Source organism: Gossypium arboreum, chromosome 10 (assembly GCF_025698485.1).
Source record: "Gossypium arboreum isolate Shixiya-1 chromosome 10, ASM2569848v2, whole genome shotgun sequence".
Classification (NCBI taxonomy): Eukaryota; Viridiplantae; Streptophyta; class Magnoliopsida; order Malvales; family Malvaceae; genus Gossypium; species Gossypium arboreum.
Window position 1 is genome coordinate 4,961,820 of NC_069079.1, and position 144,179 is coordinate 5,105,998.

The 144,179-nt window shown below is 33.1% G+C and overlaps 12 protein-coding genes, 2 long non-coding RNA genes, 1 other non-coding gene and 1 pseudogene across 20 annotated transcripts in view; 6 read left to right on the forward strand and 10 right to left on the reverse strand.

Moving 5' to 3' along the window:
- The first annotated feature begins 11,227 nt into the window (after positions 1-11,227).
- LOC108489571 (26S proteasome regulatory subunit 7A) lies at positions 11,228-15,119 on the forward strand. The gene is made up of 10 exons (XM_017794211.2): positions 11,228-11,469; positions 11,765-11,846; positions 12,516-12,607; positions 12,691-12,768; positions 12,952-13,013; positions 13,450-13,594; positions 13,727-13,945; positions 14,032-14,213; positions 14,451-14,626; positions 14,707-15,119. Exons 1-10 carry the CDS (start codon positions 11,383-11,385, stop codon positions 14,862-14,864), a joined length of 1,281 nt encoding a protein of 426 aa, XP_017649700.1. The 5' UTR covers positions 11,228-11,382; the 3' UTR covers positions 14,865-15,119.
- Positions 15,120-19,312: 4,193 nt separating this feature from the next.
- On the reverse strand, positions 19,313-22,904 carry LOC108488960 (uncharacterized). The gene is made up of 3 exons (XR_001871851.2): positions 22,773-22,904; positions 21,057-21,141; positions 19,313-19,613 (listed from the first exon to the last, which is right to left on the reverse strand). It is a non-coding gene; the product is annotated as an uncharacterized LOC108488960 (long non-coding RNA).
- A 17,865-nt stretch (positions 22,905-40,769) lies between these two features.
- LOC108488954 (uncharacterized) lies at positions 40,770-41,517 on the forward strand. The gene is made up of 2 exons (XR_001871849.2): positions 40,770-41,017; positions 41,148-41,517. It is a non-coding gene; the product is annotated as an uncharacterized LOC108488954 (long non-coding RNA).
- A 4,167-nt stretch (positions 41,518-45,684) lies between these two features.
- On the reverse strand, positions 45,685-47,501 carry LOC108488089 (uncharacterized; annotated as a pseudogene).
- Positions 47,502-47,846: 345 nt separating this feature from the next.
- LOC108487184 (O-fucosyltransferase 36) lies at positions 47,847-50,704 on the reverse strand. Its single transcript, XM_017791452.2, has 3 exons — positions 49,167-50,704; positions 48,653-48,902; positions 47,847-48,271 (listed from the first exon to the last, which is right to left on the reverse strand). Exons 1-3 carry the CDS (start codon positions 50,363-50,365, stop codon positions 48,095-48,097), a joined length of 1,626 nt encoding a protein of 541 aa, XP_017646941.1. The 5' UTR covers positions 50,366-50,704; the 3' UTR covers positions 47,847-48,094.
- A 759-nt stretch (positions 50,705-51,463) lies between these two features.
- On the reverse strand, positions 51,464-54,749 carry LOC108486985 (uncharacterized). Its single transcript, XM_017791159.2, has 7 exons — positions 54,474-54,749; positions 53,800-54,195; positions 53,655-53,707; positions 53,345-53,382; positions 52,907-53,225; positions 52,423-52,736; positions 51,464-52,256 (listed from the first exon to the last, which is right to left on the reverse strand). The coding sequence occupies exons 1-7, from the start codon at positions 54,484-54,486 to the stop codon at positions 51,668-51,670; spliced, it is 1,722 nt and encodes a 573-aa protein (XP_017646648.1). The 5' UTR covers positions 54,487-54,749; the 3' UTR covers positions 51,464-51,667.
- Positions 54,750-68,442: 13,693 nt separating this feature from the next.
- On the reverse strand, positions 68,443-68,549 carry LOC128282967 (small nucleolar RNA R71). Its single transcript, XR_008273314.1, has one exon. It is a non-coding gene; the product is annotated as a small nucleolar RNA R71 (small nucleolar RNA).
- A 6,202-nt stretch (positions 68,550-74,751) lies between these two features.
- On the forward strand, positions 74,752-76,999 carry LOC108487298 (RING-H2 finger protein ATL3). The gene has a single exon (XM_017791602.2). It carries the CDS (start codon positions 75,835-75,837, stop codon positions 76,696-76,698), a length of 864 nt encoding a protein of 287 aa, XP_017647091.1. The 5' UTR covers positions 74,752-75,834; the 3' UTR covers positions 76,699-76,999.
- Positions 77,000-77,036: 37 nt separating this feature from the next.
- On the reverse strand, positions 77,037-78,504 carry LOC108487299 (uncharacterized). The gene is made up of 3 exons (XM_017791603.2): positions 78,252-78,504; positions 77,993-78,079; positions 77,037-77,771 (listed from the first exon to the last, which is right to left on the reverse strand). Exons 1-3 carry the CDS (start codon positions 78,306-78,308, stop codon positions 77,367-77,369), a joined length of 549 nt encoding a protein of 182 aa, XP_017647092.1. The 5' UTR covers positions 78,309-78,504; the 3' UTR covers positions 77,037-77,366.
- Positions 78,505-79,301: 797 nt separating this feature from the next.
- LOC108486987 (ubiquitin-conjugating enzyme E2 34-like) lies at positions 79,302-83,447 on the reverse strand. Of its 6 annotated transcripts, none has more exons than XM_017791169.2 (10): positions 83,260-83,447; positions 82,506-82,572; positions 81,927-81,981; positions 81,169-81,207; positions 80,955-81,018; positions 80,799-80,860; positions 80,669-80,708; positions 80,516-80,543; positions 80,302-80,393; positions 79,302-79,860 (listed from the first exon to the last, which is right to left on the reverse strand). In XM_017791169.2, exons 2-10 carry the CDS (start codon positions 82,560-82,562, stop codon positions 79,605-79,607), a joined length of 693 nt encoding a protein of 230 aa, XP_017646658.1. In that variant the 5' UTR covers positions 82,563-82,572; positions 83,260-83,447; the 3' UTR covers positions 79,302-79,604. The 6 variants fall into 6 exon arrangements, with proteins under 6 accessions (XP_017646658.1, XP_017646660.1, XP_017646659.1 ...); XM_017791171.2 differs by having other exon boundaries at positions 82,506-82,564; positions 83,260-83,434; XM_017791170.2 differs by having other exon boundaries at positions 82,506-82,615; positions 83,260-83,434.
- A 6,022-nt stretch (positions 83,448-89,469) lies between these two features.
- Positions 89,470-91,429, forward strand: LOC108488833 (pectinesterase). The gene is made up of 2 exons (XM_017793115.2): positions 89,470-90,588; positions 90,666-91,429. Exons 1-2 carry the CDS (start codon positions 89,541-89,543, stop codon positions 91,355-91,357), a joined length of 1,740 nt encoding a protein of 579 aa, XP_017648604.1. The 5' UTR covers positions 89,470-89,540; the 3' UTR covers positions 91,358-91,429.
- Positions 91,430-103,525: 12,096 nt separating this feature from the next.
- On the forward strand, positions 103,526-107,875 carry LOC108487306 (alanine aminotransferase 2, mitochondrial-like). Its single transcript, XM_017791616.2, has 15 exons — positions 103,526-103,886; positions 104,099-104,149; positions 104,411-104,461; positions 104,614-104,679; positions 104,767-104,828; positions 105,047-105,125; positions 105,210-105,314; positions 105,408-105,518; positions 105,795-105,932; positions 106,013-106,087; positions 106,192-106,312; positions 106,421-106,575; positions 106,876-106,950; positions 107,151-107,354; positions 107,467-107,875. The coding sequence occupies exons 1-15, from the start codon at positions 103,848-103,850 to the stop codon at positions 107,581-107,583; spliced, it is 1,449 nt and encodes a 482-aa protein (XP_017647105.1). The 5' UTR covers positions 103,526-103,847; the 3' UTR covers positions 107,584-107,875.
- Positions 107,876-122,743: 14,868 nt separating this feature from the next.
- LOC108465774 (proteasome subunit alpha type-5-like) lies at positions 122,744-126,058 on the reverse strand. Its single transcript, XM_017766156.2, has 10 exons — positions 125,951-126,058; positions 125,809-125,845; positions 125,630-125,711; positions 125,440-125,520; positions 124,723-124,836; positions 124,542-124,643; positions 124,266-124,324; positions 123,376-123,478; positions 123,161-123,226; positions 122,744-123,057 (listed from the first exon to the last, which is right to left on the reverse strand). Exons 2-10 carry the CDS (start codon positions 125,820-125,822, stop codon positions 122,965-122,967), a joined length of 714 nt encoding a protein of 237 aa, XP_017621645.1. The 5' UTR covers positions 125,823-125,845; positions 125,951-126,058; the 3' UTR covers positions 122,744-122,964.
- Positions 126,059-132,207: 6,149 nt separating this feature from the next.
- Positions 132,208-135,072, reverse strand: LOC108487631 (uncharacterized). Its single transcript, XM_017792014.2, has 5 exons — positions 134,827-135,072; positions 134,144-134,714; positions 133,341-133,851; positions 133,181-133,262; positions 132,208-132,599 (listed from the first exon to the last, which is right to left on the reverse strand). The coding sequence occupies exons 1-5, from the start codon at positions 134,881-134,883 to the stop codon at positions 132,384-132,386; spliced, it is 1,437 nt and encodes a 478-aa protein (XP_017647503.1). The 5' UTR covers positions 134,884-135,072; the 3' UTR covers positions 132,208-132,383.
- Positions 135,073-140,300: 5,228 nt separating this feature from the next.
- LOC108488970 (uncharacterized) lies at positions 140,301-141,319 on the forward strand. Its single transcript, XM_017793221.2, has 3 exons — positions 140,301-140,721; positions 140,845-140,960; positions 141,049-141,319. Exons 1-3 carry the CDS (start codon positions 140,557-140,559, stop codon positions 141,161-141,163), a joined length of 396 nt encoding a protein of 131 aa, XP_017648710.1. The 5' UTR covers positions 140,301-140,556; the 3' UTR covers positions 141,164-141,319.
- A 16-nt stretch (positions 141,320-141,335) lies between these two features.
- LOC108488339 (1-phosphatidylinositol-3-phosphate 5-kinase FAB1B-like) overlaps positions 141,336-144,179 on the reverse strand; it is a 9,284-nt gene continuing 6,440 nt past the window's right edge. The window contains exons 9-11 of the mRNA XM_017792622.2: positions 142,883-144,179; positions 142,066-142,329; positions 141,336-141,934 (exon numbers count right to left, since the gene is read on the reverse strand). The exon at positions 142,883-144,179 is cut by the window's right edge and continues 200 nt beyond it. Coding sequence (XP_017648111.1) covers positions 141,608-141,934; positions 142,066-142,329; positions 142,883-144,179 — 1,888 coding nt within the window. The 3' untranslated portion in view covers positions 141,336-141,607. The remainder of the gene's footprint in view (positions 141,935-142,065; positions 142,330-142,882) is intronic.

A 144,179-nucleotide genomic window follows, 5' to 3' on the forward strand; every position in this document is an offset into this window, starting at 1 on the left:
TCTTACATTTTCTTCCATATAAAGCTTCAAATGGCGTCATCTTTATACTGGATTGATAACTGTTGTTGTAAGCAAATTCGGCCAGTGGTAAATACTTTTTGTAACGTCCCCTAACCCTATACCTTCACCGGAACAGGGTTACGAGACATTACCAGTCAGTACACTCCAATTCCGGTCATTAATTAAAATAAATATTCACACACATCCTAGTTTTAAGATGTCGTCCCTTTAATGGGCCCTCGCGGTCTAATATGAACAATAAATTCAGTTCAGGACTAATTTAGAATCACTACGAATTTTTAGTAAATTTCAAAATTCATACTACATACCGTTGCCAACCATAATTTAGTCATTTCATCAATACTTTTACAACCTAAATGACTCTCATTAAACATCCTGGGTACATGCCATTATCAATACTCAACATACTTTACCTTAATGAATTCGGATCGTCTTGGGATGCTGATTCAACGTATTATCTTTACTTAACTCGCAAGACGAAACAAACCGTACGCTGAGTATGGTATACTCAAGGGTATTTCTATAATCCGAACATTTAATAATATAACAAACACTTAAGATCGTAATAACAATTACAATTATGCAATTATTTATTCATAGATAAATTTCAACTACTTACCATATAAATTTTATACGTTCATATAATAAACACAATAACATAATTGTTCAATTCTTAAATAAATCCATTACTATTTACTCCATTCTTTCACTTACTATTCGGTATAGCTTTCCTCAATTTATTCACAATTCAATATCATCAAACTATATTCAACTATACACTTATCAATCATATTCCATTTTAATTCATTTCAATAATAGTCAATTTCATTTATATCATATCAACTTACTATCCTTGATAGCTTTCAGTATATACATACGATTCATATATCTCAAATCACATTTCAATTCATCAAGTGGCATCATATATCATCAATTCGAACTCCAATCATTTCATGAACCTTTGGTTCATATTTTCAATTTCATATCTAAATTTTCAATTCTCAATTCAATTTCTCGTTTCATTTCAATAACTTGATCAATCAAATTTATTCGATTTATCTTTCACTTATTTACCCCTATTAACAAACTCGGACTTTGATGGATACACAGATTCCAACCCAAACACACCAGTACGGCACATTGTGCCTAAAATGGTACATAGTACCTGATCAGAGTACGACACATAAAGTGCCTAAAACGACACACGAGGTGCCTGATACGACACACGAGGTGCCTGAAATACGACACATAAAGTGTCTGATCGATAAAGCCAGCAAATCCCGTACACTTCCAGATCCTATGGCATGCCAATTATATCCGACTCAGCCCGACTAGTTAATAGGGTAATTTATTCACTTTCTCAATTTAATAATTCTTTCATCAATATCTCATTCCGATAATTACACATATTTACCCATTTTCACAATTCATACAATTTCATTCAATTCAACAAATATATTTCAATTATGCACATTAATTCATAATTCAATACAATTCAATTTACTTTTCAATACCAAATATTCAAATATCACAATCTCATATATTCATATCAATTTCCTCATATTTCCAATCAATATATTTTTCAATATAACATTCATTCAATATTCAAATTTCTACATAAGTCATATATATTATATAATTAAATCAATATAAATTCAATCAAAATAATTTCAATCAATATAAATTCAATAAATTCATCGCATACCAAAATCAATCCATTCCAATTATAAAACATCATAATTCTAACACTAACAATTGCCATATGTATATAAATATGACAAATAATAACTAAGTTCAGATTATAGAAATACAAACCGTAATTTTCAAGCTAACTCCCGTTGACTTTGTCTTGTCCTTTCTTAGCCGAGATTTCCGGTACCACATTGACTACGAAATTAATACAATTCATAATCATTAATACATTACTAATTCATATCTTGAGTTACAGAATTCTAAATTAAGATCCACTAATTTTTCCTGAAACTAGACTCACAAATCTTATTACAATAAAATTTTCAGAATTTTTGGTTTAGCCATTAAATACAGTTTATTCTTTAAATTCACCCCTATTCTGCTGTCTGACAGTTTCGTCCCTTCTTCACTAAAAATTAATTATCTCACAGTACAGAACTCGGATAATATTCCCGTTGATTTCTCCTGAAAATAGACTCATTATGGATTCTAAACACATAACTTTAAGCCTCTAATTATTTTTCTTCAATTTTTGGTGATTTTCCAAAGTCAGAATAGGGAAACCCGAATTCATTCTGACCTTATCTCACAAAATTCATTATATCTCATAATTTACAACTCAATTGCTTATACCGTTTCTTCTATAAGAAACTAGACTCAATAAGCTTTAATTCCATATTTTATTCATCCTCTAATTCAATTTCTACAATTTTTGGTGATTTTTCAAACATAGACTACTGCTGCTGTCCAAAATAGTCTTAGTACAAAATATTGATTTACTTTAATTTCAATTTAATCTTAACTAAATTCACTTACTTTTCTATCTTAATTCATACTTTATTTCTACTCAATTTTTTAACCAAACTTAGACATAATTATCTATTTTCATCATAAAACCATAATTTCGAAATTCTTTCAATTTAGTCCTTAAAGCATAAAACATATGGATCCCTTTACAATTCAATCCTTGTATCATTTTTAACTTGAATTTCTATCAATTTAACCCTTAATTCATCATTTTATTTAACATGGACAATATCTAGAAATCTAATAACTTTCAAAATATCAACTTAATTTCATCAAAACTTTGTTCTAAAACTTCTAAAACATCAAAATTAAGTAAAAATGGCTTGATTGACTTACCTATTAAAGCTTAAAGCTTCAAACCTTCAAACCTTCAATTTTCTCTTTTCTCCCTTTCTTTCTTTCTTTTTCTCCCCTGCTCTCTGTTTCGTTTTATTCTGTTTCTATTTCCTTTCTTTTGTTTCTTTAGTTTATATAATATAATATAATATAATATAATTAAAACATAAAATATCTTTATTATATAATAATATAATAATATATTAAACATACAAAAAATCTTAGATTTTCTTCACGGTACACCTCCTCAATTTATACTTTTGTATAATTTCCTTTTAGTCCTTTTTATTTTCTTTTAATCTATAATTTAACTTTTACCCTTATTCAATTTAGTCTTTTTCTTAATTACTCTTAATTAAATTAAATTCACTTAATTAAACTCTAATTAACTACTCATTTTACTTAGTAAATATTTTTAATAAATATTTACTTAATCCATTTTTCAGAAACAGAGACCCGAAAATACACTTTTTCGGTAACGGTAAAATTCGGGTCATTACACTTTTCCCAACTACCACCAAACTCAAGTATACAACATCTCAACATGTCTTCCAAAATCTGAATTACCCGCTCTGATTGCCCATCAGTCTGAGGATGAAAAGCGGTACTAAAATTTAGCTTTGTGCCTAAAGCTTCTTGTAGTTTGCTCCAAAACCTCGATGTAAACCTTGGATCTCGATCCGTAATAATGGATGTTGGAACCCAATGTAACCTCACAATCTCAGATATATACAATTCTGCTAACTTCTCCAGTGGAAAATCTGCTCGACCGAATAAAATGTCTGATTTTGTCAATCTATCGACAATTACCCAGATTGAATCTTTCTTCTTCGGGGTCACAGGTAACCTGGATACAAAATCCATCGTAACATGTTCCCACTTCCGCTCTGGAATCATAATAGGTTGTAATAAACCCGTTGGTACCTGATGTTCTGCTTTCACCTGTTGACATATTAAACACTTTGCTACAAACTCACAAATTTCCCTTTTCATACCAGCCACCAATACATCTGCTTCAAATCACAATACATTTTTGTACTTCCGGGTGAATAGAATACCTACTACGTGAGCTTCGAAAAGAATATCATTTTTCAAGTCTGAATTATTTGGAACGCAAATTCTTTTACGATAGTATAACATACCATTCTCATCAATGTTATACTTTGAATCCTGCTTGTCTCGAGCTATTTGTTTCTTTAATACCAACTTTGAATCTTCATCTTGCAACTCCCGAATTCGTTGGAGAAACATAGGTTTGGCTTTCAATTCCGCTATTACAGATCCATCTTCACTAACAGACAAATGGGCATTCATTGACCGGAGTGTAAACAAAGATGATTTCCGACTGAGTGCGTTAGCAACTATATTAGCCTTCCCCGGATGATAATCGATAACAAGGTCATAATCTTTTAATAACTCAAGCCATTTTCTCTGTCTCAAATTCAACTCTTTCTGCGTCATCAAATACTTCAAACTTTTATGATTTGTATACACATAACATTTTTCACCATATAAATAATGTCTCCAAATTTTCAAAGCAAAAACAATTGCAGCCAACTCCAAATCATGCGTAGGATAATTTTTCTCGTGTGATTTTAGCTGCCGAGAAGCATAGGCCACCACTTTTCCCGACTGCATCAGCACACAACCTAAACCATTTAAAGATGCATCGCTGTATACAACATATGGCACACCTGATTCTAGTTGAGTCAACACTGGAGCTTTTGTTAACATATTCTTCAACTAATCAAAACTTTGCTGGCATTCGTCAGACCACACAAACTCAACATTTTTCTGTAGCAATCATGTCATAGGCGAAGCAATCATTGAAAATTTTTTAATAAAACGGCGATAATATCCAGCTAAATCCAGAAAACTTCGTACTTCCGTTACATTCCTTAGAGTTTTCCAATTTACCACTGCAGATACTTTATTCGGATCTACTCGAATCCCTTCGGCTGAAAAATGTGACCTAGAAATCTCACCTCATGAAGCCAAAATTCACATTTACTAAATTTTGCATATAATTGCTTTTCTCGCAAAGTTTGTAACACTATCCTTAAATGTTGAGCATGCTCGGGTTCTGTCTTTGAATAGATCAGTATATCATCAATAAACACAACTACAAATCTATCCAAATAAGGCTGAAAAATCTGATTCATTAAGTCCATAAATGCAGCAGGGGCATTAGTTAAACCAAAAGGCATTACCAAAAACTCGTAATGACCATACCGAGTTCTGAAGGCAGTTTTCGACACATCACATTCTTTAACTTTCAGTTGATAATATCCGGATCGAAGATCTATCTTTGAAAACACGGCAGCACCTTTCAACCGATCAAACAAATCATCAATGCGAGGCAAAGGATATTTATTTTAATTGTAACCTGTTTAGTATGCTGTAGTCTATGCACGATCTTAGAGATCTGTCTTTCTTTTCACGAACAAAACTGTGCACCCAAGGTGACATACTCGGTCTAATAAACCCTTTGTCTAGTAATTCACGCAATCGTGTCTTCACTCTTTTAACTCAATGGTGCCATACGGTATGGCGTTATTGATATAGGAGCTGTCCCCGGTACTACATCAATCTCAAATTCAACTTTCGATCTGGTGGTAAACCCGGTAATTCTTCAGGAAATACGTCAGGAAATTCATTAACAACCGACAACTGTTCTAGTTTTGGTTCAGATCCTTGAGTATCAAGGATATAAGCTAAAAATACTTCATTACCATTCCGCATTAACCTCTGAGCCGAAAAAGCTGAAATAATTTTAACAACATCATTTGAATTCTCAGGCTCAACAGAAAGTATATCACCTGTCCGACATTTCAAACTGATCCGCTTCTCACGAAAATTTACCATAGCATCATATTTTGTCAACCAATCCATTCCCAATATAACATCAAATTCCCGAAAGGGTAGCAACATTAAATCAACAGGGAACTCACAGCCTTTTATTTTCAGTGGACAATTTCGACACACTAAATTTACTATCACCTTTTGTCCTAACGGATTAGTAACTTGAATTCATATTCAGTTGGTTCAACAGACAATTTCCTTTCTAATGCTAATACTGTGCAAATATAAGAATGTGTAGATCCTGGGTCAATTAATGCATATACAATAACATCAAAGAGATAGAAAGTACCAGCAATAACATCTGGAGCCGTGGCTTCTTCTCTAGCTCGGATGGCGTATGTACGTGCTGGTGCTCTAACCTCTGACCGAGCAATAGAATCTTTTGCACTAGAGCGAGTAGCTCTTGCAGCACTGCTTTGACTCGTACGTTTACTTCTCTGAGAAGTAGTCATCTGTTTCTCCTTCTGTTCTTCTTCATCTTTTTGTAACAGAGGATAATTCCGGATAAAATGATCAGTGGCTCCACATTTGTAGCAAGCTCCTGTTTTACCTCTGCATTCACCCAAGTGGTATTTTCCACAGTGTTGACATTTAGACCTGGGAGTATTTTGTACACTGGCTTCACTAGCAATTGATCTGATTGATATTCCACGATCAGATTGAGTTACTCTAGTCTTCGATCGTTCAAGTACCGATGTAGCTCTAATGGAATCCTCCTTAAACTTTTTAATCGGAAATGCTGAAAATGTTTTGGAGGAGCTTCTTTTATAAGATTCTTTATTTCTTCTTTCTCGTTACATCTTTCTGTTGTACACTTCTTCCATTTTCTGAGCTCGATCGGATAAAACCACAAATTCTCAAATTTTCGTACCGCCTATCATCATTCTGATTTCATCATTCAGACCTTCTTCAAATCGAACACACATGTCTTCTTCTGTAGGAACAATCTCTCGAGCATATCTATCTGCTAAGGTATACAAACTCCCTCTCATATTCAGCTACTGTCCGATTTCCCTGTTGAAGATCAAGAAATTCTCTCTTTTTCTTTTCTAAATATCTTTTACCAACATATTTCTTTTTAAACTCAGCTTGGAAAAATTCCCAAGTAAGTTTATCGGCTGGTACCACAGCTTCTATTGTCTCCCACCAGTGATATGCTTCTTCTTTTAACAAGGAAACATCACACCTTAAATAGTCATCTAGAGAACAAGCCATTTCTTTAAAAACTCTTATCGTGCTATGCAACCAATACTCACTTTTTTGGATCATCATCCGACCGCCTCAAATTCTTCAAATTTCTAAATTTTCTGAGTTTTTCTACCGGAGTTCTCTTACTTGATTCAGTTACCAGAGGAGGAGGTGGAGGAGCAACCGAGGATACCACTGGTGGTACTGTAGGGGGAGGAGGTTGCTGGGTCTGATTCCTTTCCTGCATCCTCTCATTATACCACTGATTCATTACTCCAATAATCATGTTTCTAAGTTCTTGTTCTTGCATCAAGGAAATTGGAACATCGCTACTTGTCCCTTGTTCAGATGTCTGTACTCTACTATTTGCTTCTTCATGTTCAGTATGTTCAGGTCTATCCGACATCTTTACAATCTATAAAAAAAAAACAAGGGTTAAATCGGATCATACACATCACACTATCATAGATTTATATGGCATGTATTTCTAAACATTTTACGTATCATGTCTATTCCGAGAATAGACTAAACCGGGCTCTGATACCAATAAATATAACACCCCCTAATCCCAAACCGTCGCCGGAATAAGGTTACGAGGCGTTACCGAACATATTGGTTAATTTACAAAAAAATTTATGAATAAACAACAAATATATTAAAATTAAATCATTAAGTTTCTTTTATGAACCATCGAGGCCTAAATCATGTATTATAAATGAATAGGGACTTATTCAAGTACTCCGAAAATTATTTGTAATATAATAATAATAATTATTTTTTTTAAAAAAATTTCAATATAACCCCTTTAGAAACATATAACCTTCCCTGCAATTTCAAATTTGCAACTAACTCAACACAACAACAACTCAACAAATACAATCTTCATCCAAATCATATTCGTCTTATAACAATATCACTAATCCTTATTTTATCTAACATTATATCCATTCATACTTTCAAGTAGTATTTAAACATCTTAATTAATTTCCATTCATATCATATATCAACTTATATTAACTTAACTAATATATTCATGAGTTGATACAAAACATAGTCACATCAGCTCCTATACATGCCGTATAAACCATTTAAAGTATTTATAACAAAATATACCGGAAAATCGAGATAGTGTGACTTGAGCGTGATGATCCGATCCTCTGACCCTCCCATTAATCTACAAAGAGCAATAAACATTACACGTAAGCTAACTATAGCTTAGTAAGTTCGCCGGCTTAAACCATAAACCTTACCAATATTAGTTTCAAAAATTCAAATCATATGGACATTTCAAGTAAGTTACATTCATCCTGTAAATCATAATCTCATTTTAAAATAATTTACTTAATTGAGCTCAAAAATAATGATAACATTATTTACATTTCTTTTCCACACGCTTACAATTACGACTTCTTCGACTTGTCAATTTAAGGAACGACTTACGGATTTGAGTACATCGTGATCTGAAACCTGAATCTAATCAAGCACAAAAGTGCTAAACGGAAGTCTAAGGCTAATCAAGCACATAAGTGCTAAACGGAAGTCTGAATGCTAATCAAGCTCATCGAGTGAATCGAAACCCCAAAAGGGTTAACTAAAACTCATATGAGTTAACGAAAACTCGTAAGAGCTAAACAGAAAGCAAACACGAGAGTTCGCAACAAATGCTGAATCTCGGTTTACTTGGGTAATTTACCGTCAATTCATCTTTTTCACCAAACGATCGTACTCATTTCTTGCGTTCCGTTCCTCTGAATTACTCAGTTCAATTTCGTAACTTTTGTACATGATTTAATTATTTTCAACAATTAACATACATAAATATTAATCACCATTCATAAAATAACATCGAAATTTAATAATTTAACTGTACGAACTTACCCGGAACAATTTGTAGTAGTTGTAGAGATTTCTTGAACTATTCCGGAATTTTCTCTTTTCCTCGTTTATCCTCAATTTCTTGATCTATAATATAAAATTTTCACTTATCAGTATTGACTTCACATTCATTCTATTTCACATCCTTAATGTTTATAACCCGCTTACAAGTAACATTATCTGCAATTTTACTATTTACCTATGTATATTCAATGCTGTCCATCCATGTCATAGTCACTAAATTATTTTTATCTTGAGCTACAGAACTCCAAATTAGGATCCGCTAATTTTTACTGAAACTAGACTCACATATCTTCTTAACATAAAATTTTCAGAATTTTTGGTTTAGCCAATAATTACAGTTTATTCTTTAAAGTCACCCCTGTTCTGCTGTCTGACAGTTCTAACTCTTCTTCACTAAAAATTAATTATCTCTTCATACAGAATTCAGATGATATTCCCGTTTGTTTCTTTTGAAAATAGACTCATTCATAATTCTGTACATATAAATTTAAGTCCCTAATTATTTTTATTCAATTTTTTATGATTTTTCAAAGTCAGAACAGGGGAACTCGAATTCATTATGACCTTGTCTCACAAAATTAATTATATCTCATGATTTACAAATCCTTTGCTTACACCGTTTCTTCTATGAGAAACTAGGCTCAATAAGCTTTAATTTAATATTTTGTTCATCTTCTAATTTGATTCCTACAATTTATGGTGATTTTTCAAAGTTAGTCTACTGCTGCTGTCCAAACTGTTTTAGTGCAAGCTGTTTATTACCATTTTTCCCCTAAGCTTTTAATAAATAACAATTTCATCCCTACTCAATTAGCCTCTCAATTGAGCTGATTTTTCTCAAGTAACACTTTATTCTATCACCTTTAACTAGTTTACAACCTTTAGGAATCAAAATTTCAGAAATAGACTTTAATTACAAACATTTTCACAATTAGGTCCTAAAAATCAATTTCCATTGAAATTACCTAATAGAATCATCTCATAAACAAATTAATGCTTTAATTTCATTCTATTTCATCATAAACTTACAGCACTCAACCATTGTGACTTTCAATTTCATCCATGAAATCAAAAACTAATGAATTTAATAGTAGGACCTAGTTGTAAAAGTCTTAGAAACACAAAAATTACAAGAAAAAGGCAAGGATTAACTCACTTGGTGCAAAAATTATGAAATAACAGCTTAGAGAACCCTCCTATGGTGTTTTTAGCTGCTGAATTGAAGAGAAATGAAGAGAAATCTAGATATTTCCTATTTAGTCCTAGCTTTATTTAGTTAATTTTGCAATATTCCAATTTTTCCCTTAATTGATCAATTTTCCTGCTGATTTCAAACCCCTTGCCGTCCAGCCCAAATAGACCTTGGGTCTATTTTCCTTTTAAACCCTCTTTCTTTTATCATTTAAGCTATTTACTCATTCTTCATAATTTTATATTTGTTACAATTTAGTCTTTTTTATTCAATTAACCATCGAAACTTTAAAATTTCTTGACGAAACTTTAATTCTAACTTATTAACACTCTATAAATATTTATAAAAATATTTATGGCTCGTTTTAAAAATTTCAAACTCTCGATACCTCATTTTCGATTCTAATTTTTTTTTAATATTTATTTCTAGTACACTATTCGCTATTTCAAAAATTTTCCTAACTTCACATTTAACTTATATTTACTAAATTATTAATATTTTTCTACTCATTTGTCGGATTTAGTGATCTCGAATCACTGTTCCGACACCACTGAAAATTTAGGCTATTACAATTGGTATGTCTAGAGGCGGTCAATTGGCAAGGGAGTTAGTTAAATATGAATTAAGGTGGAGATTTGTGGAAATATGCCTCGCATTTCGACCAAAACAGCAAGTGACGTCACAATAAGAGAATACTCCTCGTTCCGACAAGTAGTCGATGTCATGGTGAGAATAAGACTTTAGTCTCAACGACGTAAACGTGTTCCTCAAGTTTTTCGGTTTTATTCTCTCAATTAAACTCTGGTTTAGTTTCCCACTTGAACTTTTATTAACTTAGGGATATTCTACTCATATATGCTAAGAATTTCAGTCTATAAATAAGAATTAGTTACTCTAGATTTACATAACATAAATATTTAGATTGAGAGAATTCTGTTAATTGTTTTAGAGGGTTTTTCTTTCGAGGTTTTGGGTTTTTGTTTTGATTCTCTCTTATCTTGTACTATTCTATATTGCAAATAGAGAAGACCATACAATAACGATTTTAACAGTTTAGTGACTTAAATGAAAACTTTCAAATAATTCAATGATCGTTTTACAACTCTTTGAATTTGAATGACCAAAATGTAAACTTACAAATAGTTTAATAACTTTGAGTGGAGTTTACCCAAAATTTTATAATCCAAATTAACTCCACCTAAAACCAATAATGACCGGTCCAATTTTATAATCCAAATCATAGCAGGCCAAGATTCAGAGCTGGTGAGTCCGAGGCCCAACTTTAAGGGGAAAAGAAAACTCTCTTTGTATTGGTTTCCTCTTTCTTTAAACTTTCGCAGTTCCTGATATCTCCGCTCAGAGAAGCAAGCTAGAGATCCCAAACAATGGCACCAGAACCAGAAGACGAGATCAAGGACGAGAAAAATCCCCGACCTCTTGATGAAGACGATATTGCGCTTCTCAAAACCTATGTAATTTTAACTTATTTCTCTCCTTTTACTTTTTTTTTTTTACTTTCCGATTTTGAATCTTTGATTTGTTTTTCTTTTTTCTCTCAACATGTTGTCTATAGGAGTTTGGTTCTAGTTCTTTATTTTTTTATAGTAATTGGTTGAGATGTGCTGATAGCATCAACCTCCAATTTCTAGGGTTTACGAAAATTTTTTTATATAGTTTACGACCTGATAATATTTATACTCCATTTTTTTAGGCTGCGCTGATATTCTTGGGCAACTAAAAAGCAAATTTGCTTTCGTTTTTTTGCAGGGGTTAGGGCCTTATTCAACGAGCATAAAGAAAGTTGAGAAGGAGATTAAGGAAATGGCAAAGAAAGTAAATGACTTATGCGGTATGTGTTTTACCCTTTTTTCCAGTGCTTGTGTTGTTGTGTTAGGACGCTGTTAGTTGGCTGCATTTGTATTATTTGGTTTAAACATGATATTGAGGGTTCTATTTGGCTACTTTTGTTGTAGGGTGCTAAATAAAGAGTAAGTATTAACTTTGTTTTTGATAATTTTTACAGCATAGGATGCAATAAGACATTACATGTGTGCGTTATATGCATCTTTATAAAAAAAAAAAGTAAAGGGGGAAAAGCAAATCTATTAATGTGACATATAGTTTATATTGTCACATAAAAATTTTGCATAAAGGATTGTGATCTATGGAGAATAAGCTAGCTTCAGGTAGTAACATACCTGCTTGTCCCTAGATTCGATAGTTTCCAGTATCTGGCCAATGTTCACTAGGAGAAGCTATCCCTATAGCATGCAAATTCAGCATCATCACCTTCATGCACTCTCTCTAATATTGTAGTGTTTTCTTGATTTTCAGCTGCTAACATATTATTACATCAGTGTGTTTAGCAGCTGTGGCTGTCATATTGAAAAATTGAATTATATCCAATGATTATGGTTCCTCAAGTTATTATTTGTTGGCCACTATTCACTAATTGTTTGCGGAATAGGTCTATTCTTAATTTATTCATGTCTTTATGCTGGTATACTTTGCAAAATAGGCATCAAGGAGTCAGACACGGGATTAGCTGCACCCAGCCAATGGGATCTTGTCTCAGATAAGCAAATGATGCAGGAGGAGCAACCGCTTCAGGTATTGTTTTTTACTAAAATGGGTTTCCATAAAACAGTGTATTTCTGTTCTTTTATTGTGTTATTGACTATAGTTTCATCCAGGTGGCAAGATGCACAAAGATAATTAATCCAAATACAGAAGATGCCAAATACGTTATCAATGTTAAGCAAATTGCCAAGGTATGTACCATTAAGTCCCTGAGCTTAACGTTTGCCAGTCTGATGATTTTTTTTTTAATATTCTTTTAAAAGAAGCCAATCTGATGATTAAACATACTGTTTCTATTGTGAAAATAGTTTCTTTTTCAGAAGAATAGACATTAAAATTTTTTGGTCTGATATGCATATGGGTTCTAACTGCAGTTTGTTGTTGGCCTTGGTGACAAAGTCTCACCAACTGATATAGAAGAAGGCATGCGGGTGGGGTAAGTTTTAAGTTTCTTATAAGATTGCTGCCTTCATTTGTTGTCTTCAGAATATTTTTCTGTAGGTGTTTGCTTGCAATTCAGTTAGAATATATAAATTATTTGTTTTTGCCACTATTATGGGGAGTATGGAAAACCCTAAGAACTTGCCAAACCAAGAACTGCGATCAGGGCAATGATCAGTCAGTTTGTTGTCACCTGGTATAACTGTTTGGTTGTTTGGTCGACTTTGTGATACATCCACATCATTTTGTAGAATGGACGAGTGTAGGTTTTACTAGAAATAGTAGTGGCATTGGAATGTGTTATGATATTTTTCATTCTTTCCTTTATTTATTTTTTCATGGAAGCCAATCATGTTTTTACATCCTTGTATGTTCTTTTCTTTTATTGTGAATTAGCTTCTTATCTCTTCATCATTGTTCTGCATTTGCAGGGTTGATCGCAACAAATATCAGATACAGATTCCTTTGCCTCCAAAAATTGACCCAAGTGTCACCATGATGACCGTGGAGGAGAAACCAGACGTGACATATAATGATGTTGGTGGATGCAAGGAGCAGATTGAAAAGATGCGTGAAGTATGTATGACACCTTTTAATTTGTACATGCACACACCGAAAAACTGAAGCCTTTCTACTATTCCTTGTACGGTTATAGTAAGTTAAGGTTTGAGGCTAACGCGCATATGTTGATGAATTTTGTTCTTTTAGGTTGTTGAGCTACCGATGCTTCATCCTGAGAAATTTGTCAAGCTCGGGATTGATCCTCCTAAGGGTGTTCTTTGCTATGGTCCTCCTGGAACTGGTAAGACACTTCTTGCGAGGGCTGTTGCAAACAGAACTGATGCTTGCTTCATTCGTGTTATTGGAAGTGAGCTTGTTCAAAAATACGTGGGCGAAGGAGCTAGAATGGTTCGAGAACTGTTTCAGGTTATAAGCTGCTAAAAAATTGTTGTTTTTCTCTTGGAGTTGTTCTATAATACTTTTGTTCATTTTGACATTGTTGAATACTGCAGATGGCACGTTCAAAGAAAGCATGCATTGTGTTCTTTGATGAAGTTGATGCCATTGGGGGTGCACGTTTTGATGATGGTGTGGGTGGAGACAATGAGGTTCAGCGTACCATGCTTGAAATTGTCAACCAGCTTGATGGCTTTGATGCTCGTGGAAACATCAAAGTCCTGATGGCAACAAACAGGTTAAACTTACTACCAATAATTTCAACTCATTATATCTAGTTCTGTTTTGCGAAGCAACGCATCATTTTTTTTCCCTTTAAGCCATCCCAACCTGAAGATAATGTTCATGAAAGGTTTTATTTTGATTTATTCTATGAAATATATATTTTTGTTGATACAATATTCTATAAAGTATTTGAATCGTGCACGGGCGATGCTTATGCATTTGTGGTCCTTAATTTTTGTGCATTTTCCAGGCCGGACACTCTTGATCCTGCATTATTACGTCCTGGACGATTAGATCGTAAGGTTGAGTTTGGTCTCCCTGATTTGGAGAGTCGAACACAGATATTTAAAATTCATACAAGAACGATGAACTGTGAACGTGATATTAGATTTGAACTTTTAGCCCGACTTTGCCCAAATTCTACTGGTAAAAGTCTTCTTGTTTATTGTTTTAGACATGCTCCACTTTGTCTTGTCTTGATATTTGTGATTTTTTTTTATTTGCAGGGGCCGACATAAGAAGTGTGTGCACAGAGGCTGGAATGTATGCTATTCGGGCTCGAAGAAAAACAGTGACAGAGAAAGATTTCCTAGATGCGGTGAACAAGGTCATTAAGGGATATCAAAAGTTTAGTGCAACCCCAAAATACATGGTTTACAATTAACCCAAAATTTGGTGCCACTCTCTCAACTCGTAAAACACATGTCTGTGGTTCTATCTTGTTCAATTGTATCGGATTTAGATATTGTCAATGCTGCTTCCCTGGATTTGTTTTCATAGTTGCCTACCTATACTTTTGATGTTTTATGCTTAATTTGTTGCAATTTCATTTCTTCTCTCGTTTTTGTAATGACTACTCCCCTTGAAAAGCTACCCTACTTGGGGGATGAATCCAAACAAAGAACAGAATTAAAAGGCATTTATGGCGGTTTATTTACTACTATTTTTTTAAAAAGTATATTTATCTGCGTGTATGGATATAATTAATTTTTAAAGAGGGATTTAATTAGGTTGGGTCACCTGTTATTTGGGTAAAATTTAAAATTTATTTTTATATGGGTCAGTCTTATGTAATTTTTTTTGGCTTGAATCCAGGTCTGAATATATATATAAAAAGTAATTATATTAATTATATATGTTTATATTAATTCAATAATCTAATAACAATTAAATTTTTTCCTAAATTTAAAAATAACTCATTCATCTAAATAATTTAATCTAAAATATAAATTTTAAAATTATATTTAGTAGAATAAAATATTTATTATATTTATATGTTTTTAATATAATAATTATTTATTATATTTATGATAGTGTTTTTATAAATATTTTTTAATGTATTTTTATGCTAGAAAATTTTTGTTTTAATCTTTTTGATACATTTAGTGTATTATATTTAAAAAATTATTTTAAATAAAAAATTAATGTAAAAAAATCAACTATGGGTAAACTTAATTGAATTTGAGTTTACTTTTCTTAAAATAGGTCGGACTTGGATAAAAAAAGTAAAGTCATTTTTCAAGCCAACTTGATTCATGAGCTTGAAAAATTAATTTAGACATTTTGCCTGAACTTAAATTTATATCATTAATGAGCACTTTTAGATTCAATATGTTAAATATTCAAAATTTAAGTAAAGTTCTTTTTATTAGTATAGCTACCGTCAAATAAAAGGTATTTAGCCTGAAAAGCATTTATTATTATGTAAATAAATTATTTGGCCAAAAAATGTAAATAAAATATGATGCTTAATATGATTATTTTAATTTTGAAAAAAATTAATTTAAACGTCTAGATTCTGAATTAGAACAGTAAGTATTTGAACAGTTAAATTTGTTGTTTCCTTTTCAATTTTACAGTGTACCTATAGATTTTCTCTTATAATTCGAAAGAAATTTAAAAACTTTGTTAAATGTTTGTACTGCACTGTAATTGAGTGAAATTGTACCACGAGAGTAATAATCGCACTTTTGTAATTGTACTGAATTATAATTTCCTATACATGTGTGATTCACATATTATAATTACATAATAGTTTTTCGCCTTATATTTGATAATATAAATTATAATTATACAATTACATAATTTATATTTTTAAAATATCAATTATTATAAAAAATATTAATATGATAAAAATAATTTTTAAAAAGTAACAAAAATTAAAATCAAATCATTATATTTATTATATAATGATTATAAATAAAAACAATAAACATCATATGCAATTTTATCTAATTGTTTTAATGTATATTTATCGTACTATTCTCTCTTTAATATTTAATATATTTCTCTTATCATCATTTGTTAGTTCTTGATCGAGTTCATCATCATTTGAATTTGCATAATTAAGATTATCGAGATCTCTTTCTTTCATTTACTGTTTGAAATATGAATTATATCAATTCTACATATGATTGAGGTTATAAAATCTGCAACATGCTAGTATAACCCAGCTTTTTTATTTTTATTTTTTATGATACTAAGATGATGTTAAGATATAAAATATTTTTTAGAACACCAAATGTCTTCTTGATCACATTTTGAAGCCCCAAATGTTTCAAATTAAAGAGTTCGTGAGTCGCTTATGGTATTTGTGTTTGACACCATTCTCTCAAATGGTATCATATCTCACAATATAGTGCAAGAAAACATTTTCTATTTGCATAATTAGCATTAACCTTGTAATATTTAGGTTCACAATCACAGCCTAAATAGTTAGTAGCTTTAATTATAAAAACTTATATAAACTTTAATTTGGAGAAAGACTTACAATAAGTTATATCCTTTTTTTATAATATGTTTGTGTGGTTAATTAGGTTTTGACTAGATGACTTAGTTTGAATTAAGGGTAATTAGGTGTAAGGATTAAATTGAATATAGGGAGAAAGTTAAATTATAGATTAGAGAAAAGAGAAGGAACTAAATAAGAATTAAGCCAAAAGTTGACAAGTGGATGGTGATGGTGATGATGATGTTATGTGTAAATAATATACATATATCTGTAACAATTGTATATTTACTTATTATTTAAGTAATCATTATTATATTATTATATTATTATATTATATTAGTATAATAAATTAAATGAATAAAACAAATAAATAAAGAAATGAAAATAGAAAATGGAATAAAAAAGAACAGAATAGAAAACGAACAGGAGAGAAGAAGGAGAAAAGAAAGATGAGGAAAAAAAAAAGAGAAATTAAAGGATTTCAAGGTTCAAGCTCAAATTGGTTAGTTAATTTAATTTCTTTTCTTGTAATTTTATATTTTTAAATTTTAGTATTAAATGTTATTTAATCTATGTTGAAATTTTACAAAATATTGAATTTTTAGATGTTGTTTATGTTGAAAAATTTAAGTATTTGGATTAAATTGATAGAATTTTAAGTTAGAAACGAAAAGGGATTGAATTGTGAAATAAATTTTAAATTTTGAATATTAGAGACTAAATAGAGAAATTTTGAAATTTAGGGATTTAAGTGAAATTAGAGAGTTAAATTTAGTCTAAAGTAGAAATTGAATGGAAATATGGAGAAATAAAGTTAGTCTCGGTTTAGGGACTACATTAGAAATTAGGCAAAAGTTGAATAAAAATTGAAATATTCAATGTGAAATTGTGTTGCATTGATTATTTTTAATTGTTTAATTTTCGTAGTTAATGTGGTGCCGGAGACCTCGGCTAAGAAAGGAAAATATAAAGTTAACGAGGGGTAGCTCAAAAATTACAGTTTGTATTTCTATAATCCGAATTTAGTTATTAATTGTTGTATTTTAATTTAAATGTTTATGGTAAATAAATAAGGTAAGTGTTAGCATTTTTTATATTGAATTGAATGTATGTGAAATTGTAATTAATGTGATAACTGAGTATTGGATAATTGTGACATTTAAAAAGTGAATTGAAACCCTATTAACAGTATCGGGTTGAGTCAGTTATAGATGGCATGCCATAGGATTGGAAGAGTTTAGGGATACTTCGACTTCGTTGATGAGGCACTAGGTGTCAAATTTTTACTTCGATAAATTCAATGACGTACTGAGTACCAATTTACTTCGGCATAGCCGATGAGACACTGGGTGATAACTTATTGTTTCAAATAATTCGATGAGACACTGGGTGCCAAACTGGTGTGTTTTGGTTGGATCCGTGTATCTGTCTGAGTCCGAGTCATGTCTGTCAAAACCATTTTTAAGTTTTGAAAAACGTGGATCGACTTTAAAAATGTAAATGGAGTCGCCACCAATCTTTTTCAAGGTGAGATTGGGCCACCTTAAAATCAATCGTTTTAACAAAACATCTGGGCCTATTAAAACAATAATTCTTTTTGGTCTGCTAAGTTTGAGAAAATGGGCTCGGGAGTTGGTTACTACGAGGAAGGATTAGCACCCTCGTAACGCCCAAAAATTGGTACCTATTTGATTAGTTGATGTCTTGATGTTGAAATTTGAAAAGATTTTAGAGTACGATCCTTTTATTTGAAAGAAAATCGAAATTATTCGAATAAAATGTAAAGACCTACCCATTTCGAAGGAGAGAATGCCATACCCAGTAAGCTAGGGTCCAACATTTCAGACCTTTGGGACTAAGTTGGTCTTCGATTTTTAAAATTCATGTATGAAGGTTCGAGAGAAGGATATTCGGTCTTCCGGGACTCATGAAAGATTAGAACTCAGTAAGTTAGAGCTCAATCTCTCGGAACTCCCAAATACTGAAGGTTGCCTTGATTTTGGAAACCACTACCCACAATAACGTGATGCCACACCCAGTAAGTTAGGGTGCAACGTCCTGAATTTCAAGAATAAGTTTTTATTTGAACCTCATACAATTACATTTAAGAAGGGTATTCAATTATTTAGGTTCAACGAGGAAAATTGGTACTCAGTAAGTTAGGGCACAATCCTCCCGAGGATCCCAGATATCGAATATTGCCTTTATTTTGAAAACAATCGAGGATAAATCTTTGAATAAAATGAATTTGGGGTGATTGAAACTCAACACAAAAAAATGATGACATGCAACATGAAAATAGCAATATAATAATTGTAACACTCCTAACCTGTATCCGTTGCCGGAATAAGGTTATGAGGAATTGCTTGACTGAACAAAACTTCTATAAGGTCAAAGATACTCACTATCAAAACATAACCGAATATCTAATAACAAATTAACTACTGTCAAGTTATAACTAAAACATTTCACCACATTAGTTCAATTATAAGGTTTCTCTAAACAAAATGAGCAAGCCATCTTCGCATGGCTATAATGTATACAAGGTCGAAATATCATTCTACCTATAGTCTATCCTATACATGCCTTAAACCATGATGATATACAATCTTCTCAACTCACATAATGACTCGATAGTGTGATGATATCTCCGGCCCTTCCAACTCGAGCTAAAGTATAAACCTATAAGAAATGGAAAAGAGAACACGGAGTAAGCTTCAATGCTTAGTAAGTTTTAAGTAATGCAAACAATTAATTTACTTATAGATCGATTATTTCAAATTTTCAAGAAATCATTCTTAGATAATTGCCATTTTGGCAAAGTATCCATGAACATAATGCATATTTAGCAAATTCACCTCACTTGAATCTGAACTCAATTAAAACCAAATATTGAAATGACAAATAAGATCATAAGAACTCGAAAAGCATCTCATTAACAAGTTTTAACCATGTTTGCAATAAAATCACAAATTCACTACAAGCTGTCTTCCTAAGCAACAGTCACTAAATTATTTATAACTGGAGATAAGAAACTCCAAATCAAGTTCCGTTAATTTTCCCTGAAATTAGACTCATATATATTCCATCCATAAAATTTTCAGAATTTTTGGTTTGACCAATCAATACCAGATTTTTATTGAAGTTTCCCCTATTTCACTGTTTGACTATTCTGACCACTCTTCACTACAAATCAATTTTCTCATTATACATAATTTGAAATATGTTATCGTTTATTTCATTTGAAACTAGACTCATTAAGGAGTCTAAGGATATAAATTTTATCTTATAACCATTTTTGTACCATTTATAATGATTTTCTGAAAACAGAACAGGGGACCTCGAGGTCATTTTGACTCTATTCCACGGCACTTCAAATATCTCATTATTGGCAATTATTTTGCTCACACGGTTTCTTTTATAAGAAACTAGACTCATTAAGATTTCATGACATGATTTATTCAGTTTCTAACTCAACTTCCACGATTTATGGTGATTTTCCGAAATCACGTTACTGCTGCTGTCCTAAGCAGATTTATTACCCATTCTTGCATTCATATTATTTAACATGTATATCACCAAATCAATCTCATATAACCTTTCACCATAACCGAATACACATATGAGATTTTCACATATACTTCTCATTTCTCAATCATGATTCAATTCCGATCAATCTAACATATAAAAGTATATAATACATACCTGATCAACTTAATGTATTTGACATATTCAATGGTAGTTTACTACGAACATTCGAAATCATAATCTTACTCCAATCATTGGCGTTAAGTCTGCTAGGTTTAAAACCCAAATCCAATCACCACCACAAAGCATGCGGGACTTTAAGCCCGAATATAACACCAGCACAAATGCCTTCGGGGCTTAGCCCGGATATAACACCAGCACGAATGCCTTCGGGACTTAGCCCGGATATAACACCAGCACGAATGCCTTCGGGGCTTAGCCCGGATATAACACCAAATCATATAATAAAATCAAATACCAACATCTAAGACTTTCTTTCTTTTTCAAGATATACTATGTTATTAAATAAATACAACACTTAATAAATCACTTAAAACTTATAAAAGAATCAACCCCAAGTACTTAAAAAGAACTTACCTCAAAAGTGGTTGAACGATTATATACAGCTATTCGAGTACTTTCATTTTCCCCCTATCCGAATTTGGTGTCCTTGGTTCTCGAGCTAATAGAAGAAAACAAAGTTTACCATTCGATGATCTACTCCCAAAACTACAAGTTCATCATTTAACTAAATTTATTCACAACCGAATCTATATATAATTTATACATTAATATCATATGCATTTAGCCAAATATGTTTTCTTTTCATGTTCACATACAAATTTCGTTTTCAAAATCATGAACTTGTAAGTTATATTCGAACACACAACTACACATTAACTTAGCTATTAAATCAAACCTTGTAATCATTTAATTTTATTAGCCGATTATTTGGTATATTTAAAATTACACATATAAAACCATTTTGCCAACTCAACCTTATCTTTCTAATACGTCCAATTGCAACATCAAAACACCAACTAATGCATTTCTCTCATGATCGAACATAAATATAAACTCATAACCAAATCTTTATATAAATCATTTATATACCAATTTACCGTATGCTCATAGCTTATATACTAATTCAATTAAATCATTTCTTGACTAAAATACCACATTGCCATAGTACATATAACCTAAATGGTTGAATCCACTTGGTTACTACTATCACATATCACATTCGTCACTACCATAATAATCTACTTGGAACTTTCAACTAAATTTTACTATACCAAGATTACATAGAAACAAAATAAATTCATTTCAACCATTTAGTACATTCGGTATTTGCTCACATGAATACAAAGATTTAGCATTAATTTTACTTAACTAAATTCTCCAATCTATATTCGGCAATTATGTTAAAATACTTAAGCACACCAGCCGATTCTAGCCTATCATCTACTTCACAACAATTCGTCTTCTTTTACAACACATACACAATCTATTAACTAAAGAGGGTCATTCGGCATCTATCCAGTATATATTAATAATTTAAAACACAACATCACCAAGCTATTACTCACATTCACATTCGGCAAGGACCAATTAATAAACCTTAAATTCAAAATCTAGTTTCGTATGCATATATCACTTGAAGCATCAAACCCAATTCATTAATACCTAATTTAACAAGTTCAAAACTCATTTCGACAATGAGGTTCTTGATTTAGAACAAGGATAATCCCTCTATTCACTATCCATAATCAAATTCGACAACCATATACACTGAAATTTAACATTCGTTCTTTCCCTCAAAATTCAAATTCATAATTCATTTCTTGCCAATTGTCGAACATCAATAGCCATTTAGGACAAATATACCTCATACAAGTATTATTTTAACCCACTATGTACCACTCATGCATTTTAACCCTTATAGCCAATTTCTATCTATCTAACTAGCCACAACTAACCTTATTCATCAAGATATAAAATCAAACATACCTCAAATTGCCTTCACAAGGGCCGAACACCATAGAGCCTAATTGTTTCTTTGTTCTTTAAGCTACGGCAATTGAAGGAAAGTAAAGCGTGAAAACTTTGTTTTCACCACCCAATTTCTTATTAATTCCCAATTTCCAACATTATTTCACATTTTAAAGCATCAAACACAAGAATTCTTATCAAAGCATCCATGGCCGAAACATGCTTAACAATTATAAACAAGAATTGGACCATGAGTTAGCTAGACAACTTAACAATAACCTCAATAATCAAGTTTCCATCAAAATTTTCAAGAGAGCTTACCTAATAGAAGAAAACAAAGTGCCAAATGCCTTAGGAATTTTTCCCCTCCCCTCCTCACAAGTTCGGCTAGGTGAGAAGATGAACAACCCCCCCATGAAAACATTGTTTTTATCACTATTGTTATAATATTAATATTCCTTTAATATTATAATATTCATTTCATATTATAAAACAATTTAACTTATAAAATAAAAATAATAAAATCATATTTTATTCATGATTCATCATCATTACGCCCACTACACTTAAAGATGAGCTATTTGACATGCAAGGACTCCTTTTTTTGTAACTATAACTATTCAGCCACTTTTTAATTTTGCCTAGCAAGATTTAAATGTTTAACAACTAAGCCCTTTTTGATTAATTCACATCAAATGATAAAAATCAAAGCATTCAAAGATTCACACATGCATTTTCACATATATTAGACATAGAATATAGTATTTAATTATTTTCGTGTCTCGATTTTGTGGTCTCGAAACCACTTTCCGACTAGGGTTAAATTAGACTGTCACAATAATAAACTTGACGATGTATATATTAACACCTAAAATATAGCAAACATAAAAATTAATAATAATTATAACAATAGTAATAAATATAACAACATATAAACATAGCAAGAATGACGTTAACGATATAAAAATACATAATGGAAATGAAAATAATATGTCAATGATGGTATCAAAATAGTAATAAAAGTAAAACTAAAATAATAACTATGGTGAATTAATAATGGTAAGAAATAATAAATAATAATAATTTGGCATAAAAATAGTAACCGATATGAAATAAAAAAATAATAAAAATGACGTAGTAAGTCTATTAAGAATTTAACAAAAAATATATACATGTAAAAATTATAAGTAATAATAAAATAATAGTAATAAATGGTAAAAGGAATAATGTATAAAGTATAATAAATAAAATATAATAAGTATAATAAATTATATTTAAAATAATTAACTCCTAAAAAATAGAAGAAAATAATTATAATAATATGATAGTTTAAAATAAGTATAAAGAATGAATTTTATAGGAACAAACATAATATACAAGTAATATAATAAATACAATAGATAATAGTATAATAAAATTATAATAAATAGTAGGATAAAAAACCAAGAATTAATAGTAGGATATAATAAAATATAAAAACAATTTTAAAAAAAAATTAATTACGATAAATGTGGCCAAATAGTCGAAATAGGATTTAATTGGAATCGAAACGGGAGTTCTGGGGTAAAATCATAAATAAAAGGGGAAGGGAGGACCACATTGGAGCACGCGTGAAACAAGGGGGTTTAAAAATGGAATTTACCCAAATTCCTGAACCCAGCATTAAATATGGACCAAATTAAAAGCTGCACAAAATTGCTGGGCGAAATTCAAAAACAAAAGTGAAACAGATTTGGGCAGCATTAAATGCACAGGGATTTAGTGTGCAAATTGACCCTTTAAGGGCAAAACACGCGGGCCCCATCCTTTACAATCAAATAAACCCTTTACCCCCTCCCCAAACAATTTGCTACTGCACGTTGCAAGCAAAACCAGGGAAAAGGGCAGGCCTTCTCTTCCCTTTTCCTTTGGCTGGGGTTTTGAATCCCCAAATGCCACTGACACTAAACCGGAGCCCGACCGACGAAAGTCAATCCACGAAGGTAAGTATTCCTTTCTTTATTCCCTTATTTCCGTATATATACAAAGAAAACAAAACGAAAATGAAATTAAAAGCTAGAAATATAAAAATAGGAATTTACCCAAAAGAAATCTCTAACCTAATTTCCTTCTGATATTGTATTCGAAATTTTTTTCTATTTCTTGCTTGGATCGTGCCTTTACACCCAAAAAAAACTCTCTGCTCCTCTTCTTTTACATATGATTTTCGGCTTTATATAGCCTTTGTTTACAATGCTTTTTGTTACTTGTTTTGCAAATCTGTGCGAGAATCTCGGAGCCGTGATGGAGTGGGACGTCGACGTGGCATGGTGGAGCGATGTGCGGCGCGCGTGGTGGCTACCAGTGAGAGGCATGCGGCGTGGAAACTATTTGGGGATGCTGTTCTTATTTTTGTTGTGAGGGGTTTTTGGGTAGTTTAGTTTAGTTGGGCTGAATAAAATTGGGCTGGGTCTTGTTTTAGTGGTTAATTTGTTTAGGCCTGGGTTTGTTTAAAAATTTGGTCCTACAGCTGTCTCTTTTTGCTCATTGTCGTGTAATAAGAATAGAGTAAAGATTTTAGGAAGACTAAATTTGCTTGGGCTGGCTGAGTCTTGTCTTTTTTGTCACAGCCGATCGCACTTTATTGCTTCAAAAATGCTCCTTTGCTGCTTCATGTAAATGAGATTTGCTGAAATTTGATCTGCTCCGCTCCTGCTCATCGAAGATAAGATCTGCTGTATCTGACTTGCTCTACTCTTGTTCAACGGAGATAAGATCTGATATATTTAGCCTGCTTCACTCCTGCTCAGTGAAGATAAGGCTGATGATTAGAATCTGCTCCATCATCAGTACGTAGAGATTCACCAAAATTCGATCTACTCTGTTCCTGCTCAACGAAGATAAGATCTGCTATATTTAGCCTGCTTCACTCCTGCTCAGTGAAGATAAGGCTGATGATTGGAATCTGCTCCATCGCCAGTACGTGGAGATAAGATTAGCCAAAATTCGATCTGCTCCGCTCCTACTCAGCGAAAATAAGATCTGTTATATTTAGCCTGCTTCACTTCTGCTCAGTGAAGATAAGGCTCATGATTGGAATCTGTTATATGTAGGACCAAATTTATGCCCGGGACCAATAAGCAGAGCCCAGAACACCAACCATCCAATTAGTACCCACTAAACTGACCATTAACTCCTAAACTACCCCACTAAGCCACCCCACTAACTCCATCACCCTACTAAGCTACCCCATTAACTCTATTACCCTACTTGTCACCATGGAAGGAGGCAATCAGTTATAAAATTTGGCTATAAAAGCCATTCAAAACTATTGTAAAGGGGGGTTGGTTTTTGGAGATTAATCAAAGATCAAAGCAAAAGAGTTTTTTTTTTTGTCTATTCTTGTTTTAAGTTCTTTGTTTGTCTATTTTTTCATTTCAATTTTATTTTATTTTTTTTATACGAAAGTAAAAATAAAGGGAAGAAACTTACCCATTTTAAAATTACCAAAAAGGGTTTTTTGATGTTCTATTTGCAGTGTACTGGTGGCGTAGATAATGTGGCTCATGGGGTTTGGTGACCTGAGTAAGGTCGGATGATGGTCGGATTTAGATGGGAGGGGAGAGTATTATTATTATTATTATTATTATTATTATTATTATTTTATTACTTTTACTATTATTTTATATATATTTATTACCATTATTTATTTATTATTATTAGTAACATATTGTTATTTTATTATTATAATGGCACTATATTAACTAGTTTTGTCTTGTTATTACATTCATCACTTCATTATTACTATCGTTCTTAATTTTCTTTATGCTTGCTATATTTTAGGTATTAATATATGTTATTAGGGTTATTATATTGCTATTTTCATATTGCATGTTATCATTTTTAAGTTTCACCGCTAAATTCATTTTATTCAAAGATTTATCCTCGATTGTTTTCAAAATAAAGGCAATGTTCGATATTTAGGATCCACGGGAGGATTGTGCCCTAACTTACTGGGTTCCAATTTTCCTCGTTGAATCTAAATAACCGAGTACCCTTCTCAAATTTAATTGTATGAAGTTCGAATAAAAAACCTAGTCTTAAAAATTCGGGATGTTACACCCTAACTCACTGGGTGTGGCGTTGCGTTATATTGAGGATAATGATTTCCAAAATCAAGGCAATATTCGGTATTTGGGAGTTCTGAGAGATTGCGTTCTAACTTACTGAGTACTAATTTTTCACAAGGCTCGGATGACATAATACCCTTCTCTTGAACCTCCTTACATGAATTGTAAAATCGAAGACCAACTTAATTCCGAAGGTCTGAAATGTTGGACCCTAACTTACTGGGTATGGCATTCTTTCCTTCGAAATGAGTAGGTCTTTACATTTTATTCGAATAATCCCGATTTTCTTTCAAATAAAAAGATCGTACTCTAAAATCTTTTCAAATTTCGACATCAAGACATCAACTAATCAAATAGGTACCAATTTCTGGGCGTTACGAGGGTGCTAATCCTTCCTCGTACGTAACCGACTCCCGAGCCCATTTTCTCAAACTTATCAGACCAAAAAGAATTATTGTTTTAATAGGCCCAGATGTTTTATTAAAACGATTGATTTTAAGGTGGCCCAATCTCACCTTGGAAAAGATTGGTGGCGACTCCATTTACATTTTTAAAGTCGATCCACGTTTTTCAAATTTAAAATGGTTTCGACAGCTGGCTGTCCCTCTTTGCTCGTTGTCATGTAATGGGAACGAAGCAAAGATTACAAAGGCCAATTTTGCCCGGTCCTGTCAGATCTTGGCTTCTTGGTGTAACCTTATCGTAACCCGCTGCATCCTATTACTTCTAAATGTCTCCTAGCTGTTTCATGAAGGTATGATTTGTTGGAACTTTATCTGCTCCGCTCTTGCTCAACGAAGATAAGATCTGCAATTTAGCCTGCTCACTCCTGCTCAGTGAAGATAAGGCTGATGATTGGAATCTGCTCTATTGCCGATACGTGGAGATAAGATTCACCAACATTTGTTCTGCTCCGCTCCTGCTCAGCGAAGATAAGACCTGGTATTTAGCCTGCTCCACTCCTGCTTAGTAAAAATAAGGCTGATGATTGGAATCTGCTCCATCGCCGGTACGTGGAGATATGATTCACCAAAATTTGATCTGCTCCGCTCCTGCTCAACGAAGATAAGACCTGGTATTTAGCCTGCTCCACTCCTGCTCAGTGAAGATAAGGCTGATGATTGGAATCTGCTCCATCACCGGTACATAGAGATAAGATTCACCAAAATTTGATCTGCTCCGCCTCGCTTTCGTGAAGATAAGACTCAGTATTTAGCCTCGCTCCACTCCGCCGGTGAAGATAAGGTGATGATTGGAATCTGCTCCATCACCGGACGGAGATAAGATTCACCAAATTTGATCTGCTCCGCTCTCCTTTCGTGAAGATAAGACCTGATATTTAGCCTGTTCCACTCCTGCTCAGTGAAGATAAGGCTGATGATATCTGTAATCCTGCTACATTATCCATTGGGGAATCCATCTGCGGAAGAGTGATATGCTTATGCTAGATGATTAGGATGCAAAATATGAATCAAATGCTCCTAACTATATGTATTATGGATGTTAAATGCACAAAATGCAAAATGTCATGAGAATGATCCATTTTTACTTTTTGGGTTGTCATCCCTCGTTGTTTACTAAGGTAACATCCCTGACATATGCCTTCTTGTTTAGCTCGGTAGAAGAGGACTTGAAGATGCGGTTAGTCCCTTATTTCTCACACGTTTCTAGCCCTTTTAAGCTCGGTGAGTTCTAAATAACTGTCATGTTTCAGGTTCTCGTATTATTTAGAAACCTTTCAGAGTAATATGCAAAACCTTCTTTTGAGAGCATTATTAGTTCATTAATCATTATTTCAATAAAAATACTCGAAAAAGATTATAATGATAGGTAGAACTGAAATTTATTCGAGTTAAAATTTACGAAAGATGTATCAACAAAGAAAGTAGACATTGTTTGAGATACAAAAACGGATGAAAAGGAATAAAATAGGTACCCCAGATTTTGCAGTTTGAGCTTCCCTGTACGAACTCCTCGGGGACCCTTTTAAACTTGGCACGCGCTCAAGGGATCTTTAGTATTTTGTTGATGCCCCAAGATGTAGCTTATCTCCTCTTTGTTGATTCAAGTATAGTGAGACTTTCGCTTGCTTCAGTTTGGATCAAAATTTGAATTGCCCTTTGAGGGTTTTCAATTCAAAACCCCTTTGGTCTCAAGGTGCCCTTTTACGAGTTTTCACCTTGGCCTCTACCTTCTTTTTTTTTTTTGGTGCCCTTTACGGGTTTTCACCTCAACTGCTTCAAGCAAAATATCTTTTGACAGAATTCGAATTTATTGGGTTAGGCAAGCTCTTGCCATCCATCTCTGCTAGTATCAATGCCCCTCCAGAGAAAGCCTTCTTTACCACATAGGGTCCTTCCCAATTTGACATCCATTTCCCCCTGAAATCTTTTTGCATAGGGAGAATCTTTTTCAATACTAAGTCCTCCTCATGGAACACCCTGGGGCGAACTTTTTTGTTGTAGGCTCGCATCATTCTCCTCTGGTACATTTGACCATGACGAATAGCCTTCAGCCTCTTCTCTTCAATCAAGTTTAGTTGATCGTAACGAGATTGGATCCATTCTGCTTCATCTAACTTCAGCTCTGATAAAAATTGGAGGGAAGGGATTTCGACCTCAATAGGTAAAACTGCCTCCATCTCATAGACCAATGAGAAAGGTGTTGCCCCTGTAGAAGTTCTGACAGATGTCCGATAAGCATAAAGGGCAAATGGGAGCTTTTCATGCCAATCTTTGTAAGTCTCCACCATCTTCCCCACAATATTCTTAATATTCTTATTAGCTGTCTCAACCGCCCCGTTCATTTTCGGGCGGTATGGTGATGAGTTGTGATGTTTAATGTTGAACCGACTGCAGACTTCTACTATTGCGCTATTGTTCAGATTCAACGCGTTTTCAGATACGATTCTTTCTAGCATACCATAACTACATACGATTTCCTTCTTCAGGAACTTGCTGACCGCCGACTTTGTGATATTGGCGTATGAAGCAGCCTCTACCCATTTGGTAAAGTAGTCAATGACCACAATAATGAATCGATATTCGTTGGAAGCCTTTGGCGAAATTGGCCCAATGACGTCCATGCCCCACATTGAGAATGGCTATGGGGAAGTCATAACATGGAGGGGTGAAGGAGGCACATGGATTTTGTCTCCATAAATTTGACACTTATGGCACTTCTTAGCGTAGTTGATGCAATCTCCTTCCATTGTAGACCAGTAATATTTGAATCTCATGATTTGTCGAGCCATTGTGAAACCATTGGCATGTGTCCCACAGACACCATCAGGGACCTCCTCTAGAATTTTCTTTGCCTCAATAGTATCAACACATCTTAACAACACCTGATCCTTTCTCTTCTTATATAGGACCTCACCGTCTAGGACATAGTCACTGGCTAACCTTCTCAATGTTCTTTTATCATTTTCGGTTGCTTGATCTGGGTACGCACGGCTCTTCACATATTGTAAGATATCATGATACCAAAGATGATCATCTCTCTCTTCCTCTTCATTAACATTACAGCAGTGAGCTGGAGCCTCACCAATACTCATCTGAACTGGCTTCATATTCTCCTGTTCATTTACTTTGATCATGGAAGCTAGTGTAGCCAAGGCGTTAGCCATCTGATTCTCGTATCGTGGGAGGTAATGAAAGGTAATATCATCGAACTCTTCAATTAATTCCAGGATTAACTTTCGGTAACTGATCAATTTGGGATCTCTCGTTTCCTACTCGCATTTAAGCTGATAAATTACCAATACAGAATCTCCATATACTTCTAATACTTTGATTTCGCGGTCTATAGCTGCCCGAATTCCCATGATACATGCCTCGTATTCTGCCATGTTATTTGTGCAGTCAAAATTCAGCTTGCAAGTGAACGGATAATGATCTCCATTTGGGGATATCAGTACTGCCCCAACTCCATTTCCAACGGCATTTGACTCTCTGTCAAAATTTAGTTTCCAAAAATGATCTTCAGGCATGTCTCCTTCAGCGATTGTTACATACATTAGATCTTTATTGGGAAAATTGAAATTCAAAGGTTCATAGTCCTCCAAAGCTCTACTAGCTAGGAAATCTGCTATTGCACTCCATTTCACAGCTTTTTGGTTTATATAGACTATGTCAAATTCGGAGAGCAGAATCTGCCATTGGGCCATCCTTCCATTTAAAGCGGTTGACTCCATCATGTATTTGAGAGGGTCTAACTTTGAGATTAGCCAAGTTGTATGGTACAACATGTATTGCCTCAATCTTCGTGTTGTCCAAACCAAAGCACAGCATAGCTTTTCAATTGGCGGGTACCTCATTTCACACTCAGTGAATTTTTTACTGAGGTAATATATCGCTCTTTCTTTTCTCTCAGTCTCATCGTGTTGGCCGAGCACACACCCCATCGAATTATCAAATACTGTTAAGTATAGTATCAATGGCCTACCAGGACTTGGTGGTGTTAGCACTGGGGGACTGGACAAATATTGTTTAACCTTTTCAAAGGTTTTTTGGCATTCATCATCCCATACCCCAGGATTGTGCTTTTTAAGAAGATGGAATATGGGGTCACACTTCTCCGTCAGTTGCGAAATAAACCGTGCGATGTAGTTTAGTCTCTCTAGGAAACCCCGGACTTCTTTCTGAGTTCGTGGCGGAGGCAGCTCCTGTATAGCCTTGACTTTGTCAGGGTCGACTTCTATTTCCTTCTTACTGACTACGAAGCCGAGTAACTTTCCGGACCTAACTCCGAAGGTGCATTTTGATGGATTGAGCTTTAATTGGAATTTTCTTAACCTCAGGAACAATTTTCTCAACACCCGCACATGCTCCTTTTCAGTTCGGGTTTTTGCAATCATTTTGTCAATGTAGACCTCAATTTCTTTGTGCATCATATTATGGAACAAGGTTACCATGGCTCTTTGGTATGTGGCTCCTGCATTTTTCAATCCGAAGGGCATCACCTTGTAGCAAAACGTTCCCCATAAAGTTATGAACGTAGTTTTTTCCACGTCCTCAGGATGCATCTTGATCAAATTGTACCCGGAGAACTCATTCATGAAGGAGAACAATGAATAGCCTACCGTATTATCCACTAGAGTGTCTATGTGAGGCAATGGAAAGTTATCTTTTGGGCTGGCCTAGTTTAAATCTCTATAATCTACACACATCCGCACTTTCCCATCTTTCTTAGAGACAGAGACGACGTTGGCCACCCACTCCGAGTAATTAACCACCTGTAAGAAGCCAGCATCAAACTACTTTTTGACTTCTTCCTTTATTTTCATTGCTACATCTGGTCTCATTCTTCGGAGCTTCTGCTAAATTGGCTTGCACTATTCTTTTGTGGGAACACGATGTACTGCGATATCGGTACTTAAACCAGACATATCCTGGTATGACCATGCAAAGACATCTTTGAATTCTTGTAATAATTCAATGAGGTCCCGTCTTGTCCTCTTACTCATACAAGTGCCAACTTTCACCTCCTTCCCTTCTTCCAAGGTCACATTTTTTATAGTTTCCTTGTGAGGTAGAATCTATTTCTCTTCTCGCTCCACCATCCTTAACAAGTTCAGAGATAAACCACAATCCCCGTTATCTTTAAAATCCTGAGATCCCTCAAAGCACATGTCTTGCTCAAAAGGAGATTCTGGACTCGTATCAGTATTGCTCATAATGTTGACATCCGGAGGCGTATTACGAGTGCAAGAAAAATACCCAAAGAAAACAAAATAAATTATTTTGTATGGTATGATTGTGTATGGAATGAAAGGAAGAAAGAATAATTGCTCGAACTGATATATGAAAATGTATTTTTTATTGAAAATAATAATGTTTGAACATGAGCCCATTTCACAAAAGATTCTTATTGTCCTTAGGCTAGAAGACAACAAGTGGGTTTTGAATATTACTCTGTGTTATCTCTAAAGATTACAGGAATTTTTTCGACAGTCCAGTTATTCAAAACACTCCCAGGCTCATACGGGCAAAAGCCTGATAAATTTCTTTCCATTGCTTCCTTTTCAAACGTGGCGTTGATGTTCCAAATTCCCATTACATCCTTGACCATTCCTTCTTTTATCCTCTTCTGTGCAGAATGAATAAACCCTCCAAATACAAATGTTTGAGAAATGTGAGGGAAGCTCATCGGTTCCCACCTGACTTCTGTCCCACTCAATCTTGCTCTCCCCTGTTCTTGTTTCCTTTCAAACTCCTTTTTTACTTGGCTTGCATTTGGCCTGAATCCCAAACCGAAGCGATCCCACTTGCCAACCAAGACTGGCACTCTAACTTGTCCACGGAGGTGCCTCTCGAGTTCTCTGCCTGGTAACGCCCCTTTCCCAACTGTCAGCTGCAGGCTCATTTTCGTAGCCCTTGATATCTTAGGTATCGGAATCCTGCTTCCTTCAGCTATAAACGTTGCGTTTACAAACTCTAAAGATCGAAATGAACATTTAACCGCTTCGTTGTCATTCTTTACATAGGGTGCATCACTGGTAACTGACGCAATAATATCCTCCTTCGCATTTATTGTTATTAGCCGACCCGCAGTAACCATCTTTAGCTTCTGGTGCAGCGAGGATGGCACCGCCCCAGCTGAGTGAATCCAAGGTCTTTCTAATATGCAGTTATAGGAAGGCTTAATGTCCATCACGAGAAAATCTACCTCGTACGCGTTTGGGCCAATCTAGAGAGGTATCTCTATCCTTTCCATCACTTTCCTTTCTATGCCGTCAAACGCTCTCACTGTGTTCTGACATGTCTTTATGTGGGAGCTGTCTATAGGTAAACGATTTAATATAGACCAAGGCAATACATTTAATTCGGACCCCTTATCAACTAGTACTCCAGGTAGTGTATACCCCTTGCAACGGGTAGTGATGTGCAGAGCTTTAGTAGACCCCCTACCCCCTGGAGGTATCTCATCATCGCTGAAGGAGATGAAATTGTCAGCGCTTATGTTAGGGACGAGACGGTCTAATTTGTTAACCGAAATGTCATCCGCAACATAGGTTTCGTTCAACACTTTCATCAGTACGTTGCGGTGGACCTCTGAATTTAGCAGCAGAGCCAATACAGATATGCGATCCGATTGTTGGTGTAGTTGTTCCATAACAGTATACTCGCTGTGTCTTAGGAACTTCAAGAACTCCTTGGCTTCATTTTCCATTACTGACTCATTAACCAGTGCTTCTGATCTCTCGATTTCTTGCTTGAGCATGACGGGTTTCTCTTTTGCTGGTTCGGCTTCTGTGTTTAGCGTGTCAATCAAACCCTCCTTCTCTGAAACTGCTATACTACAGTTATAATTCCAAGGCACCCTACGACTATCTTTATAAGGGGGAGATGTTGGCTTCTGGATTACAACTCTTGGTGTGATTCTTGCTTCTACATCACTAACTCTGGGCCTCGAAATAATTATCACTGGAAGGCTGGCTCTGCAGCCTTCTTCACTTGACTCTCCTCTTAGAGAGCATACATCCTCCTCTTTGACAGACTCGAGGAACTCAAATTCCTTATTATCCATTAGACCCTGTACTAAGGCCCTGAACTCAATACAATTCTGAATTTCGTGATAGTTCTCATAATGTAACTCACAGTAGTTCCATGTATCTTGGATTTTATTCCCCAACCCCTGCGGGACTAAACCTCTCTTCTGTATTTCCTTCTAAACTAGCTTCAATGGGGTTTTCACCTCCGCGGTATTCAGCTTGACTTTCCTCCCCATATTCTCAATTATCGCGTTTACCCCTTTTTCAGTATGACTGGGCAACGGATTTCCTGTACCAGGTGTATCATCGAATTTTACAACACCTGCTTTGATAAACCTTTCTACACACCTTTTGAACGAGGTACAGTTTTCTATCGAGTACCCCGTAATCCCTGCCTGGTATTCGCACTGAGCATTTACATCATACCATTTAGGGTATGGGGGTTGTAACGGTTCTAAGTGGAAAGGGGCCACTACGTGTGCATTGAACAGTTTTTTGTACAACTCCCTATACGTCACTGGTATAGGAGTGAACTAGAACCTCTCTGTATTCTGCCTTGTGTTAGGCTCTCGCCTTGGTGTGGCCTGCTGGCCTGTGACTATCGTTCTCGATTGATTAATAGTGACAGGTTTTGAATAGCCTGAGCTCACGTTGCTTACCTCGTTTTCCTTTTTCTTCGGGGATGACCTTCTCGTACTTTCCCCCGTTTCTATCTTCCCGCACCTTATTGCATTTTCTATGATTTCGCCAGACATCACTATGTTTGCAAAACTCTTAGTTGCGCTCCCCAACATATGATTAATGAAAGGTGCCTTCAAGGTATTAATGAAGAGCATGGTTGTTTCCTTTTCCAGCAACGGTGGTTGGACCTGTGTAGCGACCTCTCTCTATCTCTGAGCATACTGCTGGAAGCTTTCACTTGGCTTCTTCTCCAAATTCTGGAGTGTGATCCGGTCAGGTGCTATATCCATTATATGGCCGTACTGCTTCATGAAGGCCTGAGCTAGGTCCTTCCACGACTTGACTTGGGTCCTACTCAATTGATTGTACCATTTCGCTGCAGCCCCACTCAAACTGTCCTGAAAACAATGGATCAACAGTTGATCATTGTTGACATTCCCCGTCATCCTTTGACAAAATATAGTAATGTGAGCCTCAGGGCAGCTGGTTCCGTTATATCTTTCAAACTCCGGCATTTTAAACTTCGGGGGAAGTACTAAGTCCGGGACCAAACTTAGTTCCTTTGCATCGATTCCGCAGTAATGATTAGCATCCTCTAACTCCTTGAACTTTTCCTCCAACCATTTACATCGATCCTCAAATCATTTTGAGACCTCAGCCTTTGTCTTTTCCACCTCTGCTGCGCCGTCGAAGTTAGGGACCTGAGGGTTTGCCAGATTATCTCTAGGGTTAGTGTTCGATCCTGCTGGGAAGTTTACTGGTGCTGAGGTACCAGTTTGATAAAGAGGCTGGACATTAACAGACACCTTTGGTGGTTGTATTTGCATGTTCACTGGCGCAAAACTTGTAGGACAAGCGGAATCCTCATTGTCATTCCCAGTATCACCCATAGGGCTTTTTCCTTTGTCAGACCCTCCTTTCAACAGCTGTGTCAGCTGGCTCATCATGTTGTTCTGTGACTCCAGCATTTTTTTCTGAGACTCCAGCATTTGATCTCTCACCTCCTGCTGGATCCTAGCCAGTTGTTCTTGCATCTGAGCTTGCAGTTGCTCTTGCATCTCCTTTTGCATTTGTTCTAATTTCTATAACCTCTGATCCATATCCCTTGTTTTCCTCCGTGTATAGTAGCGATGTTCCAGGGTAACTAGATAAATTATCACTAATTAATAGGGTTATTTTGTGCAACTTAATGTTTATGATGCCATGCAATGAAAATGCACGACATGAATACAAAAATGTGTCAATCTGATTCAATTTTATTTAGAATAACTTTACTAAAAGACAAAATCCTTTACATAAAAAATAGACTACATATACGGCCTAGCCCTTATGCCCAGAGCTCTAACTTTTTTAAGAAGTTCAGCCAGCTCTTGACCTCGGTTCGATGCTGACTCATATTTTACACTTAATACATCAGCTTGGACTGCCAGGATTTGTAAATGTTCTGCCACTTCTCGAATCTGAACTATAGCTTCTCCCATGAGGTGATCTCTATCTCGAACCTTATTCTGAGACCAGTGAAGTTGTTCCGCCAGTTGCTCATTATTTACTTCTAGTGATTCAATTCGGTGTTCACAATCCTGTAGCGCAGCCTCAAGTTCTTCTATCTTCCCCTTCAGATTCTCGATCTCACTTAAGCTAGCCTTTAATTCTATTACAGAGTCACGACTACGATGCTGATGCAATGCCTTTTCTAACTCTGTTATTCGAGCTTTTAACGTTTTATTTTCACTTTGGTTCTCTGATGTAGTCCTTTTCAAGGCTTCCTCTCGTGCTCGAGCATCACAAAACCTCCTCTTTCATTGATCGGCCTTAGACTTTTCTTCTTGGATTTTTTGTTGCCATTTTTTCGATGTTTTTCCCAACCTGGCAGTTTTAATCGACATATGTAGCTTCTTGTAATCATTCTTCAGACTGTCCAAGTCTTCTTCAACTTTCCTTTTCCCCTTTCTCAATTTCTCGGCGTCTAATTTCTGGACGTCAATGTCCAATTTTAGATATACCTTCTCCTCTTCGAGTTTCTCTATCTTTTTCCCCAACTCTGAACTTCTCTTCTCAAAATCTTGTTTTATAATTTCTAATTCGGAGGGAACTACTCGCAGATACTCCTCTATCGGTTGACCACCCTCTAAACTCGACCCAGGGATATTGTCGTTAACTCGCCTACTCAATCATCCATCATACTCAGGGGTCGTCATCGGATCTGCAGCCAACCCTTCCATTCGACGAGTCTGATTCCAAGCATTAGAAATTTCTTTAACCCTTTTCTTGTAGTCTCCCTTATACGAAAATTCGCATTAAGCAAACCCATGGGTTACCGGTATGAACTGTCTTACTGCATATTGCCTAAGCACGAGCAAGGGAGCATATCCAATGGCTCCCCAGATCCCAAGCAAAGGGACCCAATCGAAACTCCCACATCGAAAAAGAATTTTGTTAGGCATCTAACAAGGTGCTTTCCACTCAATGTCCTTTCCCTTGAGATTCCACAGGAGCGCGATCTAGTTTTTTTCCGATATGTCATCTTTTCTGGGTGTAGCTGCTATCTCCTTTAATGGGGAATAATTCCCAAAGAAAGCTCGATAATAACCTTTGTCTATCTTCCAAAAATGACTGTGAAACCATACTAACAATAACTGTACACACTCTATAAATCTGCCCTCGCCAGTCCTTCTACACGCGTTCAAGGACCTGAATGTCTCAGCTAAAATTGCAGGAACTGGTGTGACTCCCTTGTCAAGTCGGTCGAATAGATCCGTGACCACCTCATCAACATATCCCAATGCCTTAGGGAAGAGTATCAACCCGTAGATACTCAAGGCAAAGACGTCAACTTTCTTCTTCATATCAGGATGTGTTAGGATCAAATCTCGCAAATTCTTCTATGGGATACACTTACACTCCCCTTTCTGCTTGATCCTTGCCGTAACCCACTGTTCGCTCATTCCAGTAATATTCATTAGCTTTTTCGAAAACGCCGAAACATATGCAGCTCTCGAATAGGCCTTATCAACTTGTACCTTCAGACAATTTAATAAAGCTGTATACTCCTCCATCGTGGGTACTAAATCCACCCTCCCAAACGTAAAGCAGCTATATGCAGGGTTCCAATACTGAGCAAGGGCCCGGAATAAGTGTTCGTCTATTTTGATATCAAGTAGGTACGGTAGATCTCTATAGTTGCAGTAGAATAATTGTTTAGCCTCATCATCCCACTGATTCTATATCTCCTTCAATTCCTGATGATTATTTTGAGTCACGCTAATGCGAGTAAAATCCCATAACTCAGATTTGTATCCCTTGGCTAGACTGTCTCCCTTCTCTAATTGTGTTATCTCTGACCATTTATGGACAGCCGCATTATTTTCTACCTTATCAAGGAAATTGTCCCCCATGACGAGCTTTCTAATTCAGAAAATTGAACACGAATTGACACCTTTCAAATATGGAATGACATGTAAATATGGCAAAACAAAATACAGCAAGTTAGTATCATATATCAGAAACATAACTCAAAGTAAAGAAAATAGAAACAAGCATCTATTTGGGGTAATCACTAGGGTTTAATGTAGTTCTTCCAAAGGTGGGCCCTTAGGGTTCCTCTATATGTGGTTTGGTTCTAGAGTTGAGGTACCTGAACCAGCACATTCCTCGATCCTCACCCATTATAGGCTCATATAGACTGAGTTCAGTTCAGGGGGATACATTTCCCTATGGCTCACGGAGGTGAAAACCTCACGAAGACATAGGTACGGATGTATCCCAAAAGCGATCCACTATCCTGCACGGAGGTGAAAACCTCACGAAGGAAATAACTTCTCACTCCCACTTAAGAGGTGTGACCACAACGGTCATACAATGCCATGACAGAAGATATAAAAGAACTTTGAAAATAAAAATATCGAAAAAACATAACACCAAACAGATGAAATGCAATGAGAGGATCGAAGACTCAAAACCAAATTCAACTTTCGACAAAAGACAAAAAGTAATCAAATCGCGGCTTAACTCTCTTATAAATCCCCAGCGGAGTCGCCAAGCTGTCGAAACCATTTTTAAGTTTTGAAAAACGTGGATCGACTTTAAAAATGTAAATGGAGTCGCCACCAATCTTTTCCAAGGTGAGATTGGGCCACCTTAAAATCAATCGTTTTAATAAAACATCTGGGCTTATTAAAACAATAATTCTTTTTGGTCTGCTAAGTTTGAGAAAATGGGCTCGGGAGTCGGTTACATACGAGAAAGGATTAGCACCCTCGTAACGCCCAAAAATTGGTACCTATTTGATTAGTTGATGTCTTGATGTTGAAATTTGAAAAGATTTTAGAGTACGATCCTTTTATTTGAAAGAAAATCGAAATTATTCAAATAAAATGTAAATGACCTACCTATTTCGAAGGAGAGAATGCCATACCCAGTAAGTTAGGGTCCAACATTTTAGACCTTCAGGACTAAGTTGGTCTTCGATTTTTAAAATTCATGTATGAAGGTTCGAGAGAAGGATATTCGGTCCTCCGAGACTCATGAAAAATTAGAACTCAGTAAGTTAGAGCTCAATCTCTCAGAACTCCCAAATACCGAAGGTTGCCTTGATTTTTGAAATCATTACCCACAATAACGCGATGCCACACCCAGTAAGTTAGGGTGCAACGTCCCGAATTTCAAGAATAGGTTTTTATTTGAACCTCATACAATTAGATTTAAGAAGGGTACTCAATTATTTAGGTTCAACGAGGAAAATTGGTACTCAGTAAGTTAGGGCACAACCCTCCCGAGGATCCCAGATATCGAATATTGCCTTTATTTTGAAAACAATCGAGGATAAATCTTTGAATAAAATGAATTTAAGGCGGTTGAAACTCAACACAAAAAATGATGACATGCGATATGAAAATAGCGAAGATAATAATAAACTTGACAAAGTATATATTAATACCTAGAATATAGTAAAAATAAGGAAAATCAACAATAATTATAACAATAGTAATAAATATAATAACATAACAAACATAGCAATAAAGATATTAACGATACGAAAACACATAATAGAAGTGAAAATGATATGTTGAATGATGATGTATATATATAGTGATAATAGTAAAGTTAAATTAACAATGCTAAATTAGTGAAAGTGAAAAGTAATAAATAATAATAATTTAGTATAAAAATATTCGATAAAAAACTATGGTATATAAAAATAATAAAAATAATATAGTAGGTCTATTAATAATTATATTGAAAAACTTTAGCGGAAAATATATACATATAAAAATTATAAATAATAATAGTAAAATAATAGTAAACGGTAAAATAAATAAATAAATAAAATATGGTAAATAAAATATAATAAGTATAATAAACTATATTTAAAATTATTATAAAATATGTATATAAAAAGAAATAGTACAGAAAAAATGATTATTAGTAAAAAAAAATATATAACAAGTAATGTAATACATATAATGACAATTTATACATAAAATAATTAGTTTTATTTTAAATATATATATATATATATATATATATATATACACGAAGCATATAACAAATATACAAATAAATAAATAATATAATAATGTGAAACATAACTCCAATTGATTAAATTAAATGAAAATAAATAAAAAATAATGAAAATGATATAATAAGTATAATAAATAATAGTGTAAAAAATATAATAAATAATAAGAAAATAATTTAATAAATGATAGTAAAAAATAAAATAGTAATAATAGATTAATAATAATACCAAAAAAATAATTTTGTGATAAAAGTGTCTAAAATAAACAAAATAGGGCTTAATTGAATTAAAAAATGAAATTCTGGGGTGAAAACAGAACAAAAGGAGACAAAGGAACCAAAATGCACACGTGGGTAAGGAGGGAGGGGTCTGGGCGCAAATTTCCGGGGTAATTTGAAAGCACTTAAAGAAAACAAAAAAAAAGGATTTGATTGAATGTAGGCGCAGAGGACAGGGACTAGTCGCGAAAATTTCCCATTTAAAAGACATATGCACATTTTCATCCCTTTAATGCACGGCCAGCTTTTCCCCTTCCCAGGCTCTACTTTTGAGGGGGGAAAAAAATAAAATAAATGATGCCTTTTTTTTTTTTTTTTTTTAAAAACATTGAACCACCCTTTTTGAGAACCCAAAAATTTATCCATCTATCTCTCTTATTTTCCTTAAAAAAAACAGAGAGAAAGCTCCCAAATTTTCACTTAGACCCGCACCACCTTCATCAGAGATTCAGCGCGCCGAGGCTGCCGACGTCGGGAGTTCGTCAGTAAGTCCCCTCTCTCCCTCTCTTGTTTTTTTTTTTAAAAACCGTTTGAAAAAAATTGAAAAGGAAACAAAACAAACGAAATCCAAATCAAGAGAAAATTTCAAAAAAATGAAATTTTGCTTGTTTGTAGGTTCAGTTGAGCACATCTCTGATGTGGGCTAGTAGAGGAGCGCACGACGCGGAGGGACGCGCGATGTGCGGTGCTTGGGAACCTCCACGGTTGCGGTGGCTGAGGGTGTTAGCTGCTAGGGTTTTCATTTTCTTTAATTTTGCTGGGCTGTTAGGGTTGTTTTGGGTTTAAGTTTGATGGGTTTAGGGTTTGGGTAATGGTTTGTATTGCTAATTGTTTTGGGTTTTAAATGTATTGGGCCCTGGGCATAAATTGGGCTTAACAATGTCAATAGGGGAAAATAAATAGAATGATATTATGATTGGAACTGAAAAGTATTGAACGTGAAATGGAATTAAGACAAATGAAATATGCACTTTATTGTGAAAAACTATTTGAGATAGCAATTGATGAGAAATTGGAAATGTCATGAATGATGTGCTTATGAAATTGATTAATTGAATGATTTTTGTTATGCAGAGATTAAATGTGTAATTAATGTAACTTTTTACTTTTAAATTATTCGGATTATAGAAATACCACTGAGTTCTTACTCAACGTACAATTTGTTTTCCGTGCGCAAGTTAGGTGTTAAAGTTGAACGTCGATTCGGCATCCACAACAATCGAAAAGTGGTGACGTATGTTTCTTTTTGTCGGCATGCACCTAGGTTGTTTTATGCTTGTCATTTTTGGAAATGATTGTAAATGACATTATAAGATGATAGTGGTTGCTTATATACAAAAATATATGTGTTATGTTGAGGTTTAAAACGAAATGTTTAATTTGATACATAAATGAGTATGATATAAGCAAATTTAGGATGAAATTGACATGATTTTAGAATTGGCTTGAATGAAGTTTTAATGGATTGTTTTAATAATATTTGTGAAGTACCTATGAGAGAACATTGGTTAGGTCATTAAATTGATCATTTTGACATGTTTTAAAGGAATTTGATCGTGTTTAAAATTGATTGAATGAATGGTTTTTTGAGTTGCTTGGTGTTTAAATTTGCAGGGAAGGGTAAACATGATGTATAAGGCTTATTTCGAGTCCACACGGCTAACATATGGGCATATGGTTTGGCCGTGTATCCTTTGCAACTTTAAAATTTCAAAACAGAACGCTTAGGTAATTTCACATGGGCGTATGGTTTGGTCATGTGAGACACATGGCCTAGGACACGAGCATGCGGCTGGCCGTGTGACCTAAGTCAGAGAGCTACACGGGGTTGGACACAGCCTGAGGCACGAGTATGTCTAATGGCGACACGGACGTGTCCCTTGACCACACGGGCGTGTGACCCCTGCATTTAAGAAAAATTTGAAATTTTACGAAAAATTTCTGAAGTACCCGATTAAGTCCCGATTTATTTCTAACATGTGTTTTGAGCTTCGATGGCTCATAAAAGGGACAATATGATTGAGTTATAATTTTTTTGAGTAGATAATTATGTAATGTTTGTATTTAATCTGAAAAGTCTGATAATACTCCGTAACCCTGTTCCGACGACGGATAAGGGTTTAGGGGTGTTACATAATAAGTAAATTAAAAAAAATATATATAAAATTTATAATATATACCCTTTATAAAAAAATGTCACAGCATCTAAATAATATAATTTTTACCATATCATTGAAATTTTATTTTATTTTTATATTTTTATAATATATAACATTGAAAGATATATAAACTATATTCATATTTCTTGGTCATAAATTTTATCAACAAATATATTATAAAACTTTTATAATATGTAAAATATTTTATGTTAAATTTTTCATCATAACTTTAAAAATATTTTAGGATTTAAATAATATATTTTTGTTAGAACTTTATACAATACACAAATTATTTTTATAATATAATTATTTTATAATCATCCCAATCATTCATATGTGTTCATACTTATAATTTAATTTTTATAACTTGTATACATATATATATATATATATATATATATATATTTTAAATTGGATTTGGGTGTAATTACCAGACATGCCTCTCTTGTATAATTATTGTAACGACCCGATAGTCGGGTAATCAAAAAAGTGTATTTTCAGGTCTCCGTTTTGGACAAACGGATTCATAAATATTAAAAATATTTATGAAATTTATTGTGTGGTTAATTAGGTTTTGGATTAAATTGTGAAATAAATTATAAGTTTTGAAGTAATAGGGAGTAAATTGAAAGAAATTTGAAATTAGGGTTTATGGTGAAATTGAAAATTAAAATTTGTTTAAAGTGGAAATTGAATGAGATATGGAATTAATTTTGTAAGAAAAAGAGTTAGTTTTGATTTAAGGACTAAATTAGAATTTATGCAAAAGTTGAGTATAATTTAAATATTCAATGTGAAATTGTGTGTATTGATAAATTTTATTTGTTTCGATTTCCGTAGCTAACGTTGTGCTAGAGACTTCGGGTAAGAAAGAAAAGAATAAAGCTGACGAAGAGTTACTCGAGAAATTACGGTTTGTATTTCTATAATCTGAATTTAGTAATATTAATTATTGTATTTTGATTAATATGCATGGTAAGTGAAATAAGGTGAGTATTGATATTATGATATTGAATTGAATTGAATTGATTATGTGTTTAATTAAATTGAAATGAATGTTGTTTGAAATTAAAAAGTGATTTGAAACACTATTAACTGTATCAGGTTGAGTCGGATATAGTTGGCATGCTACATGATTGGAGTCGATGAGACACTTCTAGCTTAAATTTCTATCAATTTAAACTTTAATGTTTCAAAGTATTCAACATGAGCAACATTTAAAAATTCACTAACTTCTAAAATTTCAACATAAATCAAATAGTATTTTGTTGAAGGATTCTAAAAACATAAAAGTTTCAAGAAAAGAGACTAAATTGACTTACTAATTAAGCTTTGAACCTCAAAAACCCTAATTTTCCTTTTTTCTTTCTTTTTTTTCCCCTTTTCCCTGTTTCGTTTGCTATTCTGCTTCTTTTTCATTCTTTTTGTTTTATTTCTTTTACTTTATGTTATTATATTATTATATTATTATATTATATTATAATAATAATTATTACTTAAATAATAAGTAAATACATATATGTATTATAAATGTATGTATATATTTACTATACATATATTTTACAGTTACAACACACTTGTATTTATTTTTACTGTACAAGTGTTTCATATGATTTATTTACTAATTTAGTCCTTTCACTTTTCTTTTAATCTATAATTAAATTTTACACTTTATTCAATTTAATCCTTATACTTAATTAACCTTAATTCAAATTAATTCACCTAACAAAAACCTAATTAATCACACAATAAACTTCATAAATATTTTTAATAAATATTTATTAATCCGTTTGTCGAAAACGGAGACTTGAAAATACACTTTTCTGATTACCCGACTATCAGGTCGTTACAATTATAAACAACCATATCCAAATCAAACTATTAGTTGTCTTTCCAAATACTATTTAAGAAATTTAGGTAGTCTAAATCTTTTTGAGAATTCGTTTTGAAATTAGTAAAATTATATCATTTTTACAAAGTTGTCGAAAGTGGACGAAATTGGCTCGAATGGCTCGACCTGAAGGCTCATCTGAAAAGTGGGAGGGTTTGGGTAAAAATATAGGTCTGAAAAATTAGGTTGAACAAAAAAATAAGACCCATTTAGAAAATGGGCTGAGCTTCGGGTAAGGCTTTTTTGGGCTGCCTGGCCTGAATATGCAAAAAAAAGAAAGAGATTTTTTTTACTGTTTTCTTGTTTTTTTTTTCTTGTTTTTTTTTGGTACTATTTTACTACCATTTCACTATTATGTTGCTACTCTTATGTTGTTATTGTATAACTCTTATTTTATTGTTATTTTTGTTACTATTTGAGAGGCATTTGCTTGTTAAGTTACACATCTTAATGTTATTTAAGTTTACATATTATTTTTTAATTTATTTTCAATTTGTTGGGAAACATTTATTTTAATGTTTTTAGTATTATATTATTTTTAAACAATATATAAAAATTAATATGGATAGGTTGAGTCGGACACTCAAATTTTAGTATTTTTATTTGAATTGAACTTAAGTAAAATTTTAGGACTATTTTCGAGCAAGACTAGAACCTAAAAAACGGGCCTAAAATTTTAGTAGGGCCGATGGACAACTCTAACTCGAACTGATGAGTACATCAAATAGGAGCAAAGCAAAGCTAAAAAAAAAAAAAAACTATGTAATAATTTATTTAATTTTAACCCAACGAATTAATCCATATTCGATTTGATATTCAAATTGCAAAACACCATTTATTATATCCTCCTTGCCCTACCGTCCTATCTAAAAAAGAATTTGTATACTTGCTCCATTATAAATGCATGTATCCTTTTACTCAGAAAGTTATTTTTCCTATTAAAAGGAAAAATAGAACAATATGTATTTCCATATGGGGTACTAAAAAGGAAAATAGAAATGCTTTTTTATTTATTTTCATCATAATATTTTTATATGAAAATTGACAGAAAGAAGGAATGTTTATTACGTAGAATGTCTGCATTTTAAAACATCATTCTTGTTCAAATGCATATGTCTAAAATAGCACCCCCGCGAAGAAGCTCCTTCAATTCCTTGGATGGCTCCAATACCTGTTCATTACCGTTCACAAATTAAACAAACAAAAAGAACATAAAAGGATAATATTAATGCATGTGAAGCTGCCAAACCATAAAAGCATCATTGAAGTACCCGTAGTCGGAAGAACCGAACATGCCCATGTTATGTCCATTGTTTTCAAGGTTAAGTATGTATGAGCTTACCCATTGGTAACATGAAGAATCCTTGGTTCCATACTTGGAATCATTATGCTCAGATTCATTCTCCTTCAAGTTTGAAACAATGGAGTAATCTGAGTCTAGCTGAAGGAGCTTCTCACTTCCCTGCAACAACAACAAAGCCAAAATAATGGGTGAGCAGATGCCAATATTGTATGCTGATGAATTATATAAGCTTATGAATATCTCTAATCATATGTTTAAAACAGATTACGGTTTCATATAACTTTCTACTAGTGCCTACCTTGAAAGCCTGCCAATGTGAATAAGTTCGAAACAAGACCCAAAAGAATAGAACATTCGGCAGAGGTAGCACCTGTATGGAAGGAAATTTAGTGTGTTGAGACTAAGCCAAAGAGGTTTGGTTGCATAGTAAATGATGGGGGAAACAACACATACGTACAGTGAATGCCGTAGTCAGTGGAAGCAACGAAACCGAACCGTAATAGTATTTCCTGTGTATAACTGTACCCCTAAAAACATATAAACATTCTACACTTAATGTTCATGCTAAAATAATCGGTTTTGTATCTTCTAATCTGTCAATCGATCGATCGATTACCTCAAGGCTATATGTCGTAATCTTTGTCGCACAAGCCATGCATTTTAACTGCAAAACGTTGGAAGCATCAGGAACAAACGCGTAATCTGAAAAGCACATTGAACCAACGTAGTCCAATCCCTGCAAATATCCATATTTTCAGACACTAGACAACTGTAAAATAGTGTGCAATGTTACTTTTATGAGAGATAAAAACAGAACATGTTGCATTAGTAAAGAACAAGAAAAAGAACCTGCAAGGGTATGCAATCTAAACATTGGTAACATCCTTGGTTATAGATTTCAAGAAAATCTCAGATGGTTTAACTCGAGCTAACAGCCGCAACGCGAAACTACATACAATTGAACCAAAGAAAAACTTGATCAGCATAAACAAACGTCAATAAAAATCTTAAACAAACCAGATTTGGGTTTCAAGTACCCATGTAGCTTGTTTTTGAAACTACCCTCAGGTGCCTTTTCCAAACCAATCCCAGCCTTATTCATCTATAACAAAAACTATGTACGCATTAAAAGAAACACACACACAGGACATTTCACTTGCACGTTGAAGTCAATGTAAGGATGGAATAAAAGGGGTATTATTACCTTGTTCGAAACGAAATCAACAAGAAGTTCAGCATTGGCATTGAGGGGCTGCTTGGAATTGGATGACATTTTCTTCCAAAGCTCTTTCACAGTGGAAGGGGTGTTAGCTGCGGTGGATTTTGATGCATAATGGTCAATGGATCTGCTAAAGCACCAGTTTTTCCCTTTAATTGGGAACACTACCAATCTTGCCTTCACGATGATATATCTCTCTTTATATTGTTATTATAAACTATATATGCTTCAATACAAAAGCAACATAAAACAGATAAAAAGATGAGAACTTATGTTGTTTTGGGTATTGATTAATGTAAATGAAATGGCATAGAAAATGAAGCAAAGGGATCTGTATATCATAAAAAGTTTCCAACAAGAATGAAAACATATGCTTACAGATAGGCGTACGCTTCATTCAGTTCATTCATTGTTCTTAAAATGACATTTACATTAAGATTTAAGAAATCCTAATATCTCTCGTGTGAAAAATCAAACATTTTAAAGGAAAAAAAGACATGGTTTTGCCTGTAAACTATGAAAGACCGAGTCAAGAGGTCTGACTAGATGAAACGTTAATTAAAAAATAATATTATTAAATATCAAGTTTATTTTATTAAGTTGTAAGTTGATCAATTTTAGAGGAGATTTTTAATGTAAAAAGTGAAGGTATTATTGGTATGTATTTTCTTCATAAATATGGCCAATCATGTGAACAATGAATCAATTTACCTCCAAATGTTAATGGCAAATGAAGTAAAAGTTAAGACGAAAATTGCGCTTGAACTATATATTTAACGTCATATCCCTGGGCTTTATTTCATAAACATGGTTTCCTCAACTACTGAACTGATTGATGATGGTAATTTACAAAGTCAATAAAAGAATAAAGGTTTAGGGGGGGGGGGGTTAAATTCATGGAACACACTAAAGTAATCAATTAATTGCTCTTATGATACATTATCCTTTGCAAATAGACTATGTCAGGAGATTGCCATTTCTGCATATTCTTCACTCTTCACCTGAAATGAAATTTGGGTTTTCACCTTGGCATAAGTACTCATCACATATAGATGCCGTTCCCCAGTCTTTTCGGAGTCGTAAAATGTCCTCCGTGAAAGTCGAACCTGAGGCTCCGATGAACACACTCGCCATGGCACAGATGGTCTTATCCAGCATAGCTTCCACCTTCAATATCACAGAGCAAATTTAGATTGATCCAAGCAAAATAGCAATGATATGTATGCTAAGGCTACATGCAGTTCGGGGGCCTGTTCATTGATTCACAGAACTCTGAACTGTACTGAACAATAACGTAAATGAAATGCACTTCAGAAACTTCAAAAGCTTAGTTTGATGATTGAAGGCGAAGAAAATTAAGAACAAATTTGCACTTCTCAAAACCAACCACACTTTAATCATCGGCCAGTATAAACTAGAACGAGGGCAGGGGAAATGTGAGAGAACCTTAGTAAGAAATAGAAAATGAATAAAGTTGTTTCAAGCCACATTACGTGAGAATCAACTCCTATGGTTCTTCCTACTAACACTATAGTATCAAATTCTCACCTGAGAATCACCTTCAAGGCCATGTCTGTATAATAAGGCATCCCATTTTTCAGCTGAATTACGAGGAGGACGTTTAACCAGTGGTATAGTCTTTCCATTCAGCATGATCATTGATTGCAGCAAACCAGTTTCGCTCCCTGCTGCATCTGTTGAAAGGTATATAACTGGAGAGTTGGCCCTTTCAACCATCCGAGTAATGCAATCCGCAGCTTGAGGAATAGGGTAAAAGCAGCTTGGCTTTTTAGCATTGCTGGGGAATAAGCAAGAAATGTTAGTGGCATTCACACAAACCGACATCAATCATCATCGCAAAACACTTTCGACTCAAATTGAGATTCTCAATAATTATGAACAAACTCTCCCTCATGCTCTAGCAAATTTCCAACACTTCGAAATCAAAGCAAAATACGCCCAATGCCATCATTTTAATGTTTTGCTTTTTATTCTGTAGCGTAAAACTATGAAGGTTCCCGTCTTCCTAAGCAATAAATCACAACAAAATAGAAAAACATACCAGAACTTTAAGAAGCCGTGTCGCCGGAAATGAAGGGCGATAAAATTACTACCCAAGAACGTCTGAATGAACCGTTCAGCAGTCAACAAGATAAGTTTACTTGGCTCTATCAACGTCTTACACTTATGAGCAATCGGACCGCCTGGTTGCAACATCCAATCTCTATCCACATCGGCAAAATAAACATCCCCAATTGCAATCACATCATCATCAGACCCAAACTTCTCCTCCACATCCTTGACCGTCTTTCGACTCGGATTCTTAACATCCTCATTCTTCCAAGCAGCCTCCAATTTCCCCGTCGAAATTCCCAACGACTTCAACTTCTTCAAACGCTCTTCGTCCATGTAACACGGCTGCGGGGTCGAGAAATAGCAAATGAATTTGTCAATGTGAGCGTGATTCTTCTTCAATTTCATAAAATCCTCGAATGGTACAACAACTTTTTTACCAATACAATCGTTGATGTGCGCGATATCCAGAACCCGGTTGTACTGATAATCGAATCTCGAACTCGGAATCACCAATGCCCGATTCAAAATCGCCGCGAAAAACATATGTTTCTCTAAGCAAATCAAATGGTTACTCATCTGACCCGACAAGCAAATCGCGAACAAGAATTTATTCCGTCTGGGTTTCCATTCAATGGTTCTTCTTTCAGAAAATTTCTGGTCAACTTTTCTGCAACGGTGGAAACTGTAACCGGCAGAACTGGGATCCAAAGCGGTGCCGTTTTGAAGGATGTCTCCGGCTTTGTAAGGGGATAATAGAATTTGCTGGATGTGTTTGTTTAACGTGATCTGGGTGAGCAATGTGGCTTTGATATCATCAAATTGGACGGTCGTGATGTTATTAGAGTTAACCAAAGTGTGATTCCAGATAGAAAGAAGGGAACTTTGCTGCTGGTTCAACAAGTGAAGAGCTTGGAGTTGGGATTCTCTGATTTGACCCGACACCGTATTGAATTTAAAGGAGGAGATATCGGAAGTGAAGAGGGAGCGAATATCGGTGGAGAAGTAGATAAAGACGATGAGCAGAGGGAGCACAAGGGCGAAGAGATAACCTTTGTGGAAGGTGAGCTTGGAACGACGTCGCATTTGTGGTTCGAGCCCTTCGACATTGAAACCGGATCTTGTGGTGTCGTTTTGATAGGTTAAGTTTCGTCTGTCGTCGTCTTCGTCGGATGAATCTCGGTCCATTTTTTGCTAGTGAGTTAGTGAGCGAGTGAAGGAGTGAATGACCGAGTCGGTGACGATATAACTAGGGACTTAAGGAAATCCGGGGTTTCGGTGATTATTGGTTTACAATTTAGGGATTTGATAAAAAAAAATTGAGAAAATTTATCGTCTGTGGAGTTGGGGATGGCGAAGGTTGAGAAGGAAGAAACGGTCGGTGGAAAAAGACTCACTACCGGTCCGATCTGATATTTTCCTGCAAGGAAACGACCTCGTATTGTGCCCTCACACGTGAGAGATTGCCAAGTAGCGAACATGACAGCTGAGCAAACCCTCGATTTCGTAAGTGATTAAAATAAATTAAGGCATAATATTTAACATTTACGCATTTCTCATTCTTTTCTTATTTAAACCCTTCAAGAAGTTTAATTTTAATAAAAATACTAATTAAAATGTTAAAAATTTAAATATAATAATTTTATGATAATATATGTGTATTTTATATGATTATTTTAAATTTTAATGAAAATTTTATAATTTTTAAAATTTAAATTTTAGACTTTATAAATTATTTATTGAAATGTCAATTGGATTGTCATGCAGATTATTATGTAGATATTTTAAAAATTAATGCTTTAGTTAGCATTTTCAATAAAGAAAAATAATTTGACTCTTTTAAAAAATTAATGCTCAAACTTAGTTAAAAAATAAAGATTAAATTGACAAAAAATATAAATATTGAGAAATAAATTTATTATTATATCTAAATTAAATCATTATAAAATTTTGTAATTGAATAGATGGATTTAATTAATTTTAATATATATTATTTTTAAATACATTTAAAAATATAACAATTATATAAAATCATATAAAAAAAGTAATCAAAACTAAAAGAAAAAAAATCTTACTAGTGTTTTACTTTTCATTTCTCCTGTTTAAAAAAATTACAAAAACATAAGTGAGCAATTAGATGGATTAAGAATTAAGATGGTCAATTAATTGGTTAAGGTATAAAATTAGTGGATTAAATCGATTCTTTTAACCAAAACAACCAGTTGCTAATTGCTCTCCCAATGAAACAGTAAAATGGAAAGAAGGAAATAACAAAGAAGAACAAGCTTAGAGATTGAAGGGCAATACCCTTTTTGCTAATCTAAAATTAGAATCTAAAATAAATAAATAATTTAAGTACTGAAAAAGATCCATTAACAGAGATTTTGCAAATTGCAATCGTTAAAATATAGCTGGTAGCAGGAATCAAACTCCACAGCAAAGTACGTTGAAGAAGCTCTATATGAAGATCCGTTGTGTAGTTTATGATACTTATGAAGCTTCGTCAGTGACTTCAACAAGCCTACCACGGACCCATTTCTTAGTTACAGCGACTGCTTTAGACGGCACATCATCATTCTTCAGCTCAACTTTGGTTCCATTTAGCATGGGATTCTTCTCATGTTGGATCATCCCATTTGTTTCCAAATGGTTGAGTTGCTTAGATGAATCAGAGTTTATCAAACTTTCAAAGTTGAGAGTTGATATACTGTGATTATTCGAGCATGGAGAAGTAAGTTCTTTGGCGTTGTCACCATTCACTATCTTCGGGAAAATAAAGTCAGAGAAATTGTACTCTTCATGCTTAGTCCCATTTACTTCTTTCTGTTCTGCTTGGTCTGAACCACTGCTTTCTGATTGCATTTTGTTCTCAACATGGCTAACCGGTTCAGCCGAGTCAACAGAAATGTATCCACTATTCTCATCGGATGAAATGTGTCTGATCTCTATCGATTCAATTGACTGAATTGCTTCGGCTATAAGTTTTCTGGTTTCAATAAGGGAAGCTCGAGCAACATGGCTCTTCATTGCAGCGACCTCAAGGGCTTTTGCGGCCTTCTCAGCTTCAGCAATCAAAAGCCTGCAGTATCATATATGTAAGCATTGAGTTATCCAGAGAATTAGCAGCCTACTTTTCTCATTGGTACTTAGAATGCAGAAAAGTGATAATCCATGGGAATTCTTAAGGGGGATATCCATGAAGGTTCTAACAGATGTATGTTTGCTGAATGTAAGCAAATGCTAACCTTGCTCTTTCAACAGCTTCGGTTTTCTTTAATTCTTCTGCTGCTCTTTGTGCTCTTAAGTTCTTCAACATCTCGAGCTTGGAGCTTGCCATAGGATCCTTATAAAGTGGTTTATTTCTTCTTCGTATCCTTAACCGCTCAATTGGGCTTATAGTCTCACTACCAGAAGAATAGTTTTTATCACTAGCTTTCCTCTTTGGAGGGCTCTGCTTGGACTGTGTACCAGCCGCTGGCTTCCTCTTCGGTTTTCTTTCAGCCCTAGATGGAATGCCATGATATTTTGCCAAGCCAGAGCAAACTCTCTCGCGGTAATCCTATTCAGCATATAACAAGAAATGGAAAATCCACATTCAGACGCAAAGACATAAGGAAATCTTGTCAGCAATATCATCCATAAAGTGACATTTGTAGATGCCTATGATCAATGTCATAATTTTCACTGCTGATGGATAAAAAAGAAAAATTCAATCATGCAAGCACTTACAGGATCAGCCCATTTGGCAGCAATGGCTTCAGCAATTTTTCTTCTTTGTTCAGGGGATTTTGGTGCTCTCTTGCTACCTTTTGGTCTAGGCATCGATTTCCTTTGTTCGACACTTTCCAACCACTCCTTTGTCAACTGCTCATCTAGTATCTTGTAAGAATCCCACCGTAGCTCTTCCTCACCAAGATAACCTTTTCTAGATGCTTCAGCAATCAAGTTCATCCACTCAAAGTGGCAAGTTTCCTGCAGCATTAACTTCTCACGGCGCCTTTCCCATCCCATTCGCACTCCCTCTCCAATTTTTTCTCTTGTTTCTTTGCTACAGAATCATTATGAAACAGTCACTTCAGAATTAAAAAGGTAGAAAGAAAGGCCTATATAAATTAAAGAAGTTTGATATATCGTAGTTGAAAAACTTAAGAACAATGAAGCACCCACCTCTGAGCATGTCCTAGGTTAACCAACTTCATTTTGACCTGCATTTTGAAACAGAATTTGCATTCAATTGTTTGCTTTTCAGCTATTGTGCTTAAGTAGTTTCCACAATCCAAATTGCCATCATTCCATCATTTGCCCTAAGGGGGATTATGATGGAAAAAATAAAAGAATTACATTGACCAGTTAAGGATGAATTTATTGATTCAGATAGGAGAAAACGTTATTGATGTCATTAGTTTCACTCAATGTGTACATAAAACTCACAAAGTTCAGTCCCTGTAATAACAAAAGTTCTCTTACATGACATCACCTTAGGATTCTGCATTGCAAGCTTTGTTCTCTCCCTTATCCGTTGAAGGGTCTCTGCAGACAAAATATATATGTATTTGTGGTAGCATGGTAACAAGTCAACAATCCAATACATAAAAGTAGAAATCAGGATTAATGGAAATTACCTGCACTGTGCTTCCTGCCTTTGTTCCAAGGTGTGTTTCCTTTATTTGCTTTAGAAATCCTCATCCGTCTTAACTTTTCCCTCTCGTCCAACTCATCATCCGAGTCTCCGGTCTTCAAAAATTCATGCTGAGTTGGTGAAGGGCTTGAATCACCACCAAGCTGTGACTTATTATTATGTTCACCTTGTTTTGGAACTGAACACTTGGGTTCAAGGGTTGCAACAGCTTTAATCTGAAGTTTCCCACTTTGGTTTTCCAGGTGCCCTACATGAAAACTTATCCTCGTAGGCAATGGGGAGGATTTCCATGGATTTGATAAAACTTGAGCATGGATAACGGTTTGAGCCCTCACTGGAACCAGTGGACTTTGCAAGGAAGGTTGAGCAGTAGCAATATCTGTTTCAGGGCAACCAAGCATAATAAAGATGCTCACAGTTAATTTTAACAACACCAAGAATACCTAACACCCTAAACACAGAAATTTCATGAAATTAAACCACTTTTGTCTTCCAAAAGACGAATAAATACAAATTGAAGCTAAACATGCCAATCACAAAGCAAAACAGGAAAAAAATAAAGGACCTTCATCTGTTTCTTCTTTTTAAGTTTTCAAGGCAGTCAAACTCTGAACTAAATAAAAATAATGGCCATAATAAAAAGAGAAACCCAGTTACCTAGTAAAGCCATGGGAGCTCATTCAGCCTAAAGAATCGAAAACTCAGAACTTGGAACCTTATCTCAACAAAAATAATAACACAGTTGAGACGCCAGCATTTAATCAGCCCAAAAAAGAAAATTTCTTTGTTCTTTTCCTTTTCAGAATGCAGATAACATTAGAATAACATAAGAAATTTGAGATGCAGATGTTTATGAGGAACAAAGATGAACGTGAAGTAGATAGAGAGCCACACGGGGAAGTTCACAAGAGATTAAAGGGCCTGTTGTGAAAAGCCCCCATTGATATTAAAAGGCCTGGTTTTTTATGGGTTGGGTTACGTTCAGACCACCACTTCTTCAGCCTACAGTTAGTTTAAGCTTGCTTGTCTATTTCAATGAACATATCCATCTTATGATAGCAGACAAAATTTTATTAGGTGGAATTTTTTTATTAGACCCTGTATTTTGTGTAAGTTATGGATTTAGTACCTGTATTTTGATCAATTTTAGTCCCTTATCAAACGGTAGCATTTAAATTTGTTTGGTTAAATTTTACTATTAGCCCTGTATTATGCATAAAGTAGTAGATTTAGTCTATGTTCTTTAATTGGTTCATTCTTATTTCATACTCGTTATATTTTTAGAATTTCCAAATTTCAGTCATAACATAAACAACTTTGTTAAATCTATTAACTGATTTTTTTTTTTTGTAATATATGAAAATAGCAAGTTGACATGCATGACATTATATTTGTAATAATATGTTCAGCATATCAAATTTTGAAAGAAAAAAAAAACTTTGCATGAATTTAATAACTATCATATGGTCATGATTAAGGCTCCGTTTGTTTCACTGAAAATGACTTCTGGAAAATGATTTACTTTTCTAGAAAAGCTAATATTTTCTGGTGTTTAGATGAATGTGTAAAATATTTTACATTGTTTGGTAGATTTTTTAAAATATTTCATAAAAGTTGTTTTCAATTAAACAAACATACATTTAAGATTTTCTTATTTTTCATTGTTTAATTGAATTTATTTTTATCTATAATTTTATATTTTAGATTATTTTTCATATATTAAAAATAATATGTTAAATTCAGATTCATTACCACGTCATTTTTAATTAAATGACTATTAAGTGAGTATTTTTATTTAAAATGTGACATCAACAAAATTGACCAAAAATTAACAATGTCAACAATTGGACTTGATTTTCAAATTTGAAAAGTAAAGGGACTAAATTCTTGAAAATAAAAGTATAAAGACTAAATTATAAATCATGAAGTGTACATAGACTTATGACATATTTTAACCTTTATACTACAAAACATTTATCATTAATATATTTATAATTGTAATAAATATTTAATATTAAAATATTAATATTGAATATTTTCAATAATATGTGAACAATATTATTTAAAATTATTATTTAAATTTTATTATTAAAATAAAATTAAAATATTAAATAATTTATTAAATAATAAATTATATTTATTATATTAATAATTTATTATATGATTAAATATAAATAATTAAATATGTATGTTTAATAATATTGAAAAATATAATATTTTAAATATTTTAAAATTAAAAATAAAATTATTATTAATACAACAATATTAAGCTTAATTTAAGTTAATTTTTATAAAAAATAAAATTATCTATAGATGAGCTCTTTTCCGGAAAATGATTTACCCTTTTCAAAAATCATTTTGCTAGGAAAATAATTTATTTTACCTTGATCTTTAAGTCATTTTCCGTTGACCAAACTATTTTTTGTGAAACAAACACAGGAAAATGCAGAAAATATTTTTTATAAAACCTTTTACATATAAACAAACGGATCCTAAAAGTTAAATTTTTTAAAAAGTACAGAGACTGAAAATGATCAATTTTATAGAGTCTAAATTCACAACTTACTCACAATACAAGGACTAATAGCAGAATTAACCAATTTTATAATGTCAAAAGCCATTCAACTAGTTTAAGATTACGGTCACAATTACGTAACAGGCACTTGCAGTCGCCAGAGGAGTGGGCACGGCAGCATTGAGTAAAATATTTCCCCACAATTTTCCCGCCCTCCTTACCAGTCCAAGAAATAGAATCGCAACATATGACTCAAAACCTTTCATTTTCCTATATAATATATATATCCAAGAAGGTCTCAGTAACCTTGATTATCATGGCTTTCCTGGTCGTCAGCTGCATCCACGTTTATGACAAATGGTTCGCAAGTACTGGAAACAGGCATGAATTAGTTGAATATTGCGTGGTGTGCCTTAGCATGCATGGTCTCCAATGGGGAAGAACTCAGGTGGCTGCCAATGTGTCACCATTGTTTTCATGCTCACTGCATTGATGCATGGCTTGAAGTTAGTCCAACTTGCCCTATTTGCAGGGTTAACGTTGCCCCTTACCGGAGCTTTATCATTTCTTCCATGGTTTCTTTAACTAAAAGAGTCGGGGAATCGATTGAAAACCCACTTTCATCGGAGCTTACAGAGGCATTTTGTGAGAGTTTTGGCTTTCTTTAATGAAGTTAGCATAGCCTAGCAGCCTGTTATTCCATTCTTTGCTGGGTTCTTCTTTGAGAGAACGGCAGCGCAATTACCCTGACTGTATATATGGCACGCTGTCTTAAATTTGATTCAAATCATAAATCGTAGATTTTTTACTAATATTGGTTGAAAAAAATATGTAAAATGTATATTCTAAAATAAAATAAATATTGTATTTTAATTTTTCCCTAATTGAATTCGCATTTAGTTAATTCCTGATATCATTCAACCAAAATATCTTTATGTGTACAAAGCCCACGTAGTTAGGAATAGCTTAGGAGGCAATACTATAACACTATCGTTATAAACTTCATCAAAAATAATAATTAATTATAACATCGATTCTAATCTTATTTGATGATCTCATCTTCATAAGCTTATCAACCATATGATAGTGCCATCTAGCGCACTCTTCAAGCTAAAAAGTCAAATCTAGCTCACACCCTAAATCCGACATTGAACTCAAAAAAGAAAACATTATGAAAAGAGAGTCCACTCTATTGTTCCAGGTCTTAGTCAATGGGACCTGCTTTCACCATACTTGTTTATATTGTGTACTGAAGGTCTTAGCTATCTGTTGCACCAAGCTGAAGAAAATGGGAATTTGCATGGGATTTATTTGTTGTTTGCTTATGACAGTTTTATTTTTTCAAGCGTTTGAGGCTGAGGCTGAAGTGGTTAAAAATATTTTACTCCGGCCGGTATGAGGTTGTTTCTGGGCGAACCATTAATTTTCTGAAATCCGGTATTATGCTTAGTTCTAACACTAACAACATGAGCGAATCCATGTCTCAGCTGTTCTTGGTGTAACCGAACCTCTTAATCATGGGAGATTATTTAGGATTGTCATCTCTTATTGGTTGGAATAAAAACCAAGTCTTCTCGTTTATTAAGGAATGGTTGTCTAAGCGCATCCTTAATTGGAAGAACAAGTTGCTTTCAAGGGTTGGGAAGGAAGTGGTGAATAAAACGGTGGCTCAAGCTATCCCTGTTTATAGTATGAGTGTCTTTCTTCTTCCTTATAATTCATCCGACGATCTGCAAAAAATGATGAATTCTTTCTAGTGAGTTCTTAGGGTGGTCGTAGGAGGATTCATTGGGCATCTTGAGATAGGCTCTGTGTTCTGAAGAAATATGGTGGTTTGGGGTTTCGTAATCTATTTTGTTTTAATTTGGCGCTACTTGCTAAGCAAGGATGGCGATTCCTTACTTCGCCCGAGTCTCTTTCATGTAAGGTTCTCAAAGCTAGATACTGTTCGGATAGTGACTTTCTTGATTCGACGGAGGGTTCGGCTCTCTCTTTTATTTGGAAGAGTATTACAAGGCAAAGGTGGTGCTTCTTAAAGATATTAGGTGGCGAATTGGTAAAGGGAACTTGAGAAACGTTTTCAATATTGATCCATGGATTAATGATGGTGAAAACTTTTATGTTGACACTACTCCTCTTGAAGGGTGTGAAAATATGCAAGTTTGTTATTTAATTCACTCTAATGAAGGGTATGATCCATGATGCTAAGCGAATTCTTGCTATGCCTTTAAGCAGGTTCCCTATCGACAACAGTTTTATGTGGCAATTTACCACAAATGATCGCTTTTCTGTCAAGTCAGGTTACCAAGTTGCTCTTTGGAACCAATCTTTGCCCTCGAAGATAAAAGAATACCTATGGAGATTGTTACGTGGTTTTATTCCTTGTAATAACAATCTTTTGACTCGTGGAAGTACTATTGATCCTATTTGTCTTAGATGTCGTCAAGCCAACAAAGATTTGAAGCATATTCTTTGTCACTGCCTTTTTACAACCATTGTCTAGCAAGAAGTTGGGCTAGCATCTATTCACGATTCGGTTGAAGAGTTTGTTGCTCATATGTTGATTGACCAAAAAGATGATTTGAGGAGGCGTGTGCTTGGGATACTGTGGGGTATTTGGTATAGCTGGAATGTACTGGTTTGGAAGCCTATCTCTCAGTCGGTTCTGTATCCGAGGGTTGAGGGAGGTGATGTTTGTTGAAGGAAGCCGATTATTGGGATGCTCAACTGTAATGTCGATGGTACTATTTTTGTTGATAGCGGACTTGTGGGATGGGCGGCTGTTGTGCGCAATGATGCAGGAGGCTTTGTGATGTGTATTTCGAGTTTCATGAAAATTTTGGTTGTGCGCGAGTCTTTTTTTGGCTTAGATCGTTGTACTCGGGTAGTGTTATCATTGAAACCAATAGCCAATTTGACAAGTGTTCTGTTTGAGGCATGTAAATGCTTCGGATTCAGGATTATTACTAAAAGATTATATTAGTATTGCCTCATATTTTCAATCTTTCAACTTTTATTGGATTAGTCGGGATGCTAATAACATCGCTCATTGGTAAGGGTGGCTTTGTAACCATCATGTTTGCCCCTCCTCTATTTGCTTAGAGATTAGCTAATACGGATGTTAATTAGGAGAGTTTGGCTTTGGACACTTCTCTTGTTTTGTTTTCACCTTTATTGTTTTGTCCTATTTTAACTTAATGATGTTATCTTTTCACTCATTAAAACTTTAATTTTAGTTAGAAAGTAACTCAACAAAATAGTAAACAAACTAAAATTTAAAAAGTTAACTTCTTCCAAAAATTGTTATGAAATATTTTATAATTACATTCTCAAACATTGAGGTTATATCAGTAAGGTCTTTCAATTACTAAAATTGTTAAATTAGTTGTTAAATGAGACATTAGATCTTATATAGTATAGGTTAAATGTAAAAATTTAAATAAAAATAAGTATTATAAAATCTTAATTTTGAGATTTTTGAAACTTTTACAAAAGGTTTATCAATTGTTACAAAGGGTTAAACCCTCTCTCTTTTAAGGATTACAACTACTAAATCAAATCGACACACTAAACATATTTAAGTTCAACATGTATTAAAGTATAATTTAATAAATCTTAAAGTTTAGTTAAACATAATTTATTTTGGTGAATTATAATAATAAGGTAAAATTTGAACAATCAATGTAACTAGTATGACTTGAACTCAAGATACATCTAGGCGATGAACACACTTAACCATCAAGTCATCACATAAGGTTATTAGTAATAATTTATTTTTATGTTAAGAACACGTTTTATTTCTATTTTTTATTAATTAATTAGTCCATGTATCGGGATTATATTACAAAAGATTTTATTTAACTAAACCCGAGTTAATTAACTCGTTTAAATCACAATACAAATTTGTAATTCGGGTTACATCTTTCTATCAAAGATTTTTTTACAATAATTTCTCATTGGTTTTTAAACACGATAATTTTCATATTAAAACTTACAAATTAAAATACAAAACCCAATAATAATTTAATCATAAAAACAAATATATCATATGTTAAAATTTTTGTACTAATAAAAATGCCATTGAATAGCTTCTAAGCCACTATAATATTTGGAATTCATTACTGAAGTTTGAAACTTCATCATACAAATTAAAAGGCCTGTTTATTTGGTGGGTTGGATTAGATTCGTACTCTCACTTTTTCAGCCCACAGTTTTTATTCGAAAACAAACCTTGTGTAAAAGGCTCATGGACAGTATTAAAAAAGAGTTAATATATTATTTAGTATTTCAGCTTGATTTTAATATTCAATTTGGTACCTAAACTTTACTTTAATGTTTATTTTGGTGCCTTGGTATTAAAAACATAAGTACTTAATTGAAAAAAAAGCTACAAAATTAAACATTGAAGCTAAATTTAAGAACCAAATTAAATATTAAAGGAAATTTCAGATATCAAATTGTATATTAACCCGTATTAAAAGTTATTACATTAAATTTATTCTCAATTTTTATCTGAAATCAAATAATTTAAACCAAAAAATCCAAAAAAAAAAAAAAAACTTGAACATCATCAGAAAAAAATAAAATATTGCTTGTTAAAAGTGAAAGTTAACCTTAAGCAATAACATTTGCTTGTTTCTTTGAATGAACATCTATCCTTATCGTTGATAGCAGACAAAATTATAATACGTCAAAACCAAGAATAAACATAAATCTTCAACGAGTTTAAGATTGGGGTCACAAGTTTTCCCGCTCATCATCTTCCGTTTCCAAGTTCCAATTAGTTGCCTTAACGTATCGGGCACTTGCCACTACAGTTGACACGGCAGTAATGAGCAGCTCCACCCTCCTGCCTTAATTACCAGTCCATGAAATACAACCATAAAACTTGATTCAAACCTTTCATATTTTCAATTTCAGAACAACCCATTGAAGCAAATTGGCTTGAATTTGAAGCAGATGCTGTCAGTAATCTTGGTTTTCATGGCTTTGCTCGTCGTCAGCTGCCTGCATGTGTATAACAACTGGTTCGGAAGTACTGGGAACAGCCATGGAGTTGAATATTGCGTAGTGTGCCTTAGCAAGGTTTCCAAGGGGGAAAAGCTCCGGTGGCTAAGGTGTCGCCATTGTTTTCATGTTCACTGTATCGATGCATGGCTTAAAGTTGGTAAAACTTGCCCTATTTGCAGGGTTAATGTTGCCCCTCAACGGAACTTTATCATTTCTTCCATCGTTTCTTTAGCTAAAAGAGTCGGGCAATGGATTGAAAACCCACTTTCGTCTGAGCTTACAGTGGCATTTTGTGAGAGTTTTGGCTTTATGTAATGATGTTAATTAGCTTAAGTCTAGCAGCCTGCAAACCCTGATTTCATTCTTTAATGGGTTGTTCTAAGACAGAAATATGGTAGGGCAATTAGCCTGACTATATACATACATATTCTTTTTATTCATCGTTTGATTTTGCTTACAAATTACAATCAGCTAGACTGTAAGAAGCATTCTTTTTACAAGGCAAAAATCTATTTTTAACTACTTAATATCTTTGAAGATCTCTCAAATCCCCCCATTGTTCATTGTTCTTACCAACAGAACCATATTTGTAAGTTAAATATTACAAATACAAAATAAGATTCTTTATTTTCTTCATGGTGTAAAATGGAGGGTTTTCAACCTCAAAACATGAAAAGCTTAAGAGTAATCTCAACTTAGAGTAAAAATCCGGCCTGAGATCTTATGCCTATGTTTTTCTATATAATTAACTTTCTCAAAAGCCTAAAAGGATGGTAATCAATGCTCACAGTTCAAGCACCACATTTATTTATGTTAGCGGCTGGCCATTATGAGGTTGAAAATAATTCTTTGTTCATCATTTTGTCTAATCCCCCCTCTCTTTTTCAGTACACTGCACAGTTCAACACTTAAAAGCCCGAAATTGTGGTAAAATCATGCGAGCAACTACATTGTTTCAATTTCACAACATTGGTCGGTTAATTGCATGCAAAAAGGTCACTCTGCGTATATTAAAAAAAATCGAGTTTAGCTATAGAAAATATGATTAAGCCTATTAATTCAAGCTTACAATATATTATGGTAATGTGAAGAGTAAAGTATGAACAGTCAAAAACTGAATGATTTCTTAGAGTTCCCATTTCTTAGAGTACCCAAGAGGCGCCATGATTGCTTTAGCTATTATTACACTATTCTCAATAAGGGACGACGAAAGCAATGTTACACCGCATTAACGGTGGAAAAAATGGTATGCAATTATGCAAGCAAGATTGTATATTTTTGTAGTAATTTACGTCAGCTTTAATTTGAATGCCAACCAAAAGCATGTTAGATATAATTTCATTTGATGTGGTCTGTAATTGTAGCGACCAAAAAGTAGGAAAATTCTTAATGCAAAACCATATATTTATAAATTTTAATATTGACTAAATTAGGTTTTCTTTTTAAAATTAGAGAAAATTAATTTTAAAAGTGAGTAATTAAAAATAATTAATCTCAATGCTAATGTTCTATTGTACATTTTTTTATTTGCATAATAATAAATTTAGTCCTCAAATTTTATACATTCGGTCAATTTGTTATTGATTTAATAAGTTTAGCCTACAACATTTACAAATCCTGTCAATTTGGTATTTGATAACTCTAATATCTTAGAGTTATTTGTTCTTTATTTTAGTAGGATTTTAGGATTTTTAGTTATTTTATAATTTAATTTTATTAGATTTTAGGAATTCTATTTCATTCATGTTTTAAGTTAAGTATATATATATATAGTGTTAAATTGAATTAATTTTTATGTGTTCTTATTCAATATAGGCCCGACAAAGCATGAGAAAGAATAGCTTAATATAAGTAGATTTTCGTTCCAATGAAGAATATCTCCACCCTAGCGAAAGTAAATAGACAAATTTCTGCTCCAACGGAATGACATATATACTCGATAGTTTTTTAAAAGTTACAATTTTTAGGGGTTAGAAACTTTAAAAGAGGAGAAAAAAGGGGAAGAGCTGTCCAAGCTTTCACGCATCAAGAATCAACAGATTTCAACTAGAAGGCGAAGCTTCTCCATTGTTTTTCTTATGTTTGGTTATTATTTTAATTTTAAGATATTTCTCAAATTCTCTATGAACTAAATCTCTTTTTTAGGGTTACAATGGATTTCATGCTGAATTAATTGAATAGTATCTATTTTCATCTCTTTTTATTATTAATAGATTTTCGATTATTTATTTGTTCTTGTTCTTCTTTGATAATAGTCTGGCCAACTATTAGTTTGAAAAAACCTAAAGACATTGAAAGAAGACTTTTCGTTTTAGGTCTAGAATAAATAGCTCTTGGTTTTAATTAGATGAGTCAATTCGTGTTTCGTGATTAGGATACAAACTTACATGCTTATCTTTTTTTTTTTTTGAAAGAAACTTACATGCTTATCTTAGGTAGTCATAATTGGGGTTATTCTTAATCAATCTGGTCTACATTATTGACATAGGAATATAGCTCAATAGTTAGATTAAATTAGTTCTTTAATTGCTCGGAAGAGAATTAAGGAAATTTTAGGTCCCAGGTTAGTAATAAATCTATTAGGATAAATTGGGTGGAGATAGATCAATTAGCTAACGCATTTGATGAAATTGCAATACTAGGGTTTTACTATTAATTTTTATTTGCTTTAATTTGCATTGATTATTTTTATTTACTTTTAAATTAGTAGAAAATTGTATTCTCAATTAATTTGGATAGGTTATTAGAGTAATATTTGGTGATTGGTGTTTTGATTAGTAATAGCTCTATGTAGGATCAATATTTTATACTACTTGAAACAATACGTATACTTGCATACACGATTTTCGATCAACAAGTTTTTGGCGTCGTTGTCGAATAGCCAATTGTTAATTTTGTTAACATCAATTTAATTACTTTTTGCTTAACTTAAATTTATTTTTTGTTTTATTTTTAGATACCTTTGACTTTTGTATATGCAGAAGTTAAAATCTAGATTATCTACCACTTGATTTGGAGATTGAATCAACTTTACAAAGACTCAAATGTTTAAGGATCAATTCTGAGGTTGAACATAAAGAGTCAATAATGGCAAATCCTAATAGGAATAACAATGTTAATGAGTAGAATAATGTACGAGTTCCTTCTGTTGTCCCTATTGCATCTAAGTGTATCAGAGACTATGCCATCCCGCATGCCAAAGGGCTTCGTACTAGTGTCACGGGGCTATACCTTTCGTCTCACAATCCGTGCGGCCTTAGGCGATTTGCTCGTCCAAACTCGCCCAAGTCAGCCTTTACTCGAATGAGGGTTCTTTAAGAACTCCTCCAAGGCACCAACTCGTACAGCGGAAGCAAACTTATGCCAAAAGAAGCTTAAAAGAACAACAGAAAGATACGCTCGCAAAGTATTTGAGTAAATGCTCTTTATTCTCTTATTCACAAAGAATAATGAAACAATGAATGGAGTGTACAAATGAGGGGGAGGCTCTCTATTTATACTTGAGCTCCCCCAAAACTGACGGTCAAGATACAATTACATCGACGGACGAGATTAACCAATCCCATGATTTAAGGGATTTTACAAGATATTGCCAAATCAAATCCTATTTAATCTTACAAGATATGATTCTCTCTATCTTTGAAGATTAGTTACCATAGTTGCCTAAGTTGCCATATCTTCGCTATCGGGCCAACCAAGCTTCAATTTGACAGGCTTCTCTATCAGTTCCTTGAATCGGGCCAGCTCTCGTGGGCTAAATGATCCCCATCTTATCGACAGACCTCCATGGGGCGCATCTTGTGCCATGGTTACGGGCCTTGCACTCTGACCCGTGACATTCTCCCCCACTCATTCTCGCAACACCCTCGTTGCGACTTTCGAATGGCACTGACTTGATTCACCTTGGATCCCTCTCGTTGCCTTGGCTTCCTCCCGACTCGCTTCCTAATCGGGTTGTCCCTTCTTCCAGACTTTTTCCCTCTACTTCCGTCTCCTCTTATCTTAAACCGTCGCACTCGTTGGTACATCTCGTTGACAAGAAGTCTCCGTACTAACTTGCCCCAATTTTGACTTGTTCCCTTTTGAACCGTCTTGATTCTCACACCTTGGCTTCGTGTTGCCCATAGTCCCTCGGCTTCCTTGCTTATGAACTTTGAAAGGGCCCTTACGACCTTGCCAAGCCAACAAGTCAGAATTTAAAACACTATCAAAGTGTTCGCAATGTACCTTATTCACAGCATTTACTCGTCCCGACTGTTTCTGCATCGCTTTTTTTCCCTCGAAGTCCGATGTACCACCCACCTTTCCCATAGGTGTTGGCTCCACAGTCGAATCTGCAGGCTTCATATCAATCGCTTGCGCCACTAACACTTCCGAATGGCTTTTTGTAACATCCCGTTCTATCGAGTCAATGTTCCTCCCATACGAAACATCCTCGACTAGTTGGATTGATGACAAAACCTTTGTCCCAACCTTCATATCTCGATACACTGGCACAACAATCTTTGATAATGGACCAGTGACAATATGAATTTGATCGGCCCATGGATACAGAACCGTCTGAATCCTATCAAGGAAGTTTAAGCCAAGCACATAATCGTAATCATCTAGTTGGATTACCTCGAATTCTTCCTTGCCCTTCCATTCGCCGATTTGTAGTTCCACCTCACGAACTATTCCCACAGTTGGGCCCTCCTCGGAATTTATCGTCTTGATCTTCCTATTCGATTTCTTAATCGAGAGACCAAGTTTCTTCGCAGCCTTCTCCGATATGAATAAATCCGATGCTCCCGTATCAATCAGAGCACTCCCATTTCGACCTACAATGTTGATGTCTACGAACATCAACCCTTCCCTACCATTCCTTTTCTTCGGGAAGAGAATCATCGAATTGACCCTCAATGCCTTTTTCTCAATTGACTTTTTCTCTTCCGGCTCATCACTCTTCTTGATAGCCGTAAACGTAGATACTTTTGGGCAATCCCTCTTCATGTGCGGTCCATTACAAAAGTAGTACCTCAACTTTCCCCTCTTTTCTTTCGGGCTATTGGGTCTTCTTTTTCCATTTCGTGGTTTCCTATTACCACCATCGCTGCCACTACTGCTGCCATAATAGCTATGTCCCTCTTCATCTTCCTCATGGTGCCCACCATTGCCCCTCCCATTGGGCTTGGAAGATTTGAACCTGTCTTTTCTCGGAACAAGTTCCACTAGGGACTCTGCCACCAGCATGGCATTGGTTAGTTCTTGAACTCCATGACGTTGCAATTCTTGCTTCGCCCATGGTTTCAGCCCATCCGTAAAAGAGAAAAATGCCTCCTTTTCGCTCAAATCTGAAATTTGAAGCATGAGTTCACTAAACTCCCGCACATACTCCCTAATCGTGCCTAGTTGCGTAAGCCGCCGCAACTTTACTCGAGCTTTATTCTCAGCATATTCGGGGTAAAACTGTGTCTTAAACTCCTTTTGGAACTCCTCCCAAGTCCCAATCTCGGTCCCGCCACGTTTCACATCAGTGGACCTACGTCGCCACCATAACAAAGCAACGTCAGTAAAATACATAGCAACAGTGTTTACCTTTGCGACATCATCCTCGATATCCATCGCACGGAAGTATTACTCCATGGCCTAAAGAAAATTGTCCACCTCACTTGCAGACCTTGCCCCTTTAAACGCTTTCGGTTTGGGCACATCCATTGCTTGTTGCTTCGGCTTCGAAGCCAACATCCCACTACCTATGGCAGCCTTAAAAACCTTGAGCTCCCCCTTAAGCTCATTGATCATCTCGAGCTCCCCTTAAGCTCGCTGATCTCCTCCTTCAACGCTGTTACCATAGCCTCGAGAGCTCATCATCCTTCCTAGCCAGCTTAATTTCCGAGGAACCAATAGTATCCAACACATATTCCTTAAGTTGCTCTTGCATAGTTTGCAACCCATCATGAACACTATCACCGACATCATCAATCCTCTCTTTGACATCCTCCATGGATTCCTCGAGAGTGACGACTCGATCCTCCAAAGCCGACAACAAGTCCCTTGATCGACTTACTTTCCTGGCCCTTCCTCGGGTCTCCATTGGCTCATTCTGCCCAACGACTTCTTTCGACATTCCAACAGTGCCTTCGAACCAACAGCTCGGATACCACTTGTCACGGGGCTATACCTTTTGTCTCGTAATCCGTGCGGCCTTAGGCGATTTGCTTGTCCAAACTCGCCCAAGTCAGTCTTTACTCGAATGAGGGTTCTTTAAGAACTCCTCCAAGGCACCAACTTGTACAGCGGAAGCAAACTTATGCCAAAAGAAGCTTAAAAGAATAACAGAAAGGGACGCTCGCAAAGTGTTTGAGTAAATGCTCTCTATTCTCTTATTCACAAAGAATAATGAAACAATGAATGGAGTGTACAAATGAGGGGGAGGCTCTCTATTTATACTTGAGCTCCCCAAAACTGACAGTCAAGATACAATTACATCGACGGACGAGATTAACCAATCCCATAATTTAAGGGATTTTACAAGATATTGCCAAATCAAATCCTATCTAATCTTACAAGATATGATTCTCTCTATCTTTGAAGATTAGTTACCATAGTTGCCTAAGTTGCCATATCTTCGCTATCGGACCAACCAAGCTTCAAGTTGACAGGCTTCTCTATCAGTTCCTTGAATCGGGCTAGCTCTCGTGGGCTAAATGATCCCCATCTTATCGACAGACCTCCATGGGGCGCATCTTGTGCCATGGTCACGGGCCTTGCACTCTGACCCGTGACACTAGTATATATGCTTTCTAATAAGGGAAGCAAATGGTTTTGAGATTAAACTGACAGTCATTCAAATAGTCAAAGCTAATCAGTTCTCTGGTTTCTCTCATGAAAATCCCAACCAACATCTGCAGAAGTTCATCAAGCTATGCAATACTTTCAAATTTAATGGCGTTTCTGTTGAAGCTGTAAAATTAAGGTTGCTCCCTATTTTCTTTAACTGGACGAGCTACAGACTAGTTAGATAGCTTGCCCAATGAGTCGATTACAACTTAGGATCAAATTGTGAAAAATTTTCTGGAAGAGTTTCTGGCTAAGTTCTTTTCGCCAGCCAAGAAAACAAAATTGTGGAATGGCATTACTAGTTTCCAGCAATATAAAGAGGAAACTTTACATGAGGCATGGGAACAGTTTAAGGACATGCAAAAGAAATGTTCTCACCACCAAGTGTTAGAATGGTTGTTGATTCAGACTTCTTACACTAGGTTTAAAGAGTCCATTAAAAGTGATCTAGATGCAACAGCAAATGGGGCATAGTTGAGTAAATCACTTAAAGAAGCTGCTAAGATAATTGAAGACATGACAGAAAATAATTCACAATAAATTTCAAGTATAATTGGGGCAAGTCAAAAGAAACTGATAGAATTAGTAGAGGTTGATGTGATAACTACCCTTGTCACTAAAGTGGTTGCCTTGAGACATGATGTGAATGAGAAAATTAAGGTTGCCAGGAAGCAACCAATTTATGCCATTTATGATCAGTGTAGGGATGATCTGTTGGAAAATTTTTAATTTATAGGAACTTTGAGGCATATTCTCAATTGGTAAAGGTGGAGAGTTGAATCATAAAATTATAGTTCCATATTCTACTCCATGAGACATCTACAATGATATATTATATGCTCAAAATAGTTGAGTGATGAATGAGAAATTGATGTTTAAAGTAAGCTACTTGTGAATATTTGTTGAGGAAAAGAAAAGCTTAGATCCCACATTGGTTAAAGATCAAGTGAGAGATGTCTATATATATAAGAACCCACTTAAAAATTGATTGAATGACTAAGCTTGGAATCTTGTCTCACGTACAGGGGTTTGCAGGTTCAAACCCGTTGAGGTTAGGGCATACTCCTACGACATGGGCTAAAGCTTTGTCTCCTTATATATAAATATTTTCAAAATTCCTCCACTTTAAATGCCCATAAAAGGCTAAGATCCACTTTGTCTTTTATTTTCCTCTTCGTGTTTTCCAATGTTTCGGTGATAGAAAAAGACATCATTTGTTCGTTGATCACTGTAGAAGTGCTACTACTTCCATCATCGTGTTATTATATCTTGAGAGACATTCGACCAACGTTTCTCCAAGTATCGTTGGAGCGGCCGAATCTGTCTTAAAGAAACCGTGTAAAACAAGCCTCAACATCTGGAAAACTAGTTTCTTTTTTTTTTTTCTGGCTATGTTATGTTATTTATTGGTTTTTCATAATTGATAATTTAAATATAAATTATTCAATTTATTTTATTATATTTGTAAATATTTTTTTATTTATATTTATATATTTTTGTTCGCTAACGTGTTTTGTCAAACATGATCATCATTCTTGGTAGTGCATAAGTGAAGCAGAACTAGTTGGGTACATTGGAAATCTAAAAAGATAACAAAATAACCCTTTTTCCAACACGTATAATTCAGGATAAAGAACTCAACCCAACTTTTCTTGGGGAAATAATCAAAATAGTTCTTCACAAGTTAGGACAACTGGACCTCTAGGTTTTTCTCAAAACCAATTTTAAATGTCATATTCGCAACAACAACAGGTAGTGGAAAATAAGTCGGCTACTAAAAAGCTACTTCAACAATTCATTCAGGCAACTGATGCTAGGATGAAGGCTTTGGAAACTCAAATAGGTCACCTCAGGCTATCATAGTAGAATTTAAGGAGCATTACCGTCAAACACTTAACCTCCTCTTAATGTTAATAATCCGAATGAGCATTGAAAGGCGATCGCCCTTAGAAGTAGTAAGGAGATACCTAATGCTTCTCCTTCAAATGATATGAATTCAAAGAATCAATTGCCTATTCCACCCCCTGGCGAGAGTACCATCGAGTTTGACAAAAGCCCTAAAGAATAAGTTCACCATGAGGCGGAAGCAATGAAGCCATCAACTGAGGCTATTAAATTGGAATATCCTCCTCCATTATTCCTACGAATATTGCAAAGGAATAAGATGGATATACAATTCCAAAAATTTCTTGAGGTATTTAAAAAGTTGTCCATTAATATTCATTTTGTTGAAGCTCTAGAACAAATGCCTAGCTATGTGAAATTTATCAAAGATATTTTTTATGAAGAAAACACGGCTAGATGATTATGAGAATATAATATTTATTGAGGAGTGTAGTGCCTTAATTTAGATGAAGCTTCGTCCTAAGTTGAAGAATCCTGAGAGTTTCATGATTCCTTATGCCATTGCCTCGCATACTTTTAAAAAGGCACTTTGCGATTTGGGAGCGAACAATAATTTGACACCACTCTTTATAGCTCAAATATCATGCCTACCTTAGTCACATTACAAATTGCAGATAGAAATCTTTGTTACCCAAAGTGGTGGTTGAAGATGTAGTAATAAAGGTGGAAAAATTTATTTTTCTAACAGACTTCATTATCTTAAATATGGAGGAAGATAGAGAGGTTCCACTTATTCTTGGCAGACCATTCTTTGCAATTGGAAGAGTACAAAATCATTTTCAAGAAGGTAAACTTACCATGAGTGTCAATGATGAGCAGGTAACTTTCAAAATTTTCTCTTCTTTGAAACATTCGAATGATAAAGAATAATGTTTTTCAATTAGTGTAATAGACAAAGCTAATTATGATTATTCTTCTAAGAACTTTACCTAGTTGATTCTATGCAAACTACTTTGATTTCTAAAGCTAAAAGAAAAGATGATGTGCTTAAGGAATTTATGAGCACTTTAATTTATATTTAAAAGTATGCGAAACCAATGCCAAAGTTTAAATCATTGAGTTTACACTTGGGATCTCTAAAGAATTTGAAGTCTTCAATTAAAGAGCTATTACAAAAATGCTATAAGGTGAAGTGGGGGTATGGTAAAAGGTTTGCTCGAAAACTTGAGCCAATGCTATATATTTTCTTATTAAAATCATGGCTTAAGCTAAGTCTTGGAAAGTTGAAATTGTGTTGGTTAAAATTGTTTCAAGTTTTTAGAGATGTTTATTTACGAAACAGTAAAACTTCTTTCACAAAGAATTAAGTACTATTAGGGAGAATGTGTAAATCATCGAGGCGTCATTATCAAGCTTTGAGATGCTTAAAATCTGAGAGAATCATGTCATGGCTATAACTAAGGTGCTTCTTGGGAGGCAACCAAGCCTTTAGTTTTTGTTTTTTTTTTCCTATTTATTATTTACTTAATTTTGTTTTCTTTTTTTTTTTTAAATTGGCTAATCATCTTATTTTATTTTTACTTTTGTCTTGTTTTTTTAGTTTATTTTTATGAAGGTACGATGGTTGCTGATGATATAATTCCATGACAATAAGTTGAAGTGCGACTACAAATGAGAGAAATGAAGGACTTGTTCCACTGGAGAGTGAAATTTATTTTCGTTAGAGTGAAACTAGGCAATGAGTTTGCTAATTTTTACACATACCCAACCTTTGCCAATAGCCACTGTCACCTCTAACAACCACCGCCGCCCCTTTTAGCCGCATAGAACTAGTGCACCTCTTTCAATAGCCACTTTGCTCACTATAAATTACACAACATTTACACATTATGTCAATTTGGTCTTGAATTAAAATTTTAGTCTACAACATTTGCATAAAATATATATACATTTAATGCTAAATTTGTTATCATACCAATCAAAATTATATACAATTGAAGGAAAACATTAACACTATGGTTAATTGTTTATAGTTGTTCACTTCCAAAATTGACGAGATTAATTACTCCAATTTTTTTTTTGAATGGACCAATTTTCTTAATATTAAAATTGAGAAAATCGAGAAAAGTTTTTTTACCTATATTTATAGGGTAAACTACAAACATAACCACTTTTATTTGTCTCAGATTACATTTTAGTTATTTATGTTTGAAATGTTACGTTTTGGTCACTTACATTATAGTTTTGTTACGAAGTGTTCACTCTATCATTAAGCTCTGTTATCTCCTTAATGACGGTCCTATGTGGTAATCCAAATGGATTTTAAATGCCAACTAATTAGATGTCTTATGTGGCAGTCCAAATTAAATTTATTTAATTAAAAGCCTATTTTCATCCTAGCAACTAGACATCTAAGTTGACATTTAAAACCCATTTGGACTGTCATGTAGGACTGCTGTTAGGAGGTAATGGAGTTTAATGGTAAAGTGACCACTTCGTAACAAAACAATAACGTAAGTAATTAAAACGTAACATTTCAAACATAAATAACTAAAATATAATCTGAAATAAACAAAAGTGATTATTTTTATAATTTACCCATATTTATATATAATCAAAATTCAAGTTCAAGTAGGGGGTATTAGGTTGGCTAAACTATTTTGATTTTGGTGCAGCCTAAGTTGAAAATCAAACCCCACCAAATTTTTCATATTAAAAATCACCCCACCATTTAAAACACCAATTGGGGGAGAAAAAAGAAGTCAAATTTAAATGGACTCCGAAGTTGAAAAATAGGTGCAAATTCAGCGGTATTTTCGCAGGAAAGCAATGAAGAATCTAAGGATTCGGTTCTCTTTTGAGAATTTGTGTTGAAACAAAAGTAACAACGAAAGATTTTGCATGATTTACGTAACCCATGAGCCTATACATAGACTTTTTAATTCCTCGTTACACATCAAAAGCTCTATGTCTGTGCAAAAATGGTGACAAAAGCATGGGTACACTGCATCATTTTATGTAAAAAAAACCCACTTGGTTAATAACAGGTTAGAATGTGATTCAGGTCGTCCTATACTTACTACAAACAACAACTATCCTACAGCTTCTAACTCCACTGCAATGTTGATTTAGTTCAAGATTTTCTAAGGGAAAAAGGAAAGATGAATTTATATATAATTAACTTTTAATCCGATACATTCTTAAATAAGCGAAGAAATTGATAGGGTTTAATTTGTTGATACAATTCGGTGACAATGACACGATGTTCAAAGTTCAATTTTTGTGTTTTGTAAACTCTTCACTCCTTCTCCCACTGTAATGTAAGGTTGACTCAATCCTGCGGAGTACATGCCAACCTCATGCTGCACAACAACATAATCCAAGCCCCTTTTTCCTTTTCCTTGACCTCCAACCTTCATATAAAGGGTGGGTTGACTCCCTACTGCACCATGGGTTTCTCCACACACTAATTTTTTTTCATTAGTTCATACCATCAATATTTAGAGATGTCTTTCTAATTTTAATATTTATAATCTCATATTTATACATAGAAAATATTCTTTACTTATCTGGGATTTTCTTCTTGGATGTATTTCTTTACATAGGTTAGTACTAGTCTATATGCATGGTTTTTTAGCAGTAAATGTCACAATAAAAGTCTAAATTTTCACCTATAAAATATTTGTACCTTTTTTTTCTTTTTCTTTTTTTAAATTTAAAACCACAGAAGCTATTTTCACCTTTATTTGCCTCCCATTGTTACAAGTTCAATGGTTGGCAATAAGCTTGTATTTGGATCTTCCCCCACTTTTTATATCCTCCATTCCCATTGCTATGATGAAATGGAATTTGATTCTAGATGCATTACTTCCTACATTAAATTTAATCATTAAAAAATTAATAAAACTTTATACATCAATTCCCATTTTCACACTGCATACAAACATTAATTTTGGACATATTTATCACAATAATTCAGTATGAATGGAGGGGAATCTAGGGGCTAATAGAGCCACGACTCAACTTAAAATGGAAATTTATTATTTAGACTTTTAAAAATTTTAAAATTTTAAATTAGTAAAAAAGTTACACTTTAGTCCTCTAAAATTATAAAAATTTGATTTAATTCATTAAAATTATAAAGATATAGATTATAAAAATTAAAATTTCATTTGGCCCTTAAAAATTATTTTGGCTTGACTATGAGGTCTAAAGATGATGAGTTGTAAAAATCACCGAAAAGTTCTTATACTCTACTTAAAAAGATCAAACCAGTAAGATGAGTACTTACATAATCTCTAATCACAAGCAAAAAATATTTTTAAAATACTATCTTGAATGCATCGAAATAAAATTAAAAAGTTATAATTATAATATAAGAAAATTTACCAATAAATGTTAGATGCAGTTGTAAGGCACATTAAATTTTGAAGAGAGAATACGGATTTAAACACTGGTAATGAACTATGATTTCGGAATATGAATTTGGTAAAATTGTTTCTTTAGACATTGTCTTATTTTGGTTAAGTTATGGTAAAACTCTTTTTAGACCTTTAAATTTTAATAAAGTTAAATTAATAAAAAGTAAATTTTTTTGTAGCTTTCACTGTAAACTTTTTAATTTCATCCTGATATGATATTAGATTGATATTGATTGAAGACTTTGACTCTGAACATTTTGAAGCATTATCACTAATTCAGTTGACTAATATAGTATAAATGAAAATTGTGAGGTGAAATGGTGGAAGGGAAGATGGAAGCAAGGTAGCTATTTCATCACCTAAAATACAAGCAAGTAAAGAGAAAAAAAAAATGAACCAAGTGGTCCAAAGTAGAAGTCTTCTCCCAAAAACTGTCTTTAGGTATGATAGTAAATTGACAAATGGAAGTGAAGATCGGAAATTTTATAGGTAGTGGTGGGCAAAAGACCCCTCAAATGGCCATTGCAAATCTACTAATTGTGGTGGAAAATCTCATCTTTCTAGTTGAGTAGTTGATCAGCTCTGCTTCTAAACTACAAAATTTTTGGAAATTATTTCTTTTTTTTTATTTTTCAGTTCAGCAACACCATAACAAGAAAGAAGGACTTGAGAAAAGTTTAAAACTTTGATTGTCATTTAGTGGCAAGAAATTCCTTTAAAATGGGGATCAGAGCTTTGATAAGGGACGAGGGTTTACATTAATTTAAAGGAAGCTCTTTTTAAAAAAAAAAAAAAGAGAAAGAAATGGTAGGATTACAAGTGTCCCATACACAGCTTATTATGTTAAAGGGCTATTAACAAAAGAGTCATAAAGTTGGACACCAAGAACCATCATCTTCTTCACTTCAGCTCAACCTCCTACTTTTTTGATCTCTTTCAAAGCAAAATACCTAAAAAGAATCTATATTTTTCCTTTGATTCTTTCAAGATTGTGAGGTCCCCAAAATAGTCATTTTCTTTTAGGGATCCTTCTTTGAATTCTCTTGCAAGCTTTTATCTACATTATCTTGCTCCCTTTAAAACCCACCTCTTCAAATTTGTCTTCATTGCTTAAAGAACATCTTGGTTTTCAGAATTTATTCCCATTTCTCATCTGGGGTTTCCCTCATTTCCTTCCATTTCTGTTTATTTCTTTGATTAATTTCCTTTGGTGTTGAATTTTAGTTGATTTAGGAGGAAAAAATTAGAGCTTTTCCCATTTGGGTATCCCTCATTTGCTTAAGAAAAAGAAAATCCCAGTTGAGTTCTGCAGTTTTAGACCGTTTCTCATTAAGTTAGTTGTCATTTATTTGCTCATAAAAATTATAAAAATCTAATTTTTGCAAAATTTCATTTTTTTTTTCATATGGATAAGCCTGGGTTCTATGAATCAACAGCAGTGGCGATAACAGGGAAGATCATGGCCATTGGCATAATAGTTCTCTTCTTAGTGGTGATTTTTGTGCTTGGTCTTCATCTTTATGCTAAATGGTTTTGGTGGCGCAATGAAGAACCAACTTCCCATCCTTCAAGCCGTAGCAGCCGACGCCGTTTCGTCTTTGCTCCAGGGCAAGACACTACTCATCCTCAACGCACAAGTAAAGGTCTTGATTCAACAATTATCGCTTCCCTCCCTGCGTTAATTTTCCGTCAAGACGAGTTTAAAGAAGGGCTTGAATGTGCGGTTTGTTTATGTGAGGTTATAGAAGGAGAGAAAGCTAGGCTGCTTCCTAAATGTAAACATGGTTTCCACGTTGATTGTATTGATATGTGGTTTCAATCACACTCGACTTGTCCTCTTTGTAGAAACCCCATTGTTATTGGGGGTGAGTTTGAGAATCCAAGTCACCTTGTTGATGGAACCAATGTTCAAGCTCATGTTCAGTCTCAAGATGATGGTTCAGGTTCTGGGTATTCAACAGATTCTCCTAGTTTCCCTACGAATGTGTTGTTTTGGGGTAATGACACGCAGGTTAGTAGCGGTAGTGCTTGTTTGGATGAGGGTTCTTCAGCATCATCTGCTTCTATTGGTTCCTCTGCCATGGCATCTACCAGTGCTAGGCAAGAAGGGATGTTGGTGATTGATGTTCCAATGAATGGAAATGAGAATCCACCAGAGGAAGAATCAAAGTCTGCAATGCCTACAAGATTAAGGTCTTTGAAGAGACTTTTAAGCAGGGAAAGAAGGGTAGCTCCTAATAGTTCAGGGAGTTGTTCAGTTGATGCTTGAAGTTTACAAAATAGATTGTTTTAAGTATTTGGAGCTGATTTTCTTGAGCGTGAAATGGTTTGAGATAAGCAAATTGCACCCTTATCATCCTTGAAAACTGTGGGATTCTATTGGGAAACAACAGTTTTGTCTAATGATATAAGCTGCTGAAAATAGACAAATATTTGGAATGGTGTCTTTGAAGAGGGGAAAGAATCTATCTTAATTCTTCACCTGCAAAATGTGTATCAGAAACAATGGCTTCTTTGGATTCTTGTAGTGTAAAGCTATTAATCCAATTCCTCAACTCTTTTGTTGCTTATTCTGCCTTACAATTTATGCTATTAGATTATTACTGATTATGTTAGATTTTCCAAATGTGCATTAGAATTGAACTGCAACAATAGATGCTAGTATGGTGTAACCATCACTGAGTCTTTGAAGTTCAATGGCTACAAAAATCATTTTCCACAACTAGGAGAGCTGGTTCTAGTTACTACTTACAAAATCCTGCGTCAAATGTCCCACCATGAATCTTTTTTCAGAACTGAGATTCATATTGTTGAAAGATCTAACTACTTACCTCATTCAATGTCACAAAAGTTTCCCAATTTTTTGCAGGTGGGGCAACATTTTTCTTGGCTAAACTAATGCAGAAACCCCATGTCATGTACACTCTATTTGATACACTATGTTACCAAATAAACAGGTCCATAGGTGTTGATATGATAAGGATCATTTGGCTGGTCAAGACTCATGTAAGGCACCTCATTCTCCATTTTCCTTGTGGGGGTGAAAAGGATGGAGACTGGCCCTGATGATGGACGCTGGTGCCGTGTTTTGATTCCCCTTGTGGTTATACACAATGGGCCCGAACCATAACCTTTAGTTGGGTTGGAAGGATTAGGATCATGGACAGGATCCGAACCAGGTTTGCTCTTTCTGTTAATTTTCCACCATGAGAAGAGTGAAATCCTCCATGACTTCTTGCTTTTTTTCTCAGCTCCCAACCCTTTCTTCCCCACTTCTTCTGAACATGAAGATGACCGCTGCAAGTTTATGTCTCTTGCATGTTGTCTTGCTTCTTCTAGAAACTGATGGAGGAAAAGAGGTGGAAAGCCAAAACCAGATAAATGAACATATCACATAATTCCTCAACAGGAATTCTGATTTTGAAGCAAACAAGTCAAAACACATTTGTTTCACAAAGAGGCAGTTTTGTTCGTTGTTAAAAAGATCCTTGGAAGATAATTCACAAAGAGAAAAGTTGAAGAGAACCAAAAAGGAAAAAAAGAAAAAGGGTTTGTATATTTACCTGTGAAAAGTTCACCTGAGGATCAAATTCATAAGAAGAATCACTTGTCTCATATTGCTGATGCGCTGGAGATTTGTTCATGGTTTCCTGTAAGTTATAAAAGAAATAAAAATTTAAGTTACAACATAAGCGTCATTAAAAGAAGAAAAAAAGGGAAGGGCATTGGTTGATACAGATCATAAATGAATGCTATTCATATATGCAAGGAAATGAAAGGTGAAATGAGAAATGAAGCAAATGATATCTTTCGAATTCCAACCACTTGAATGATTTCATCTAAGGCAAAAGGGTCCAACCACCAAACTTGAAACCCCATCAAACCCCTAAATTGGAGATTATGGAAATCCAAAAAGGTTTTGGTAGTTGAAATGACAGAAGCTTTTACATGTACACATTTCTTTTTGCTAAAACATTAGATGTATATATACATGAACTAACTAACTAAACCCAAGTTCCAACTTTTATGTATATTTGGTATGTGTGAAGTATAGCAATGGGGTGGATAGCCAAGTGAATTCATTCCTTTGTATTATTAGTATTATTATTTTTTAATGGAAAACCAAAAGTGATACTGGAAAACCAGCAGATATGTAGCCAGCTAACCGACTTTTTAACCAAAGAAGCAACATAAAAATTAAAAAAGAAAGATTGGAAAGGAATAAAAATCATTATTTTGTGTTTGCTCAATTTAAACGTATTCATTAAGGCTGAGGTGAAGTGTTCTCCCTGAAATTTGAGGTAAGTTTCTGACACATTTTCACAATTGATTGCACCACAAAACAGCTTTGACCGTTACAGGGCTTATTTATTTACAGAACAAAAAAACAAAGAAAACAAAAAAACTTGCCACCTGTATGAAGTTTCACTCAGCATTTTAGCTGAAAATTTAAAGCATTCCCAGGGATTTTATTAGTGAAAACAATCCAAACGAAACTTTAAGAATCCAGTAAAGGAAAACAAAGCAAGAGGTGAGGAGCGTGTTTTGTACATACAGAAACGAAAAATGGACTGTATAATGATGATAGGGAAATACTGGTCAGTGTTTTAACATAACAGGAGAGGAAGAAAAATGCTCTGTTGTTTCGAATTTTATTTTATCTTTTTGTCAAAAAATATGCTCAAATTATCTTGTTCATATACTTGAATGAAGTGTGTGACTCAATTTTTGTGCTCAAAAAGTAAAAAATTAAATTTTCTTACTTAACTGATAATATTTGTATTTTCCTTCAAATTTGGTCATCAATACACTCATTTAATAAATAAAATTTAATATGCAGTGAGAAATGAATCGGTAAATATACTGTGCTAATTTCAGAGCATAAAGAGGATAAATGTATAAAAACTTATGACAGTCGAACTAAAAATCGACCAACATTTCAAGCCATGTATTTTTTCAATCTCACTCGTTAAATTACCAACACCAACTTTCACATAGATGAAATAATCAGTCAAGATCCAACTCACTCTCCTAGGAATCTTGTATCAAACTCCCCTATACATTTTTTTCAGAACATCACAACCCTAAGGAGCATTGAAAAAGGATTCCCTCAACTAGACACTGTATATATCACTAACCATAACCGAATTTTGCCATGCTGTACCCCAGTTCATACTAAAGTTGAAGCAACGGCAATGCCATCACAATTCCAAAGACGGAAACTAGCAAAAACATCATCCATGTTGGGAACGGCTGTTTTCTTCTTGGAATGACTTTTTTAACATCTTCCCCTGAAGAGCCTACAAGTTTTTCCGTCTTGGGTTTTGAATTTTCTCCTTGAGGTGATTCAGGTGAGGAATGCTCTGAAATGAGCTGCTGCTGCTTGTTGTACTTATCGACATACTCTGGAAACAATTTTCTGAATGTGGGGCTGCCATAGAAAGACATAGGTTGTGATTCTCAATTTTGAAAAGGAATTCCCACGAGAAGTTCAGAAAACAAAACTATGGCAGTATTTTCCTCATACTAACCACACACAGTCTAAAATATAAATTGAAAAGAAAGAAAAAAGGGAAGTACAACTGGAAGTGTGCCGAGATCTAGCTAGAAGCAAATTACTAATGCAACTTAACACTTTTAACATCATGTGCAACTACTTAGCTAATAACAATGTAGAATTCAACCAATGGTAGTAAATTTAGCTTCAAACGCACGACATTAACAGGAGTGAAAGCACATTCATAGCAGCAGAAAATAGGTAAAACTAATTTGAAGAGCCTTAGATCCTCAAAAACAGAAATATGGAAAGAAAAAGATCCACGCAAGCAAAGCAATAAACTTGCTCTTTTTTTAAAAATAATAATAAACTTACTTTTTACAATTAAAAGAAAGGGATGTTTTTGCCAGGCGTTGCTTCTCAGCAGCTGTAGTGTTTACACTGCCAGTGGTAGGACTGTTATCCATCTGTAAAAGAAAAAGGCAGCTTGGGTCAAAAGGCATATTCCCAATGCAAGCAAGTAGAACCTGCAGCTTATCAAAACTGCTAGTTAAGTGAATTAAGACACAAGGAAGATTCCAAGTCTCACCATGAAAGATAGAAGCCCTGTGAGTATGCTGCATTATAAAACAAAAAAGCATTTATCAATATTTGACAATTGTTTCACATGTCAAAATACTCTGTGACAAGTGCTTGAAAATATGGCGCAGGAAAAAAATGCAATTAGACTGAAATCCTGTACCTTGATACAGACCACATTGGATTCCAACTTTCTGGATGAACTGAAAAAGTACATGAACAAGGTTAAAAGGGAATCATTTATAAGGATATACATAAACAGGAATATCTAAGTTAATCTTCAAAAGACTTACAATCACTCATGGACAAGCATATTTTCTTCTGTGTCATAAACCGTCCATTGGGGGTGATCATGCTACATGAAAGAAAATTTTAATTTGATGTCAGAAAGAGTTGAGTGTTTTCTATCATAAAGTTTGTAAAGATCAAAACCGCAAAAAACTACATACGTGATTCCAGGAGGTTTGTAGGGATACTCAGGAGGGAACTTGATCTTTCCATAGTAATATCCACCTTAGCAAATCAAATTAAAGGAAAAAAAGAATAAGAATAAGAAAGACAAGAAAAAAAAACAAAGATAGCGGCATCATATAGTAGCTTCCAGACACAACAATGAGTGAGATAAAATCAATCACAAGCTTATCATGGGATAAACTAGCCAACCTGCAAAAGGTGTTCCTTCACTCCCTTCCAGCACATAATCTGAAAGAGTGAAGCAGAAAAATTAGATGAAGTCCATAAAATCTACTACATCAGCACTATAACTTAGATAAAGAAGCTCAAATTAATTTAATCATAATCAACCAGTGCTGCAACCTCAATTCAGTGTAAAAAGACTAGAGAAGCTTGGATTACAAGTCCAACATTAGGAATAACTAGAAAACAAGCCGATTTTATCATTCAACTGCATGAGCATAAGAATAACATGCCATCTACTGATCATTATAATATCGGAACTCGTCCTTGCAAGAAAATTAACTAACCAAATTAAGGCCGACTTTTCAAATTCCATATAGGCAATATCTTGAAGTTTTATTAGATACGTTTCAAATAAGATTATAAGACAACAGAGATTGGACTCTAGCTCATTGTACAATTATTCCAGAAGTCTGCTAAATGAACAAGTGCCTTTTGCACACTCAGGCACATACTTACAGTCCACAACTTAGCTAGCAGGAAGCTTTATAAACTTGAATCTCAACTGAGATCCCTATAAATAATTAAGCAACAGTTAGGTTAATATGAATCACTCTGATAGCTTGGGAAAACATGAAAACAATCATTTTCATTCTTTTATAAGGCTAAAATCTTAGGATAGCATGCGAATTCCGTGTTGTTATAGAAGATGATTTCACATTAGTATTAGAGTATATGGAGCTTTATCTGAAGAAAAGAGATAAAGGAAGATTCAATAAACTTACGCCATTCAAGAATGTCACTTGGGGATGGACGAGCAACAACATGAGAAACTGGTTCCTATAAGTTCATAGAATAACTGTTAAAATTATCTGAAAAAAAATAGAATTAAGTTAAACTAATAACAATTTTACATTCTCGCATCAACATATTTTCTTATCGAATTTACTAATGAAGGGAGTGAAACGATATCCAACTTTCTTTTTTGAAAAAAAAATTTCAAAGTTAGTTAAGCATAATGCTGAATTGCTGATTGATATACCGAACAAAACAGACAATAGACTACTATATCATACAAAACTAAATTTCCAGTCCAATCACCATTGATGCAAGCTCTGCAGTAACAAGCCTCATGGACAGGGTAACAGAGACATAAATTTTCCTTTTATTCAAAAAAAGGAGTTTATAAATCACACAGACGTGAATACTTTGAAAATTGCACTGACAAGAATGACTGAAAGTTTAACTAGATAATATTAACAAGACTTCTACAACAGCTAAGCATTTCCAGCATTCAGCAATTCATATAAAAAGCATGGGTAACAACAAAAGGAATTGCAGGAAATACAGAGAGAAAACAATACCTTACAAAGTGCTCTGTATTCTTTCTGAAGGCGCTTAACGCACGATTTCTCTGCCATTTCTTGAAACCTAAAAAGGCAGTCTCAGCCACAACCAAATAAAACCCCACACTCTGTTCTGTTCGTTCAACTTTTAAATTAAAACTATTTATTGACACAAAATAGAAAAAAAAAAAAAAAGAACAAATAGTCAAACAGAAAACTGTGCAATATATTCCACAACCATTTGACTAAAATCCTCTACCTAAAGATGCAAATAAGCAAGCAAATCAGCTTATTAAAAGAAACATGATCCAGTGAAATTATCGAGTAATCAAAGACCTCAAGAATCCAAAGCAACATACATTTGTAATTTTTCTTCTTAAGTTACTTTAATTAACAGCTGATTAATATAACAACAAAATTTATCCTAACTAAAATTTTACCTAAGGGTTCTAATTTTCATTTTTTTTGTTTCTTATAAAAAATAATAGTTTGAACTGGGAACAGAATTACCAAAACCGTAATCAATTAATAAACAGAGAAACTAAAAAATTGATTGAATGACTAATTTCGATGATCAATTAAACTAAGTTTAACGTAAAAGTCTAAATCAGGATCTCCCTAATAAAACCTAACAAAAAAAATCAATAAAAAAGGAGATCGATCTTACAATACCGGAATCCATACAATAAAGAAGTTTTAATAAATCATTCCAAAATCGAAAGTAAAAACGAAATTAAAGAGAACTTTTTGTTCTTAAAAAATATAGAATTACCGGGGGAATGAGATTATTTTATGATACCAACGAGAATAGAAGCAGGAATTGAATAAGAAAAGGAACGATGAACAGAGGAGAGAGAGATTGGAAATTAATAAAAGAGTAAAAAATCTAACGGAGAGAGATATCGAGAGGGGACGGTTATTTTGACGCTCGTTATTGGCTTTTGCTTTATATGCTTGTACCGTAACGTACAATTTCTGCTATTACTGTTATTTTGACGCGTCCAAAAATTGGATCATGTCTCGGTCTGCATGGGCGGGCCAGTTTGAACTAAAATTTTAAGTAAGCTTTTAGTTCGCTAATATTAATTTTTATATTATTTTAAAATATATATAATATATTAAAAATATTAAGATAAATATTTTTAATAAATTAAAAATAAAATTTAAAAATATATATATTTAAATAATATTAAAATAGACGTAATTTAACAAGTAAATATCTCTAAAATAATAACAAAATTAACAATAAAATAAATTTTATATAATATCCAAACAATAACAACAAAATAGTAGCATCACGTCAAATAGATAAAAATTAATATTTTTAAACTTTTGAATATGAGATACACGTGGATTTCAGTATAAATGACGTCAATATTTAACTTTTTTCTTAGAAGTTAAATTTTCAAAAAATTATAATTTAAATAATTTTATATCTTAAGCAATATATCATAAGAAAATCAAAATCAAATAGGATGGGAGTGAAATATATATAATTATTAAAAAGAAAAATAACATATTTTTTTGAAAACATATTTTCTAAAAAATAAAAATAAAATTGATAAGATTTAAGGATCATATCTTAGATCAATCAAGTAATTATTATAAATATAAATAAGCAGATGAGAGGTTTTATATTTAACTTTTTGGAAAAAAAACGTTATCAGCATTTCTGAAAAGTTTTGTTTATTGTATTGTGGGTAGTAGGGACATTAATAATATAAATACAAAGTGAAAAACAGATTAATTTCGAGAATAAGTAATTTTAAATAGTAAAAAATAGTGACGTCAATATAACGTGATTTATAAAATAATATTTTAATAAAATAAAAATAAAATATTTGAATTTAAAAGGGTGTTGCAAACTAGGGTAGCAACCCTTTTCAGCAACCCTTTTACTTTACTTTTATTTTATTTTTATATTTTCTAATTTTTCTAATTTTATTTTATTTTATAAAATGGATTTTTTATTTTCATAATTTTATGTTTATTTAATATTTTATTATTATAACTTTTAAATATAAAATATTAAAAATTAAAAATACAAATTTAAAAATTAATTTGAATGACTATTTAAGTTGTTTACCATAATATTTTTACGTCAATTTTATCGAAAATTTACAAATTTCGTCATTATCTTAAATATTCAAAAACTTATAATTTTAAATTACGAAATTATGAAATTAAAACAATTTAGCTATTTTATTAAATAAAATAAAATAAAATTTAAAATTTGTTTTAAAATATAAAATAGAAGAAGTTAAAAGAGCGGTTCAAAAAAGGGTGCCGCAACCTGGTTGAGGAGACGCATTTTAAAATTCAATTATTATTATTATTACTATTATTATTATTATTAAAATATTATTTTTATAGGTGGTGTGATTTAACATATTGACGGCACTACTTTTTACTGTTTAAAACGACTCATTCTTGTAAATAATTTATTTTCCACCTCGCTTTTGTAATTTTATTTTTGTATTATTAATGTAAAAAACTTGAAAAGTGGAAATAATCTTTGCAATGTTTAAAATATAACTAGTTTGTATTTTCCTGTGATGCATGAGTTAATTGTATATATTAAATTTAGAATTAATTACAGAATATTTTTAAAATATTTAACTAATTTAGAATCAATTATATTAATATTATTTAAATTTATAAATATTTAATATTAAAATAACACAATAATTCATTATTAATGTTAATATATTATAATGTAAATAATGTTATTAATAATTTCTTACATATTATTTAATTCATATATATTGTTAAATTAATTTATTTTAATATTTAAATTGTTAATATTTGATTTTTTATAATTTTATATTTATCTTTACGCTACTTTAATCAATAAATATAATTAACTCTTATTATATTTGAAAAATATAAATTTATTTGATAAATGGTATTAATATGTGTCTTTAAAAAAACTAGATTTTAAACTTAACAATTTAATATTAATTAATTTTAACATTGCAATATTAAAATTTAATTTAAATAAGTAAAATATTAAAATAAAGAGAAATTATTTAAAATCAACTTTATATTTGATGTATAAAAATTATAAAAAAATTTAAAAAACATGGAATAACTTAAAAATTAAAAGGAATGTATAAAAATAATTTATCTAAATTGTAAATAAGTGCTTCAAATAGAAAATTACCTTAAACTAATTCATTGCATCCAAAACCAATATATATATATATATTATTCGTATAAAATTATAGAATATGTGTTTGTAAATAATAAAAATCTATTTTTGCTATCATGTAATACAGAAATAAAATAGCAACATATTTCATTTCCAAATAATAACAAACCAACTTAAACAACGGGCATTTTATTTTTTATTTTTGTATTGTTAAAATTATCTAAAGATATACATTATTTAGAAGGTAAGATTAGTTACCTTTTTCGGTAGATTTTATTTAAATTTAAATAAAATAATTTTTAAAATTTTAATTATTTTTAGTTTTTAAAAACATCTAAATAAATGATTCAATTTGATCAACTTTAACTTTTTCTCATTTATTTTTTATAATTAATTTTAGTAATTAATTTTTAATCAATCACCCAAATAATTTTGTTTTTAAACAAATATTATGGAATTTACTGCAATTTAATTTAAATTAATCCCATAAATTTGAATTCAATATTTTTTCTGGTCAAAGAAATACAAATCAAAAGATAAACATTAAGTGTAACACATCGGACTGGATACTCTATAAATCTTAATTCAAGATTACATCACGAATTGTTTTAATAATACTATCAACGATTTTATTTTCTTCTTTAGGAATATGTTGAATTTTCCACGGACATAAGAGCTTCAATTTGGATATTGATTCAATATTATCATGAGATTGGTTTTTCATTTAAACCAATTTTAAATCAATATAATTTAAATTAATATTAAATCACTATTAAAAATTATCATGAGATTTTATACGGTGTGGTGCGTTTAACTTATTTTTTGTTTCACGCTACAGTATTTAATTTCACCGCTACCGCTATTTTTACACTAACCACAGGTAAGCGTACTGCCCATCCAAACTCACCCTAAATAAATTCTAAACTTTTCTAAATATAAAAGTTGTGAGTAGCTTGTTATATAATATATATATATATATATAATATGCAAGTCATTTATTGACTATTGGTTCACATAATATTAAAATTACGTCATATGTTATTAATATTTTTAAAATTATTTTTTGAACAATAATGATTTAATATTACTTTAAATATCATTATCTGATTTTAAAGATTTTGTCCTTATATTTAATTAGTTGATCATAATAAATTAGTTTTTTATTAAAAACTATAGAGTAAAACTGGAAGAGGAATGATTTATGATTTATTTAAATATTATTTTAGGTAATAATTTGAAAATAAAATTATGTTTTCTATAATCGATAATTGTGAGATAAATTATTAAAATAATCACTTTTGTTTCTCTTAAATCATATTTTAGTTAATTGTGTTTAAAATATTACGTTTTAATCACTTACGTTAACATGTTGTAACGTTTTAGTCACTAAGCCGTTAATTATTGTTAATGGTGTAACGATAGGCTGGTGTAGCACTTTCAATCATCATTTCAAACGAAAATTTTAGGTTAAATTATACAATTGGTCCCTATACTTTTTCGTTTTGAGCAATTTATTTTTTTCTTTTATGTTCTTTTAACTTTCCTTTTTTTTTTCTATATTTTCCATTCTTTTCTGCTTCTCCCTCCATTTTTTTGCATTCTCTATCTCTTTTAACGTAAAAGAAAAAAATTTAAATTGCTCAAAATGAAAAAAATATAGGGATCAATTATACAATTTAACTTAAAATTTTCGTTTGAAATGATGATTTAATGTATCATGTCAGTTTCTGTTACACCGTTAACGGCAATTAACGTTCAGTGGCTAAAATATTACAACACGATAACATAAGTGGCTAAAATTTAACATTTCAAACATAAATGACTAAAATATAACCTAAGGGAAACAAAAGTGACTATTTTAAGAGTTTATCTATAACTGTGTTTAACAATTTATGATAACGAATTACGAGAATTTAGCCTTGGTTTCTAATCTGTTAGTTATAGTATATATGCGTGTGTGAGAGAGAGATTAGCACCGAACCACTGACACAAGTCTGACCAGCACCAAGTACCAAGTCTGATACAGTTCCACTAATGGAGAAACAAGACCAGCCGCTACATTAACTAATATCATATTTTGCATATCTTCCCAGCAGCTGTTTTACCTGTAATTTTCTTTTTCAACTATACAGATCCAACATTACCATATAACAATATAAAACCAATCACTTTTATCTCCCCAAGACAAACAAAAAACAAAATTAGTCAAAAATAACCTGCATAATCACATGAACCCTCTGAAGTCTGAACAAAAAATAAAACCACTACTGAACTGCACATGATATCCCACTTTAAAAATTTCATTTTCTACGACTTTATAAGCATCAAGATTGGGAGAAAGAAACCAAAACATCAAACAACTTTGTTTCACTAAATGAACAAAGATTCCTAACATTTTAACGCAGCCATGAAATCAAACACTAGTCCAGCACTGGCTGTTCTTACTCTTCTTCTGTTACTTTCTTTATTTCTATCTACTGGGGTTAATGCAGCTCATGCTTCAACAGCTTCAAGCAAGGCTAAGGTTTCATCTTCTCAGGGTCTTGGAAATTTGCGAGCTGATCACAAGAGAAATCCTCAGAAACTGGTTGGTTCCAGCTTCAGGAGAATACCTCCAAGCACTTCAAATCCTATACAGAACAAGTAAACTAAACCCTCGCCATTCAAATCAACAGTTCATGATTTTCTGCAAAATTGAAGCTTTTACTGTAGTTGGTTTTAGATATACTGTTGTCTGTATGTACCTACATTACCAAGATCTCCAAGACATGTAGTTTTGTTTCTGTTACATTGTCTGCTAATGTAGAGTAAGAGCTTTATGGCCCTTGGTCATTAGAAAAAGAACCAATTTGTGATGTACAGCTCTTAGATTACCAAAAAAAGGTTATAAACAGCCAAGCATCAACTATCAAATCCATGTTATGTATGTATGTATGTCTAATCTGTAACCAAGTGATTTTTTTGGTAAAAGTTACAGGGAAGCCCTTGTACTTAAGGTTAGATTGCATTTCGGTCTTTTTATTGAAAAATAGGTAAATTAACTCTTATACATTTTAAAACATAGAAATTAGTCCTTAAATGTTAAATTCATGTTGAAAATTATTTTTATAGGTAAACTACAAAATTAACCCTTTAATATTTATACATTCTATCAATATACTTCTAAATATAAAAATTCAACATATTTATCCCTCAACATATACAATTTTTATCATTTTAGTTCTAATTCTAAAAAATTAATAAATTTAATTCTCAGTATTTATAAAATGTACTTTTAAATTTAAAAACCTAAAATTTATTTACAAATTGACAGATTTGTCATGAACCTATAAAAAATTATATTTTCTATAAATCCTAATATAAACTATTCCCTTTATTTAATAGTTTCCATACAGACATATTTATTAGATATTGCATATACACAGACAGACGTGACAAAAGTTATAATAAATGTAATTTTTTTCAATCGAGATTTTCTTTTGCAGTTCAAATAATTATTATCATAAGCATATGTTGTTGGCCGCTTTTATTGTTAATATTGTTATATGAATTATGGGAAACAATAGATGATGATATAGAAAAAATGGAAAATAAAAAGGATAATTTTTTAAAGCAATGAAAATAATATATTTATTGAAAATTTAATATTGATAACTTATTTTTATAAAATTGTAATTTGAAAATAAAAAGAAGATAAAATTTATCTGCTTATCATATAATATTCAGTTTTTATCAAAAATATTAAAATTTAAATTACTGATTTTTTTTTTTTAAATCTGCGGACAAACCACTATAAATCCTCCCGCCAAGCTTCCATTTCTCTTCACTGCACCCTTCCATTTCTAATCCTGCTTTCTAGTCCATAAATCTTTTCTTGTCTCTTTTTCTAGTAGCCAAGAAAAATGAACGAATCTAAGGAAATTTTAACCAAAATTTTCGATTCTGCCAAACACATTTCCTCCACCAAGAAGCACAAGAAAATTTTCTTGGCAGTTTTAGCATGTTTAGTGATTGTTGCTGCATTAATCGGCATTGTTGCGAAAGAGAATTCACGAAATAAATTCGATGAAACCAATACATCCCATCATGCCATAGTGAAATCTGCTTGTAGCAGCACATTCTACCCTGATTTATGCTTCTCAGCCATTGCAGCCGCCGCCGCCAAAAATTTTACCGGCAAAAAGGACGTCATCAGATTGTCACTAAACATCACGGCCAGCGCCGTTGAACACAACTACTTCAAAATCAATAAGCTGTTGGCTCGAACGGGACTCACTGAGCGTGAAGTTACTGCTCTCCAGGATTGTTTGGAGACCATAAATGTGACCCTGGACGAGCTTCACCAAGCTGTTGAGGATCTGCATGGGTATCCTTACAAGAAACCATTGACTCAACATGCGGATGATCTCAAGACACTGATAAGTGCCGCCATGACCAACCAAGAAACTTGCTTGGATGGTTTCTCTCATAAAAATGCCGATAAGGAAGTCCGTAAAGCCCTGATTGATGGTGAGAAGTATGTTGAGAAGATGTGCAGCAATGCGCTTGCAATGATCAAGAACATGACGGACGTGGATATTGCAAACGAGATGCTCATCAAGAGATCAAACAGGAAGCTCGAGGAGGAAGGAAATGGCATTGGCTGGCCAAGGTGGTTGTCCACTGGAGACCGGCGTAGGCTTCGATCGTCTTCGGTGATCCCTAACGTGGTTGTGGTCGCAGATGGTAGCGGAGACTACAAAACAGTGTCGGAAGCGGTGGCCAAAGCACCGGTAAACAGCAGGAAAAGATATGTCATTAGAATCAAAGCAGGTGTCTATAGAGAAAACGTGGAAATCCCCAGTAATAAGACTAACATAATGTTCATCGGAGATGGAAGAAGTAGAACGATCATCACCGGAAAAAGGAACGTGGTCGATGGTAGTACAACTTTCCGCTCTGCCTCTGTTGGTAAGTCCTTATTATTTACTAGTACTGTATGAATATACAAATATTGATCAATATTGGTGTTCTGCTTGTGGTTGTAGCTGTGGCTGGTGAAGGGTTCCTTGCTCGAGACATAACGTTCGAGAACACCGCCGGTCCGTCCAAGCACCAAGCCGTTGCCCTCCGTGTCAGCGCTGATCTTTCAGCATTCTATCAATGCAACATGATAGCATACCAAGACACTCTCTATGTTCACTCCCAAAGACAATTCTTTGTAAATTGCCTCATAACAGGAACCGTTGATTTTATCTTCGGCAATGCAGCGGCGGTATTCCAAAACTGCGACATCCGTGCTCGAAGACCCCACAGAGGGCAGAAAAACATGGTGACAGCACAAGGCAGGACTGACCCCAACCAAAACACCGGAATTGTTTTTCAGAAATGTAGAATAGGTGCCACCTCTGATTTGCAGAGCGTTAAGAACAACTTCCCGACGTATCTCGGCAGGCCCTGGAAGGAATATTCAAGGACCGTGATACTGCAATCGGACATTAGCGATGTGATCCAACCTGCAGGGTGGCACGACTGGAATGGGAGTTTTGCCTTGAAGACATTGTTCTATGGCGAGTACCAGAACACCGGGGCATCTGCCGGAACTCATGCGAGAGTGAAATGGGAAGGTCACAAGGTGATCACTAATGAAAGTGAGGCTCAATCGTATACTGCTGACAAGTTCATTTCTGGTGGAAGTTGGTTATACTCTACAGGCTTTCCTTTCTCTCTTGATTTATAAGTTAAACTAGTATGGTTATTCAGGCTTAGTTATTTATTTCTTAATTAAATTATAATCATAATTTCCTTAAAAGATTTTGTAGTTTTATATATTTAAAATTTAATCTACCTTTTATTTTCAGTAGTTTATTTCTTCCTACTTCTTAAAATTTAAAATTTAATAAAAAATTTAAAATTTAATCTACCTACTTTTATTTTCAGTAATTTATTTCTTCCTACTTTTTAAATTTTAAATTTTTTATTAAATTTGTTAACATAGCATTTTAAAATTTTAAAAGAAAACTCACTTAATGTTCATATTACAAAATTTAATTGTAATGGATCTAAATTTAATAAAAAATTTAAAAGTGCTAACAAATTTTAAGAATTTATATCATTTTAATTCTAATAAAATGATTAAACAAACTGATGACATTACAAAGATTGAAGTATTAAATTGTGTCAAAATTAAAACATATAGATTAAATATTAAATTTAAAAAGTTATGGGCATCAAATTAACATTTAACCTTCTTATAATCTAAAAAGTAAGGATTAGAATTGAAATTTACTCATTATGTTGTCATGTCAAAAGAAAAAAAAACAATGGACAGGTGTCCATTGTGGAAAGCCTTAGGGCATTCGTTTTACATACAGTAGTATAGATTCTTTTTTCTTTTAAATTGATCTAACTAGGAATATGACTATGCGTTGCGTGGTTTATTTTTTTACGTAATGATATTTTTATAATTATTTTTATTCCTATTTTTTAAAAATATATAAAATTTTCTTATATATTATAAAATATACCCTTTACATAAATTCTATATATAATTTTCAAAAATAAAAATTCAATTTAAAAATCATTAATCAAATATCTCGTAAATATAGAAATATCGATTTTAATGCAATTTGACCCATTTAGGTGATGGACATGATGTTGCTCAAAGTTGCAAATTAACTAATAATATCTACTATACAGGGTGTATATATTCTTGATGTTATAACCAAATAATTAGACAATTAATGGTCTTTTAATATGATTATATTCTAAATATATATATGCAACATCAAAGCGAAGCTAAAATGGTTGATAAGGGATCAGGATATTTATATAAAATATACATGTTTAAAGCATGGGTCGAGCCTACTTTCAACAAAGTAATTTTAAATTCAGTACCAAAATTTTGGAAAAATAAAATAAGTTATATGCTCAATTTGTATTAGATATTATAGTTATTTAAGTTTATTTTACTAAATTAATATTTAAGTACTATTTTGTATTAATTTACCAAACTAAACTAAAATGTTACTAAATTTATCATTAAAAATTATAAATTTTATAAAAAATCAAATAAAAAACTTCAAAAAACTTTTGGGGGCCAAACGCAAATTTATCTTATTTTTAGACAAAGGGCATTAAAGAAAAATTTAGAACATTTTAGGGGGTATGGACCCCTGCAAGCCCCCAGTGGCAAAACTAGGGACTGACACATGGTCCCTTTAAAATTTTAAATTAATAAAGATAAAATTACACTTTAGCCCCCTAAAAATATTAAAATTTAATTTAATTCTTTAAAAATTATAAAGATATAATATATTAAAATGGTGAAATTGTATTCTTTTTATCATAAAAATTATAATTTAATTTCGATCCCCTAAAAAGATATTCTAATTTCGCCCCTATCCCTTAAATCTATCTATGTGCAACACCTCTCTCTCTATATATGATTTGTTAAGGCAATGTCATGTAATTTGAGCATGTGTACCCAATAAGTTTGAAGGTCATACATTGAAAATGACAAAAAAAAAAACTATGAAAATAGAAAAAAAACTATAATGTTTAACCAAAAAATTTGAAGTCTCTTACCAATAATTCACTTGGTGAAAACGACTTGAGAGATGGTTTCATACATTTTTTATTGTGGAATTGATTTCTTGAGAGGTTAAAAATAAATAAAGTGAATAAATGTGAAACTTTTACAATACGAAAAGATAAATTGATCACTGTGGATATTATAAGATAGGAAATTGATATAATATTAATAGTTTAAGAATATAATTAGAATATTTTAAAGCTTAAAGATCAATTTAAAATGAAAATAATAATTTAGTTATGTTTAGTACAATTAATTCTATATTATATAAGGAATGCATACGCCACTACAACATCTGTCAATATAAGGAATGCAATCATAATTAGAAGGGATGCAGTTCTCTGTTGGTTTGTGAACCAACAAAATGTTGGCTAAAGGGTTCCTAATATTGTTAGCGTTGGCGACAATAGAGAAGGGATTCACCTCATTACGAACAGTCGTCGCCGTTGGAGCCACTGCTACCAAAATAAAAACAAGCTTCTTGCATTCTGTTTCTTGTGGCTATTTATTGAATTGGTTATGTATAGTATAGATGATATATTGTTCTCACTCAGTAGTTCCATTATATAGATAGTGTTGAACTAAACTGATTGCTAAGTAGCAAATTAAGCATTAACAGAAGTGATTGGAGAAGTTGACACTTCTGCAACCACTGCAAAAACACACAGTAAACATGGGACAACATAATTTGTTTACGCAGTTTGGTTCCCTACGTCTACGGAGCCTAGCTCAATAAGAAGTATACATTATCCTCAAATATTTATAACCAGTGATTCTAAACCTATCACACTTTAGGGACAATTTCCTTACTCTTGTACCTTTGAAAATTAGAACTGTCACCAATAAATTCTCCCACTGAGAACTTAATTTGTAAAACCACAACACAAATATTTTACAATCAATTTCACTCTTACAAACAATGTTCCTCACTTGAATAGATTAAATGCTCTCAATAATAAGTAGTACAATAATCTTTGCAAGTTTCTCAATTATATAGAGTTTTCGAGGCTTGCTAACATAATAAAGATTTATCACAATCCTTACTAAACAATAACTAAATAAGTTGAATATAAAAGAATAATAATCAAGGTAAACATCGACCATTGGCAGCTAAGTCTTTAGCATTTCAATCCAATCCAACTTCATTAGTCCAAGTGACTTGATATACTCAATCCGGTTCTCCAAATAAGTTTCTCCAAGTGATATGATCTTCATTGATGGATTTAATACAATTCACAATCTTAGCTTAGCCCAAATATATGATTCAATAAATTGACAATCTCTTAAATATCGAAAGTTGTTGCTTGTCGCAGTGATGAAGGAAGTGGATACTCCCTCAAACACATTTCAATAACTCCAAATATTTCAATAGATAGGGAGATAGTCTACCTTTGATTATAAAATACCATATGAGCTTGCTTTTAGTTTAGAATTGAATATATAGACATAATTATTATAATAATTCAATTATTTATAGTTTATTACGAGTGTGTTTGGACAAGACGAAGTAATTATTAAGGTAGTAATTACATTCTCTTGTAAATTACAAAGTAATTATTAATTGTAATTCATTAAATATGTTTAGTTGACAATGTGTAATTACATTGTAATTTCTTATATCATGTTTGGTAGTAAAATTATAATTACACGGTTACATAATTTATAATTTTAAAAAATTATTAATTATTATAAAATTATCAGTATGATAAAAATAATTTTAAACAAATAAAAAATTAAAATCAAATCATCATATGCATTACTAAAAAGTAATTAATAATACGATTACTAATAAAAATAGTAAGAAAAATAAACATCATATACAATTTTTTTTTATTGTTCTAGCGCATATTTGCTGGGTTATACCCTCTTTAATATTTAACATATGCTCCTTATTATTATATGTTGGTCCTTGATCGAGTTCATCATCATTTGAATTTGAATTTGCATAATCAATATCTCCTTTTATATACTCTTTGAAGTGTGGATCATCTCAATTTCAACTATGATTGAAGTTATGAAATATGCAACATGTTAATATAATCCAATCTTTTTTTATGCTATACTGAGGTAATGTTAATATATAAAACATTTTTTTAGAACAATAAACCACATTTCGAATCCGTTAATAAGAGGCACTTATTACATTTTTCATTCTTTCTTTCCATCTTTTTCACATTTTCTTTCAATTAAACCCATCCTTAATCTTCTTAAGAATGAATGTGCGTACCAATCTATATATTAAAAGTTACTTTTAAAAATGAAGACTATATACATGTCAAGCCCATTAAAGAGAATTATTTTCATAATGGTATAAATATGAAAATGAAAGATGAAAATTTTAAGCCCCAAAACGGCAAAGCTCTATTGAGTTCAACGTATCAAGTGAAGTCAAGAACCCATGCCCAACCTTTTTTTTGGGTATAAAATATAGCAAAGCCGAATGAAGACTGTGGTTTATGTACGACGTGAATGTAAAAAATAAGTCTTTTGTATTTGTTTTTTTTAATATATTATTTCATACTCGACTTTAATATTTTTTCCGTGTTTTTTTTGTCTATTTTGATACATATATTTGATAAAAGTTAAATATTTTGGCATCCAAAAGTTATCATATTCACTTTTTAGTGTTTAATTGAATTTTCATTAAATCAACTTCAAACTCGAATTAAACACTAAAAATTAAAACTATTACCTTTAAATATCAAAATATATAATTTTTGTCAAATAAAATATCACATTAAACAAAAAAAACCTTAAGAACTAAATTATATATTAAGCCTTTATTTTTTAATATAATACTAACTATATCATCAGCTCAATCAAGAGGAATTGATGGTGAAGAAGGAAAATTGGCCAGCTTTGTTTAATTTCATTTTCAATAATAGCGGTAGTAATGTTGATGTTGTTTTAAGTATAGGTTTAGCCTGGGCTGTGAGCTTTGTGAACTCAAAATCATGTGAGTTCCATCATATTGTTTGCAATATTGTGTTGGTTGTTATGGGAAAATTGAAATAATTTCATTTTCAATAATAGTCGTAGTAATGTTGATGTTGTTGTAGGTATAGGTTTAGCCTAGGCTGTGAGCTTTGTGAACTCAAAATCATGTGAGCTCCATCGCATTCAGAAGGTATCGGGAGTTCATTATACACTGCCAAAGAAAGGGTGGGTTAAGTTGAACACAGATAGTGCATTATAGGAAAACAATAATACTGATGCGATTGGAGGAGTATTTAGAGACCATGATGTCAATTTGATGTGCGGTTTTGTTATGCGGATTGGGAAGGATTTGGTATTCAAAACTGAGGTAAGAGCTATATTAGAAGGCCTCAGTTTAGCATGGGAGTTTGGTTTGAAATAATTGAAATTGGAGTGTGATAATGCTTTAGTTGTGGAAACTATCTTAGCTGGAGATACGGGCAATGATATGACATCGGGGTTGCATTTGATTAGTCAACTTTTTTGTCAAAATTGGGAATTTCATTCTCGACACATCTTTAATGAATATAACAGAGTAGCTGATTGGATAACTAAATTTGTAAGCGGGAGTTATGATGAGATGCAAGTATATGAAGAGACCCTAACTTTATTATAGGAATTTCTCTAGACTAATCTTGATTTCATGATTATTACTTCTAACTAATTTGTTGTCAATGCATTCACTTTCTAGCTGTTTCTTGTTGCAAAAATAAATAGCTTAATTCAATAATAAATTAAACTCGACTAACAAACCTATTTATAATATTCGTTGATATTAAGAAGAGACTTGGTTCCTTCAACATGACACCATTGCCGTCTTCTTCATCTGGAAGGTTTGTGAATGTCAAAAAGGTGGCCTCAATACTTTTCAAACAGACCATTATTCTTTTCTTTTTTTTTCTAAACAAAAAGAATGGCTGCTTCATTCGCCTCTCTGACTCTGACCATTCTATTCTACCAAAGGAGAATATTGCTCAGCTTCTTCATTTCATTCATTCAAACTTTCGTGTTTTTCTGCAGTATTCCACACCCAATAAAAAAAAGTAGGGATATATGCTGTTAAGTACAATAACTTCTTCATTTTTTTATTACTGAAATTAAAACTTCAAACTTTCAATATAAGAAAAATTTCTATAATTGTTTTAATGGTTTTATAATTTTTTATCATTTTAATAATTTTAAGTAAATTTTTTAATAGTTTTAATTTTTCTATAATTTCAGAAAACTTATAATATTTTCATTTTTCATAATATATTAATAATATTTTATATTTTTAATTTTTTTGTATTTTATATATCAATAATATTTTTATAATTTAATAATTTTATAGTTTTTCCATTTTTATAATTTTTGAATTTGTTATAATAGTTTGTTATAATGTTTTATAGTACTTGAGAAAGATAAATGTTATATGAGTAAATATATGACAATTAAATTATGAGACTTTACGATCTATACCCTTTACTAGTACAATTATATGCAATGAAATTCATGAGATTTATATTGATTAAGTTCAGAAGCGGAAAGTGAAAAACTCAATGGTTGAACAATTGATAATGCAGTCGGAATTGAGAATGAGTTAATAAGTAAAGATGGGTTCTGAATAAAGATATCAGATTTTTCTTAAACTAGTTGAGATATACAGTATCACTGTTAAAGAAAGAAGTTATTTATGGAAAAATCGATTTATTTAAATATGGTATTTACAGAATAGTTAACTGAAAATTTCTTCCGAATTAGTTTTTTTTTAGTGGAGTAAATGATGTGAAATTATTGATGACTATACTAGTCAATAGATTGGTGAATAGATTGCAAAAATATTTGAATATAACCGTTATAACTGGGTATATTATAGTAAATTTTGGGATTTTATATGGGTATCTTATATATATTGATATTTTCGAGGCATATGGAACTGTTCATGTTTGGATGCTATAATCAATATATGAAAAGGTTGGATAAATATGCTAATAGACAGAAATTATCGCAAGTCTGATTGATTCACAAGTGGTACTACTCTATCTTTCTTTGGTTTTTCAAGCCAATATATGTAATAGAACACTTGATAATAAGATTCATATGATATTATTTTCTATTTCTATTGGTAGAAGCTCTGAAAGGTAAATGTGAAATATTGTATTGAAAATAAATTATGAAATGAAAAGATAGAGAATGGATATAAATGATAAACTGGGTAAATATGTACAGAAAGAAACTATAGAACTATAGAAATAATGAAATTCATGATCAAAGAAAACAAGAAAATTTCGAGGACTAAATTTATTTTAAGGGAGAGAAATGTAATACCACGAAAATCTTTACAAGAATATATTATCCTTGATATAATAAAATAAGGAAATAAAGTGATAAAAGGGAAGTTTTGAGTTATGGCAACATTGAGAAGTAAATTATGATATCTTGATTCGGAAAGGACTAAATTGTAAAAGTTAGAAAAGTTTTGTTGCCTAAGAGTAAATACTCAAGACTTAAAGGGTTAAAGTGTAAATATGAAAAGTTGAAGGACCAATAGTGTAAATATTTTAAGGGTAGAATGATCTAGAAACTAAGGAAAATGGATGAATTAGGACCAAATTGAATAAGTGAAGAACTATGAGAGACTAAATTGCAATTTTACCAAATTAAATGATGACTCAAGGATGGAATTCTAAAAGATCATGAAGGGCAAAATGGTCAATTAGTAAGAGAGAGAATTCTAGAATGTAATGATTATGTTAATGATATTTTAAATTAATTAATTAGATAAATATTATTTTATTAATATTTTATGAGATATTTAATATTATTTTATTATTATTTATTTAGTATATAAGGAAAGAAAGATGAAGAATTTTCATCATCTTTCCTTTCCATGCAAACTAACGAGAGAAAGAGAGGAAGAAATAAAGTTTTACTTTCTTTACAATTTGGTCCTTTTACCAAAAATTCACCATTTTCACCCAAAAATCAAATGAATTTCCATAGCTACCAAGAGAGAAAAATGTTAAGGAGAACATGGGGAGTTAGAATATCAAGTTGGATTCAAGAAATAGAAGCTGGAGGAGAGAGAAAATCAAGTTAAAGATTGGTATCAAGAGAATAAGGTAAGTACATCAAGATTTCAATATGTTTTTAAGTTTGTTATTGTTGATAAATATAATGTTATAGTAGAGTTTTATTACATAAGGTCCTATGTTCTTGATATGTTAGTGAAGAGAAAATAAGAGAAAGTGATGAGAAATGGTGTAGAAAAAGAAAATAAGGGTGTTATAACATGGTAATTAATATCTTGCACTAAAACAGTTATGGACAGCAGCAGTAGTCTAACTTTGAAAAATCACCATAAATTTTATAAATTGAATTAGAAGATGAAAAAAAATATGAAATTAAATCTTAATGAGTCTAGTTTCTCATAGAAGAAACAGTGTAAGCAATGAATTTGTAAATTTTGATATATAATGAATTTTGTGAGACAAGGTCAGAATGAATTCGGTTCCCTGTTCAGACTTTGAAAAATAATAAAAAAATGAAGAAAAATAATTAGAGGCTTAAATTTATATTTATAGAATCCTGAATGAGTCTAGTTTTATTAGAAACAAACTATAACATCATTTGAATTCTGTAAAAGGAGATAACTAATTTTTAGTGAAGAAGGGTCAGAACTGTCAGACAGCAGAACAGGGGTGACTTTAATGAATAAACTGTACTAATTGGCTAAACCAAAAATTCTGAAAATTTTATGATAAGAATACATGTGAGTCTAGTTTCAGGAAAAATTAACGGATCTTAATTTCGAGTTCTGTAGCTTAATATATAAATAATTTAGTGACTATGACGCAAATGGACAGTTTTGAATGTACATATAAGTAAATAGTGAAATTATTGATAATGTTACTTGTTGTATGTTATATAAATTAAGGATGTGGAATGGAGAGGAGGAGGAGGAAAATATGTATGAATATTCATCTAGCATGGCTAATTTGCATGTTTTAGGCTCAGGGACTAAATTGAATAAAAGTAAAATTTTATGGGCAATTTTGTAAAAATGTCAGAAATGACTAAATTGCATGAAATAGATTATTTTATTATTTAAATTACAAAAATTTAGCGAAATTATCAATTTAGTTCAAGATCGGAGGAAAACATGTTTTAGGGATTAAATTGAAAAGTGTTGAAATTATGGAAAATTTTGATATTTTATAGAATTCATGGACTGTTATCAATATATATGAGAATAATAGTTGGAAATAAGGATTAAATTGCAAGAATTTTACTTTCCGTCCCTAAGGATGAAATCGTCATTAATTAAAGTTTAGGGGCAAAATGGTAATTTTGCCTAGAGCATTAATTAAATGTATTAGAATATGAAATGAATGAAAATGATGATCAAATTTATTTATAAAGATCCGGACGACACAAATACGAGACTTGATCATGGAAAAGAAAATATATCAGAATAATGAAATAATAAACACGAGCAATCAATGAGGTAAGTTCGTGTAACTTGAATTATATTCTGAAATGCTTGAGATTGTATGTTATTGATGTGAATATGATTTGAATGTTCATTGTATGAAAATTTATAAAACATTGATATATTTGATAAAATGGGAAGAAATCCCGGTTGAATGAAAGGAAAATTCGATGGATCTCTGAAAAGGAATTGACGGTAAAAAGGATCTAGCCCGGACGGGTGATCCTATCCTGATATAGCCCTCCCGAAGAATATGTGTAAAATGGATTTAGCCCGGACGGTAATCCAATTAGGGTCTGAATTTAGCTCGACTGGTAATTCAGATCCAAGCTCATTAGAGTAATTGTCGTTGCAGGGGATTTAGCCTGGACTGGTAATCCCGACAATACTCTATGAGTTTATATTGCAGGGGATTTAGCCTGGACTGGTAATCCCGCTGCAAGGATGAGGTTCATGGAGTGTGCTCTCGATATGAAATGTGTAAGACCATGGTTGAAAGATACCATGGCAACTTTGAGTGTAAGACCATGGTTGAAAGATACCATGGCAACTCGATATAAAATGTGTAAGACCATGGTTGAAAGATACCATGGCAACATGACGAAAAATGAGTAAGACCATAGTTGAAAGACACTATGGCATCATGTCAAAGATAAATAAGACCGTGGATGGGAGACGCCTAGCATCTGTTGAACAATTGATATTCGTGTAATATGTATCGGATGACGAATGGTTATATGAAATAATTATGAAGATAGATAAACGAAATAAGTATAAGTACATGAAATATAATTTATGTTAAGTTTGATATAAGCTATTACCGAATAAATATACATAAAATATATGGAAATGATGGAGCATGAAATATTGATATAATGAAATGAATGATATATGCTTATCAAGAAACGGTAAGAGCATGATATGTTTCATGACATGTACATATATGATTATCTTTGATATGTTGATACAAGGAAATTATGTAATTGAGACTATTATTAAACTCAAGTGCGATATGTCGAGAAAATAGATATATCGGTGTTGAATTTATATGAGATATGTGCAAGTATACTAACAATGTTGTTGTTTGATGCTTATACAACCGTCAAACTGTTGATTGAATGGTAATATATTTATTTATATGATGCATTGAATCGGTAAGTATTTAAATTTTTTAGTGATCGTAAATGGTAGTAATGCTCAAACCACATTCGGCAAATGGATACGGGTTAGGGTGTTACATAACTTATGTTTTGGACATTCACTTAGTAATAAAATATTTAGAATAAAAAATTATTTTAGATAACAAAAAATATTTTCATTAAATTATTTAAATATTTAAAAATATCATTTATATATTAAATAAATATATATATTTTGAAAAACAGTCTACACGAAAGAAACAAACCCATAGTTTACAACAAGATTGAAAGACAAATAAATAAATAAATGGTAATATAAAATGAAATTAAAAACAATTTTCTTGGCAGATTAGATTACTGTTACAGCGTGCTTAGTCCCATGATGAAGCACATGGTAATGTCAAAACATAGATGGTAAGAAGTAAATAATTAGTTCTTGATATGTACAACAAGACATATTTAATTTACTGTATTTAATTAATATAAAATTTTCCTTAAAAATGATATGATTTTTAAAATTTACAAACGATAATATAATACAGATATAAATATATGTTTGAATAACTTAAAAGTATAATTAAATTAACAGAAAACACATAAACGAATGAATAACTAAAATCTAAAATATATCAAACAAAAATTCACCAATAAAATTACACATAGTGAGATTGAAGACGCGTATAATAATTGTATATGATTGACTTAAATTTGGGCAAAGACTCATTATCATTTTTTCACGTTGTGCTTAGTGCAAGTTGTAAATTTAGTCTTGATCAATTTTAATTTTGGACTTCTCAAATTTCAAAATTTTAATATTAATAATTAAATCATTTTTTTCAATTTTACTATTAATTTTATATTATACCTATGTTTATCATTTAATTATTTTTTATTCTTATATTCTCTAAAATTTAAAACTTTAATACTGAAAATTAAAGGCTTACATAGCGTTATAAATATAATGAAAATTTCAAAATAACGCAACTTGCTATCATTTAATCAAAATTTAAAAGATAAACTATTAAAATAGTTACATTTATTTACTTTAGGTTACATTTTAATTATTTATGTTTGAAATGTTACGTTTAGTCACTTTTATGTTAATATGTTGTAATATTTTAGCCACTAAGTCATTAATTGCCGTTAACGATGTAACAATAAGATGATGTGACACGTTAAATATCATTTCAAAAAAAGGTTAAATTATACAATTAGTCCCCATGTTTTTTTTGTTTTGAGAAATTTTTTTATGTTCTTTCAATTTTTTTTTTTTAACATAAAAAGTTTTAACAAATGAAAATGTAGAAAACTACGTTTAAAAAAATAGAGAAGAGAATGGAAAATAAAGAAAAAAATAGGAAAATTCAAAAACATAAAAAATAAATTGTTTAAAACGAAAAAATATAGAAACTAATTGTATAATTTAACCTAAAATTTTTATTTGAAATAATAATTTAACATGCCATATCAATTTAATATTACAACGTTAACAACAATTAATGCTTAATAACTAAAATATTATAATAATATAATGTACATGACTAAAACATAATATTTTAAATAAAAGTGATTAAAATGTAACTTAAAAAAAAAGTAACTATTTCGACAGTTTATTACTTTTAAAAAATCTAAAATTATTCTATGGAAAAGATCTAAAATTAAAATTTCTACCATGTACAGTTTTAATTTTAAACGCGATGAATGACTGAATGCTACATCATTAATGTTGAAACAGTGGGCGCAAAGGGACACCTGACAATTTCAGGTTAATTTTCGTTTCTTCCAACGAATAGGCTTTGATTTTCTCTCTCTCTCCTTTCAAAGGCCACTTATTTACTTTTCGCCTCTGGTTTTCCAACTCGTGTAGTGTGTATATATAAACAGCGATGCGGAAATTTGTGATTGCAATGCAAGAAATCTCCTTCAAAGTTCACGTCAAAACTATCACTTTCAACGTTCTCTAACTTCCTTTTTCCCATTCTCCATACCCTTTTCTTCTCCCCTACTATTGTAGCTGATTCCCATTTCTTCTTCTTCTTCTTCTTCAACAATGGCTCCTCAGGTTACTGTTGATAGTATTAACCCCAAGGTACTATTTTTTTTTTCTTTTTCCTTCTATTTGGACTATTTCTGAATCTGGGTTTATCTTGTTTTCTCTATTTTTTAAAAAAAATTTAGTGTTTGATTTGTTGTTGGATATTGATTTATCGACACTTCTGAATCTGGTTTTATGCTTTGTGTGTTGTGCTTGTTTTGTTATCAATCTGTTTCCTTATCACTAATCCTCTCTTTTATTACCAGGTCATTGATTGCCAGTATGCTGTACGTGGTGAGATTGTCATCCTTGCGCAGGTTGTATGCCAGTTTGCATCATCTCTTATATGTTTTTGTAATAAATTTATTTCTGTCAAGTTATATATCTCATGCTATGTGCACACCCTGAGTATGACTTTTGGGTCATTACAGCATCGGTATCCATATGATTGACAGTTTCATTATGTTTTAGAAATTTTGAAGTAAATTCTGCTGATACAGTTTGGTATATGAAGATGGATTTACTTTGAAATTTTGCGAAATAGTTCTTTAATGACAGTTGCTTAATATCTCTCGCAGAAATTGCAACAAGAGATACAGGCTAAGCCAGAGGCTTATCCCTTTCAAGAGGTACATTACTTTCTTCCTTTACAGGTTTATAATCAACACTGGTAAAGTTAAAGTGTGCAATCCTGAAATAAAATGAGGAGGCTTTTATATTGTTTGACACTCTAGTACCTTTATTTTTGTATTTGGGGTTAAATGCTAGTTCTCTTTTGCAGATTCTGTACTGCAACATTGGAAATCCTCAGTCTCTTGGTCAGAAGTCAATAACCTTTTTCCGAGAGGTTGGTTTTATTACTAGACGATATTGATTACCATGAGGTTGTGTCATTGTGAATGAAGCAATTCTAAATAGGATATCTCTGCTATAGGTTCTTGCATTGTGCGACCATCCAGCCATTTTGGCCAAAAGTGAAACACAGGCTTTATTCAGGTACTGAGATTTAATATTATCCATCAGCTTTGCTGTTTTTTCTGTTAAATTTCTAGATTTCTTCTGAGAAAACTTTAACAGCTTCTATTGAGCCCTGTGAAAGTTTAAACATATAGAGATGTTCTCTTCATCTAGCCTAGAATACTTTGGCAGATTACCAGTTTTTCTTTTACAGTCATTCCTTTGTCTCATGTAATTTGGTTCATGGCTTGTTGCAGTGCGGACTCCATAGAGCGGGCTAGGAAAATTCTTGATCAAATTCCAGGAAGAGCAACTGGTGCATACAGTCACAGCCAGGTTCTGATGATTGCTCATATCTTGGAATTTTGACAAATTATTATTATTGGAAATCAATTTATGCTTGCATATTATTCACATCAGGGAATTAAGGGATTACGTGATACTATTGCTGCTGCAATCGAGGCTCGTGATGGTTTTCCTGCTGATCCAAATGATATTTTCATGACAGATGGTGCCAGCCCTGCAGTAAGTTTCCATCTCAAACTTTCTTGTTACATATTTCATGAGTTCCTCACGAAAGCATGTATGAAAGATTGGATTTTTCTTCCTTGTTTCCAGGTGCATATGATGATGCAGTTACTGATAAGATCTGAGAAAGATGGAATTCTCTGTCCCATCCCTCAGTATCCTTTATACTCCGCTTCAATTGCGCTGCATGGTGGAACTTTGGTATGCATATAATAACTTAAAGCATTATTTAGTATTTAGTTATTTGTAAGCTGTCTTTAATTATCTGTTAGTGAAGTAAGTACGCACTTTTTGCTTCATTGACCAAGCTTTTAACTGACCTATATCAAGTTGCGTTATGTTTCTTGAGGATTAGTACTTAGCTCTCTTTCCCGGTAGAACTCGTTAAATGATTGGCAATAGAGATTTCCTTTAACCGTCCAACCATTTTTTGATCGGCCAGTTGTTGTAGTTACAACTTTCTTTTGGATTTTACAGGTTCCCTACTATCTTGATGAAGCTACAGGATGGGGTTTGGAAGTATCTGAGCTTAAGAAACAACTGCAGGAAGCCAAGTCTAATGGCATCACTGTTAGGGCCTTGGTTGTAATAAATCCAGGCAACCCAACAGGACAGGTATCAATGAAATGCTTTCAGAAAAGTATATTATAATGAAAAAGTTTCCTGCAATTTCATTTTTCTCATTTTGATTGCAGGTTCTTGCTGAGGAAAACCAGAAGGCAATCGTTGAGTTCTGCAAGGAAGAAGGTCTTGTTTTGCTAGCAGATGAGGTAGGTTGATTTGCATATGTTCTTGCTTTACCATTCGTTAACAATGACTTCGCTTTCCCAAGGGCAAGTTTGCACTGACCTTGATAACCACCTTGGTTTCACAGGTTTACCAGGAGAATGTTTATGTTCCTGAAAAGAAATTCCACTCTTTTAAGAAGGTTGCCCGATCTATGGGTTACGGCGAGAAGGATATACACTTGGTATCTTTTCAGTCGGTCTCGAAAGGTAACATTGGTTTTATCTTATTTCTATTATTTCATTTACGGAATGTGAATGAGCTTATACAAAGTTTGGAATTTTGACACAGAATATAAACTCTTTTACTGTCTCCAGGGTATTATGGAGAGTGTGGAAAAAGGGGAGGTTACATGGAGGTTACTGGGTTTGGTGCTGATGTGAGGGAGCATATATACAAATTAGCATCTGTGAATCTGTGTTCTAACATCACTGGTCAAATTCTTGCTAGTCTTGTCATGAGTCCACCTAAGGTTATATCTTTCGCCATTTAAAGCCAGTTATCTGTTTGTATTCAAATGACATTGGATGTATGAAATAGGACTAAATAGATTTTGAGCTTTGACTAGCTGCTCATAAGCATTGTTTCTTATAGAAGAAACATATAATTGGAGAAAGCTTTTGAATCTCCCAACTATTATGCTTTGTCATGGGTGATAATTTACATAGGGGCCATGTAAAAGCTACTAAAAATCTTGATCATCTCCAGTTTCTACCACCTTCTATGGACATATGATGTTTGTTGCAAATGACAGAACATATGAAACTTGCAGGTTGGAGACAAATCATACGAGTCATACATTGCTGAAAGAGATGGAATCCTCTCATCTTTAGCACGGCGGGCAAAGGTTAGTCCTCTCTTAGGTTTGATTGGTTCAAATGACATGAACATGGTGCAAAGTGGCCATTGATGTTTTGTTGTAGCCTGAATGGATGCTAAATCCCCCATTGTACAATGGTGCTTAACCAAGAAATTTGGGAACTTGGAGGTTGGTGAGGTAGTAGATTTAAATTATATGACTTTTAACAAAATTCCAAATGCATGCAGACACTGGAAGATGCTTTCAACAAGTTGGAAGGTATAACATGCAACAAGGCAGAAGGTGCAATGTATCTTTTCCCCAGAATTAATCTGCCTAAAAAGGCAATCAAAGCTGCTGAAGAAGTGAAAACAGCACCAGATTTATTCTACTGCCGTCGTCTCCTCAATGAAACCGGAATCGTTTTTGTTCCTGGTTCTGGCTTTGGGCAGGTAAGTTGACCTGTCATTATGTTGGCTTTTGGTCAGAATATAGCAATTTTATGCCAATTGAATTGCCATTTTTTCATCTCTAACAATGAGTAACATGTGGGTTTGGCCATAGGTGCCTGGCACTTGGCATTTTAGGTGCACAATACTCCCTCAAGAAGAAAAGATTCCGGCCATCGTCACCCGCCTAACAGATTTCCATAAACGTTTCATGGATGAATTCCGCGACTAAGTTTGAGGTACCCCTAGCAAGAATTCGCAATAAGACGTGTCCTTTACTTTTCCCATATAGACATGGACACTGTTAATCTTTTCCTTTCCCTTTTTTGTCCTTTCCTATTTAATGGAAAGATATACCAATATTTTCTAGTTGTTCACCAAGTCTTTTTACAATTTTGATGTCTTAGTGAGAAAATCTTGTGATCATTTTATTTACAAGGATTGCCAGACTTCTGCACTGGAATCATTGTTGCTGTTTGTTAAAATTGATCCAACCAAGTTGAATTGAGTGAAATTTTTTTAAATTGACTGAGTTAAGATAAAGCAAGTCATAAACTTTTATGAAACTTATGAGTTGAGTTAAAATTCTCAAATTAATAATACGAGAGATTTAATTTTAATTAAAAATCATTTAACAGAAAAGGTAAAAAAACAATCTTTTAAAAGTTTCATCAAAATTACACCATCACTTACACCATCACAATTTTTCAGCTATCATAATAAGTATATTACTTTTACATTAAGCTATCTACAAGTAATTTAGGAAACAATGACTTCTGTTTAATTGTATAGATTGAAAAATTATATCGAATAGATATCTAATTGGGTTATTCAATACTGACATCCACGAATCTTTTAATTTTTATAAAAAGAAACACCAACTTGATGGATTAGATCATTAATGATCTTTTTATCTTTAATTTGATCAAAATTTTACATAAACTAATTGAGTTGTACATTTACTTATTCAAGTTAACTTAAAACTTTGAAAAAAATGAATTATTTATTTTAAAATTTAAAAATCTAATTATTTATTTCTCCAATAGAATCCCTAATAGCTATGCAGGGATCAATGCCAAACTTTGATGTTTAGAGTACAATTGTTCGAGGGTGATGTTTTGGATGTTGTCAACATGTGTACTCTTTTGAGATGGGATAATCCATATATACGGCAGTCAGAAAAAATGAGCATTGACATGAGAATTGTTTTACTTTAGTACAACTGTTCGAGGTTGATGTTTTGGATGTCGTCATCATGTGTACTCTTTTGAGATGGGATAATATATATATGGCAGTAAGAACAAATGAGCATTGTGCCTATTTTACCCATTTCACCCTAAAAAAATAATATTTACAAAAACAAGCATAGTTCAAAAATATTCACCTAAATGACTTGAAATGAATAATAAAATTGAGTTATTGGAACTAGGTGGCCGGTACCATTATTTTTTTCTATTAAAAAATAATTTTTGGGGTTTTAGACACTAGATAGCCCATGTGTGTGTGTTTTTTAAAATTTTTTTTGGGTGTTAGCATGCTAATAGTCAACATTCCTTTATCTGATTAAAATATAATTTTTTGGGGATGTGGTGCCGGCCAACAAATGGCCAAAATCACCGAATAAAATAGATTAGAAATATTGCAACATAACCCCTTCTTGTTTTCTCATCTTTTTATTTCCCAAGTTTAATTACATATTTTATATTTTAAAACAATATTGAACTATTAATCATATTTTTAATTATTATTGCATCACTCACATTATTATTAAATTTAAAATATATTGAACTACATATTTTATAAATGTATTACTCGTTATTTTTAAAATAAAAAATAATTTAGAAATGTTTATTTGAATTATTATAAAAGATGAAAATCATTAAATCGACTCTAATTTTATAAAAATATAATTTAATTGTGCATATTAAATTTAAATTAAATTTATATTATCTACTTTTGATTTGAAAATTAACTAGTTTAGTACTGTCATTTTGGATATTGTATTTAGCATTTTAATATATTTTCATAATTATAAAATTCAATATTAAAATTAATAAATAATTTTAAAATATTTTCCTTTGAAGTTTTTAAATAATATATTAAAATAATATAACTTTAACAATTTTTATCAAAGCCACCTCCAAAAATTTATCATTACATTTAAAAATAAATATAATTTTTAGGTTTAATTTATTATTTATACTTAAGTTTAACAACAATCAAGTTACATTTAACGAAAAAAAAACAAAAATTTAAAAAAATTATGAAAATTCAAATATGATAATTTTTGTCAAACCTTTTTCAATCTTTTAAAGAAAAGCGGGGAATCAACGTTTTGAAAATAAAACGTGGAGTCGCCACCGATCTTTTTGTTTAGGTGTGATCAGATCACCTAGAAATTTGGTTATTCTAATAAAATATTTATTAAAACAACGATTTTAGTCTTACGAAAATATGAGAACACGGGTTCGGGAGTCGGTTATGTATGAGGAAGGATTAGCACCCTCATTACGCCCAAAATTGGTACCAAATCGATTAAATACTGTCCTTATGTCTAAGATTTAAAAATATTTTTTTGAAATGTGGTTCCTTCTATAAACATTTGAATAGCCCAAGTTGGTCGTCAAAATTCTCTTGTTTCAAAGGAATACAACATCACATCCAACATGATAGGACACGATCCTTTGTACCCTCGAAAACGCGATAAATTTTAACTTCCAAAAGTTTATATGTTGAAAACCGCAAAAGGATGCCCAATTATTTAGTCCGACGAAAAAATCGAAACCCAGCATATAAACTTTATATGCCAAACATCGAGTATTACCTTCGTTAGACTAAATAATTATTTAGTCTGGATGGGTTTGGCATCTTCTTGTTTGTTCACTTTGATCATGGAAGCTAAGGTGGCCAAAGCATCGGCCATCTGATTTTCGTCCCGTGGAAGGTAGCGGAAGGTAATGTCATTGAACTCTTTAACCAACTCAAGGATCAGTTTTCGATAATCAATCAACTTGGGGTCTCTGGTCTCCCATTCTCCCTTGAGTTGATAAATTACTAGCGCAGAATCTCCATACACCTCTAGCACTTTAATCTTGCGTTCTATGGCTACACGGATACCCATGATGCATGCTTCGTATTCTGCCATGTTATTCGTACAATCAAAATCCAATTTACTAGTAAATGGATAATGATCTCAGTTCGGGGATACCAAGACTGCCCCGATTCCATTACCCACAGTATTTGACGTCCCATCGAAGTTTAATTTCCAGGGAAGTTCTTCCGGAGCACCTTCTTCAGTGGTCACAACACACATCAGGTCCTTATTCGGGAAATCGAAGTTCAAAGGCTCGCAGTCTTCCGAAGCTCTACTGGCCAGAAAATCTGCTATTGCACTCTCTTTTACTGCTTTTTGGTTCACATAGACTATGTCGAATTCAGAGAGCAGAATTTGCCATCGGGCCATCCTTCCATTCAAAGCTGTTGACTCCATCATGTACTTTAAAGGGTTCAGGTTAGAGATGAGCCAAGTAGTGTGGGACAACATATACTGCCAACCTTCGGGTTGTCCAAACTAGGGCGCAACACAACTTTTCTATTGGCGGGTACCTTGTCTCACATTCAGTGAACTTTTTACTAAGATAGTAAATAGCTTTTTTTTTCCTTCCTGACTCATCATGCTGACCCAGTACGCATCCCATGGAATTCTCAAATACTGCCAAATACAGTATCAATGGCTTATCGGGGTTAGGTGGCATCAGCACCGGAGCGTTGGATAACTACTGTTTGATCTTGTCGAAAGCCTTTTGGCATTCTTCATCCCATTCACCTGGGTTATGTTTCTTGAGGAGGCGAAAAACAGGGTCACATTTCTCGGTTAGTTGTGAAATAAACCGAGCGATGTAATTTAATCTCCTTAGAAAGCCTCGAACCTCTTTCTGGGTACGCGGTAGAGATAGCTCTTGTATGGCTTTGACTTTGTCTAAATCGATCTCAATCATTTTCTCACTAACCATGAATCCGAGAAGCTTTCCAGACTTGGCTCCGAAGGTACATTTGGCTAGATTGAGCTTTAGCTGAAACTTCCTCAACCTTAAGAACAACTTCCTCAAGACTTGTATGTGCTCCTTCTCTATTCGGGACTTTGTGATCATATCATTGACATAAACTTCGATTTCTTTGTGCATCATGTCATGAAACAGGGTTACCATGGCCCTTTGATATGTTGCCCCCGCATTTTTCAGTCCAAACGGCATCACCTTGTAGCAGAACGTGCCCCACATGGTTACAAATGTGGTTTTCTCCATGTCTTCAGAATGCATCTTGATCTAGTTATATCAAGAGAAACCATCCATGAAGGAAAACAGTGAGTGTCCTACCGTGTTGTCCACTAAAGTGTCGATATGAGGTTGTGGGAAATTATCTTTCGAGCTGGCTTTGTTCAAATCTCTGTAGTCTACACACATTCGTATTTTTCTATCCTTCTTTGAGACGGGGACGATGTTGGCTACCCACTCAGAGTATTTTACCACCTTAAAAATCCAGCGTCAAACTACTTTCTAACCTCTTCTTTTATTTTTAGCAAGACGTCGGGCCTCATTCTTCGGAGTTTTTGCTGAACTGGCTAACATTCTTCCTTTATAGGGAGTCGGTGCACCACGATATCAGTGTTTAACCCGGGCATATCTTGGTATGACCATACGAATACATCTTTGAATTCTTGAAGTAATTCAATAAGGTCTCGCTTCATCTCCATGGTGATACAAGTTTCAATCTTCACCTCTTGTCCCTCTCCTAAGCTCACAATTTCTACTGATTCTTTGTGAGGTAGGATTTGTTTCTCGTATTGTTCTACCATCCTCAACAAATCAGGAGATAGGTCACAGCCTTGATCATCTTCAAAATCCTGAAAATCCTTCATACACATATCTCGCTCAAAAGGAGACTCTGAGCCGCTAGCAGTGTCACTCATATCATTGATATCTGGAGACCTGTTATGAGGATGAAGAAAGATATAAAGAACCAAAAGAATTTAAGAATACTTATCTGTATGGTATGATTATGAATGAATAATGAAATAATATTTAGAAGAATATTCGAAGAACAAAAGAATCCGAAAGTAATCGTATATATTATGAATGAAATTGAAAGAATGAAAGAATATCTGCTCAAAATGATAATAACTGTGCATTTCATTGAAATAACATTTTTAAACATAAGCCTATTTCACAAAAGATTCTTATTACTCCTAGGCCTAGAGCAATAAGTGTGTTTTGGACATTACTCTGAGTCAGTTCTAAAAACTACAGGAATCTCTTCCGCAGTCCAGTTATCCAGAACACTTCCAGGTATATAGGGGCAAATGCTTGACAAATTTTTTCCTCCGATCTCTTCTTCGTATGTGCCGTTGATGTCTAAGCTTTCCAACCTTTCTTCTATGGCTTCTTTTCTTGGCGTGCTTCTCTCGAGATGAATGATTCCCCCGGACACAAAAGTTTTCAATATGTGGAGGAATATCATTGGCTCCCATTTGATTTCCTCTCCCGTTTACCATGCTCTCCTTCTCTCTTACTTCTTTTCCAGCTCTTTTCTCATTTGTCTCGCATCTGGCTTAAATCTTAAGCCTAAGCGGTCTCTCTTGTCCTTCAATACTGGCGTTTCAACCCTTCCTTGGGGATGTCTCCCAAGTCCTCTTCCGGGTAGGGCCCCTTTTCCAACCATCAACTGTAGGCTCATCCTTTTAGTTTTGGACAATTTTGGTGTCAGAATCTTGCTTCCCTCAGTGATGAACGTCGCATTAACAAATTCTAAAGACCGAAATGAGCATTCGATTACTTCGTCATCTGTCTCCAAATAGGGCGCATTACTGCTTACAGCTGCAATGATATCCTCTTCAGTATTTATCGTTATCAATCGCTCTTCTGATACTAACTTCAACTTTTGATGCAACGATGAAGGCACTGCCTCAGCTGAATGTATCCAGGGTCTCCCCAATAAGTAGTTGTATGAGGGCTTGATATCCATCACCAGGAAATCTACCTCATATGTGTTTGGCCCGATCTGAAGAGGTACCTCGATTCTGCCCATCATCCTTCTCTCCGTGCCATCGAATGCTTTCACTATGTTCTGAAACTCTTTCATGTGGGAGCTGTCTATGGGTAATCTGTCTAGTGTAGTCAATGGCAGAATATTCAAGGCCGACCCGTTGTCAATCAGTACGCCTGATAGCGTATATCCCTTACAGCGAGCGGTGATGTGTAAAGCTTTAGTCAACCCCCTGCCACCGGGTGGTATCTCGTCGTCATTGAAGAAGATATAGTTGTCAGCACTTATGTTACTAACCAAGCGGTCCAGCTTGTTGACGGAGATATCATTGGCAACATATGTTTCATTCAACACTTTCATCAGCGCGCTACGATAGACTTCCGAGCTTAAAAGTAAGGCCATCATTGAGATACGAGCTGGTTGTTTACGTAGTTGTTCTACCACACTGTATTCGCTGTGTTTTAGGAATTTTAAAAACTCCTTAGCCTCCTTTTCGTAACTGGCTCATTAACAGAAATTTCAAATTTGGCCGCTTTTTCCTTCATCTCTTCGACCACTGGGGCTTTTCCTTTTACGGGTTGTGCCTTCTCATTTGTTGTATCGTAACTTCTCCCACTACGTGTATAGGAGCCTCTATCTTGGTCGTCTTTTGAAGCGTCAGCCAGACTTTCCTTTCCCAAAATCGTCACGTTACAATCATAATTCCATGGAACCCTTTTGCTGTCTTTGTAGGGGAAGACTGCAGGTCTTTGGATTATGACCCTCGGTGGCATTTGCACTCTAGCTTCATTATTTTTGGGTTACAATATGATAACCACGGGGTAGTTAATTGTTTGATTCTGCACCGTCGATTCTCCCTCTGATGCACATATATCTCCTTCTCCGGGGTTTTTTGCTTCTTCATAAAACTCTATTTCTTTATTGTTCATCATGTTTTGTACTAGGGCCTTAAACTCCACACACTCTTAGATTTCATACCCCACCTCGTTGTGAAACTTGCAGTAGTTCCTCTCTTCTTCAGATTCTTCTCTCGAATCCAACGCGATCAATCATCTCTTGACCATCTCCTTCCAGACCCGTCTCGATGGGGTCCTGACCTCTGCAACCTCACATTTGATCTTCTTGTTCCTGCCTTCACTTATCCCGTTCACTCCTTGGTCGGTATAATTGGGGAGCGGATTTCCTGCTACATTGGGTACGGTTGGGTCATCAAACCTCACAATCCCCATTTTAATAAGTCTTTCAACTACTTTTTTGAACGCGATGCAGTTTTCAATCGAATGCCCGGTGATTCCCGAGTGGTATTCACTTGGTCATTTGTGTCATACCATTTGGGATACGGGGGCTGCAGTGGCTTCAGGTAAAAAGGGGACACTACATGAGTATTGAATAGGTTCTGGTACAGCTCCCTATACGTCATGGGTATAGGGGTGAACTGCGGCCTTTCTGTGTTCTCCCTCATATTGGATTCTTGTCTCACAGTGCTATGTTGACTGGTGGTCACCGTCTTTGGTTGATTTACGATGAGTGATTTGGACTGACCCTTACTGAATGTGCTCGTGTTGTTCACTTCATTATCTCTTTTTCTCGGGGCCGACTTTTTGGTACTTTTTTCTACTTCTATTTTACCGCTTCTCACAGTATTTTCAATCATTTCACTCATCATCACTATGTTTGAGAAGCTTTTGGTGGCGCTTCCCAACATATGAGTGATAAAAGAGGCCTTCAAAGTGTTGATAAAGAGCATCGTGGTTTCCTTTCCTAGAAGCGGCGGCTGAACTTGTATGGCAACTTCTCTCCATCTTTGCGCATACTGCATGAAACTTTCATTTGATTTCTTCTCCATATTCTAGAGAGTGATCCTGTCAAGAGTCATGTCCGTCACATGATTATATTGTTTCATAAAGGCTTGAGCTAGATCTTTCCACGAATTAATCCTAGCACGGCTCAATTGGTTATACTATTTAGATGCCGCCCAACTAGACTATCTTGAAAGCAGTAAATTAATAGCTGGTCGTTGTTGACGTATCCCGTCAGTCCTCTGTAAAATATAGTGATGTGAGCTTCAGGGCAGCTCGTTCCATTGTATTTCTCAAACTCAGGCATTTTGAATTTGGGGGGAAGGACCAAGTCTGGGACCAAACTCAGGTCCTTAGCATCAATCTCGTGATGACTATCGGCGCTTTTCATAGCTTTGAATTTTTCCTCCAGCCATTTACACCGTTCTTTCAATTGTTTTTGCGATTCTATCCTTGCCTTTTCTTCTTCTGCAACTTCATCCAAATTGGGAACGGGTGGATAATTCAGGTTATTAACGAGGTTAGAGCCTGAGCCGACTTGGAAATTCATCGATATCAAAGCTTCGGTCTGAATCTGCTGAGGCATGATCGTAACAGATGGTCTTTGTAGATTAATCTCGGGCTTCGTCGGTACATGTGTCGAAGTGAAGCCAGGGGGATAATGAGGATCTCCATTAGTTTCCTCAACATTGTCCATGGGGCCCTTTCCTTTATCCGTTCTTCCCATCAGTAATTGGGATAACTGAATCATCATCTCTCTTTGGGATTCCATCATTTGCTCCTTCATCTCTCGCTGAATCTTGGCTAGCTGCTCTTGCATCTGAGACTGCATTTGTTCCTGCATGTCCTTTTGCATTTGCTCAAATTTCTCAAGTCTTTTATCCATTAACTTTTTCCTTGTACCGTAGGGGTGCGTAGTTGGTCGATTTTTGTTGGTTTCTAGGTTGTTGAAATGATTTTTGATTCAATTCTCTTTAGAAAACTTCACTAGAAAATAAAATTCTTTTACATAAAGTTGAGTTACAAATAAAACTTCGCTCTAATGCTCAAAGTCTTAATTTTCCTAAGTAACGAGGCTAGCTCCTGCCCGCGATCTGACTCTAACTCGTACTTTACGCTCAGTGTGTCCGCTTGTACCATTAAAACTTGTAAGTAGTCAGCTACCCCCCGAATCTGGGTTATGGCTTTCTCCATAAGGTAATCTCTGTTTCTGACTTGGTCTTGCGCATGGTGAAGCTGCTGTTTCCAACGATCCTCATTTTCCTAGAAAAACTGAATCCGCATCTCACAATTTTGTAGTGACGCTTCTAATTTTTCTATTTTTTTTTTATTTCTTCTATCTTGCTCAAGCTTGCTCTCAACTCCGTTGCGGTATTACGGCTTCGGTACTGATGATGAGACTTATTGAGTTTTGCCACTCTAGCCCTTAATTCACCTCGTTCATTTCTGATTTATGACAGACTCTTCTCTAAATCCTCATTTTGTGTCTGAGCTTCTCGGAATTTCCTTTCCCATCGGTCGACTTTGGTCTTTTCCTCACGAATTTCATGGTGTCATTGTTCGAAAGTTTTACCTAACCCTGCAGTCCTCATAGACAGGCATAGATTCTTATAATCAGTCTTCAAGCTGTCTAGATCTTCTTCGGCCTTAGTTTTCCCTTTTCTCCACTTCTCAGCTTCTGACCTCTAGACATCAGCTTCTGATCTCAGGTGCATCTTCTCTTCTTTTTTTCTCAAACTCTGAACTCTTCTTATCGAAGTCTTGCTTTATAATTTCCAACTCTGACGGGGCGATTTGTAATTGTTCCACCATAGGTTAAGTATTTTCCAAGCTTGGCCTAGCAACATTATCATTAACCCTCTTCCTAAACCATCCATCATATTCAGGCGTTGCCATAGAACCGACAGCCAACCTCTTCATCTAGCGAGTTTGCTTCAAAGCATCCGATAGCTCCCGAACTTTCTTTTTGTAGTGGGCACCTTTAAAGGAGAATTCACACTGAGCAAGTCCGTAGGTCGTGGGTACAAACTGCCTCGATTTATTACCTTAACGCAAGCAATAGAGTATACTCAGTAGCTCCCCAAATTCCTAACAACAGCTCCCAATCAAAGTTCCCACATCGATACATGATCTCATCAGGAACCATCCAATAAGCTCTCCACTCGATATCCCCCTCCTAAAGGTTTTGAAGAATTTCCATCCACTTCTCCTCCGAGATATCCTTTCTTCTTTGTATAGCTGCCTCCTATTTTAACGGGGAATAACCTTTAGAAAAGACCTGATAAGAAACCTTATCTACCTTCCAAAAATGCCCATAAAACCACACCATCAATAATTGTGCACATCCAATAAACCGCCCCTCTCTCGTCTTCCGACACGTGCTCAGAGATCTGAACGTCTCAGCCAATATTACCGGTACAGGTGTGATTCCCTTTTCAAGACGATCGAATAAGTCAGCAACTGCCTCATCCACGTGCCTTAAAGCCTTAAGAAAAATCACCAATCCATAGATACTTAAGGCGAAGATATCAACCCTCTTTCTTTCATCTGGATGCGTTAAAACCAAATCTCACAAATTCTCCTAAGGGATACATTTACTATCTCCTTTTTGTTGAATCCGAGCAGCGACCCAAGGCTCGCTCATCCCTGAAATGTTCATCAATTTCTTCGCGAAAGTCTGACCATTAAAAACCCTGGCATAAGTCTTTCTAACTTGAACTTTCGGACGCCTAAGCAGGGTAGTGTATTCCTCCATGGTAGGTACTAAATCCACTTCTCCAAAAGTGAAACACTTGTAAGCAGAATTCCGAAATTGCACCATAACTCAGAACAGATGTTTGTCCACTCTAATGTCTAGCAAATAGAATATATCACTATAGCTTTGATAAAACAACTGTTTAGTCCCTTCATCCCAACGAGACCATATATCTCTCAACTCTTGCAACTCATTCTGTGCTACATTGACGCGAGTGAATTCTTGCAACTCTGATGTATATCCTTCTGCCAAGCTATCCCCTCTCTCTGATTGTAACTTCTCTGACCATGCGCAGACGGCTGCATTATCCTCAATTTTATTTAGAAATTCATTCTCCATGTCAAACTTTCTAACTTGGTAATCGAATACGAATCAATACCCTCTTTAGTATGCAATGTCATGAAAAATACAATCAAAACAAAACACAGGTTAGTATCAAATGATAGTGATAAAATGCAAGCACATAAACGATAATTACAACACATATACGAGTAAATACTAATGCTTGATGCGCCTTCACCCAAGGATAGCTCTTAAGGTTCACTATATGTGGTTCGATTCTAGAGATAAGGTACCTGAACCAGCAGATTCCTCAATCTTCACCCATTATAGGCTCATATAGATCGAGTTCGGTTCAAGGGGATACATTTCCCTATGACCATACGGAGATGAAAATCTCACGAAATCACAGGTACGGATGTACCCCGGAAACAATCCACTAGCCCATGCGGAGGTGAAAACCTCATGAAAGCATAGTTTCTTACTCCACTTAGAAGGTGTAACCACAACGGTCATACAATAATATGCAGTATTATTCTACAAGACCAGCACCATGTCAATCATACAAACGAATGCAATCGAAAGAAACATGATTTTTAAAACAAGTTTTCGGTTTTTTGACAAAAGGACAGCAAACAATCAATTTTATGGCTAGACTCTCTTGATTCTAGTCCCCAGTGGAGTTTCCAAGCTGTGGAAACCTTTTTTCAATCTTTTAAAGAAAAGCGGGGAATCGACGTTTTGAAAATAAAACGTGGAGTCGCCACCGATCTTTTTGTTTAGGTGTGATCGGATCACCTAGAAATTTAGTTATTCTAATAAAATATTTATTAAAACAACGATTTTGGTCTTACGAAAATATGAGAACACGGGTTCGGGAGTCGGTTACGTATGAGGAAGGATTAACACCCTCACTACGCCCAAAATTGGTACCAAATCGATTAAATACTGTCCTTATGTCTAAGATTTAAAAATGTTTTTTTTGAAATGTGGTTCCTTCTATAAACATTTGAATAGCCCAAGTTGGTCGTCAAAATTCTCTTATTTCAAAGGAATACAGCATCACATCCAACACGATAGGACACGATCTTTTGTACCCTCAAAAACGCGATAAATTTCGACTTCCAAAAGTTTATATGTTGAAAACCACAAAAGGATACCCAATTATTTAGTCCAACGAAAAAAAATCGAAACCCAGCACGGTAGGGCACGATTCCTCGAATTTCTAGACATCGGATATTGCATTATTTTAGAATTTAGAGAACATGAGTGAAATTCTAAAGGAATATTCGATTATTTTGAACAAACAGGAAATCACAACCTAGCACGATAGGGCACGATTCCCCGAATTGTCAAAAATCGAGTATTACCTTCGTTTTGAGGAGTTTTTAAAGACATGAGTGAAATTCCAAAGGAATATTCGATTGTTTTGAACAAACGGGAAATCGCAATCCAGCACGATAGAGCACGATTCCCGAATTGCCAAACATCGAGTATTACCTTCGTTTTAGTGAATTTTTTAAAAGAATAATTATAAAAATAGCTTAAAACGCGTTAATGCGACTTGAAATAAAACGAAATTAATCTTAAAGATTTGGACCTTATAAAACCAAATTTCATAAACCAAGTGGAAAACAATGATATGGAATAATATACTCACATGAGATACGATCAATTAACAAACTAATAATTAAGTATAACTAACCTAAAAAATATAACCCGATTACGATCATGCATGGGAAATAATTGATATAATAATACAATGACAAAATAATAATATAACGTTACAACACAACCAATAAATAATATGCAACGACGATCTATGGAGTAATATATATATGTAACAAAAACCAATCAACATACAAAACAATATAAAAATTAAGGGCTACTATGAGGCAAATCGATACAAAACTATATATAAAGAAAATCATAAGTGAATAACACATGCAAAATTTGAAATAATTTATATATGTAAAAGAAACTAAGTATACACATAACTTGTTACAAAAATAGATATTATAAAAGAGGAAATTTGAATCAAATAATGTACAAAATAATTTTTTAAAAGAAATATCTATTTGAAGATAACCATGTTCATATAAAAAATTTTAAATAATATCTACGCTATATATAAAAAAGAATCGAATATGAGGATAAAATATGAATATGTGTATATAAAAATATACGAGAATTTTTAAATGAATGATAAAACGATTTTAAGGATACATCAAGTTTTAAAGTGGAAAATATACATATGTAGCAGCACAAAACGAATAGCATAAATCCAAAATAAATAATATATGAAAACCTTAGATTAATAATAAAATAATTTAAAAATAAAATATATTACAAATTTTCAATTCATAGTTAAAAATGATTAAAGCCTAAGTAGATATATGTATACATTATATAATGTATGATAAATTAAATAATATATGATAAAACCCTTTAATATAACTAATGAAAAAGAAACGATGATTTAAGATAAATACCAAATAGAATATTAAAATAAATAAAAAAGGGTTAAAATCCAAATAACTAAGGACCAAATCAGAACGAAAATAAAATTTGGGGCGAAAAGCGTAAAATAATAAACGCATAAGGACCATATTGGAACGCGCGTCGCAAGAAAAGGACTAAATGGGAAATTGTACCCTATCGCCAGAACGACGTCGTTCTCACGTTCTACCTTCAAAAAGTCAAGGGACTAAATCAAGCCAAAGTAAAACAAAAGAGTCCAAATTAAAAAAGGAAATTGAATGAAATTGAATAGTAGTGAAAATGAGGGAGGACTAAATGAGAAAATTCTCCATTGATGGGAAACACGCGGATCCTTCCCGGGTAGGGTCACGCACGCGGGTCATGCCATGAAACGACGCCGTTTCAACACCAATACTCACGGCTTAAAACGACGCCGTTTTACACGTATATATAAACCCAAAATTTGCCCTAAAATTTCATTCGGCATGTCATTTGCTCAAAGAGCCTTAAAGCCCCCTTTCGAAACCTTCTTAACCTTTTACCCTTTGGCCGACTCTTGGGCTTCACCGGCACATAATGTGCCTCCACCACCGCCAAAACCCAAAGCCTTTTTTTTGGTTCCATTTCCATGCCAGAGAGACTCCGACGACAGAACCGCAAGTGTAATCAGGTAAACTCTTCTCTTTTTCTTATTCTCTTATGCTAAAAAAACACATGCAAACTTCAAAGAAGAAAATCCATTCAAAAAAGGAAAAGAAAAATGGAACTTGAAATCACTTTTCAAAAAATTTCGGCTTGATTTTTTTGTATTTTGTATTTCCGTGTGCTTAATATCTGTGTGTTCGTAAAAGAAAAAGAGCCTTTACAATCGAAAATCATAGGCTTTATAGCCGAATGCTCAAAATAAAAATAAAAGATACAATTTTTCTTTCTTTGCTTTCGTATTGGCTGTTGTTGCTGCTGTTGTTTGTCTGTTTCTTCGCAGGTACGGAGGTCCGTTGGCGCGGTGGTACGTGGCGCTTGACGTGGAGCATGACTGTTGGAGCGCTGGAGCGTACGGAGCCAGTCTTTGGGCGCACGGAGGCCGTACATGAGGGGGTTGTTTGGTTGAGGCACAAAAGTGGGGTGACCTAGAGTTTATGAAACTGTTAAAGAGATGGGCCTATTGGGCTTGCTTTGATTTGGGTTATATTTAATTTAAGTTTGGGCTTGTAATGGGAATCGGGTCTGGGTTTATTTGGGCTATTGTAATAATTCTTGACGTTGAACTATTAATTGAGTTTAATTTTTATTTATTTTGTATTTTGATGGACCCGGACAAATTAGTCCGTTTACAATTAACATGTTATTTTAAATTAATTTTAAAATTTAATAATAATGTGAGTGATGCAATAATAATTGAAAAACATGATAAGTATTTCAATATTATTTTAAAATATAAAATATATAATTAAATTTGAGAAATAAAAAATGAAAAACAAAAAATATTATGTTGCAATATTCTCAATCTCTTTTGTTTAGTGATTTTGGCCATTTGTTGGCCAATACCACACCCAAAAAAATATTTTTTAATCAAATAAAAGGATACCAATCATCACTGTGCCAACATCTAAAAAATTATTTTTAAAAAAATATGTAGGTGTTGGCCATCTAGTGTCCTAAATCATAAAAATATTTTTTAATATAAAATAATAGTGTCTTAAATCATAAAAATATTTTTTAATAAAAAATAATGATACCGCCATCTAATTCTCATAACTAAATTTTACTATTTATTTCAAGTCATTTGGGTGAATATTTTTAAACCAAAGTTATTTTTGTAAATATTAATTTTTTTTAGATTAGAAGAATAAAATAGCCGAGCATTGTCAAGGACCATTATGAGAATGGTTTTACTTTCACTTTCACCGAGGTATTTTCACTCAACTTGACAATGCTAGCCACGTTTGCCCACCTTAGTCCTTGCTTATCTTTCTTGTGAATGCAAGGCCAAATTGACATTAAAAAGCAATAATATGGGTAACCGAGTCCAAGAATTCGAGAACATAATATCCAATTAAAAAAGGTTCTTTTTTCTGATCTGGTGTAATTAAATTATCCAACTGAAAGAGTAGATGAGTTTAGTGCCACACCAAAAATAACGTTTCACAGCTTGAATCCCACGAAACAAATACAAGCTTCTCCCCCTCAAGTCATGCATCATTATGACAGTAAAGCAGGTTGTTGCATGGTAAGATCGTATGATGGCAGCGCATTCTCATAGGCGAGTAATGATAGCTTCCACCTCTGAAGGGGTGTATAGATGGTATGTTGGTGCTACTTTGGCAATATCAACATTGTTGGGAGTCACCTGCAGTAATATCGTTGTTCAATGGTGCATATATTAGTCAGCAAAATTAAACAAATACATATAACGGAACCTCAAAACTGAATGTTTTCGCGTGAAACTTTACCTTCTCTTCCATTACTTGCTTTAAAATGGACAGAGCAACAGTTTCAGCTTCTAGAAGAGTCAGGTCCTGCAGGTGGGGGTGAAAAATCCCTTGGTAACTCAGCACCAAAAATACTCATAATTATATGTGTGTAAAACAATCCTAAACGGATAAGGTCACCAAGGTAAGCATTCCTAAAGCTGAAAAACAACATACAAACAGAGACGAAGATATACCTTGTTGTATTGCTCTTGCAAAGAGCTGTCTGCACCTTCGGAACCTGAGCCTATAGCTTTTGCATTGCATTGCCAAAATGTGCCAGAGGGATCAGTATAGTATCTGCAAAAGAGAAGTTAGAACTGGTAAATGACAGCACGAGAAGATATTAGTGCTTATCAGTACAATGCCAGTCAATTTTGTTCTGCATTCTACAGGGAACCCTATTGGTTTTTCTTTTTTCCCCTAACAGAGCCTGGATACTTCATTCTATCTGTCCAACCAAGGAAACCATAACTCATTCTAATTGAAAATAATAATTTGGAAACCTCCTAATTTAAATACTTAGGGATTTATAACTACCTAATACAAAGTTTATAACAATGCTGAAGAGCATAGGCTTTGAAGAACCATGCTATAATTGTAAATCAGCAAGCAACAGCAAATGAAGCACTTATCTGAAAGTTGATTTAGTGAAATACAGTGTTTGATCTGTAACCATCTAGTCTTGCAAAAATATGTCACAGCATGGCAGTCACATCAGGTACATGACACATTAGAGCTTATTACAGTTTTAACTTCTTAAAATCTTACAATTTAAAACAAGCATGCGGTGATAAGTATGTACCTTATAATCATATCTCTACCAAATCACCACTTGCAAATAACAACATATAGACCCTGGGAACAGTTTTAATTGTAGTGACAAAATTTTTTAATAGATTGCATTCTTCAGGGAAGGGCAGTTCAGTGAATAAACTTTAAAAAATCACAATAGTGATGATATAATTATCTAGTGACATAATTAAGATAAATGTTCGTCCTAAAAGAAACTCATTCATCTTTCCATATGTTGAAAGAGATTTTTCTACATGAAAATCAACATAACGAAAACTCATCTGATACTTACAAGCTAGGCCCATTCTCATCATGACCAGCAATAAGAAGAGACACCCCAAATGGCCGGGACTGTATAAGAAAACGATATGACATGTAAATAAGCACTTAAAAAGTAATGTCATGGATAGAATTCTGCATCATAAGAAAAAAGAAACTAAATGCACAATTGTAGAAGTCATACTGGCTGTGGCCCTCTGTTTATAGCTTACTAAAATGAGCAAAAAGTATCATGAAAAAGGAGCTTAAAATTTCTATAACTATGTGTAGAAATTATAAGCAACCATACCATGGATTCTTCATCTCCTTCACCAAATCGAAGGGCCAGGTCACAAAGAGCTTGTGTTGTGGACTCTACAGTCATTGGCTCGCCATATGAGAATCTGTGGTTCTGTGTGACCGTAGAAGATATCAGCATAAAGTTGCAAAAAAATTTCACATCAAAGGGTAGGGCACAACAACTATGGTACCTGAGTCTCAACTCGTGCATGTTCAACAAGTGTACGGGCATCAGCAATCAAGCCACTCATAGCACATCCTATATGTTCATCAATTTCCATAATCTTCTCAACACTGCTGGGCTCCTGAAAGAGAGTCCAGTACTTATGAGGCTGGGAAGAAGTTGCAATAATCTACATCCCACAAAATCTACTATATGCAACACATGCTACGTGGTGGACATCAAGTATCATTTTTAAGAAGAATGCAGCTTCAATTGTAAGTCTTAAGTAAAGATGTGGCAGGTGAAGGAATCTTAGGGAGAATCGAGCAGCATACAGAGAAGAAAAAAAAGGCAATAACTAGTTGGATAGAATACTTGACATGTCTTAACATTTCATTACATCACATAGAACCAGCATACTGTCTATCACATTATGCGAGTCGACAATAGCAAACTCCGTCGCTTGGACCCAGATTTTCAATTCTAGGGTATTGACTATTAATAAACATATTGACATGCTTGCAACTGAAAAGTAGGTCGTAGGTCAAAAGATACTCCTTATATCCCTAAGAGCTAGCAATAACCTCATTCTCCAAATGGAACTCCACACCTTAAAAAACATATCCTTAAATTGCATTTTAGCAAACAATACATAACAAATTAAAGCAAAAGGGGATTAAAAAAAACCCTTTTAGGAAAAATAATCTGCAAATGTAATGGTATTAAATCAAGTAAGAGTACAGACCAACAATGGCGAAGTAATACGCTTCTCGACAGCTAACACAACACCTTCTTTGGTCTTTAACCCAATTGCAGTTGAACCCAGCTGTAGTTCAATTAATAAAAACCCATTAACATCAAAGCAACCCAAAAATTTATAAAATAAAAAAGGACACAATAGCAAAAAAGGATACAATAGCAAAAAAGGATTTTACCTTGATGGCCTCAATAGCATATTCTACCTGGAACAATCTTCCCTCCGGAGAAAATGTGTTCACCCCACGGTCATACTCAGTCCTTCATAGACCAATCACCAAAACATTATTTAAAAAAAAAAGAAGAAAAATAAATAAATAAAAACTTGATGAGGAACCAATATGTTTTGATATGGTACCTGGTGAGAAACATCTTGGATCGATTGGATGTTAGATCTAACAAAACCCCAAAGAACAAAAAAAACCCACAATTTTTTAGCTTATTTCTGAAAAGAAAATTAACTTCAAAAGAAAAAAAGAAAAAAGAGAGAGATGATTTACTTGTGAAGAGAGTACTAAGAGAGAGCCACTGAGCGAAAAGAAAGAGGGAGCTTTTCTTAAAGTATTCTAGTCTTCTTGCGAAACAAGACAGCCTGTAAAACGGCTGCGTTTCAGGACGTGAATAAATCATAAATCATAAGCAGTGCATATGCCCAATAGTTTGGGCTTTGACTCTGTTGGATAGCCCGTTCCCTTACATTTCTTTGTTGTTTTTTGAATTTCTAAGGTTCCGATTTAGAGGTGATCATGGGCTGGACCGGGTCTGATTTGGGCTGGGCTCAACTAAAATTTTAAGCCCATTAACTAGACCCGGGCCTAGCCTGACATGAAAAAAGGGCTTAAAATTTTATCTAAACCCGACTCAAATAAAAATACTAAAACCTAAGCTCGACTCGACTACTTTGTATTAATTTTTATTTTTTATATAATTTTAAATATATATAATAAATCAAAAATATTAAAAACATCAAAATAAATATTTTCCAACAAATTGATAATAAATTTTAAAAAATATGTAGACTTAAATAACACTAAGATAAATACAAATCAACAAGCAAATGCCTCTAAAATAATAATAAAATTAACAAATTCCTTTAAAATAATAATAAAATTAACAATAAAATAAGTTTTATACAATATCTAAACAATAACAATAAAATAGTAGCAACATAATAGTAAAATGGTAACAAATGGAGAAAACTACAAGAATTTTTTTTTTAAAAAAAAGCAGCTTTTTTTGTAGTGAATTCAGGATGGGCCCGGACCAAAAATATCTTACCCGAGGCAGGTCCCTTTTCTAAACGGACCTTATTTTTTTTGTCTAAGCCCATTTTTTGATCCCATATTTTTGCCCAAACCCTCTCATGTTTCGAGTGGGCATTCGGGCCAAGCCAAGTAGCTCGACCCATGATCAGGTCTAGTTCGGATCAATATTTTGATAATTGAATCGATTTGTTACTCTAAAAATAGTAGGAGGGATTGAATTGATATTTTGAAGTTTTCTTAAAAAAAATTATTTTATTTTCATATTGAATCTCTTTAATCATATTTATTATTTAATTATTTTTATTAGCTTACTAGATTTTTTTTAGTTTTCTAATATATCTACTAGAGCGAGTTCACTAATTAATTCTCTACATTTAGTAAATTTGTTAAGGGTAAATGCTGACTACTTAATTATAAGATATTATTTTTGAACATGTTTGGTAGGAATATTATTTTTTACACATATTTTAATATATGAGTTGACAATAAATTAATTTAATTAATAATATTTAGCCACTCTCATACTTCAAGAAGAATATTTTTGTTTATTTTAAAATATTTTAATTTTTATAAAAATATTACTAATTTTTAATTTTAATTTTATATTTGTATTAATTATTTTGTTAACCAAAGGAGGCAATAAAAAATTAAGTGGTCTTCACTTATATGATTAAAATTCTTTAAATGGGTTCACTCATGTCGAAAATAATTTAACTTGTAGTTTCAGGTTATATAAATGCTGAGTTGGCATGATTTAGCGGTTCAGATTTATTTTCAAATATCCAACCGCTTAAATGAATTTTAGCTTATTTCTTAAAAGAGAATTATCGTCAACAGATTGGGGAGGTTTCAATCTTCAACCCATTTATTGAGAAAGAGATCTACCCATAACACAAGAATTTAGGCTTTGACTTCGTTGGGTAATTTATTCCCTTATTAATAAATTGAAATTTTAAATAATAAAAATAAGTGTTAAAAACTAATTATTAAATTTAAGTTGTAAATTTTGTTTGGAATATTTTTGAAATTAAAGATGGAATATAAATAAATTATTTGATAAATATAATTTTAAAAATAAAGTATTTAAAAGATAAAGTTAAAATAAAATAAAAGAATTTTAAAAATTCACACTTTTTTATTAAAAAATTGTGGAAAATATTAATTTTAGTTGATCTAATTTTTCAATGATTTATCAAAATCTTAATATCACTTGACATTTGAGATTAGTTTAGATATGTTTAAAAATGGTAAAGTGTATAATTAATTATCTAATTATTAAGGTGTTTTTGTTTTGGTCAACAAACTATAAAAAATTTCAATTTCTTCACTAATGTTTTAGATTATTTCTGTTTTGGTCACTCTCTGTTAAATGATCAACTGATGTAACATTTTTCTAATTAGTATAATAACAGATTTAGTCCTCAATACTTTCACATTTTATCAATTTGATCAAAATTCTAAATAATTCAATGAATATAACTTTTTCACATTTATAACTTCTATTAATTTGATCATTATATCCATATAATTAAACAATTGTTATATTTTATGAAAAAGTACAAAATATTATATTATATTTTTCCTCAAAATATATAAAAATAATATCATATATTATGAAAATACTTTTACTATCACAAAATTATGTAGAATAATAAGAGATCATTAATCTCACATCAAAAAGGCGTTTGGCTATATAAACGAGTGCCTTTGACTGGATTTGGTGCTATGTTTCTTGATTTGTATGCTTCAATCTTTCTCGTTTTTGTTTCTAGATTTATAATTTTCTTTGTTTACTTCTTAGTTGAATTTTTTTAAATAAAAAGATAAACGTATTTAATTATATTTAAACTCACATCTTTTTATATTAATAATAATATTGATATTAATCCATTGGTGATGAAACTAAAGATTTAGTGGGTGATATGTAGTCAAACATGCTGACTTTCAAAAACCCCCAAAGTGTTCGCTTTAAGACCCTGTTATCAATTCGATTACCAGTTTCTCATTCTCTGTTCTTTTGATTCCAACCCTAAATTGTGTTCTTTTTGGAACTAAAAAGGGAACTTGGTAATCTCATTCTCTTTGGAACCCATGGATTCAACAACATCCCCTCTTCTGGAAATGTTTTTCTTTCCGTCAGTATCAATTATAGGTTATCGAGTACTACAAAAATAAAGACTTATTTGAAAATATAAGATTAGTAGAAAGTGGTAAATAGGATTTATCTATAGAGACCGATAATAATTTTATTAAATAAAAATAAATAAAGTAAAGACGAGGTGGGAAAAATCAATGAAAAAAAACTCTAGTCAAAAGTAAATTTTTGTTTCAAAGGATTAATCGTCGATATAAAAATAATTTTAATGTTATTTAATAAATTGATTATAATTGTTGATGATCACTTAACAATTTAATCTCTTCTTACATTTTGATAATTTACTCAATTCTAACTAATAAACATATAATTATTATTTATATTATATAAGTTAGAAAGCATGTGCACACCATATAAGGCTAGTTTACTATTAATGTTAAAAATATTTTAAAAAGTTATGTGAAAAACTTTCAAAAATTTTAATAGTATTTATTATTATTGTCAAAAATACTTTTAAAAAATAAAATAACGATTGTAAACATGTTGTAAAATAGAAAAATTATAATTCAAGCAGGAGACAAGCAAATACTAAAGAACAAAAAAATATTAAAAATAATTAAATTTCACAAATTTCAAGAAAATCCTTCGACTAAAAAGAAGGGTATAAAACTCCATAAAAAAATAAAGCGCAAAAATAGAATAAAATTAAGGTGGCTATGTTTAGGTCCCAAAAATTTTCTAGGTTTCTTGACATTTTTTACATCAGACTTCCAAATTATTTTTGAGCACCTTCTTAATATTTTTTGAGTTTGAGTCATGAAATAACTTCAATTAAAATTTTCAGTTTTCTTCAAATTTATGAGATAAAAAAAAAATCATAACTCAAGTTGTGACAAAAATATTAAAGTTATTATACCAGTATTGAAAGTTTAATATGCAAAAATTTACCTAAAATAAACTTTAAGTTACTTTTTTTTCCAACTATTTCCTAAATACATAATAAATAAAATATAAAAATAAATAATATAATTATCAACACAGTATAATGTAATAAAAGAATTGCCACAAATAATTCAAAAAATTACGCAATTATCATAAGAAGAGTCCATCGAATCCCCTTGATAAACCTAGCCAGGAAGTTTGCAGTTCATGGAGCTAAATCCACTATCATTTCCACCTCTAAACACGCTCTCCTCTTCCCAAAAAACCGTACAATGTGACCATCAATACGACCATAGTATCTTCATCGAAACCCTCTGGTTACCGGACAACGTCGACATACCGGACACCAACATGTTCGCAGGATCGTACTTAAATCTATAGCCAATTGCTTAAACGTTCTATTTAAATCTAATTTTCACGGCTAACATATTCTCCAAGGATAACACATTTTTGTCCTAAAAATACTCAAAAAATTTGCATTCATAATATATATAATCATTTAATTATATTAAATATTAATTATATATGTTTAAGGATCAAATTGATAGAGTTTATAAATATGGAGGGTTAAATTTATTGAATTATTTAGAATTAAAATTAAATTAATAAAATATGTAAGTATTAAAGATTAAATGTGCAATTCTACTAATTAGAAAAGAACCATTTAACGAGAATGATCAAAACATAAATAATTTAAATTAAAATTTTTATAATTTAGTGCTCAAAAAAGAAATAAACTTATGTTGGTTGAATAATTCTAAAGTTTGCCAAAAAGGTTACTCTCAGATTTTAATTGATTAAAGTCTGAAAATTTTGCTTGGTGTTGTTCTTCAAGCTTAACAATGGCATCTAACTCTGTTTTTTTTTTTTTAAAACAATGGCATCTAACTTATTACTGTTAATGGTTAAAAAGGAACAGATGTATCATAAAGTTGCAAGTTGTGACAGTATACGATGGCCACATGCAATTAGCTAATCTCTAAATCATAGGCTTAGGTAGTGTCAGATGTGTTGTGCTTCTTCTGCAACTACTGCTTTTGCCTGCTTTGGTTTTTTGTGTGTATTGTTTTTTATGGGTGTTTATCGTCATAATAGTAACTTGTTCTTTTGGATCCGAGAAAACTGCGCTCCATGACATTTACCATATCTTTGCCTAAGATACTGTGGCTGCCGTTGCCAGTCCATACTCTACCGGGAATGGGGTGAAGCTGAGCAATAGGCTTATTGTAATTTAGCTGCAACATGGGGAGTGTATTCGAAGGCTGATGATTCAGACATAGACAACAATAAAAAGACAAAAAAAAAAAAAAAAGAGAGCATAGTTTCAAAATTTATGTGTATTTATGTTTCAAATGTAACATTAATAACAAATTTTCAGTAAAAATATTATAGAAATTTTTGTACTAAGAGTGGATTGCATTTTGTTTTCTCCTTTAAAAACATGGATAAATTAATCTTTATACATTAGATCAAAGAATAAATTAATTCTTCTGTAAAAAAATTCATTAATTTTTACGGTTTAAAAATTGTCCATGTGTATTAAAATGAGATACACATGGCATGCCACATGTAATTGTCTGATTATTCTGTCAGAATCATCAGTTTTTAATCATAGAAATTGATGAAAATTTTACTCGAAAGGACCTTTTTACTCATTAATCTAATATATAAAGACTAATTTGCTTATTTTTTTTAGTAAATGGGTCAAAATACAATCTATCTCCTAATAGGCCTCCATGCAGCTTTTATTGATATTTTTCTTCATTGTATTAGTTTAAGAATAAAGTAGAAAAAAAAAAGATTGTAAACCAAAAACTATTTTCCATCGAGTTTTTGTAAGAATTAGATTTTGTTTGGAGTTTAATTGCATCTTAATTGATGGTTGAGTGTACCATTGGCTGAGAAGGTTGATATAACGTGCCAAATCTTTTCTTTGTTCCTATTTTAGGCAGGAGGCTTGATTCAAGCAATAAAAGTTCCCATTCTTCGTGATAAAGTTTAGGTTTACTTATCTTTCCAAGCTTTGATACAAAACCAAGATCCTCTACCACTCTCTATTCAATGTAACTGTATCTATAGCTTTGCTGGCTTTTGTTTGTAGGGGACTTCAGTTCCCGTTTTGCTTTTAAAAACAACTTAGACAAAACTTGGTAGACTTCCCTTTTTCATTCCTCCCATTGGTATTCTTAAACAATTGTGACGCATTTGTTTAATGGCTGTCATAGGTCCTTAATTAGTTGAGACTATGTTTATCACTCGATCAAACTCTAGAGTAATAATATCCTAAAGCTTCTGGTCCACAGTGGCAGCATTACCAGACAAGTTCCTTAATCCTTGTGCTTCTCCCCCCCAAAAAAAAATAAAAATAAAGAGACAAGTTCCTTAATTCTGGGGTGGGTCACCAACAACATAATTCGAAGATAAAAGGCAAATGAAATGGCACAACAATGGTAAGTTATTGGCAGCATAACAATATCTGTACTACTTTTATATCAGAAATGGTGAAAATTTTTCCGATATGATCCCATTTTCATGCAACAGTTGACAACAATATTGCTGGTGTGATTTTTTCTTCCATGAAAAAGCTTTGCAAGAATGGGGTTTTGGGATTACACTCAATGGGACATTGGATTAGCGGCTGTTATTGCAAGGGAAACAACCACATGAAATGTTGCCTGAAAATTGCAAGTTACTTCGGTTACTAATCAGAATGTTGTTTGGCTTTTGCATTTGCTCAGCATGTTGCTGTTGGGCTGAAGCTCTCCATTCTTCGGCTTTTCTATGAACAACCGCCATTCGTTTCATTAATTTCTCTTCTAACTTTGATCTCATTTTTTGTATTTTCACCTGCAAAAGGGTTCAGTTCACAACATTATATGTCAGTACATTAATGGGATCATTGTCACATGGTCCTTTATTAAATGCTCTAGAGAGCTTATTTTCAACAATGGCTAAAAACCAAGCTTCCAAGTAGGAGACAACTCAGATGGAGTAAACATTTCAATTTCCCATGTATTTTTTAATGCTGGAACTTCACATGGAATTACAAGTTACAACTACCACGGGTTGCAATATAAAAATAGGGACTTGATGACTTTAGCTTTCTTCATTTATATATTTTAAGGTTGAAGCATGCAGATAAAAGTATATTCAATTGAGGGAAGACACTCTAGCAGAGGTGGGCTAGTCAAGAAAAGCAAGAGATGAGATGTATCTTCGAGTGGCTCGAGGAAGAAATATCGATTTAATAAGTTCGGATATGGTCCAACCAGCATGAAAATCTTTGGTCTTAACTGTCGACAGCATATCAATATTGCAGCAAAAGAAATTCAGGCTCAAAGGTAGCCATTGATGATTGAACTTTATGGTTTAACAAGTGCTCGAATAGGAACATGCTGTAAGGTCGAGAAAGGATTGAAAAAAAGTACCTCAAGCTTTCTTGATTGAGCTTCTGCTTTTGCATTTTGAAGGTTCACCCAAGCTTGGATTTTTGCTTCCTCTCTTTGGTACCTGCGACCCAAATTACAGTCATTGTTGATATGCTACATAACATGGACAATGATAACAAATATTTTTTTACATCATTACCTCAGGCAACATTTAGTCCTTTCCTCTTCTTCCCATGCAGGAGTTCTCGAATCCGACACACTTTTCCGGCACGCACTGCCGGTTTCGAAATGTCTAAGGCTCTTTGACACTTCCTCCTCCTCCTCTTCCCTCGAGCTCCAATTGGATGTGATAGAATCGTATTGAGACCCTAGCTGTAGTTTAGCTAGATGACATTCTTGCAGCTGGGAAATGTCGATAGTGCTATTAGAACTATTCGAATTGCCGGATGCCAACGGACCCGACCTATTAGCCGGTGTGTTATGCCGAGCAGGTGATGAGCTCTTGCAAGGTGTGTGGCATCTAGATGTTGTGGAACTTCCTAGTGGAGTCATCTCTGTCCCAACATCTTTATGTTTAACATCATGGTACATTTCAGTGCCTGCATCTGTCATGGTTTCGCTCACTGAGTTTCTGAAAAGAAACCCTTCCCTTGAAGGCTCTGAACATCTGAAATTTGGTAAAATTGGTTCTACCTCATCCGTGAACTTATCTACATTCATTAATCAAAAGCAAAACTAAGTGCTCTCCTCAATTTTAACCAAAATTTATAAGCTTTCAATAAACTATTTTATTGATTCAAACCCCCCCATTTTCATCATTCATGCAAAAAAGTCCAAATTCTTTATTCTAATCAAAGCTGGAATTTTTTGTTCTTATCTAAAAAAAGCAAAATGATCAAACAGTGGAGCAGCTTAAAAGTACTACTAAGCTTTCAAAAGGCCAAAAAAGGTGAAGAAAAAGACAATCATAATGACTCAAAAAATTGTTAGATACCATACTACCTTTTAGAAAGACATCAGTGGAACCTGGGATTCCACTAAAACCTCTGGTTGGATTATGATGTTCCAATGAAACTGGCCCTTTTACAACCTTTGTAATTTTTTCCTCAGTGACCCTTGATTTCTCAGCAAATACTTCAGCTTGTTGCTTAAAGTTATCACATTGTTTAGTTACCTTTGATGACTCAAGTGGTGACTTAATGGTATGAGCAGGAGATTCATGGCAAGAGCTGCTGATTAACCATTTCTCTGCATCGTCCCATTTTGAAGGAAAGCTCTTTCTAGCTAGATTGCTACCACTGAAGCTGAAAACTGGCCTACCTGGTGTACAAGGAGTTTCCAAAACTCTCCTTTGTGTTGTCACTGAGTTCACCCCTCTCCTCCTTTGCATTGAAACATCTAAACCTGTGGTGGTGGTGGTAGTGGTGGTGTTTGAAGCCGCCATTGGAAATGACTTGACAAACTCAGATGTCTCCTTGAGATTAAGCTTACAAAGTGGGTCTGAAAATGTGTCTGCAAAGGGGTTACCATTGCTTTGTCCATAAAGGCTTGCATTAGTCCCCACCCCTGGTTCCTGAATCACATGAAAACACACACATGTTGTGAGCCTGTGACTGAAAACGAAATCAAGAAACACAAAAGAACAAAAACAAAAAAAAAAAATTGGGATCCTTAAGCTCAAATACCCCACTAGATGGAAACAAAAGTTGAGCTTGAAAGCATTTGGGACTTGAAAGATCCATTTTTTCTTGAAGATAACCTGAGTTTCTTTTTTCTTTTTGGCAAACTTGGTCAAGTTAAATTGCCGAGCTGCATCAATGTTTGAAAATGATAATGACTAAATATAAACTGTGGCATGTGAAAGCGATAGGAGATGGGTTTGAAGGTTTTTGAACAGATAGCTAAACAAGGATTAAAAAAAAAGAAGCTTATACGGGTAGAAACCATGGACCAATGTACTGTTCATAAGACCCACATGGGGCTAGATAACCACTAAACAAAAGCTTTTGATATCTGTCTGAAAATGCCTCACCCTTTCAAAATGAAACAACAGTGACACATTGTCCCACTCTCACGAAATTAGATAAAAATAAGCTAAGAGACGAAATAGTACTCCATCAAAAGAAGAGGAACTTTGGGAGGTGAACATAATTTAATACTACAAATGCAAATATAATATAAAGTAAAATAGAACCCTTTGAACCCTTGACTCTTTGAGAGTCATCATCAGTTCTCTAAGCTAAAAGCAAAGAAATGGACAAGGATAAAAAAAAAAATCATCTTTTTTATTGGTTTATATATATGTTTATGGATTCTTTTTCAGAACCTTCTTTTGGATTTCATCTTCAGTTTATAATGAGCATTTCATATTTAATAGGCTCATAAGCTGTTAGCATTGCAGGTACTGTTAATACTTAAAAACCTTTCTCTCTCTATTTTCATGAAACCCCTTTGAAGTATTCTGTTCAATTCATATTCAGACTTTAGTTTTATCCTTTTAGAACAGTTTCTTGAGACAGATAATGTGACCCTATGGAGTTTGGATGGCTGGGAGTTGGAACAATTCTTTTTAGGGTTAAATCACTTTTTATATATATATATATATATATGAACTTAGCATTTGTTTTTTAAGTTAATCTTAAATTTGATAATTGTTCTCGTATTTTGGATTAAAAAAAGTTTAAGCTTAACATGAAAATAATTATTTAATTTAAATTTTAATATAAAAATAATTATTAAGTTTAAGAGTTAATTTAGACAATAAATAAAATAAAAATAATTATTAAATTCAAACCTTGATTTAACTTTTTTTTTTTTTCAAATAAATGTACAACAGGTAGATGAAAATGAATTATAAGAGCATCTCTGTGAAAAATTGAAAACAACTTAATGAAACATGTCAGTAGACATAGGCTAAATAACTTAATACAGTATTAAAGTGTTCAGCACCTTTTGTTGAATAAAGTATGTAAGTTACATATGTAGGCTATACATTTATGTTGGACTTTGTTTTTCCGGTTCCTAATAATAGGGGTCTGCAGAAATATCATCATACAGATTAGAGCTGTATTCAAGCACCGAAAATGTTGAACTTGGAAGCTATAGATTATGGTAGAAATAAATAAAATTTTTAACAAAAAATATTAATTTACTATTTGATCTAATATATAATGATTAATTTATTTATTTTTCTTATAAAAGGGTAAAATGTATTCCAATCCTTAATATAGGGACTTTTACGGTACTTTACCCACCTTTTTCATTTCACACTTAATTTTTTTTCCAAATTGATATCTAAAGTTAATTTTTATTTTTATTTGTAAAAAACTATTTTTTAATTCATTAAAATTTTCTAGAAATTTTAATTTTTAATTTTCATATTTTAACTAATTTTTCATTTGTTTTATTATTTTGGTTTTCTGCAAAAAAAATTGCAAATTGTTTGGAGTTTTTATATATTGGATTTTGATTTAAAAAAAAAAACCTTTTCCAGTGGCCGACCAACTAATTAAAAAGTAGTAAATTGATGGAAAATACAGCTTTGCATATGGTGACTTAAATTCCCATTCATTTTGGTTGAGATCTTATTATAGTTCAAGCTCTAACATTATATTTCTAATGTGGTCCAGGTTAGCTTTGATTGAACAGGAAGTTAACTTGGATAGATCGAGGTTAGCTTATAGCTGCAAGTGCCCAGGACCCACAAGGTACCTCAACTATGGGTTCCTAAAACAGTTATTTTTTTTTAACATTCATTTCATTTTATTAAACCAAAGAAATTAGGTAAAAAATCTTTCTATTCTTTCGATTTTGAAATTAAATATTTTAGAGTAATTTAATTTATATTAATTTTAAAAGTAAATAATTAAGGATAATTAATTATGGTGTTAATATCTTTTGTCTATTATATATAATTTTAATTGGTATAGTAACAAATTTAACTTTTGTTGTTTGCATATTTTATGATTTTAGCCTTAATTTTAAATAAAATAATTTAAGCATTTATATAAATGTTGCAGAATAAATTTATTAAATTGAAACTAAATTGATAGAATGTGTAAACTTTGAGGGTTAAATTTATTATTATACCAATTAAAATCATGTATAATTGATTGAAAACATTAACTTCATGGTTAATTGTCCTTATTTACTCATTTTTAAATTAAAAGAAATTAAATTACTTTTATATTTTTTAAAAAGACTAATTTTCTTAATTTCAAAATTGAAAGCAACTGAAGAAATTTTATACCCAAAATTACAAGCAAATCAACCCAAAACAAAGGCTATGATTTGGAGCATTAAAATCCGAAAAACTCAATTCGATAAACTTTCAACATAATAAATTACGTTAGTTTTGGTTTTTTCTTTCACAAATGCTAAAAGAGGTTTAATCTTGATTCAATACACATAACTAAAACAATTATAGGAATTATCAAATTTTGATGTGTCTTGTCTTAAATATAATATGATAATATGAATTATCATATTTTTTAAAATATTTATATTTATATTATTTTAATATTTAATAATTTTATACATTTTTATTTATTAAAATTTTATATAGTCATCGTAACATTATTTTAATGTTTACATTAGAGTAGTATTATATATTTAGCATAGATTTATTTTTTAATGTGTTCTAAATTACATAATATATAAAAAAATAACATAATATAAGATATTTTAAACTTTAATCTGGCTGTGCTCAAGCCTTGAATGTTCAAACTCGACTTTAGCCCATGTTTTAAACAGATCTAATTTTTTTCCCAGTCCCATTTTTCGGGTCTAATATTTTTATCTAAATCATCTCAAATTTCAAATAAACCTTCGAGTCTAAACAAGTAACCTAGCCCATGAACAAGTCTAGATACAAGTAAAAATTGTTGAATGCTCAAATTTAAAATTTATGTCAATTGAAATTTTTTAAAGTTATACATGCCAATGATTTTTTTAAAGTTTCAATTAATTAATTAATTAATTATAACAATAATTTTAAATAAAAATTAATTATTATAAACATAATTAAATACTAAAAACTACAAAATTAATCATTAATCAGTTTATCTTGAACGAAACATGGATGTTGCATGTCCCAAATACTTCCAAGCTCCACCTTTTTTTTTTTTTTCCATCTAATGCGTAATTTGAGCTTAATGATCCCCATTTGCTTTTATTCTGTGTTTGTTGTTGAGTTTTTTTTTTTTTTGGTCACAGGTAGTAGACAAAGAAGGCTGCCCCAAATTTTTTTATCCATTGTTTTATATGGTATGGATTATAATATTTTAAATTGGTGTTTTTAAAATTTTTAAATTTTATCAATAAGTGATTAAGTGTAATGATAAGATATATTGCACTATCAAAGGGATGACTCAGGTTTGAACCTTAAAAGAGACATCGTTGAGAGGGACAGCCACAAACCCTGAACATGAACAGTAAAATAGACATGAGGTAAACCAAAAATAAAAAAAAATAAATATTTTTAGGTGTGTTTAGGTGAGAAATTTATAGTAGGGGTTTCATTTGTATTAAGACTTTCAAAATTTTAAATCATTGCATTTTGAATTGATGAATTTTAAAATGTTATCATTTAAAAAATTCAAAATTTTAAAATTCATATTAAAATCTCCTTTTGAAATTACTTAAAATTTTTGAAATTTTCCCATATATTTACTCAAACAAATAAATTCATTTTAAAATTTTGAAAATTTGATACACATTTAAGATATATTGATCTTTTGATCCCTTGAAAAACTTATTTAAAATTATAAGAGTAAACTATAAAATAGTCACTTTTATTTACCTCATATTACATTTTAATTACTTATATTTGAAATGTAATATTTTAGTCACTACGTTATCGTTTTGTTATGTGGTGGTCACTCCGTCTTTAAGCTCCATTACCTCCCTAAAAACAATCCTACGTGGCAGTCTAAATGAGTTTTAAATGCCAACTTGGATGTCCAAATGATATGAGAATAGTTTTTTCAATCAAAATGGAAAAGAAAACTAAAAGAAAAAAGAGTAATTAATTTAAAATTTTCTATTAATTAAATTTATTTAGTTAAAAATCTATTCTCGTCCCAATTTAAAATGCAAGTTGGTATTTAAAACTTATTTGGACTATCACGTAGGATTGTCGTTAGGGAGGTAACTGAGTTTAACGACAAAGTGACCACTTCGTAACAAAACGATAATATAAGTGATTAAAACGTTACATTTTAAACATAAATGACTAAAATGTAATATGAGACAAACAAAACTGACTATTTTTGTAGATTACCTAAATTATAAAATATGGCATATATTAGTTTAATTCTATCCATTTTAGTTTTCTTAATTGAATGTCTCTATCTAGACGCACTAAATTATAATTTAATAAATTTCATATTTTTTAATAATGTAATGGAAGTCTATCAGAAGTTGAACTTAGGCAAAATAATTTTTTTATTATCTTACATGTCTGCTTTAAGTCCATAATAATAGTAAAGTTCGTAACCTCTCGTCAAGGGTTCTGGTTTGGCTCTGGTGACTGCAATTTGTGTGTTTCATGTGATTCAGGAACCACCTGCGGAGACTAACGCAAGGCTTTTATGGACAAAGCAATGTTACCCCCATTTACAGACAAATTTATTGACCCACTTTGGAGACAAGTAAATTCCAATGTCAGCTTCAAACACCACCACAGGTTTAGATGTTTCAAACCGTCGTCCCACTTTGAAGGAAAGCTCAGCCACCACTGAACCTGAAAGATCTGCCCTACCTGCTGTCCAAAGTCACCTTCCAAAACCAAAACTCTCCTTTTGTGTTGTCACTCACTTCACTCCCACTCCGAACATCTAAATCTGTGGTGGTCGTGGTGTTTGAAGCTGCTGCCATTGGAATTTGACTTAATATAAACTATGCCATGTGAAAGCCATACGGATAGCTAAACAAGGAAAAAGAAGCTTAGACCATGGACCAGTGTACGATTCATAAGATCCACAATAAAAGCCCATAAAATGGGAAATCTGGAATTGAATCAAAAGCCAGCCTGCCTTTGCACACTCAGATCAAATGTGATTGGCTGGTTAAAGCAGATAATGGAGAAATTCATCCCAATAAATATTTCAGTTTTGCCTTAACGTGTCGCCTGCAATATCCACAACCTAATATTTAGTTGACTCCTTCTAATTTAACACCACAACTATTATAGTTCTTTATAATATAAACCAACTCAATGATTTAAAAACTTAGATGTCATCTCATTGTGTTTATTTTAATACAAAGTTATAATGTTCCATGTTGTCAGCATATGATAAGCAATCACACACCAATCAATAGCTTGTTTAAAACTATGTTATTTGCAGACTTTAATCCCCATGTTTTGTCTTAATCATCATTACTCCTTCCTTTCCCTTATATCTGTAGTATGAGAAATGAAATCAATGTCTTTAACAAGCTCCTTTCCTCTTCATGTTCCAGTTACAGCTTCTACTTCACTTGTAAAACATGTTAACAAGATTGCGATGCTTAAACACAACCAAGTTCCTAACAACAAAAAACCCACTTTTCAGATCAGATCCTTCTCCAAGAAAAAAAAGGTCAACGATTACCTCTTCTTTTGTTTTACTTTTCTTTGTTTAGTATTTCAGGACATAACTGGCAAAAACCTTGTCTTCCATGTTTATCGGTGTTTGAATGTCTGCTTGATTTGGTTCAAACAGGTTTTTGAGGACCAGTCTCAGGGATTAATCTGTTATGAAGATGAAAATGGTGAAATAGTTTGTGAAGGATACGATGAAGGCCCTCGGTTTCATCAACGAACATTTTATCATCTTAGGTGAGAAACCCTGTAATAGTTACCTTCCTATGTTATGACATGTTTCATGTTACTGACCAGTTTTTGTCATTGTTGAACTGAAATACAGAGATGCAGAGATCCTTGATCTTCTTCAAGATAGATGGCTTCAAATCGTTAATGACGGAGGATTAAGCAGTGCTAATGAAGGTGTTACCACTGTGAAGGATGATTCCCAAGTGTAATGATTTTAACAATGGAAGCCTGGTTCTTACCAGATTTCATGGAATGATTGTTAAAGACTGTAAAAAGAACTCTTGTAAGAAAAAAAAAAAAAGAGTCCCTTGTAATCAATCACTTTGTTTTTACATAATGTAATCAAAGGCTAGTTTTTCAATCAATTATTGTATACCAAGATTCACAAAAGAGTCTAATGTATTATATATAAGCTAAATACAAGAATAAATATTTTCTACAAAAAAATTTCATTCAGGGGTCATTAAATATTTGACCTCTGACAGAAATTCCCATGGCTTTGAAAAGCCTAGCAAAAATTTTTAATGTCACTTCTCTTTTGTTGTGTAAAACAAAAATTACCCTCTAAAAGAATAGAAAAAATGGAAACCAATCATATTAACAAAGAAAAACAGAATGGGAGAGTTCAAACTCCCAGATTTTCGCTCCTGAAATCACTTAATGGAGGTCTCGTGTTGTTCGTTCTCTTCGCCTCTATCTGACAGAGATATGTCAGAACTGGGAGGAGGAGGAGACCACTGATCTGGGATCATTAGGAAATAAGTTGCCATTGCTTTCCGGAACCTTTTCTTGTATTGTTTTGGTGAAATTACGGTTGGTGATGCATTCTTTGGTCCACCGAGAATGCCTGAAGCTTTCACCCAAGTTTCGAGATGCTTGTCCCAGGTATACTGCCTCATGAAATCAATAATTCCGACAACTAACTCTTGGTTCTCTTCATCCACTCCAACCAGTAACGAGTAATCCATCACATCGCTTGCCTGCATAGTCGAAAAGATAAAGAAATGAGAAAAACGGGATGCTGTGCACTTTTGGGTGATCTAAACTAGAAATGCATGTCATGCAGATGGAGCTCGAGGCCCAAGCACACAAGCAAAGATCTAAAACTTACTGCAAGAAAAGCAGTGTCATTCCAGATTGCTCTTTCCAACAACCGCTTTGCTTTACTACTCACGAAAATCGGGGAAGTCCGCATTGATTCAATCAAGTTCTGGTCTAGCAGAACCTTGTTGCTTCCACCAGAGCTGGGAACATAACGAGATCTAGATCCTTTGAGATCATATTGCCGTGTGAGATTTCTTCTGAACAGAATATTCTCCATTACCAGAACAACCATCTTTGCCTCTTTCCCACCTTTAAGATGCTTTGTAGTAACCTTACAAACATAAATCAAAAATAAGAAGTAAATAACGATCACGGAAAATATGTGCAATGTGCCATTTAAAAAAAGTGAAAAAAGAAAAAGGAAAAACCAAAGGTTTCATTCAATTAACTTCTTAGTGGACTACTAACAGTAGCAGACTTCTAGGTGGTAATGACAGCCAAATCTGTTCAACTTGCAAAGCGAAGAATTGCATGGTTATGCATATCTAAACTATTTATTTTCTCTTAATGGTTCAAGGTTATATACAGGAGAGGCTCAATATGTAAGCTTATAGTTTATTTATCCAAAACGACCTTCTTTCTCGGCACATATTAAACAAAACAAGCAGATTAAGTACGAAGGTAAAAAGGGTAAATTTGAGATCAGCTTACAGTTATTGGGGGCATTTATAAGATATTATGGGAGCAAATATTAAAGAAAATGTCAGGAATGGACTGTTCCAGCTTCTTTAACTGATGATCAAATTTAGGACTTTGTCTTGCTTATCCTATATATTAATGATGATATGTAGCATTAGAGCATCTTAAGGCATAGGAACAAGCACCTGATAAATACCGAGAATCTTTGCCAGGCATGTTGGACTTCGAGAATCAATTGATTCAGTCAAGTACTTGAAATATCCAGATGCAATTTTTATAAATGATTCCAACTCTGTCTTCGTGACTTGTTTAATGATAAACCGATCATCCAAGGTTTTTGCAAAGAAAACGTTGCTCTTGCCACCCTGTGCGCTCCACTTCTTACAACGACTCAAAGACCTTATGAAATCTAGCTCTGATGGGCAACACATTCTCCTTAATGCTTCAAATCGCTTCGCATAATAGCATGTAACAGTATATTTCACTTTGTCGGATGATCCATCATCTCCAAAAGATACCCTGACGTGCAAGGACTTTGTAGATGAAAGTGGGTCCATATTCGAGTTGCAAGATCCAGCTTGGTTATCGGTTGAACCAAAACTTCTATGAGGATCTAAGTTCATCTCATCAACAGAAAGTAACGACTGAATCACTGAATCCGTTAAAGATACTGAAGCTGTTAAATCCCCACTTTCTTTAGGCCCATCCACTTCATCACTTACCTGGAAACGATATTCGGGTGATGCTAGAGCATATGATATCATACTTGTGGGCTCATCATCATAAACAGGAATAACAGTGTCGTTAATGCCCACTGGCAAAAGCAATCTAGCCCCATCTTGCATTTCCAACTCTCTAAACGAAGAAACATAGATTGGATCATACTCACTCAATGTATCGAGCTTAGAAGCATTGCCTAAAAGGTTTTTGTTCAAGGAACGGTAGAAGCTTAAGAAAGGCATTTTTAACCAGCTTACAGCGTCTTCCAAATTCTCAGAACCTTTAGTGGACAATGCTGGTGAAAGAGAATGAGAAACTTTTGGCCCAATCTTTTCTTCAGAGTGGACATCCAAATCTAACCCCTCTGTTACTGCATCTACAGCACCAATATCAAAAGCAGCAGAATCAGAAAGAGAACACGAAAGTTGCATAGGTAGTATAGCTGCTCGCTGAATATCGCCAGTCCAAGCAGCATCAAGGGTATCTGACAAATTTTCTATGACAGGAAACTGGCCTTCAGACAAGGCCCGGCGAACATTTTCCATAGGTTTCTCACAATCCAGTCGGTCATACATGCTATGGCTATCAGAAAGATTACAACAGTCTTCAGAGACTGGATTTAAATTTTCACTTGTGTTTGGTTCTTGATGTATCAGGTCTGAACAATTTGTGCTGCCATTCAGTTCTCTTTGGTCAGAGCATTCATTGCTTTTTCCAAGTTCCAGCATATCGATGCCTTTGAGCTTTTCATCACCAGTTGGG

What these genes read in the sequence shown, in the direction of transcription:
- LOC108489571 (XM_017794211.2), top strand. Translation starts at nt 11,383, where the DNA reads ATGGCACCAGAACCAGAAGACGAGATCAAGGACGAGAAAAATCCCCGA. An exon ending in GAAGAAGGCATGCGGGTGGG is followed by an intron (nt 13,014 to 13,449) that starts GTAAGTTTTAAG and finishes CTGCATTTGCAG; the next exon opens with GGTTGATCGCAACAAATATC. An exon ending in TGGTTCGAGAACTGTTTCAG is followed by an intron (nt 13,946 to 14,031) that starts GTTATAAGCTGC and finishes TGAATACTGCAG; the next exon opens with ATGGCACGTTCAAAGAAAGC.
- LOC108487184 (XM_017791452.2), bottom strand. Translation starts at nt 50,365, where the DNA reads ATGGACCGAGATTCATCCGACGAAGACGACGACAGACGAAACTTAACC. An exon ending in CACGGCTTCTTAAAGTTCTG is followed by an intron (nt 48,903 to 49,166) that starts GTATGTTTTTCT and finishes CTTATTCCCCAG; the next exon opens with CAATGCTAAAAAGCCAAGCT. An exon ending in GCCTTGAAGGTGATTCTCAG is followed by an intron (nt 48,272 to 48,652) that starts GTGAGAATTTGA and finishes GTGATATTGAAG; the next exon opens with GTGGAAGCTATGCTGGATAA.
- LOC108486985 (XM_017791159.2), bottom strand. An exon ending in AGGCAGGAAGCACAGTGCAG is followed by an intron (nt 53,708 to 53,799) that starts GTAATTTCCATT and finishes TTTTGTCTGCAG; the next exon opens with AGACCCTTCAACGGATAAGG. An exon ending in AACCTAGGACATGCTCAGAG is followed by an intron (nt 53,226 to 53,344) that starts GTGGGTGCTTCA and finishes ATGATTCTGTAG; the next exon opens with CAAAGAAACAAGAGAAAAAA.
- LOC108487298 (XM_017791602.2), top strand. Translation starts at nt 75,835, where the DNA reads ATGGATAAGCCTGGGTTCTATGAATCAACAGCAGTGGCGATAACAGGG.
- LOC108487299 (XM_017791603.2), bottom strand. Translation starts at nt 78,308, where the DNA reads ATGGGGTTTCAAGTTTGGTGGTTGGACCCTTTTGCCTTAGATGAAATC. An exon ending in TAGATGAAATCATTCAAGTG is followed by an intron (nt 78,080 to 78,251) that starts GTTGGAATTCGA and finishes TATAACTTACAG; the next exon opens with GAAACCATGAACAAATCTCC. An exon ending in CTCAGGTGAACTTTTCACAG is followed by an intron (nt 77,772 to 77,992) that starts GTAAATATACAA and finishes TTCCTCCATCAG; the next exon opens with TTTCTAGAAGAAGCAAGACA.
- LOC108486987 (XM_017791169.2), bottom strand. Translation starts at nt 82,562, where the DNA reads ATGGCAGAGAAATCGTGCGTTAAGCGCCTTCAGAAAGAATACAGAGCA. An exon ending in AAGTGACATTCTTGAATGGC is followed by an intron (nt 81,208 to 81,926) that starts GTAAGTTTATTG and finishes TCACTCTTTCAG; the next exon opens with ATTATGTGCTGGAAGGGAGT. An exon ending in ATGCTTGTCCATGAGTGATT is followed by an intron (nt 80,709 to 80,798) that starts GTAAGTCTTTTG and finishes GTACTTTTTCAG; the next exon opens with TTCATCCAGAAAGTTGGAAT.
- LOC108488833 (XM_017793115.2), top strand. Translation starts at nt 89,541, where the DNA reads ATGAACGAATCTAAGGAAATTTTAACCAAAATTTTCGATTCTGCCAAA. An exon ending in TTTCCGCTCTGCCTCTGTTG is followed by an intron (nt 90,589 to 90,665) that starts GTAAGTCCTTAT and finishes TTGTGGTTGTAG; the next exon opens with CTGTGGCTGGTGAAGGGTTC.
- LOC108487306 (XM_017791616.2), top strand. Translation starts at nt 103,848, where the DNA reads ATGGCTCCTCAGGTTACTGTTGATAGTATTAACCCCAAG. An exon ending in AGATTGTCATCCTTGCGCAG is followed by an intron (nt 104,150 to 104,410) that starts GTTGTATGCCAG and finishes TATCTCTCGCAG; the next exon opens with AAATTGCAACAAGAGATACA. An exon ending in CTTTAGCACGGCGGGCAAAG is followed by an intron (nt 106,951 to 107,150) that starts GTTAGTCCTCTC and finishes AAATGCATGCAG; the next exon opens with ACACTGGAAGATGCTTTCAA.
- LOC108465774 (XM_017766156.2), bottom strand. An exon ending in ATGCACGAGTTGAGACTCAG is followed by an intron (nt 124,644 to 124,722) that starts GTACCATAGTTG and finishes ACGGTCACACAG; the next exon opens with AACCACAGATTCTCATATGG. An exon ending in TGCAAGAGCAATACAACAAG is followed by an intron (nt 123,227 to 123,375) that starts GTATATCTTCGT and finishes CCCCACCTGCAG; the next exon opens with GACCTGACTCTTCTAGAAGC.
- LOC108487631 (XM_017792014.2), bottom strand. Translation starts at nt 134,883, where the DNA reads ATGGATCTTTCAAGTCCCAAATGCTTTCAAGCTCAACTTTTGTTTCCA. An exon ending in TTTTGTTTCCATCTAGTGGG is followed by an intron (nt 134,715 to 134,826) that starts GTATTTGAGCTT and finishes CATGTGATTCAG; the next exon opens with GAACCAGGGGTGGGGACTAA. An exon ending in AGGACTAAATGTTGCCTGAG is followed by an intron (nt 133,263 to 133,340) that starts GTAATGATGTAA and finishes TTTGGGTCGCAG; the next exon opens with GTACCAAAGAGAGGAAGCAA.
- LOC108488970 (XM_017793221.2), top strand. Translation starts at nt 140,557, where the DNA reads ATGAAATCAATGTCTTTAACAAGCTCCTTTCCTCTTCATGTTCCAGTT. An exon ending in CCTTCTCCAAGAAAAAAAAG is followed by an intron (nt 140,722 to 140,844) that starts GTCAACGATTAC and finishes TGGTTCAAACAG; the next exon opens with GTTTTTGAGGACCAGTCTCA. An exon ending in CGAACATTTTATCATCTTAG is followed by an intron (nt 140,961 to 141,048) that starts GTGAGAAACCCT and finishes ACTGAAATACAG; the next exon opens with AGATGCAGAGATCCTTGATC.